The sequence below is a fragment of the Rhamphochromis longiceps genome, linkage group LG3 (assembly GCF_057381845.1).
Source record: "Rhamphochromis longiceps isolate RC_006_pf linkage group LG3, R_longiceps_female_GT1.1, whole genome shotgun sequence".
Taxonomy (NCBI): Eukaryota; Metazoa; Chordata; class Actinopteri; order Cichliformes; family Cichlidae; genus Rhamphochromis; species Rhamphochromis longiceps.
The window spans coordinates 72,017,344-72,152,890 of NC_140559.1; the positions used below are offsets into that span (position 1 = coordinate 72,017,344).

Below are 135,547 nucleotides of genomic sequence, written 5' to 3' on the forward strand. Positions count from 1 at the left end.
GCATTTCAAGTTATGAAGATGATTCGTTAAACATGTGTGTGGTTTTTACAGTCAAAATATCACTTTCTACTTGTATTTTAAATTTTGTCTGAATTTAGATAAATTGTGCTGATACAGTTGGTCAAAATGAGAAAATAACAGATTGGCAAGATAAACTGTTTTTAAAGGTAAAATATAGAGGCCACATCAAAAGTAGTCAAGAAGGGTTAAAGGCTAAAAGCAAAGTTGTCACCAAGTACTGTTTATATTTGTGTGTATTGCTGCAGCTTTTTTGAGTATTAATTTGGTGCCTTTGTGTGAAATAATGGTATTGTGAGTGATCCATATAGTCACAAAGAATAGCCACTTGTTTCTGTGCTACCAAAGTTCCCCGGCTTTCATTCAAAATGTGTTTATCGTCAGCACCTGCACATTAAACTACTTAAACATTATAAATGTCTTCAAGCTCACACTGAGGCCTGTGGGGTACTATCAGCCACTGAGACAGTACACACATTTATATGTGTTTGTATATGAATATTTCGTACTTTAAGACTGCCTGTTTATTTAAGGGAGATGAACAAAATACATTGGAATTGTACAAAATAATATCATGGATGATAAATTAAATAGATTTTAAGTAGATGCTTGTGCATTCTTAAAGTCTTACATGTTGAACTGAACTATGTGATCTGTTCAAAGCCTTAATCTTAATTTGAAGTGAAATGTGCATTTTGAGTTTATACACTATGTATATAAGGCGACCGTTTCCTTTTGCAGTATTTTTGTGTGGTGTACTTTTCTATGTCTTAACAAAAGGGGAACAAAGGTGTTTAAGTTCACCTAGGATGATGTGTTTTAATTTTCACATGGTCTTGCTTGAATTTGACCCTGACAAAGGCGTATGAACTCTGTCAGCTGTTTGGAGTTTCCATTTTCTAAACTTCTACATTCTGAACCTTCTTCAGCTCTGAACAGATGATGAAACACTGAATGATTTCAAGCTCACACTTTGTCTAATAAACTTACATCTTTCATTCTTTATACAGATTGAGGGGCTGTGGTTTGTCAGAGATCAGCTGTGATTATCTGGCAGCAGCACTGAAGTCCAACCCCTCCCATCTGAGAGAGCTGGACCTGAGCTCCAACAACAAGCTGCAGGATTCAGGAGTGAAGCATCTGTGTGGTTTCCTGGAGAGTCCAGGATGTGGACTTGAAACTCTGAGGTCAGTCAGCATGTTTTAGTTGTGCTGAGATGAATATGATGTGAAAGTTGTGCTGACACTAAACTGCAGACATCAGGCTGATATTATACTGATCCACACTGAGGATCTTCATGGTAAAGTCTGTTTTCTTCTTCTCTGGTTTAGTCCATTGACTGCAGCAGAACAATGTTCACATTTCAAACAGTGAGACTCAACGTATGGCCCGCGGCCCACACGCGGCCTGCCCACCTTCCCTGATTCAGAGAGAGGGGACCCTGATTAACTGTGTAGTGTTCTTCCTCACAGTTCTAAGTATCAGACACAACAATGAATAATCCACAGCTGACTGTCTTTAGCAGGTCAAAGGTCACGGCACACAGCAGACAGTGGGAAATATTATAATTCTGATCATTTATCAGCACATATCCATATGTATAAAAACAAAGCTGACACTGTGAGACTTGATCAGAGGTGTGATCATCACAGCAGAGGCCTTTGTGTCAAAGTCACTGAGGATCAAACAGAAACACATGAAGCAGATTTTCCTGTTCTGGCTTTTTATAGCAGATAACCTTCAAAATATTCTGCAGTCCATCAAAAACTGAAGCAAACCATGAATCAACATGTGAACATGACCTGATGCTGCTGAAGTGAAGCAAAGTTACAGAGGTTTGATTACAGACACAGCTGAGAGTTTGTAATCTGTCATCATTTTAAAAGGTTTACATTTCTTCAGTATATCCACATTTGCAGCTGGTACCTCAACCTCCACTTGTCCAACACAACTGCTGTCCACTGCCTCCATGACATTGTGATTTTGCTGTTGGTCTTCTGTCAGATCTTCATCAATCACTTCTGCACGGGGCACACCTTCAGACTCTGCAGCTGCATAACGAAAGCCTGTAAGATAAAATTAGACATAAGGTAAATGTACACCAATATTCCAATGACAGGTGTGTGATTCATCTGGAAGTTATGTGCGGATTAGTGTACAGTGATAGCAATTTAGTATGTTTTTAGAGGGGGGGGGGGGGGGTGGTTTACCTCCGATGGGTGCTCTTTTTCGCTTCCGTTGCGTACGCCTTGAGTGCCGGTCCGAGTCTGATACAGGTATGTCGTCATGCCCCATGTGCAGTGTTGGTTCCCAGTCTGGATTTGTTACATCCATTTCATATGCTGGTTTGCCTGCAATAATGCCAAATCATAAGCTACTCAGTCGACATGATGTGGTTCTGCAGCATCACACATTAGCATGTTTTATCTCATTATCTATGACCGCAGCACGTTGAAAATAACACTAAAAGCCTTTCAAGAGTGATATGAATTAATTTAGAACTCACCGGAAAGAAAATGCCGTGAGCAAACCAACAAAAAGCTGGGGATTGCAGAGAACTCGATATCCGCTCGTCTCACCGCTGCAATCCAAGCCTGACGTCTTTGTTTAGTAATATCGGATACATGGGATCCCTCACGTTGCCTCCAGGATGGAAAACGATGAAAAGAGAGCCCGTTATCCAGCTTCTTGCCTTCACGATCGTGTGATCTAACGTTGCAACCGACAACACAACACGTACGATCCATAGCTGAAATGGTATCCTTTGGCTGGCCTACTGTCATGGCGGAAGGGGGCATGGCCCATCTCCCGTGACATCACGCTCCAAAGCCCTATAGGTGGGAAAATGTACCATGTCGACCAATCAAAAATGATATGGAAACATGACATTTGGTTGTTTAGCAAAAGGGGGAAGTTTTAGGAGTGACCGGCAAGAGAGAGCGAGTGAGCGAAAGAGAGAGAGAGTTTTGATACGTGAGAGATTTGTGACGTTTACCGTGTTTGGTCTCAAGTTAGTTTGTTGTCTTGTGTATTTAGTGTGTAGCTGTTGTTTTGTTTTGTGTGTCAGTTCTACTAGTGATCGTCACAGTTGCTGCCTTAAAGCCAACAAAGGCAGATTGCAGTGTAAACGCTGAGTGACACACCTGCTGTCAGACCTGCAGGTTTATCCCTGTGCTGTTCTCATATGTGTTAGAGTGACACAAACTATTGTTTGACACCTGATTGTTCTGTAAATAGTTTGAAATGATTATATGAAAAACGTCTGAGCCTTGGCTGCATTTTTTGGTAAATAGTACCATATAACTTTGTTGTTTGCAAAACGTGTGCGTATTTTTAAAAATGTACAATCTCTATTTGCATTTCAAGTTATGAAGATGATTCGTTAAACATGTGTGTGGTTTTTACAGTCAAAATATCACTTTCTACGTGTATTTTAAATTTTGTCTGAATTTAGATAAATTGTGCTGATACAGTTGGTCAAAATGAGAAAATAACAGATTGGCAAGATAAACTGTTTTTAAAGGTAAAATATAGAGGCCACATCAAAAGTAGTCAAGAAGGGTTAAAGGCTAAAAGCAAAGTTGTCACCAAGTACTGTTTATATTTGTGTGTATTGCTGCAGCTTTTTTGAGTATTAATTTGGTGCCTTTGTGTGAAATAATGGTATTGTGAGTGATCCATATAGTCACAAAGAATAGCCACTTGTTTCTGTGCTACCAAAGTTCCCCGGCTTTCATTCAAAATGTGTTTATCGTCAGCACCTGCACATTAAACTACTTAAACATTATAAATGTCTTCAAGCTCACACTGAGGCCTGTGGGGTACTATCAGCCACTGAGACAGTACACACATTTATATGTGTTTGTATATGAATATTTCATACTTTAAGACTGCCTGTTTATTTAAGGGAGATGAACAAAATACATTGGAATTGTACAAAATAATATCATGGATGATAAATTAAATAGATTTTAAGTAGATGCTTGTGCATTCTTAAAGTCTTATATGTTGAACTGGACTATGTGATCTGTTCAAAGCCTTAATCTTAATTTGAAGTGAAATGTGCATTTTGAGTTTATACACTATGTATATAAGGCGACCGTTTCCTTTTGCAGTATTTTTGTGTGGTGTACTTTTCTATGTCTTAACAAAAGGGGAACAAAGGTGTTTAAGTTCACCTAGGATGATGTGTTTTAATTTTCACATGGTCTTGCTTGAATTTGACCCTGACAAAGGCGTATGAACTCTGTCAGCTGTTTGGAGTTTCCATTTTCTAAACTTCTACATTCTGAACCTTCTTCAGCTCTGAACAGATGATGAAACACTGAATGATTTCAAGCTCACACTTTGTCTAATAAACTTACATCTTTCATTCTTTATACAGATTGAGGGACTGTGGTTTGTCAGAGATCAGCTGTGATTATCTGGCAGCAGCACTGAAGTCCAACCCCTCCCACCTGAGAGAGCTGGACCTGAGCTGCAACAACAAGCTGCAGGATTCAGGAGTGAAGCATCTGTGTGGTTTCCTGGAGAGTCCAGGATGTGGACTTGAAACTCTGAGGTCAGTCAGCATGTTTTAGTTGTGCTGAGATGAATATGATGTGAAAGTTGTGCTGACACTAAACTGCAGACATCAGGCTGATATTATACTGATCCACACTGAGGATCTTCATGGTAAAGTCTGTTTTCTTCTTCTCTGGTTTAGTCCATTGACTGCAGCAGAACAATGTTCACATTTCAAACCTTCAAAGAAGAAGAAAAATCCTCCACTGGATAATTCACTGTGAAACTCTCCAACTCTTCATTCCACCTTAAAGTCTGTCTGACACTGAAATTCAAAGCAAAATGTGCGTTTGCTTTACAGACAGCAGTCCAACACAAACATACACACATCATCCAAAACACAGTCCAACATCCAAATCTCCTCCACTGCCAGCATGAATGATGGGAAAGAGAAGGAGGAACACTCTGACATTCAGGGTTAGAATGAGTTTCATGAAGCAGACTGTGAAGATCAAAGCTGCATTAGAAAGCTTACATGAATGAATGAGTGGACAGAAGTGGACAGAGATCATCTGAAGCACTTCAAAGGCTTTAAATCAGCACATTTCTCTTTATTCTTTATCAACTCTGTTAGTTTCTCTCAGTTTTCTGTGGAATGAAGCTAACAGCAGGCTAATAAGATGCTGACCAATAGGTTTCTATTAAAGGTTGTAATTTGTATATGAAAAAGTGCTTTGGCTCAGCAGGGATCAGCTTACAGGTAGAATACAGCTGCTGGATGGGATTAGCATGTCATAGCTATCTACCAAACTGCTAACTGGGGGATTTCAGGCCAACTATGGATCATTTTTGCTAACTGTTTATTCAGCTTAGGCTCACAGGGCTGCAGCCTGTGCCCTAGCTGTCATAGGGCAAGAGGCGTGGTCCACCTGCACAGGTGAGCAGTCCATCACAGGGCCAACAGAGAGACACAGAGAAGCACTCTCTCACATCCACACCTACAGCCAATTTAGAAGCACCAATGAACCTAAGCAGCATTTCATTGGACTGTGGGAGAACATCCAACCTCCACAGAAAGGCCAACAAGCTTCAACCTACAACCTTCTTGCTTTAAGGCACTAGTGCGAACCACTTTTCCCCATTTCAGCCCAAATCCTGCATCTTCCTGTTTCTGACTCCAGGCCAGCTCCACTAACACTTTCTCATCAGACACTGCCACCTAGTGGAGGAAGTCTTAGTTCCATTTGAAGCTTCAGATTACAGTTAGTTCCTTTACAAAGAGGTGGAGGTGGTGGGGCCACAGCACCATCATCACTGAGTGCCATAGGACACTTAACCTTTGTTTCCATATGCTGGGAACTTCCTGTTGTTCCAAGGAGGACTGGAAAATGTGTGAAAATCTCCCAGTCAGTTCCTCACAGCACACTTCAATCATTTCCCTCCCACAGCATCAGGACCAGGGCTTTTTCTCTCTTTGGTCCCACTAAGAGATTTCCACACAAACACCTCATCAGTGGGACTCTCAGAGCTACCAGCCCTTTGCTACAATCACAAAGCTCTTCATTGAAATCAATGATATCAAAGCTGGAATCAAATGAGTCCAAGTCTTCTGCTGATTCAGCATCACATTCATCTTTGCTCCTTGTTCTGCATCCCCACCATGGACTTCATTCCTTTCCAAGCCAGCCTTGAGTGTCCTTTATTCAGCTCATCCTCTGCTTTACTTTTACACCTGATTTTAGCTGCTTTATCTCTCTTTCAACAAGTTTCTGTGCCTCAATCTTTTTCTTCTCTCCCTCATAACAAGACAGCTTCTTCTGCCTGAGAACATGTTGGAGTGATTTACTAATCCAGGGCTGCTTATTGGGGAAAATACTTCCTGTTTTCAAAGTAATCCCCATTTTTCCCAGAAAGAAATGTAAGTAGAAATCGATGATCTAAGTGAGAACATGAGCCGTTAAAACGTCCCAGTGGGTGCAGTCAAAGCAGTCCCTCAGTCCCAGTATAGAGTCTTTGGTCCAAACTGGAACAACTGTGTGCCCAGTTTGAGCTCTCTCCAGTGCTGTGACCTGACAGACCCAGAGGGGCCATCACATCACATTTAGAAGCTCCCCTAATGGAGCCACAACACATGTCCAACACTTAGTCTGTCTTGTTGGACCAACTGGAAGAAATGATTCAAGGACTTAGTCACAGAACAGAGATTCAAATCTCCAAAATCCAACTGGCTGCATCAGGACATATAGTCTGAAACTCTGCACAGTTTCCTGTTTGAAGCTGCTTCCTGTTGGCTTCAGCTGTTTGGAGTTTCCATTTTCTAAACTTCTACATTCTGAACCTTCTTCAGCTCTGAACAGATGATGAAACACTGAATGATTTCAAGCTCACACTTTGTCTAATAAACTTACATCTTTCATTCTTTATACAGATTGGTCGACTGTGGTTTGTCAAAGATCAGCTGTGATTATCTGGCAGCAGCACTGAAGTCCAACCCCTCCCATCTGAGAGAGCTGGACCTGAGAGGAAACAAGCTGAAGGATCCAGATGTGAAGCAGCTGTCTGATCTTCAGCAGAGTCCAGACTACAGACTGGAGACTCTGGGGTCAGTAGAGTGATGGAGTGAGTGGGTGGTGCTGTCAGCAGTATTGTACTAAACACAGTCAGTATGAAACAAAGATCCAGTGTTTCCTGTAAAGCTGCAGCTTCTCAGTGAAGCTGTGAGAGGAGAATGGTGACAGGCTTCAGGATTGGACACAAACACTTCCTGTTTCTGACCTTTATGGTCACCATAGTAACAACTGACACGCTCTGATCAAACAGTGTCAACAGCCAATCAGCTCTCTGAACAAAGCAGCACGCAGACCAATGACTGCATTCATTTCCAAGTTTAAAGCAGTGAAGAACACAGTCTGTAGGTGAGGAAGAATTTAGTGAGAGCAGATGTTTGGATGGAATTCCTCCAGTTAACAGCTGGAACCGTCCATCTGGATTGTTGGGCTTGTTGTTGGGGTTCCTACAGAGCTCAGAGTGGACACACCAAGGTTCTTCTAATGAATGAAAGTCCAAACTCAAACTAGGAGGGAAAAACATTTTCATCAACTTCAATAAAAATCCAAAGATTAGAAAAAGTGAAGCAACAATGAGTCCTAGTACAGTCCCAGCACTGAAGTCCCTGCTGCTCTTTATACTGGATGTGCTGCATCACTGACTGACAGCTGATGAAGAGTCTCTGGAAACACTCGTTTATCTCCTCTGCTCTTCCTTCTTCTCTCTGCAGGTGGAGCTGGTGATGGTAAACAGGACGGTGTGTGTGCTGAGAGAGGAGGAGCTGTGTCCTGATGATCCAGAGAGGTTGAAGCAGCAGCAGCTTGTGTGTAGAGATGCTCTGACTGGGCCATGTTACTGGGAGGTGGAGAGGAGAGCTTCATCCAGCACTGACTGACAGAGGAATGAGAAGAAGTGCAGATGACTGTCAGTGCTGCAGAGTGAACTGCTCTGAGAACAGCTCCACTGTCAGACACAATGTAGAGTCCAGCATCATCCCTGTGTGTCCCTCTGGATCTGACAGAGGATCATCAGTGTATCTGGACTGCTCTGCTGCTGCTCTGTCCTTCTACAGTCTCTGCACAGTCTCTGTCTGACTCTGGCTTCAGACCCTCCTGGATCAAACTCACCTGGAAAGACTTTCAAACATCACTCAATAGATTTGAATACAGAATATATTTGATATATACTGTAGATGTACTGTAGAGTTGCAGTTTGTCACTTGTAAATACAGTCTGTGAGCAGCTGTGAGCTGAAAGATCTTTCTAGAAACAGGAAATGTTTTCACTCTTCTGTTGCTTTTTCATATATTTCCACAACATTAATATTGATCCCACCTGTCTCACCTGTTTCATGCTTTTATACATAATAACAGGACACGTGTGATCTGAGCGCTGCTGTGGTTGCTGTGCTGCACGTCTTCATTTAGATAACAGAGACATCTAGTGGTTCAGAGGGAGAACTGCAGGAGGTGGAGCTGTGTTTTAGCATGGAAAACTTTTTATCTTTTAGGCGCAGATACAAATATGACAAGTATCAGTGTGAGATACAAAAGGTCACATCAGTCAGCAGAGGGAACAGTGATCACACAGCAATGTAAGAATAGAAACATAACAGTGACAGGGTTTATCCCGAACCGCTACATTTATTTTAATTTGCGTAGATTATTTAATCTTATATATAGTCCTGCTAGGTGTTCAGATGATTCTGTGGTAATAGCTTTGGATGCTGAAAAAGCTTTTGATCAGGTCAGGTGGCCGTATAAGTTTACTGTATTATGCAAATTTGGATTTGGTGATTCTTTTATCAATTGGATTAGAATTTTGTACAAAGGACCTATGGCCTCGGTAAGGACTAATAATGATGTATCAAACCCTTTTCGATTGCACAGGGGCACGCGAAAAGGGAGATCCCATTTCTCCTTTTATTTTTGCCCTGGCCCTAGAACCTTTAGCAGCTCGTATACGGCTAAGTTCTGATATACTACCGATTATACATCAGGGTATTCCTCATAAGTTCTCCACTTATGCTGATGACGTAGTCTTATTCATATCAAAACCTAAGACCTCGATCAGTCCACTATTGCAGCTTATTAACGAATTTGGCTCTCTCTCAGGGTATAAGATAAATTGGACGAAAAGTGAACTTATGCCTCTGTCGGATGGGGTGGACATGGCTTATCTGCATAATACTCCATTTAGAATAGCGCTAGATAAGTTTGAATGTCTCGGTATCACAGTCACATGTAACGTGTCACAACTTTTAAAGCAAAATTGGGATAGAAAAGTTAATCAATTGGAGAAGAATATTGAGTTTTGGATCACATTGCCAATTTCCATGGTAGGGCGGATTAATGCCATCAAAATGGTAGTTTTGCCCAGATTTTTGTACATCTTTCAGTCAATCCCAGTGTGCATTCCCCAGTCATATTTTAAAAAGCTGGAATCTATTGTATCCTCCTTTGTTTGGTCGGGTAAGGTTCCTAGAATTTCCAAAAAGCATCTTGTTAAACATAAGACTTGTGGTGGCCTTGGACTCCCAAATTTTAGATTATATTATATGGCTGCACACTTAAATATTTTTTCATTTTGGCGAAGGTGTACTCCAGGTGCTGATTTGGAAGGACAACCTTCATGGTTGATGATGGAACACCTGTCTTGTAGACCAACTTGTCTTCCAGCCCTGCTTAATAGCCCGATAAAAGTGAAGAATACACTATATGGCAGAAATCCTGTGATTCAAAATTCAATTAAGGTCTGGAACCAACTATTGGGCACAGTAAAGGCTCCTAAAATGTATTTGGATGCTCCAATATGTAACAATCATGCCTTCAGGCCTGGGCTGGAGGACATCACGTTTGTGACATGGCAGGGAAGAGGGATTTGTTCTCTCAAAGATATTCACATTGATGGACATTTTCCATCTTTTCAGCAATTGAGGGTGAAATTTAATCTTCCAAATTCACATTTTTTCAGATTTTTACAATTAAGACATTTCATCAAAGCATCTATTCCACAATACAATTTGATTCCTCGAAACTCAGTGCTTGACAGCTTCATATCAGTTGAGCCCTATACTAGAGGTGCTGTGTCTCGCTTTTACAGGGCCTTACTAGATATACAGTCCTTCATCTAATACTTTTAGGGAGCAGTGGCAGGAAGAACTGGGGGTGGATGTTACTGATGATCTCTGGCAAGAGTGCATTAAGAATATATATTGTAGTTCTATAAATGCTAGACATTGTCTGATCTAATTTAAGGTTGTGTATAGGTTGCATTTTTCTCCCACTAAAGTGGAAAAAATATATAAGAACGTTTCAGCCCTCTGTGTTAAGTGTTCAAGTGGTCGAGGAACTTTATCTCACCTTTTCTTTCAATGCCAAAAACTACAGCTTTTTTGGAATCATTTGTTTGATTTTCTGACCAAGGCCATTGGCAGGGAGGTCCCATGTACCCCCTTTGCAGCATTGTTTGGGGTGTCTGAACCGGGATGGGCAAGAGACAAGACAGAGACGCAGGTTGTGTCAATGACCACACTTGTGGCTAGAAAGCTGATACTTCTCTGCTGGAAGTCTGATAAACCTCCTACCTTTGAAATGTGGTTGAGAGAATTTGGAAATGTACTCCATCTGGAGAAAATCAGGTTTACCTTGTCTAACCGAGAGAGTGTGTTTTATAAGATTTGGCAACCAGTCATTAGCCTGATAAACTTAAGTGAAATATACTCTGTCTTAACATTTATGTATGCTGTATTACCACCTTGTTGACTTGCCGTCCACCTTCTATTGTGTTCTTTTGAAGGTGATAGTTGTATACTGCTCAATTATAAAATCAATAAAAATATATTGAAAAAAAAAAAAGAAACATAACAGTGAATCTGGATATGTATACAGATGGAAGCAAACAAACAGGATGTAACACTACATTAAAGCCACAAATGTGAAGAAAACAAAGCCAAAGGAAAATATATTTGATCTCAGGAATCCAAATCAGATGCTTTAGAGCAGGGGTCGGCAACCCTGGGCACGCGTGTCACAGCTGCCACTTGAAGGGTTAACTGATGGCACGACCATAGCTGGACTGGCCATCGGGCATACTGATGGTGATTTTTCGTTTTTATGAACCGATGATGTTTTTTTATGTTTTTTTTTATTTTTTGTAACGGTATAAACAATGAGAGGTGGTGGATTGGCTGGATGCTGGTTGATTTCTAAAAATAAGTCAGTTGTTTGGTGGTGGCTGTGGCGGAGCTTCCACAGAGGCAGCAGGTGGATGAGGGAAGATGAGGGAGGAGGAGGAGAGACCCGAGGCGGCCGCCGGTCCGAGTGTCAGGTGAACTGAACTTCAGGTAAGAAGTTATGACCTGCAGTCTGTCTGGGTCAGATATAAACCAAGTTTAGGTGGAGTTTATTTTCCTTGTGCTGACTTTTTACAGTCAGTTACAATAACTCGTACTGCTACTAGCTAGCATGACGGAGTTTCTATACAGCTGGGTGGTGCTATGATGTTACTGACAGTGAACTTTACAGTGGCTGCAAAAGTATTCGGCCCCCCTGAACTTTCCCACATTTTGTCACATTACAGCCACAAACATGAATCAGTTTTATTGGAATTCCACGTGAAAGACCAACACAAAGTGGAACGAAAATCATAAGTGATTCCAAACATTTTTTACAAATAAATAACTGCAAAGTGGGGTGTGCGTAATTATTCTGTCATGGAAAAACACACTGCCATCAACTTCTGTTTTGTTTTTGTCAAAATCACTGTAATATAATCACTGTACCTTTATATACATGTGACTTATATTAATGCTGCTGCCCTCTTGTGGCTAAAGTGTAATTATGTTCTTGTTATTAGGGAAAACATTTGAGAGTAACATGACAAGTGAGTCAGCACTTGGCATGTTAAAAAATCCTAATTTTTATGTCATCAGTTATAGTTGCATGTATTCATTATCATAATTTAACCTTTAATATTAATGTCTTAAATTGATTTTACTTAAACTAGCAATAATTTTATGGTTGTATTAAATACATACATAACTAATGAATTAATTATTTCAGTAATTAATTAAAAAATGTACATAATTAATTTATGAATATCCATAGACCTTCTATGGGAAAGAACAGATGCAATATTAGAAAAGGTCCACTCAGTATTTGCATCAGTCCACTCAATTCATACAACATTTTGTGAACAGCTTCATAGGTCTAATTTCCGAATCTAAAATCTTCTTCGAATGAAACATCAAGCATCAATAGCAAGAGTGAAAGAGTGAAAGATGGCGGATGTAGCAGGTGGTGGTGCAGACCTAGCTCTGACTTTCAAACGGTCACGATTAAAACCATCCATCCATCCATCCATTCGCTTCCGCTTATCCTTTTCGGGGTCGCGGGGGGCGCTGGAGCCTATCCCAGCTGTCATAGGGTGAGAGGCATAATTATCACGTTCGTACAATATAGGATCACGTTCGTACAATATAAATATTATATTGTACGAAGGTGATAATTATGTATATTGTAATAACGTGATATTATGTTGTTCAAACGTGAAAAGTATATTGTACAAACATGATAGTATATTGTACAAACAGGAAAAGTATCTTGTTAGAACAATAAACCTTTCACGTTATAACGTGATACACTTGTATTTTTCTTTTGCCTGGGTGGCAGCTCTACGCTTCCGTATCATGCACTCTGACAGGCTGACTAATGCACTGTCACAGCTTCAATACCAACAGATAGCTGTTGAGAACAATGAGAACATGTGACTTGTTTTTGTTACGTAAATAAACTGCCCACAAAACACATAGTGCCTTAGAAATTCTCCTGAAGAAATTTTAACACAATTTTAGATGTGTTTAGTCCGTTGATAACAAACTAAATTTTTCCCCCCTTTGAAGCAGTTAACTTGTGTAAGTGTGAACGCCGTAATCACACAAAAACAACTGCACCAAGACCCTTTGGAGAAGGTGATGTTTGTCCGGTTCAAAACAAACTCCAGCGTTTATAGTGGGAATGTGATGCAATCCAATTGCAACTTTGAGAACAAAGAACCTTCTTCCTGTATTTAATATGTCGCTGCTGCCACAGACACATCTGATCAATAAGCACATTAAATGTTCTAATGCGGTTTGTAGTCATGCATTTTTAGTTCACTTGGAGTTTTTTCTATGTCAAATGAAACCATAGAAAAACACTACAAGCTTACAAACCCATGAGCTGAGTAAACAAATGACAGGTGCGAAAACACCCTTAAGGTTTAGCTGAGCACTAAGTATGAAAGCCAGAGTACCAGCTAACTGTGAGATAAGTTAGTGCCAGATTTGTGCAACTTTTTGCATTCACTTTATTTATGTATTTGAACATTTTTAAAACTGTATGGTCAAAGTTCAAGAGAGATTAGCCAGTGCCACTCATGAAGTAAAATTTAAAAAAAAAAATCATGTACACCCCTCCAACATTAAATTTATTGGTATTATATGGCGTTGGGTTGGAGTATACAGGATTGTCTAGTTAGTATCTGTTGGTGTGCTCCAGACATTTTCATTCCCGTAAGTTATAGATATGTTCATATCACTCTTTATCCGGTCTTTAAGTCTGATGTCACTAGTTGTGTCTGGGCTCAAACTCCGCTGCACGTCCATAAATCACAGGATCACTGTGGCATCACTGAGAGTTGAAAAACTGTCTAAAGTCTTTCATCTGTAATAAAATGATCAGCGTTCTGCTCTACCATGTGTAACAATTGAGTTTATCATCCAGGCATCCATGAAAATGAAACGGAATATATGACATTTAACAGAGTTAGAAATTAGCAGGAAGTTAGCTCGCTAGCTTCCATCTAAATGAGGGATTTCTGAAACAAATTCAAACGTACAGCTCTGCTATCACTTCCAACATAAATGAAGACAGAAAACTAAACAGCAGTGACGTTTGTAGGGTACTGTGAGTAAAATGCGTTTGATTTTCTCCCGAACATTCAAATTAGTGCAATCATAAATTCCTTCATGAGGTGCAAATTAGAGTGAGAACATGTGGAGGCTCTGGCTACGTTCACACTGCACGCGAAAACGCATCAAATCCGACTTTTTTGACCGTATGCGACCCATATCCAATCATGGTATGACGGTGTAAAAACAGCCAAAATCTGATATTTTCAAATCCGATCTGGGTCACTTTCGTATGTGGTACTTAATCCGATACATATCTGATGTTTTAGAAAGCAACTGCTGTTTGAATGGTCATGTCACCTTAAATCCGTCTTTTATTTCACTGACACAAAACATATGCCAATTATCAGAGCTGGAGAAGACATTGAGAACACACGAGCGCTTCGTGTGCATCCCGTGCAGATATTAGTGAAACTGTTGGGAAGACAACGTGAACATTTTATTTGTACTGTATAATCTGCAGATTCTGACAGAAATCTGCAACTATCCTTTGAAGCACCGCTCCTCTCTAAAACAACAATAAGGATCATTATTAGGCCATATATAAATAACAAAATAACTTAAAGCAAAATTGGACAACGTAAAGTCTGAAACAAGTCTTTATATTAAGGCCATCAGTCAAACAATGCTGTTTGGTCTGGATCTAAACAGAGCGCGTTGTGTGTGACGTCTGCTTTTGCGTATGCGGGCCACTTTGAGGGTCCATAAAGGAGCGCGTTTGCTCTGTCTCTCTTTATTCTGACATTTAACTAATTCAAAAGATATTTCAATATTTATCTAAAACAAAAGTTTACTCTAAATTGATGTTGTACAGTAAAAATGTTTTATGTTTTCTCCCTAAAGTGTATGTAAATATCTGGTTACAAATGTGAATATCCTGCTGTGTATTGAAATCCCTCTTGTTTTGCATAGAAATATACTGAACAACATACAAAGCATAATATATAAAATAACATTTACAAGTTTTTTCTTTGAAAGAAGCCTCTAATGTCCATTCTTATATTTCAGTACATAACTGAAACCGATTTAGTCGGGGAGGGTAAGAACTGAAAATATGAAATAAACACACATAAGCTAAGACTCTCTAAAAAAATAGCACTTGTTCAGCTTTTCATTTCGCCATTTGTTGATTTACTTGAAGAGCAATTAACGTAATATTGGTCAAGTGATCAGTTTGATATCAATCTTTCGTGATGCACCGTCATATTTACATTATTTGTACGGTGCGAATGATTTGCTTTGGTACCTGGTCAAACTTCAGCTCTCCTTAGTATGGCTGGCTCCGTCTCTCCAACAGCGCACTCACTGCTGGCAGCAGCTGCCCCCTCGCTCAGTCGCTTAGTGCCTGAGCTCGGATCATACTTGAAACTTGTGCGTTACCACATCACAGCAGCCCTACCCAGCAGCCTTGACCCACACCAGTTTGCCTACAGAGCAAACCGATCGACAGAGGACGCCATAGCAACAGCACTCAATGTAGCATTAACACATCTGGGGAGGCAAGGAAGCTATGTGCGTATGCTCTTTGTGGATTATAGCTCGGCATTTAATACCATTCTTCCATACAAACTGGACGCCAAGCTAAAAGACCTAGGGCTTCCTCACAGCACCTGTAAGTGGATCAATAGCTTCCTCACCGACCGCAGACAGAGAGTGAGAGTGGGACGTTACACATCTCCAGCCCTAAATCTAAGCACTGGGTCGCCACAGGGCTGCGTGCTTAGTCCACTGCTCTACTCGCTTTACACACACGACTGCACCCCCGCCCACCAGAGCAACGCCATTGTAAAGTTCGCAGATGACACTACTGTGGTGGGGCTCATATCTGGGGGAGATGAGTCTGCCTACAGAGATGAGGTGGAGCGGCTGTCTTCATGGTGCAAGGATAACAACCTTCTCCTAAACACGAAAAAGACCAAAGAACTCATAATTGACTACAGAAGACACAAGACAGAAATCCAACCACTAATCATCAGCGACGACTATGTGGAGAGGGTGGCAGACTTCCGCTTCTTGGGAGTCAGCATAGAGGGAAACCTATCCTGGAGTGTGAATACCTCTGAGCTACTGAAAAAGACACAACAGAGACTGTACTTTCTGAGAGTGCTTAGGAAGAACAACATCACACAGAGACTGCTGGTGTCTTTCTACAGAGCCTCCATCGAAAGCATACTAACGTACTGCATAGGCATATGGTACGCTAGCTGCACAGTGGCTCAGAGGAAAGCACTCCAGGGAGTAATCAACGCTGCCCAAAGGACAATCGGCTGCCCTCTCCTCAAACTGAAAGACCTACACAGTTCCCGCTGCCTCAAAAGAGCCCATAACATCATAAAGGACACCTCACACCCTGGACACTCCATGTTCGAACTGCTGCCTTCAGGTAAACGGTATAGAACAACATACACAAGGACTAACAGACTCAAACACAATTTCTACCCAATTGCAATATCATGTCTCAATGCTACTAAAAGTAGATGACTTTCATTGCCCCTGTTGTCATTTGTGCCCTTGATGTTGGAATGCTTTCAGACATGTTTTGTTGGATGCGCTAACAAATTGACTGAGTGATTGATTGTTTGAGTGATATATCAACTAGGTCGTATGTTGAGTGTCTGTATGGGGCCTTAGGCCTGGATTGCTTGGGTGTATTTACTGTATGAGAACACTGTATTTTATATGTATTTCTATCTTTTATATCATATCTATTATAGTTTTTAAGTATTTATCTTTCGTGATGTTGCACTGACCGGAGACATCTTTCAATTTCATTGTACTTGTGACAATGACAATAAAGAATATTCTATACCAATATCAGGGGGGATTCACGCACAGTCCTAAATTCCCACAGTGTGCACTATGTGCTTCGAATATTGTGTGTACTTTTTGTTTTATACACTTGTCAGCCAGGCATCTAACTATGAAAAAATTACACTCCAAAAGACCCCGGGCTTCTGACAAAACAACCCGGGCTTAAGCCCAGTAAGCCACCCCCACGCTCCGCCCCTGCTGAACACAATAAATTATATAATGTAAACAACTACCTGAAAAACAGGTAGAACGATGCTTTTGTATCGTTTATTGCATTTATGGAGGGAGTGATGTATGCTGGGTAATGGCACAGCTAGCGACTGGGTGACTTTATTCACCCGCTCGGCTGTTATCAGTCCATACAATGGGCGTTATTAGCACAAATCAGTCCCATAGATATGGGCCATCTCCTGCTAGATTGTTCAGAAGGTTGTTATCATCCATCCAGATGGAGGATCACTAACAGGAGCGTGGAAGACTCCAGAATCCACTCTGGCTGGAATCCGGTGGATATGCAGTGTGTACAGGTAAGACCATTTAAACCACAGGTGTCGAACTCCAAGCCTCGAGGGCCGGTGTCCTGCAGGTTTTAGATGTGTCCTTGATCCAACACAGCTGATTTAAATCACTAAATTACCTCCTCAACATGTTTTGAAGTTCTGCAGAGGCCTGGTAATGAACTAATCATTTGAGTCAGGTGTGTTGACCCAGGGTGAGATCTAAAACCTGCAGGACACCGGCCCTCGAGGCTTGGAGTTCGACACCACTGATTTAAACGGACAGCATTTATAGAATGACTATTAAAAGTCTGCGAGTGTCAGTAATGTTAATGTGGTTATGTTAGTAATACACCGAGTGCTAATATAACAGCTTTAAGATGCATTTGTAGATATTATTACGCGTTTTACCGTCTTTATGGTGCTAGCTTAAAGTTACGGTGTAAACGTTAGCTTATATTGGAGTAAAGCTGTTACTGTTTAAACGATGTTAGCACAGAAATATTAGCTTCTGTTGTTAGATTTGTATTGTTGATTGTTATTTATGCTTAGAAATATTTACTTATATATGCTTAGAGTTTTGTAATTAGTTGTAGATTGGTAGAGGGTTTGATCCTTGATAGTCTGCAAACTTTGTGTGTATTAGACAGCACTCTGGGAGCATGAGAGGTCGTACCGTGTCTTATTGTTTTATGGTAAGATTAACGTAGTTGCGTCTGTTCTAGTCTAAGTGCTCTTTGTTTAGATGAACTGCAGGACTTCCTCACCGTGTTATCTAGGGTGAACCATCTAGGGTGAGGGGGAGGCTACCCTCTTCCTGACCAAGGATGTTTGACCCTTTGATCAGCAGTACACACACACACACACAGGCAAGGTACTCTTTGTGTGTATGTAGACGTCATATGTTAATGAACCTATGCATATTCATGTAACCACAATAAAAGGAGTGCTATGGGGAGCCTGGCTGAGAGTCTGATGGAGGTCAAGTGGTGGGACGACACTTGGCTCTAGGCAGGTCTCCCTCATGCATGAGTAAACCAGAGAACTTTGGTGCCTTGTGTCTTGCTTTGCTGTGTAATTATATTGTCTTCAACGTTCCAGCGAATAGGTTCAAGCTACAAACCTATCATCTGTCATGACTGATGAAGTTACTAGTTAATAAAGTTTCCAGTAAAGTGTTTAATCGCAGCCACAGACTGACAGCAAATATCTCGATTAGCTTCAGTGCATCTGTAATAAATATGTGCAAGTTTCAGTGCTTCGTTTAAACTGTATGATACTTATACTGACCCAGGGTCAGTGTAAAATACAATCCTAGCTGTGTGAACAAAGCCTGGCTGCTTTAATCCTGCATGACAAACCTCAGGATGCAGGTTATTATTACTCTTTCCTGCTGGCACACCTGTCACACCTGAGAGTCAGCTAGAAACTCACAGTGACGTGGACATCATGCAAAGACTGCCAGACTCTGTAATACTGCAAATGATCAGTGACTCAGGTTATCACTAAACTTTAAACGGCACCTCTGTGTCTCTGTGTGCTGAACATCTAGGATTGAGTCAGGCTGCATTGACTGTGGGACTTTAATGTGTTAAAAGCAGGTTGAAGACGGCTCAGAAACATTTGAAGATTAAAATTTAGCATTATGGCTGCTGGTGGTTTGTAAAGCCTCTACTCAGCTGTATTTTTGTTACTAATTTATGTTTGTTGTTGTTTAACACAGATTTCAGAAGAGCAAATATGCTTAATAGTTTAACTAGATTTCATTTGTCAGTGTGGGACTGCTGAGTCACCTGAAGAACTCATTTCATTCATTCTCCACATGATGTTCATTTACAGAAATGTTTCACAGGAACTGATTTCTCCCAAAGGGTGAACTAGTGTGTTTCCATAGATTACCTCTGTATGAATGTACTTCTTAAATGAAGGCAAGTGTTTGTCCTTTTTTGTTCCTCAGGTACAGTACGTGATATCAAGGGCAGGCGGTCATCACTGGGGGTAGACAAGAAGCAGACGTACTTCCAAGAGGGAGCTGCAGTGAGGTCAGAGGTCAGAATCTGAAACAGCTCAGGTTTATATTTTAGAGGTTATAAAAAATCAAAATGTACATATAAAGAAACCTTTAAATAATGGTCATAATTATGATTATTATAAGAAATATCAAACATTTAAGTGGATTTTCTGTTACACATGTTGTATTAGCCCTGCAATAAACTGGCAGCCTGTCTCTGTCCTGTATCAGCTGGGATAGGCTTCATCCTCCTGCAACCCTGAATTGGATACATTGTATTCCAATTATGTAATCTGATCATTTACAAACTCGAGGTATCTAATCAAAATGTAAGTAATAATTATAAAATGGGAAAGCAGAAATAAGTGTGACATAAATGTAAATGTGTGAGCTGACATAGAGGACAGCTACATGCAGTCTGAAAAACCTTTGTTGTCAAGTTTGCAGGTCTATCAGCACGAGACATTCTTACATAGAAGAGACGTTAAAGTCTCTGACTCAGTGAAGCATTATTGGTCCCGTCTGTTTGGATAAATATAGTAAGTTGATGTATGTGCATTTATTGACACATTTTCTTAAGTGCTTATCCAGTTCAGGATCACAGTGGAGCTGCAGCTGGATATGTTCACTAAATAAACCTTACAAAAGTTCACAATAAACCTGCATCCATGTTCGTTGTTGTCCACAGAATGAGAAAATCAAGCTGGAAGACTGTGGAACATGTTAATAAATGTTTGTGTGTTTATGCCTGTGTCTTTCACAGGAGGCGCTGGAAGGTTTCCCTAATAGTTCCTGGTGAATCAAAGCAGAACCATAAAGGTTGCTGGACTACATGATGGCCTTACCCCTGAGCAGCCATCCTGTTAAAGGAGGAACCAGTTAGAAGCTGTTTTCAAAGTAGCTGAGCAGATTTCATCTCAAGTAAGCGATTAACTGTTTGTTCGTTTGTTCTGCCACTTAAAGAGCATTTAAGGACGTCTTTCGAGTGTCCAGTTGAATTAATTCTACTGGCTCTCATGGTCATTTGTTATTATAGACATATTTTTCATGTTCATCCAGCTATTTAGTAAATTCTATCTATTTAGTAACATCCGTCAGCTATAAAATGTAATATAAATATAAAAATATCTAAATATCTCCTGCCCTTTATGTTTTAATGATGTAAGTCTGTTATCGTGTTACATTAGCATTCCTCACATATCAATGAGATGCTGTACAGTACAATCCTACTGACACAGCAGAGGGATAACGACGGCTATTCAACATCGTTACACGACACATTCGAGCTGCATGACGCAGACAAAGTGACTAAATCATCTTTTTGTGGTTTATTGTCTTCAAACCAGCAGACAAAGCCGGTGGCAGAAGATGTCAGAGAAGAACTTCAGGCCGTGGACTGAAAAGGTCTTTTTTTCTTGTTATCAAAGACATTTGGAGTGACGGCTTCTACAAGTGGTTGTGCTGAAGTAAAGCTTACAGTCTAAGAAATCACAGTGTTGATATTCAGCACAAAGAGAAAAGCTCACTTGTTTGAATTTATTTACAATCATAGTTTTATAAATTCTGACTGTAAACAGCTTTTACAGCTTTGATATTGTTTGACACTCGATATCAGGTGATGGGGTTTAATTTAAAGGTTTCTGTGTCCCAATGAGCCATTTACACTGACCAGTGTCAGTCTAACTGTAACACATTCATTATTTAGATTCAACAAAGAAATAACTGAATGTAAAAAATGGCAGCCCTCAGGCAGGTTTATAGAGATATATGCATGCATTATGAAATTTATGTATCCCAGATAATTGTTATTCATCTAGTCATGGCAGACCTACCTCTTCCTCCCAAGTTAACTGCAACCCAAAAGAACTAGTGGGGCTATTTACACACTCACAACCAGTGTGGGGTAAAAAGAGCCACAAAAAGCTGTCAGCCACAGATGTGCTAGAAGAGTTAGAAACTCTACTTATGGAGAAACTTTCTAAGTCTAACAGAGGACAGGAACTCCTGCCCAAATAACATGATATAACCCCACATACAGCCCAGCCATAAAGTGAACCAAGTCATTTAGTTAAAGACAGCATGGGACCAAATGCATGTAACCAGCCTGCACCAACCAGGCATTTCTTCCTCCTGAATTAAATGAATGAATGGATGAAAGTTAAATGACTACAAACCTAAAGCCACTAGTTCCCACACTGGAGCTCCCTGACACTGTGTGTTAACTGTATTTAGCTTGTATCAACAGTTGTAACAGGCTAAGCCACCTGAGACACTGCATTGAATTTGTTCCTGTCTTAATGGTTTCAGCTCAGATGTTCTGCTTTTTCCTTTCAGTAGATCAGAGCAGCTCGTGCTCCTTCTGCTTCCAATTTAGAAGAAGAAGAAGAAGAAGAAGAAGGCGAAGGCTTCAGCGAAGTGGCGTTCATGGTCTCAGTGAACAGTCATGGTCACACACTGCATGTGGTTTTAAAAGCAACATGTCTGTTCACCACAACAATGGAGATGTGTAATATTAGTGCAGCTACGGTTTGTTCTTGAACATCAGTTCTGTTTTCTACTTTGATCACTTAGACCAAAAAAGTGTTGTTTTCAGATTCTTTCTTTTACATCTATAAAGCACCTGCTCATTTTTTATTACAATTAGTTTCACATGAATGTTAGTGTTTCCTTTATGATCTTTTAATGCTTCCACTACACTGTACATGTCTACATTAGAGACATTTCTGTTACCTGTTTCTGTTGACTCAGAGTTGTGAAATGTTCTTTTATTTAATGCACAATATGAAGTTCATAATTTTCTTACAAATAAAACTCTAATGACAAACATGAACAGCTGTGCTTATTTCTGAGACGAGTTTTTGAATGTGTTGATATTTAGACAGTGTGCATCTGTCTGCTGAAACTGTAATGGTGAACCTGAGGTGATGGTCAACAGAAGGCAAATATATATCAATATAAAACAATATTAAAGTAATGTCTTTACCCTCTGCAGCGTGTGGACGCTGTGCACACAATCACCTTATTCACTGTAGTAAACGTGCACCGCTAGCTCACGTGACTGACTGTCTCCATGGTTACATCGTATATTATTAGCTGTGTAAACAGCTTCCAAAGATACCGCCATAGCTCTCTGCAGCTGTAACACTTAAACACTTTGCAAATCATTTCACGTGTTTGATAGTTATGAAGACAGAATATGTTTTTAAGTTCATGCTAGGCGGTTGCTATGGTGGTTGCTGTGGACTTGGGTGGACCGCGTCCGATTCCTGTTATTAGCTGTCCGCCGTAGGAAGACTGCGTTCCATTTACAAGTAGTGACAGTCTGCCGCAACTCGAACTCAAACCCCGCTTTGTTCTTTAATTATAGGCCTTTTATAGCCGTTCATGACACGCACACACACACATAAAGCACTTTGCCTCACCATGAGAATGCAAGTTTACCTAACCTAACCTTAAAGTATCTGATATAGGATAGAAAAATGAAGCAACCAGAGATTTAATGATGAAGACTCTGGGTTCTGTAGTTCACGTTTTACAGACCTGAATGACTCTTTGCATATGATTTATTGAAGAGGACTTTAGAATGCACTTTACATTTAGACTGTTGCTGTTTCATTTTTTACATTGTTGCCGTGTTATGTCATGAATAAGGTTCACCTGCTGGGGGTTTGATGGATCAGCTGGAGAATACAGTCAAAGACAGACTTCATTCATCATATGCAAGAATCCTAGTTGGATTTTTGTTGTCACTCATGTTTTTGAACCAAATATTGAAAACAATTCTGACAGACTGGATACCTGGTCAGGTGTACATTACCTTGTACTCAAGCATCCCAGGACAGAGCCCTGCCCCACCATGAGCCTGGGTGGATACGTGGTTATAATATAAAAGGACCAATACTGAATATTTCATGAAAATTGAATTATAATACAAATTAGTAATAAGGGTTTCTCTGCGCCCTTATCTACCCCATACTCAAAGAGCTGCGGGCAGAGAGGGTAACAGGAGAGGATGGCACTGAAGAGAAGATGCTCGGTTTCTGGAGTCTCCTGGTCCTGTCAGTAGGATGCATCTGCTGTCTTCTCGTGGATGCTCACCTACCTTGACTCGTTCCAGCCTGGTATGGATTTCCCAACACTGCGGACAGTGGCCCACGTCAGAGACGTTTAATATTGATTACATATGTCTGAATTGCTAACCCTAACCCTAGCTCAACAGACCACAATGCCCTGGACTGTCAGTATTATTACATGCTGTGAACATAAGTAGCTTTGATCACAGTTTATGTTGTAAAAGAGAAGGAATATTGGAAAGAAAGATCAACATGGTGATCTTATTTCTTCCAAACTGACCAGAAACATGCTTGCCAGACTCTCACAGCAAAGGATCAGACTCACTGTGCATGACGGCTCAGGCCAATGATGTCTGTTAGATTGTCAGCTGTTTAGTGCTTCTGTACAGTGAGGGTCACCGTCTCTATTTCAGAATAATTAATATGCGGAAAACACTAAAAGTTGATTGTCTTCCAATATTCTAGCATAATTAAAAAACGTTGACTTTGTAAGTACATATTATTAGTCCTAATGCCAGTATGAGTCTTCATAACTCCTGCTTTGAAATACTGAACTTTAAAATTTACCTGATGAAAGATCATTTACAGTGGCACTCTGTCAGGATCATTCTGACTGTAAGATCACTGTATTAATCTGAATCCTTCTGAAATGTGCTGTGAATGAATGCTGATGCAACTCACTGTGGGAAAGCTGTTAATAAAAGGAATCTGTGACACATGCAACACATTCACAGAGGAAGACGACACAAAGGGAGGACACGCAGAGGCTGTGTTGAAGTCAGAAATCCAAATCTTTATTAAAAAACAGGCGGCGGTAACAAACAGGAAGACAAGCAGTCCATCAAACAGTCTACAGGGTCAAACATACAGAGAATTCAAACAGCAGTAAAAAATAACTGGAACTGAAAAACTTAAAGCAATGTGTGACGCAATAAAAGGAAGCAGCGCAGTATATTCACTGAATTATCATCAATTACAAAAGAGAAAAACGACGATTTCTAAGGATTATTTTCTTAAATGCAGTTAGAGTGTGGCTGGTAAAGATGGAAACATACAGAATGTAAACTGTGTGAGTTTGTGAACTTTGTTAGTAACAAATGAGGTAAAAACCCAAAACAGACAAAACACAGAAAGAGGCTCTCAGTATTCATTAATAATTAGAAAGAAACATTCTGGTCGTGGATTTTTACAGTCTTAGTTCCGCTCGCTGTCATCATTATAATCATCATGATCAATGGCGAGGTCCTGAGGTGGGCGGGGCTGTCTCTGGTGATGTCACCATGAAGGAACAGCATCTGGCACATGTTGCTGAAACATCTCAGTACACTGGTGTAGTTTCCTCTCCAGCTGTTGGACATTTGACACTTCAACATTAAGGGGAAAAAGAAGAAACAGTGTTAGGTCAGGTGACCACATGGTTTCTAAAGTAACTGACAGGAAGTAACCAGGCCGTTAGAAATGGATGGCATGTGTTTAGCGTTACTGGAGTTGGGTAACTGTACTTACCAAAAGCAGAAGCACACAGATGAAGGATCAGATGCTGAATGTTGCAGGAACATGCTCATGTGTGGTGGTCATTCAGTGCTGCAGGTTAGACAGTCCAAGACTGATATGCTGCCCATCTGAGAGTTTGAAAACACACATGCAAAGATTTATTTTGTGTTACAGTCAAAGTTGGATGTTCATTTCTGTCCTTTAAAAATGTTTGTGTATTTGAAAGCGCTAACATTTAAGGATGACTCTGATCGTCTCCTTTAAAGGGGAGACAAGTGTATCCACTGATCCACGTCACTTTACCTGGATGATGACTCCTCTCTCCCTCACTCAGAAACACTCCTAATATAACCAAGCAAATAAATAATATTGAAGATTTACTTACATCATTAGAAAAACAGCAAAAACATCTCCCTTTGATTCTATTTCTCCATTCCTGCTGAACATCAGGCAACAAATATCTCAATAAATCACAGTAAAATGTAAAGCACATGTTTTCTCTGCTTTGTCTAACCTCTGCAGAGCCTCTGTCAAGAAAAACATAACTGTAAGCATAAAACAAATATACATTCATAACACGTCACTGGACAAACCTCGGTCAGCTGATTTCCTCTGTGCAGTGCAGACGAGCATCAGTCAGCGAGTCACGGTGGTGAGATGGACTGGTGTCCTTTGTGACTCTGCTGGTTCTTCTGAGGAAACACCACCGACTCTCCACACCGTCACCATCTGTGAGCACAAACTGCTGCTCTGCTCTGCCAGCATGTAGGAATCACATATCACACACACAGGGGTGAAGAAACATCAGAGCTCAACTTTGGATACTTTAGATCTAAACAGATCAAAGCAGCTCTTAGCTTCAACAATCAGTGAACAGACAAACAATGATACCAAACTGATTCTGTATGAATACAATATGGTATTTTCAATACAGGTGTCAAATTAATTTATTAAAACTAATGCAGATATATGTATATATTTTTTGATAAATTAGTTTGCTAAATTATAAGAATATATATATTTTTTTTTTTCATTTAACCATTTCAACTGAAAGAAATTAAATATTGAACAAAAATATATTGTCACATTCTGAGCATGCTCAGCACGCTGACAGACTTGAAGTTGCTACAGATTTTAAGAAGTGATAATTATAGGGAAGAAACTTCTCTTTTTCATCCGTTTAATCAAACATTTGATGCCTCAGCTGTCTCAGTCTATAGCGATCTGCAACTACAACTAACCTGAGGCTTGCATTTGGCTGCAGGTGCCCCTGTACATCCTTCTCAGCATGTGGGTACCATTTAATCCCACTTCTTCCTGAGCTTTGCTTCATCACAAGACCAAAGGTGGCATCCCGTGTCACAGTCTTATCATCATCCAGAAGAAACATTTGAAGAAACATCATGGAGAAGAAACATTTACGCGCCTCCTGGTTTTGTTTTCTGATCCTGCAAAAAGACTGAGGACAACAAAGCCCAGAGAACACGAGATACACAACATCCAACATTCAGACTCAACAGCCTCCATAAATGAAGAGCACCAGGTTGGTTCAGTTATAGCAGATATGAGCATACTTCACATTACTGGGTATGAATAATAATGAGGAGGCAAACTTTGAAGATGCAGAGCATGATGTCCCATCATCAGACTGTAAACAAACATCCACCAGGCTTCTTTGTTGCCAAAATTGATGATTCTCCCATCAGGGATCAGTAGCGTGTATTAACCTGTGGTATAAGCAGCAGTCACTGAAATATTACTGTTTCAGATAAGAAATCTAGCACATAAAAGCCAGGGTGGGAGGGATCTCTGCAAACTGACTTAGCTCTGCAAGTGTGAAGCTCAACAAAAATCTGACTCTCCAGTCACTGACAAACAAAAACTGCAGCTGGGAGATAGAAAACGCTGTCTGGGTCCTGCTGGATGTTGCTGGTCAGAGTCCCACATTAGCAGAGTGCTTCTTGGTCCCACTGACCCATGTGGACAGCGACTGTGGAGAACTGTTCTGGAAAACAGAGAAGAGAATTAAAATAACAAAAAGCCAAACAGGATTTCCACAAAGACTCTCTTGGAATCAGCAATCAAAAAATCACTGGTTCATATTTCAATTAAATATGAACAGGTTCCTCAAATGTACGCAGTTCAGATCTGATTTAATTTAATTTCCTTCACACAGCACATTCGTCCAGGCTGACAGGTAAACATAGAATTAATCTCAGGTAACATGACTCATAGTAGAGATTCAGTAAGAAAGATTGCAGGCTCTAATATTATTACCACACAATCCAAGGACACACCCACAGCTCAGATTTGTAGAACTATTTAAACAAATGTCTTCTGAATATTCAATTCAGGTTCACAGTGGGAGGGGGGGGGGGGGGGGGGGGTGTCGTGGAATTTTTTTAATAAAGTCTGCAACACAGAAAGAGCTGTGATCAAGCTTTTTATTACTGCACCAACACACATCAAACATCACAGTTCAGTCATGTCAGCGCTGCCACAGAAGTGGTGCTCCTCCTCCTTTATGCATTCCAAGGAAGAGGGAGGAAGTTACAAACTGATCCTACCACACTTCACGTGTCTCGCTATGAAACCTAACGCATCAATGGTTATGCTGTTTTGTGCCCTTGGCCTTATCAGCACCTGTAAAGGGAGTTGTTTTCTCAAACTGCTGACGCTGAAGTAAGTTCATCTAGTTTTAGAAACTTTCACTGAACAGTAACAGTGTCACAACTAAGCATGTGCATAAGCACTTAAATACTTTAAATGAGAATAACAGAAAATTTCTATTACAGAGGCTAGAGCCTGTCCCAGTAGTCATAGGTAGAGCACACCTGGACAGGTCACCAGTCTGTCAGAGGACTAACACAGAGACAGACATCAGAGTAACAAATCTATTTAAAATTAATGTAAGTTTGCTGCAGCTGTATGTATGAATCATGTGTTTCTGTGCTCACAGTCCACCTCTCAGGAACCTGCAGTTCATTTTTAGTCAACTTTAAACAGACCTCACAAAAGGATGATGTGGCTGGATCAGTAGTCTGATTTAAGTACGATACCTTTGGCCAGGGATTAATCTGGTGCATCGCTTCACTGCAGTCTTACGTATTTTCCCCACACCTGAATAAAAAATACTGATATATACAAATAACAGCTTCAGCTGATGCAGCCTGACTCAATCCTAGATGTTCAGCACACAGAGACACAGAGGTGCCGTTTAAAGTTTAGTGATAACCTGAGTCACTGATCATTTGCAGTATTACAGAGTCTGGCAGTCTTTGCATGATGTCCACGTCACTGTGAGTTTCTAGCTGACTCTCAGGTGTGACAGGTGTGCCAGCAGGAAAGAGTAACAATAACCTGCATCCTGAGGTTTGTCATGCAGGATTAAAGCAGCCAGGCTTTGTTCACACAGCTAGGATTGTATTTTACACTGACCCTGGGTCAGTATAAGTATCATACAGTTTAAACGAAGCACTGAAACTTGCACATATTTATTACAGATGCACTGAAGCTAATCGAGATATTTGCTGTCAGTCTGTGGCTGCGATTAAACACTTTACTGGAAACTTTATTAACTAGTAACTTCATCAGTCATGACAGAAGCTAATATTTCTGTGCTAACATCGTTTAAACAGTAACAGCTTTCCTCCAATATAAGCTAACGTTTACACCGTAACTTTAAGCTAGCACCATAAAGACGGTAAAACACGTAATAACATCTACAAATGCATCTTAAAGCTGTTATATTAGCACTCGGTGTATTACTAACATAACCACATTAACATTACTGACACTCGCTGACTTTTAATAGTCATTCTATAAATGCTGTCCGTTTAAATGGTCTTACCTGGTGGTCCATATGGTCCATAAGTGAAGCAGAGGGAGCCTGACCATGCGTCACACGTTTGACGAGTTGGGAGTGAGAACGTGTTGGGCTATAAGGAACACACTCACTTCCTGAGCCCTGGGCAATAAGAGACGTTTTGTGTTTTATGATTTATTGATATGTTTGATCCTTTCTGACCTGCGTTAATGAAGCAGTCATTAGAGCACCATGTCCGCTAGAATAGTTCTGTAGTTTGATGCTTGAGTCGTTGCAGACTTGTTGAAACTCCCTCACCCGTCAAAGCAGCGTCTTTGTTATTCGCGTCCAGCAGATGGCAGTGTTTCACTGTCTGACGGCTGTCTGAAGCTTCAGCTGGATTATCCGTTTGCTATGTTTGCCATGTTACAGTGGGGAGGAAAAACTCCTTTTTAACAGGAATATCTAGACATGAGTGATTACTGCAGTGGGGCACTATCTGTGCTATCTATAAGAAATGTTAGCAACAATAAAACTCTGAGGATCAGGGCTCCATTTCACTCCAGTGTTCAGTGGCATTTTAAAAGAGTGAATACCGACGCTGAATGTCTTTGTAAAGCAAAAGCACTTTGTTAGCCTTTACAGAGCAAAGCTATGGATCAATGTGCAGTGAAGAAAAATCGAGGTGGCCAGTCTGTCCTTTCCTAACCAATCACAGAGCTCCTTACATTGCACCATGTGGCTAATTTGCGTTTTACTGATATTGCTGGGCTGCTGTCAATCATTTTGTCTTTATATTACAACAGAGCATTGACCTTTAACCTGTTTAATTCATACTGAGTATTTAAAAAAATGTATTGTCATAATAAATTGTGCCTCACTGAAACACCATTTTGCATTAGCCTCTATCACCTGACTTGTCACTGATGATATCACTGCATGAGCAGGCGAGCGGTAGCGGCGGGGGGGTGTAGGTGAAGCTCGTGAAGAACAAAATTCTGTACGAGCGGACGCAGTGAGTCCAATAACCAGGGGTAACTGGAAATAAGGTGTTGTAGGTTGGCTTCCACAGTGTAAAGAGACACTTCTCCCTCATGCTCTAACAGCTGGTAAATCAATTTAGAAGCAGAGTCGATAACGGCCTCCTGAAGCTCCCTAGGTGGGGTGACTGCCGCTGGATCCATATCTGGCTGGTCCGTACTGTCACGGCGGGTGAGGAGAGCCGTGTGAAAATAATAAATGAGGATCCAATCGCAGGCAGTAGTGGAGAAGTGAAGGTGGTTTATTGAACACAAAAATAAATATGGACAAACAGCAAATGGAGCACGAAGTAAACTAGACTGGAAACAACTAAACTACAGAGCACAAACACATGGGTGAGACATGGTGGATACACAGACGGACCAGCAACTACAATGACAGAGGACACGACTTAAATACACAGAGAAACACAGGGGAATTACACACAGGTGGTGGACACAGCTGGGAATAATCACCAAGACGAGACAGAGGTCAAACTGAACACACTCACATGAGACGCAGACCTTCACAATAAAACAGGAACAAGAAACCATCACACTAAGACGCAGACTCGACATAGAGAGAGACAGAAAATGACACATGGAACTAAACTAAACCTGCAAAAACATGACAACTCAAAATACTGGGTCAAACTGACCCAGAACCGTGACAGACTTTCTATAATGTTTTGCTTGAGCATGTCCTGCTTTTCTGTAATGTTATTTCTACAGCCTCTTATTTCTAACCTCTTGTGTACCTCTTTTCAACCACTGGGAGGCGCTACAGCTTCATTCCTTTCACACTAAGGCAGCGGTAGGGAACTCCAGGCCTCGAGGGCCGGTGTCCCTGCAGGTTTTAGACGTTCCCTACCCCTGCACTAAGGCCTTTGAAATCTTCATTAACACTGAGCTTGAAATTTCTATCAGTCGAATGCAAAGGAGTCCTGTGGTTGTAGGACAGAGGTAGGGAACGTTAATCTGCCATCATTTAGATTATATGACAACAACCTTCAAATCTGAAGTCTCAGAAATCTGCTTCATGTACAAGTTCCTCCAATAATCAGGGCTAATATCACCAAATTGTACATAAACAGACTTTTACATGTTAAATATTTCTCAAATATGGGGGAAAAAACAATATAAAATACTATATTATTAACAAAATATCTTAAGATACAGCTACAAATTGCTTGAAACATTTGCAATGAAATATATAAAACAGCTTTATTGTCAGTGAGGACAAAGTTATAGTGATGCTGTGCTGGAGTGTTCAAAAGAAGACAGAGACATGAAGTATAAATATTGTATAATATTAAATATAAGAAAGAACAAAGTTATAAAAACATTAATAATTGAAATCTGCAACAATATTCACATAAAGTGTAAAATACAGAGTTAACTGTTTAATAGGTAAAGTTTAGGTCTTGCAGTCGAACAATGATCCCAAACACAGCAGCAAATCTACAGCAGAATAGCTGAAAAGCAAAGTCCAGACCTCAACCTGGGACATTCAGAGAGCTGTGCTTAAATAAATGCCCACAAAGCTCAAAGAACTGAAGCAACGTTGTAATGAAGAGTGGGCCAACATTCCTCCACAACAATATGAGAGACTGATAAAGTCAAGCAGAAAACAATTAGCTCACATTTGTGCTGCTAGAAGTGTTTCTAGTTATTCACAGGACTGTAGTTTGAATTTAAAGAAATGTGAAAGTGCACTGAAATTAACATAAAGTTATTGCAATTTTTAAAAAAAATCAAGAAATCTAAGAGGAAGAAACAATGTAAACCACACAATTGTTTTCCTTATATTCTCCACACGGCAATGCACATAACAGACATAAAATATTTGCATTTATCAATAGAAAATATACAATTTTTCCATAGTCATAGCCAGGCCCGATTACTGCCAAACCTGTGCTGAATCAATCACTTAAACAGGACCTGTCTGACAAAGTAGAGTAGACCAAAAGATCCTCAAAAACTACACATCATGGCGCAATCCAAGGAAATTCAGAAGCAAATAAGAAACAAAGTAATTGAGATCTCTCAGTCTGGAGATGCAACGTCAAGATGAACAGAATCCAGTTTCTGGGATCCTGAAGGAGAATGTCTGGCCATCTGTTCACGACCACAAGCTGAAGTGCACTTGATCCAAAGCACACCAACAAGTCCACCTCTAAGCAGCTTAAGTAAAACAAAATAAAGACTTTGGAATGGCTTAGCCAAAGTTCATACGTGAATCTGATTGAGGTGCTGTGACCTTGGAAAGGTGGTTCATACTCAAAAACCCTCCAGTGTGGCTGAATTACAACAATTTTGCAAAGATGAGTGGGCAGAAATTCTTCCAGCACCTCGTAAAGGACTCATTGCCAGTTATCCCAAACGCTTTATTGCAGATGTTTCTACTCAGGGTGGCCCAACCAGTTATTAGGTTTAGGGGGCAATCACTTTTTCCACACAGGGCCATAATAATGGCCGCCTTAATAATAAATGCCTTGATTTAGGAACTACTTTTAATGTTTACTTGTGCTATTTTGCAAAAAATAAAATCTCTGCAAAAACATCAAAACTGCTGACCGTCTGACCTCAATATGAAATTATTAATCTTTTGACCAAAAACATTTAGATTTGTAAAAATAAAGAAACCATAGAGGAACAAACAATGTTGTTTGCTACGTTCTAACATGGCAATCTAAATAACAGTAATGCAAACATATATATTTATCAATAAAAACAGATCGCCTTTTCACTGTTACAAAAGTCAAGTACATCAGTGTTTGTTCAGCTTTCATAAATGTAAGTTTATAAGTACATAGTACATTTTTTGGTCCAACTTCTTTTAATACATGCAACACATTTCAGAACATTTGGGACAGAGACAACAAAAGACTGGAAATACTTCGTAAAAATCTGGTGAAACACTTTAAAGCCAGTGGGATTAAATGGGAAACATAAAATTTAATACTAGACAAAGACCGATTGAATCATGAAGCAAAGAATTAATAACTAAATCACAAGTAGAAAATGTTATGCAGATATTATTGGATAGATTTTGGTGTAGAAAAAAATGACAAGAAATGAAAAATGAAAGTTATCTGGTCTTTTTCTTTAAAGAGTAGCCTACTGCAGAGCAGCAACACTGACAAACACCATCATCACCAATACTGCAGCTAATACAATGATCCAGGAGGAAACTTGAAAAAGCAGGAAAAATGTGACACTGATCAAAATGAATACATCAATTATTGATCAAAGAGAAAATGCATACTAGCACAATGCATTGTTATTGCATCTCAGTTTCTCACCATCACTGATAATCTGACGTCTGCTGGACCTCAGGAATCGTCTCCATCACCTCTCTGTGAGGAGCAGAGAGCACTCGTGCTGCACATCCCACCTGTGTGCTGTGTTTACGTGAACCTGAGAGCACAGCTGTAGTGGTGACAGTGAATGTAGCGTTGGTGTTGGACACACTGACAGTGTTGTACTGTGAGAAGCTGAGGTCTTGTTGTGAGAGTGTTACAGTGGGAGCAGGTCGACCAGTGGCTGAACAGGAAACAACCCACTCTTCAGCAGAGTTTGACTCTCTGACATCAACAGCAGGTTCATGCAGCTCTGTGAAGGATCAGGAGATATTGCAAGGAATATGTTGTTGAAAGGAAATCAGTTTCTAGCACATTTAAACACATTAATGCAAAAGTTCTTACCATAGACTTGGAAGCAGGTTCTACCAGTGAAGGAGCCTTCAGGATAAGTGTTAAACAGACAGTGATAGCAGCCTTCATCCTGCTCCGTCACATTCCTGATGACTATGGAGCAGTTCTGTAGTCCAGTGTATTTAAACTTGACTTTATCGTTAAAGCCATCATTCACTCTCTGACCATAGTACTTGCTGTAGGTGGCAACATTTGTCTCCACATCACGTGAGATTTTCTGCCATGTGACCTGAAGGACGTCTTTAGTGTCCAAGAGCTGACAGCTGAATTCAGCATCTTCTCCCACTGCTGCCAGCACAGTCTGCTGTGTTTGGACCACTGCTGTTAGAGCTGCATGGAGAATAACATGAGTTAGAGATGTGGAACTGAGAGGTATTGATGGGAAGGATTAAACAATCATTCGGGTCATGGAGTAGTCTGTGTTTTAGGCTCAAACAAATTGACATATGGGTACCACTTAAATGTGATGTAGACTATAAATATAAACCTGACACTCATTGTTTCATACTGTATGTTTCAGGGACATTTTCTTTCATCTATAAAAAAAAAGTAAGACAATTCAGTTAGCTACCAACTAAACAAAGAAAGTCAGATAGATGTACAGATCGTGTCTATATTGGTTCTGTTGGTCCATGACCAATTCTGGAGGTCTGTACTGCATTTGAACTTTTCCAACAATTTGGAGGTCCAACCATGATTTAAGCTGGACATCAATATGGCGTTCAACATTAGAACCTTGGACTTGATGTATATTTGTTGGACATCATGTAGATATCTATGACAAGTGCAGGGAATTTAAAGGTTTAATTGAGGTCATATTTTTTATTTACAAAATATCAATATTGGGGCTACAAAACAATCCCTTCAGTGGACCAAAAATGAATTATAAAACCCATCACTTCAACATAACCAATACCAGGACTGGTATTGACTGGTAACTCGTGCTACTGTAGAAATTCCCATTGATTTTCTACATTTTCCCAGAGGCCTCCCCTTCTGTGGATTACTAGTATGTTATTTATTAATTTGTGCCTCAATTATTTCAGATCAGTTATTTCACTGGGGAAGCCCTATATTGCCCACTTCCTAATTTCAGCACAGTTTGATCTTTCTCTTTAGCATGTATGTAACTTTGGCTTGTTGAGATTTTGGCATTACTTCTGTCATAAACATTCTCTCTCAGACATAACTGACTAAGATTTCTGTGGTTACCCAGAACATTTTAATAGACTTTTTGTAATCAATCAGGTCTTCAACCCCTTCTTTTTAAAATAGTGTATAAACCGTATGTATGTGTGAAAGACTGTTAATGTTTTGATAAATTGTTTATTTTAGAACAATTGGTGAGTGTGTTTAGCCACTTCACACTACTACACTTTGCTCTAAACTACATTCCTTCTCTGAACAGTATATATGTGAATGGACTGACGGATCTTTTCATTTCAAATGTTAAATAATTGTCAGTAAACTACTTATGACCTGAACTCCGTCTCTGTCTAATGGAAATGAGTGCCTTCTTGTTTTTAACTACATTGGGGTTGTGAAACGTCTTTTACATTGTAGGCCACATACAACCCAATTTTTGTTAATTTACCAACCATACATACATAACACACAAACATGTGGTTTATCTATTGCTTTCATCGTAATATGAATAGGCATGGGGCAACCTTTAACAAAACAGTCTAAAGCTGTTTTCACACAGCTCTCAAAACAGTCTCATTAATCTGAATGATGAACAACTCATGACACAGAAAGTTGATTTTGTTCTTTTTTATTAGGCTGAGTGTTCAGTGGGAGAAACGTTTTGTCACTCATTCAAACAAAATCTAAACTCTTCAGTAATTGTATCTCCCTCTAATTCTGTCTAAAGACAATCTCTTTGTCACTTCAGAGAAAAGTTCTCACATTTTAGGATCAATTTTTAATTATTACGAGTGGAGGTTCTTGTTTTCTTTTTTTTTTCTCTTGTCACAATAAATAACTTTAAAAAACAAAAACAACAATACGGAATAAAACTTACCTTTTGAAAAGGCCATAAAAAGAAAAAACAAACACAGAATCCCACAGTCTGACATGGTGCACGTCTCTGTGTCCCCACTGGCTATTGTACCACATATTGAAACAACGTCGTACAATAGCCAAATTATTGAAAACTCAAATGTCCCCGAAGGAAGGAAGAATCTCCCTTCCTTGTGGGACATTCCAAGGCATGTTAGAATGATCAACTGTACCAAGTAAAGTACAAAAACTTCCCAGTGCAGAGTTTCATCAGTGTTTTAATCAGCAAACTCAATCATTTTTTTCTGCATTTTGAAAATTCAGTAAAGCTGTAGGTGTCAACATTTGTCTCCACATCTTGTAAGATTTTCTGTCATGTGACCTGAAGGATGTATTTAGTCTCCGAGAGCTGACAGCTGAATTCAGCATCTTCTCCCACTGCAGCCAGCACAGTCTGCTGTGCTTGTATCACTGTTGTTAGAGCTGCACAAACAAAATAAGAGGCTTTCATAGTCCGTGTTTTATGTTTCATTTAAAAAAAAAAACAACAACTACATAACAGAATTCACTGAGGTACATACTGAACTTACAGGACAGAAACAAAGTACCAATCCTATTGCAGTAGTATATCTCCAGTAACAATACCAGCATTGGTATCAATACTATTGATAACTGCATCAATCTGCCCACATCTAACTCGTGCTATTGTAGAAATTCCCTGTGAACTTATACATTTTCTCAGAAGCCTTCCCTCCGCGCATTACTGGTATGTTATTTATTATTTTGTGCTCCAAGTTCAGTTATTTCACTGGGGAAGCCCCGTAATGCCCACTTCTTCATTTCAGTACTGTTTGATCTTTCTCTTTAGCATGTATGTAACTTTGGCTTGTTGAGATTTTAGCATTACTTCTGTCACCAACATTTTAATGCTATCTTTACTCTGTTATAATTATCTCTCTATCTCAGGCATAACTGACTGAGATTTCTTTGGAAAAGTTCTCACATTTATGACCTTTTTAGGAGCTTCTTGTTTTGTTTTGTTTTCCTGTCACAATAAATAACTTAAAAAACCAAAAATGACAATATGGAATAAAACTTACCTTTTGAAGAGGCCATTAGAAAAACTAACAAATGTATAATCCCACAGTCTGACATGTTGCACCATTTGCCATGTCTGTCCCCTCACTGGCTATTATACAATGCATAGTGTTAGATTATAATATTATTTTATGCCATGTTATACCCCTAAGTAAAGATTGTGACTTATTAGGTAGTTTTAGTTGGCATTATTTTCCTGAATTAGAAGAAGCTGACAACTATTGCATTAGTTAAACTGATTTGCATTACATTAGACTGCTGATTTATTGTGGATGAATGATATTGTTTTATGATGTTATAAGAAATACTGTTCGCAGAAAGTCATCGCCTTATTTGTCTGATTAGAAGAGAGCATGCTGGAGTTTTCTGCCCCATCTCAGCAGGAGCAGATAAACGGGGAGCCAAGGTCGTAGCTTAGGCGCTGTGTGAGAGAAAGCATGTGAATGTTTAGGCTTTTATGATAAGGTGGGGGCACCAGAGGCTATAAGAGTTTGATCAATGCTCCACCAGTTTGAGATCTGAGGCTGTCTGCATACAGTGTCCATCTCCCACGCGTGTGATCATTAAAATCATCGTTTGACTCAACCCGGCCGGACCAGTGTTGTTATTGTGGTTTTTTCTCTTGTCTCCATCCCCAATTTTGAACTCGTAACACTCTGTAACTGTTAGCTAGGCAATTTCACATTTTTGTCTTTTTGTGGAATCAGTGTGTTTGAACAGCACAAATTCTGCCTTTTCTAATTTTGAAAGACTGAACATGATATAAACAAAATAAATCTGATCTGTTCCTCTATAAATCTGGACAAATCTCAGATTCTGAAGTTCTCAGCGCTTACATTTTGTCCTCTCCTACACTTCTGCTGAAAACTGACATGTGATGTGTTTGTACAGCTTCCTCTGTCGGTTTTTAACAAACCAACAAATTATCCAACAGAAGAGTATACCTTTGAGACAATGGTGTAGGTCTACTTTCCAAACTGAGAGGATGGATGAGATGATGGTGCAGGTTTCCAGTCTTAATTCAGTCTTGTTGCCACATTGTGGTCACCTGTCACCTTACTTTTGCTGTGGGAATTATGAAATGATAGCTAGACTTTAGCTTGCCTGTAGTGGCATTAAATGATCCTTTAGAAAATAGTTATAAATGTATTAGTTCCCAACATTGTACATTGCTGAATCATTATTTTTACTGAAAGTCTGTTCAGTTTCCAAACTAAAAGTAAAATTGAGTGTGACTCGCCGGCACATTACAGTGAGACTCTCCAGTTTGATCAGCAGAGAAAAAAGATATCTCAAACAAAATATGACGGAATTTCAAAAACCTTAGTGGATCCCAAAGAGCTTACTAAAATTTAATGTTTGCTTTGATTCCTGCTTTGCTCACTCTTGGCGTTCTCTCCATGAGCTTCATGAGGTCATCACCTGAAATGGTTTCCAACAGTCTTGAAGGAGTTCCCAGAGATGCTGAGCACTTGTTGGTCCTTTGCCTTCACTCTGAGCTCCATCTCATCCCAAACCATCTCCACTGGGTTTAGGTCAGGTGACTGTGGAGGCCAGACCATCTGGTCAGCACTCCATCACGCTCCTTCTTGGTCAAACAGCCCTCACACAGCCTGGAGGTGTGTTTGGTGTCATTGTCTTGCAGCAGGAGGAGCAACCACTGCACCAGCGTAGAGTTTGGTAATCAGTCCAGAGGTCCAGAAACTTCATCCTGATGCCTAATTGCAGTCAGGGTGATGCTGCCAGCCCATAGATGTCTGTGCCTCCCTCCACTGATATGCCTCTTGGGTCATTACTGGCCCACTATCAAACTGGCCACGCAGAACGATGTTACAACTTCTCTGGACCCTTTCATATCTGTCATATGTGTTCAGGGTGAAAAACACAGTCTGCCAGTGGTGGCCTGATAATTCTGGTATTCTATGGCAAATGTCAATCATGCATGGTTCCAGTCAGTGAGTACAGGGCCTGCTAGAGGACATCAGGCCCTCAGGCCACCCTTATAAAATCTGTTTCTGATTGTTTTGTCAGATACAAGTACAGGTTACTGGTCTCTTCTCATACCAGTAGTGACACTGGTATGAGGAGGAAAAATATCAGTGTCCCCCACCTGTAAAACCATCCCATAATGACTGTAAAGAGTCTGTAGGATCTGGTCATGAAACAATCACAAATTAATATTTTTTAGAATAATTTCCAGAGTCATAACACACAGCCAGCAAAACATGGGAAGTAAATTCCAGGAAAATAATGAAACCTTGCATAAAATGCCAGTTAAAGTCCAAAACTCTGTGACCTGACCCCAACCACAGTGTGGGCTGTGGACTATGTGGAGGTTGAAGTGTGGACCCAGAAGCAGACGCGTGGAAACAAAAGTTTAACCAAAAGCGAACCGTTTATTCAAGGCTGGTGAGCAAAACAAAACAAAAGGCAGGAGCAAACTAAAGGAAAACTAACCAAGACTAAAGTGGGGAAACTAAACACTGGGAACATGGAAAACTTGGACATAACTGTCATGGTGGGGTACACCAGTGTTATGATGAAGTGGACCCAAGTGCAGACAGGGAAGGAGGCAGAGCTTGCCTTTTGAAAAAAAGGCAAGCTGTTTATTTAGGCTATAAACGTGAATACAAAATGAAAGCATCATGAGCAGTGGCAAAAACTAAACTGAAACCAAACTAGGAAAACTAACTGACTGTGACAAAACTGTGATAACTTTGAATCAACTGTGATAAGACCTGAAGGGAGGCAACGCAGACGACCTGACACTGAATAAAGAAAGACAGAGGACTTAAATACAGACAGGAGGTGATCAGGGGAAGTGGAAACACACGGGGGAACAGCTGACTGAAATGAACATAATGATGCCATGGCTAAAGTGAAACTAAACAATGTAGGGACAATGAACAAAAGGAAAGTCACACAATATATACACAGAGGGATGATAAGGGAAGTGGAAACACATGAGGACACAGCAGGGACAAATTAGATGTGATGAGACAGGAGAAAGCAAAACTGAACACACTGAACAGGACACGAGACTTTCCAAATAAAACAGGATACAAACTAAGAGACACGGCTCGACACACAGGGACCGGGGGCGAAACAGACATGAATGAATCACAAGGAGGGGAAACATCAACAAAACACAATGATGTGACTATGGCGACTATGGAGGAAGACCAAATACAGACGGGAAATTATTTTTGATAAAAGTAATATTAATTTGACTAATGGACAGGCAGTGATAAACAGCAAACAAGCTGCTTAGCTTTACAGTCTTTGTTTTATCATCTGCAACTCCTGCAGTGTGGAACAGTCTTGGTATGTCAAACATAAAAACATTTTAGATACCGCTTCATCAGGTTACATATATATACCGTATTTCTTCATCAGAGAATCTATAATGTATTAAACTAAAAGTGTACACCTGGTTTAAAGAGTATTAACTAAATAAGAACGTGACAACTTTCAGTCATTAATGTAGCAGAGACAGAGTCTGACTAAAGGGACATCACAGTGAGACCTGTTTGATCTGCAGACACAGTCTCTCTCTACTAAGAGTGTGTTTGACTTTAATTTTCACACAAATGATTCAGCTCCTCTAAACCCTCCAACAAACATTTACAAATGCTTAGAAACATTTTGTGTTTCTAATTACTAATGTTCCCCAGCCCCAGCATTCCCACAAATCTGTCTGTTTCCTTTTTTAAGTTTCACTGTCTGTTCTCTAAACTTCGCTGATGCAGCTGGTCGTCTTTGTGTGAATCTGCGTGTGAAGGTAATCGAATCAGTATGTATTTTTTTCTGATAATATCAGCTGTGTGCAGCTTCGCTCCAGCACAAACCATAGCATTGTTCATGATGACAGATATGAACGAGGTTGACTTGTAACACCGCAGTTATGTGAGCCGTCATTTGTAAGCCTCTTAAACTTTCTTGCACTTTTACACAAAGTTTTATGGTAGTGCTTCTTCTTCTCTGGGGATTTTTGTTCAACAGACTGAAAAAAGCTGTAATATATTTTTGAAATATATTTAAATTGGTATTTAAAGGACTATAGCATATTCTAATTAGATTTATGATACTGTGTTAAGACAGTAAAATTGTGCATGTGTGTGTTTGTGTGTCTGTCTGAATTTTGCTGGTACTGCACTGATTGATGATTGTTGATGATCCACCTGACTAGTATAAATTAGAGTTTTATATAACAGAACAAATTTGATATTATAAAAATATTTTTTAAATTCTTGCTTACTAGCTGACACTAAATTTCTAACTGATTTCTCTTCTGGGACACCCACACTGTGTGCAGTTTCATCTCAGCCCACTGTGTGATTGCACATTAAAGGACATTTCTCCCCAAATTCAATAAGCTCAGTGGATTATCATAACAGCGTATCAACAATTCATTTAAGAAATCCTTCTTAGTTATTGTCATGAAAATCTCAGTGGATTCTTGATTTTGCTCGTCTACTCTACAGCCTGGATAGTTTCATTTCAAACTGCTGCTGTGTTTCTGCCAAATTAAAAAAACAGCTCTACTCAAATTCAACAAGGTTCAGTTAATAAGCAATGATTAACAAAAGATTTTGTTCATATTTCATTATATAATTCTGATCCATCAAAAATATTCCTTCTTAGAATAATCCTTTCTCTTATTGAAGATCGATTTATTTTTCTCATTTTGGTCATTCCTATTAACTCAGCCATTTCCTTAATCAATCCCACACCACCGCCCCCAAAACCATGGGAACACAGAGCAAGGAAAGCACAAAGTACACAAGAAGACGGGGACAATAAATACACACTGGATAATGAGACGAGAGGCAACGGGTGAGAGACATGATGCAGGAGAAAACTACAATAGTCACAGGAAGCAACAGTTAAAACAATAAAACAGGAAAACATGGAGAACAAGGCTTAAATTACATAGAGGAGAACAGACTGGACAGGGGAACATGAGATAGATAAATGCAGACGAGACTGAGACACTGATGGGAACAAATCATTAACCAAATGGGGGAAGTAAAACTCAAAGCTAAGTTCACAAGACACGAGACGATAAAAAAGAGGAAATGATACACAGAGACATACGCAGACATGTAGAAAACAGAAAGGAAAATATAAGTGAATGGGAAACATGACAGATGGGGAAATCAGACAATGACAGACAAACAGAGAGACAAGACAGACAAAGGGACATAACTGAAGTACAGAAAGGGATCACAAAAGCAGATATTTAGTGTTACAAAACCAAGAAGACAAACTACAATATGAAAACAGGGTACATGGGATATAGTAAATCCTAAAGCAAACTATTAACCATCCTTATATACAAAGAGCCAAACTAAAACACAAAAGACTCTCAAAAACAAAAAGGCATCGCAAAACCCTGAGGAAAAAAACAGCGATCCTCCATCAGCTTCCGCTTCTCCTTTTCAGGGTCGCGGGGGCGCTGGAGCCTATCCCAGCTGTCATAGGGCGAGAGGCGGGGTACACCCTGGACAGGTCGCCAGTCTGTCGCAGGGCCAACACACAGGGATAGACAACGATTCACACTCACATTCACTCGCACATTCACACCTAGTGGCAATTTGGATTATCCAACTAAATATCCCCACAAGCTGCATGTCTTTGGACGGTGGGAGGAAGCCGGAGTACCCGGAGAGAACAGCGATCCTAACAAATAATATTGCAGTGGTTGGAGATGAAACTTTGCGGACATGTAGTAAATGGACTGATTCTTATATAGTGCTTTTCTACTCTCCTGGAGTTTTCAAAGTGCTCTATACAACAGGCCTCATTCACACAAGCACTTCTAAACACAAGTGCAAACTAATCATCAGAGGGCAACTTGGGGTTAGTATCTTGCCCAAGGATATTTGGCATGCAGGCTGGGGAAGCCAAGGTTCGAGCCACCAACCTTCCAATCAGCAGCTGATCTGCTCTACCACCTGAGCCACAGCCACCCACCCATCACAAGTGGGTGAGGCTGGTTCTGATATGGTGCTTTTCTACTCTGAGCATTCAAAGTGCTTCATACAAATGACTCATTCAAGGACTTTTCCTGTGCAGAAGAGTTTTCTATCTTGGGGTTAGTATCTCGTATCAAACAACCAACCTTCCAGTTACTTCGTGACCAGGGGCCTGTTCTTCGTACCTCGCTAAGTAAGTTAGCTGGATTTGATTGTTGACGATTTCGCGTGATCTTGGATCGTTCGGTTCCCCGAAGCTCATCCGGGACTTGCTGTCGTAGCAACAGAGCCGTAAGCGTAAACCTGCTCGGGAGCAGGTTTACTTTATGTAAACAGGATTAGATCACGGCCACGCAGGTATGTCCGCTTCATTCATACGAAAGCAACAGCGATATTTTACCACTGTTTCACCATAAATAAATAACATCAATGTAACTAAAGATAATGCAGCACTTGATCCTTTTATTGATGTCACACAGATACATACAGGTCATTTCCTAAAAAAGGGAAATGTACTATTAACATTCTATTACATGTATGTGATTATTACAGATGTAATTCATATTTCAGAGTAGTAATTGTAAATTACTTCGTGTAATCAAGATGGGAGACCACGGCTATAAAAGCGAAGGTGGATTTGGGAAGTCTGTCGCAGCCATGTCCTGTCCGTATACGCGAGCCACCCATTGCGGAAGGTGCAAGATTGATAAGGAGAGTCCTCAGAATTCAGCGTATATTGCGGGATAGACAGGATCCTTTAGCTCAGCGCGACAGTGTGCTCATAGAGAGATATCGATATTCCCGTGAGGATATTATTCACTTAACCAACTTGTTGACGAGGGGGTGCAGGACCACCACCTGTCTTTTTTTGCTCTGCCCTTTTCTTGGTTGCTGTTATAAACAAACAAACAGATTATTTCAGGGTCTCTTTCCAAGAGACGAAAAGCAATATAAGTGATAAATATTACCATTCTGTGGAATATTCTTATATTTCACTTTTACTTGTTCCCATGTTCTAGTGGGTCCTGTCGTGGCTCTAATGTGTAAGGGGATATAATATAACATATTATAATATAATATAATATAATATTGGATAATATGGTGTGATATGAAATTACTTACGAGTTTAATTTGTCAGCAACTTTCTGCCAGCCCTCTCTCCTTGCTTTTGCAGCCTTTGTAGTGTTCCCTTGCGTTCTGATTAAACTCTGAAACTCCTGAAATCCCTCACTCAAGAGTTCTTGCTCTGCTGCCGAAAAATACCGAGCGCGCTCCTTCGACATTTTCGCCGACCAATCAAAAGGTTGCCGATCAATGTTTCTACTATCGATGCGTAGCCCCTGTTAAGCCACCCAGTGATCTCACATTACTTCATCCAGCTGTACTAATCGTCAACAGCAGGTGTGTTCGGAGAACCGGATTAGCGAGCTCACGGTTAGCGCGATGATTTGGTCTTGGATGTAGTAAGTGACGTACGAAGAACGGGCCCCTGCTCTAACTCCTGAGCTACAGACAGAAGAGGAGTTTGTTAAGAATTTTATGACAACTGTCAAAGTTTTTTTTCTATTGTTTATTAAATGAATCTTATTAAATTTGAGTAGAACGCTCCTTTTATTTATCTGAAACCTTGCAGCTTTTGGTGGTTAAACTGCAAATATATAGAGAAGGTAACCCAGAGGAAGAATGCACAGAGACTTTAAGGTCAGCTATCAAGAATCATTTTTACGCATTTTGATGCAATGTTATGATATTTGATGTTGAAATTGATTAGAAATGACTAATTTCATTTCTACAGAATTATGCAGTGTGGGTGTCCAAGAAGATGAATTCAGAATTTCATGTCAACTATCATATATGATTGAATACAGAACCTTCATACACCTACCTGAAACCATTTAAATGACATTATTGAGTTCCTTCAAAGTTTCTCCGTTTGAACAGAGTTGTTCTTTAATTTCTCGTGTCTCAAGCAGTTTGAGGTGAAACTATGGATGCATGAAAGAGCAGCTGAGCCAAATGACAACTGAATTTCAACTATAAAAGAGGATTTTCAGAAATATTTTACATTTTTTGAAGTTATTTTAGATTTGAATGAATCATGAATGAAGAAGCATTACCAGAAAAATTAAGAAGAAAAGACAACTTGAGTGAAAAACAAATGACACTGTGGCTTTATTTCTGTTAACTTCCTGAAGATCATGTGTGTTGTTATGTGTGTGATCAGCAAAAAGGGATAAGAAGCAGCACTACCGTAAAACTTAGCGTTGAAGCTCAAGTTTGGCAGATAACGGGTGGCAGGCGTGGCTCACACTTGACCACGGTGTTGGAGAAACTCTGAGCTCCGGGTCTTTATAATCACTCTGCGGAGCTCACAGAGACTGCAGGGAGGACAGGAGGACAGAGCAGACTTTGTGAATTATTTTTTATCTTAGATGTAATATAAATTCAACACAGGCCTCTGAGGAAAAGGATCGTGCTACAAACTTTTGTCTCTTCCAACAGAAAGCAGAGGAGTGGAGTTACTCAGAGACTGACTGGATTAAACACACCAAAGGTTTATATTCCAGTTGGACCGTATCTCTTACCAAGGTCTGCACTACGTATCAGGATGTGATCTTATTCAGGTAATATCAGGGTTCTTATAGGGGTTTGTTCACAATAGTAACTCATGCAGCCATTTTTCAGTCTCACTGACCAAACTTTTTACAACATGCTGCATTTTTAATAGTAAACTTCTGTTCAGTGCTTTTCCTGTCACACACTCATACATGTGTTTTGTCTGCAGCAGCAGCTGTGTTGTTGTTAGCTTGTATTATCTGTTTAATCTCTTCAACATGGTTTTAGTTTTCTTTGTAAAGTCAGCAGCTCTGTCACTTTTCTCTGATTCCTCTTCTGCTCGACACTCAGCTGACACTCAGTTTCATTTCCACATTCATGAAGTTGTTGTCCAAGCGAATCACAGGCTCCATGATCGGTCAGCAAACTGTGTCCAGGCAGACAGGTTGGATAAGAACAGGGGTGTCAAACTCAAATACACAGTGGGCCAAAATTCAAAACTGGAACAAGGTCGCGGGCTAACGTTAATATTTACTGAAAAAAAAAATCTTCCTCCAGATTTAAGAATGAATCTTTTCTTATGGACTCAAACAAGTTTTGCTGAAAAACTGAATATGGAACAAGCAAAGCTTAATACTAAACAATATATATATTAGCTGTATAATACCAGTAGGCCAGCTCTAATAATAATTTAGTATTGGCTTCGCGGGCCAAATGTAATTAGGCTGCGGGCCAAATTTGGCCCGCGGGCCAGAGTTTAACACCTATGGATAAGAATAACAGATTTATGTTTGATTACGCCCGTTTCCAATTCAGTTCCAGTCATTCCTGGCCCCAGGAGGTTGATGGGGGTGGGAGATGGGGGGCAGTGCGTTGTAAGCACAATGTAGATGAGTGGAGGCTTAATGTACTTAAACTTCCAGTCACAGTGAATCAGTGTGTGTCAGTGAATGCATCATGTGTGCTTCATGGCTCCATCTAGTGGACTGATAGTAGAAGTAGAGCAGCTGATGGCAGCTTCCTGTGCCTCACACTGCTGTCTGACTGCATTCAGCTGATATTTGGACAGCACACATGATGGAAAGGAGGATTTTGGTTTATGTGCACATGAATGATTTGTGTTTCCTCTGCAGGTGAAGGTAGAAAGTGTGTGTGAGCTGATGTGAATTGAGCAGCATGGATCAGTGTGAGGACAGAGAGGAGGGAGTCCCTCCCTCTAAAAGCACTCTGTGTGGGGAACATGAGAGCCAGACCAAAGCTCAGAGGTGAGATGACCATCTCTAACTGTCCATGACTCTTCTCCATGTCACAGCTCAGCACTCACATCACTGCTCCATCATTATTCACACTCATACCTCTGTGTGTGTTGTTTTAAAGCCCAGAGCTGTGGGGCGTACCAGGCTCAGCTGGACATAACCCTGAAACTAATCCAGAGCCTGGACCTGAACCCAGCTGTGTTTCCTTAAAGAGCAACAGGTCGAAGGGTGTTGGTGCAAACTTTAACAAAAGACTGTTATGTGACAAAGAGTAAGTACATTATTTTTATGAGTTTCACATTGTTCATCATGTCTTTAATTTAATATTTCCAGTTTTCCTTCCTATCTCATGAAGCTGTGACATTTATTCTTTTTCTTTTAGGATCAATAAGAGGCCAGAATCTCCTGGACCTGAACCCAGCTGTGTTTCCTTAAAGAGCAACGTGTCGAAGGATGCTGTTATAAACTTTAAAGGCTGTTCTTCTGCTGCTGAGAGGTAATGTGTGTCTAGATGTTGTTCCTGACTCTGTATTTCTGAATAAATCCTCATGTTTAATATCAGCTCAGCTCTTTTTCACACACATTTCTATGTTGGTATGTGAAGCGGTGTGTGTTGGAGTGTTTCCACAAACACAGCAGTCAGAGTGGAAAGAGTGGATGTTGTAGGAGGTGTTTGTGTAGTGAAGAGGCTGAGTGTCTGTAGGACTCCAGCTGCTCCAGCAGGTGTCTCCTTTGTGCTTTGCTTCAAACACAGTGTAGGGAGGAGCTTCCACTCAGGTGTTTCAGGTGTTGCTGGATGGAGGAGGACAAATAGTTTTTCCCTTCAGTGACACTTCAGCAGCTCAATGTTCTGGGAGATGTTTGTCTTTATGAAGGTTTATGGATTATTGTTCTTACTTTGGTTAAACTGAGCAATACATTTTCCATCTAACATTTAAAGTAAATTTCCAGGTGAATAAAAGATCTGCAGCTGCAGCCTCTGTGATGTTTCACAGTCTGAAAGTAACAAATTCAACCAGAGTTCAAACAAAGGCTTAATATACGTGTGTGTTTGATATAATGCCAACAAGTACAAATAGGTGTTCTTACAGGTCTTAATCACAGAGGTCTGATAAGTCTGGTGACTTTCACACTCAGCAGTTTTGCTGCCTTTTATTTTATATTGGCCTTTTTAAAGCCCTTCAAAGTCTCCCACATTCATACAGAGCTTTTAACACCAAACTCCTTTACAGTCCTTCTCCTCTCACACACGATCACACGACTGATTTGTCTGCAGCAGCTGTGTTACTGCTAGTATTTTATTATGTGTGTAATCTCCTCATATTGTTCCTGTGGTTTAGTTTGACGTCCTTCTGCAAACTCAGCTGCTCTGTTGCTGATACACGTCTCCATGAATATGATTGATCAGATGCTGCCAACACCATGTGTTTCATGTGAGCGCTCAGCTGAAACCCTGGGTTGACTTATCGAGTTAATAACAAGCTTCACGTGACTGTGAATGCTAAAGTGAATCCAGATAAAGGAAAGAGACCCTGCTAATGTTGGACTCACTTCTTAGTGTAGATCCCAGGAGGAAGTTCAACATAGCCATTCTTTGTGCTAGCTCGACCAAACCTGAGACCACAGTGCAGGATAATGATCATCATCTGTCTCTGTCAAGGACATTTAAAATCCACAAATAACAAACATAATTATATTTGATCTTTAAAAATCTCTTTTCACTTAAAAAAGCATGAGCACACTGGTGGATTACAGAAACATGAAAACTCGTTAACAGTAAAGTTAATTTAGGCGTAAACAAAGTGTCAAACATACTTAAGTAGAAGGACTGATGTTTGTGTTAACCCTCACATGGGCTGTACAACATTATATAGGGAGACAAAAACAGAGATTATCGTAGCCATCGCTCTCTCGCATGGACGTGGCAGTCTTGCTGTCTGCTGCGAATCCTCCCCGTACCTCCGTGACCTCGTCTGGTATCTGCTCCCTCCTCTGTAAGAGACAGTAAAGGAAAACACGTCTCTGCCTAGTCTTGAAAATCTAATCTTATCATCCATTGTTCTTCTAGGGCCTCTTCTTCTTGTGGCCTCAGCTAACTGCTAATATTTAAATGGCTAATATTAACATGTGTGCCAGCCAGGTTAACATTTATGATGAACTATGATTAATTAACTGATGTTGAAACTGGAGCTTTACTGACCTCTGAAATTCCTCCTAAAGTGTTATTCAGTGTTGTGACAGTCAGCTGCTTCAGCTGCTGCTGGGATGGGCTGTGGCAAAGAGAACAGAGAAAATCTAAATCAGAGTTTTTCTCTGAATTAAAAGCAAGGAAACAACAATATATTCTACATGGTGAAACTGATGGTTTATGGTGTTTGGGTCTGTTTTTCTGTATTTATGCAGATAAAGTGTAAACTCAGATGAATTATACCATCAAATGTTAAAGGAAAATATCAGGATGAGTGTCTGTGAGCTGAGAAGGACGTGAAGCGAGCAGTTTATCCCAGAGCTGAAGCTGCTCTGTGTGCAGAGATGAGCTCAGATTCCTGCTGTGATTGATCAACAGTCACAGAAATGTAGACTTGTAGTTATTACTGCAGTATGGTCACAGCAGATACTGATAAACATGTATTATGAGGATGGATGATCAAGTTTCTCACTCTCTCCTTTAAATCTCAGTTTTTTCTTCTTCACAGTTTATCTGTTAATTTATTAATGAATAACACTGAAAGAGTTTCTGTTATATTTCCCCTTGAACATCAGCTTATTAGGGCGGCATTAGGTAATAGCCCCCCTCCAAAGAATGAATAAATGAATGATGATAATAATAAAATGATTCAAAAGCAGAGCTCAGAGTGGTAGAATGGTCAAACATGGATCCACGGGTGGTTCAACTGCATTTGGTGACGTGACCAAAGTAAATCTTTCAAATAATCCCACCATCAACGGGATGTTGTCTCCTATACTACGGTTACTTTACTTGGTCACCGTGTGAATTTCTTTGAAATGAACCAAATTCTTTTATTTGTTGGTTGTTGCATATTTAACCTCTACAGTCAGGAAAGGAGGAGATGAGGCCTCAACAATGTTGGGTTGTAGCTGTGCTTCAGGTTAGAGTGAGTGTCCATGGAATAAATGTAAGTCAGTGAACTGGAAACATGACTGTGTTCAAACTTTTTCTTCCTTTTTATAATGAGTCTAATCAAAGGTGGACAGAAGTATCTCCACTTTGACTTTTCTGTGTCACCATCAGAGCTTCTGCACAGTGTTGTCAAATCTGGATGTTTGTCACTAACAGTCACTGATTGTAGTGATAAAGAAATGTGTTCACAGAGGGAGGAAGAGGAAGAGGAGTGGTGTTTGTGAGGAGGAGCAGCTGTCCTGCTGTGCTTTGTGTCAGGACGTCCTGAAGGATCCAGTCTCTACCAGCTGTGGACACTGGTTCTGCAAACAGTGCATTTCCTCATACTGGGACCAGTCTGCTTCATCAGGAGACTCCTCCTGTCCCCAGTGTGGAGAAAGATCCAGAAGCAGAGCTGGACTGCAGACAGCCAGTCAGAGCAGCTGTGTACAAAGTAAGACTGAACATCTGTCTGCTGATGGACTCATTTCTGAAAACTGGACTTCTTGTGTTGTTCAGACATTGAAGAGTTTTCTTTCTCTTTAGTCTCATTGTTTTTCTTTCTTTCAGCAGATGTTGGTCTGCAGGAGGTTTTAGATGAACATAAGATCAGTCTGAGAAGGAGATGTGAACGTGTGACTGAAGGAAGTGATGAAACAGGAAGTAGAACCCTCCTCAACACCATCTACACTGAGCTCTACATCACAGAGGGACAGAGTGAAGAGGTTCATACCCAACATGAGGTGAGGCAGCTGGAGACAGCTTTCAAGATGGACGCCCTCCATGACGCTCCAATCAGGTGCCAGGACATCTTTAAAGCCTTACCTGACCAACAGAGACCTATCAGAGTGGTTCTGACCAACGGCGTGGCTGGTGTTGGAAAAACCTTCTCAGTGCAGAAGTTCACTCTGGACTGGGCAGAGGGCTTGGAGAACCAACATGTCAGTGTGGTGGTTCTGCTTTCATTCAGGGAGCTGAACCTGATCAGAGATGAGCAGTACAGTCTTCTGGAGCTGCTCCATGTTTTCCATCCAACATTACAGAAGGTCACAGCAGAGAAGCTGGCTGTCTCTCAGCTTTTGTTCATCTTTGACGGCCTGGATGAAAGCAGACTTTCATTGGATTTCACCAACAGGAAGCTGCTGTCTGATGTCACACAGAAGTCATCAGTCAGCCAGCTGCTGACAAACCTCATCCAGGGGAATCTGCTTCCCTCGGCTCTCGTCTGGATAACTTCCCGACCCGCAGCAGCCAATCAGATCCCTCCTACATGTGTTGACAGGCTAACAGAAGTACGAGGCTTCACTGACGCCCAGAAGGAGGAGTACTTCAGGAGGAGATTCAGTGATGAAGAGCTGTCCAGCAGAATCATCTCCCACATGAAGACATCCAGGAGCCTCCACATCATGTGTAGTATCCCAGTCTTCTGCTGGATCACTGCTACAGTTCTGGAGCACATGTTGACTACAGAGCAGAGAGGAGAACTGCCCAAGACCCTGACTGACATGTACTCACACTTCCTGCTGGTTCAGACAAAGAAGAAGAAGAACAAGTACCATGAAGGACGTGAGACGAGTCCACAGGAGCTGACGAAGGCTGACAGGGAAGTTCTTCTGAAGCTGGGGAGGCTGGCGTTTGAACATCTGGAGAAAGGAAACATCATGTTCTACCAAGAAGACCTGGAGCAGTGTGGTCTGGATGTGACAGAGGCCTCGGTGTACTCAGGAGTTTGTACAGAGATCTTCAAAAGAGAGTGTGTGATCTTCCAGAAACCAGTCTACTGCTTTGTTCATCTGAGCATTCAGGAGTTTCTGGCTGCAGTCTACATGTTCCACTGTCACACCAACAGGAAGACAAAGGTGCTGAAGAACTTTTTGGGAGATTTTTGTTATGATTCTGACTTTGATTTTGACTATCATGATTATACTAATTTGCTTCGGTTTCCCCACATTAAACCATCTCTGGATGATTTCCTGAGCAGAGCCATTAAGAAATCCCTCCAGAGTAAAAATGGCCACCTGGACCTGTTTGTTCGCTTCCTTCATGGCCTCTGTCTGGAGTCCAACCAGAGACTCTTAGTAGGTCTGCTGGGTCAGACAGAGATCAGTCCAGGAACCATCCAGAGAGTCATCAACAACCTGAAGTGGATGAACAGTGATGAAATCTCTCCTGACAGAAGCATCAACATCTTCCACTGTCTGATGGAGATGAACGACCTCTCATTATTTCAGGAGATCCAAGAGTTCCTGAAGTCAGAGAACAGATCAGAGAAGAAACTCTCTGAGATCCAGTGCTCAGCTCTGGCCTTCATGCTGCAGATGTCAGAGGAGGTTCTGGATGAGTTGGACCTGCAGAAGTACAACACATCAGAGTGGGGACGACAGAGACTGATTCCAGCTGTGAGGAGCTGCAGAAAGGCTGGGTGAGTCCAGATGTGATCATTAACATCATTGATCAGTGTAGCTTAGTAGTTTAATGTCGAAAATAAAATCAGATTGTAACCACAAAGTGTTTGTGTCCGTACGCTGCAACCTTCCACACCATTCCTTTATTGTACAGACTCAGCAGCAGCTCCATGGATCCCAAATCCAAGAGTGGAGAACAGATTTGAAGTGTGTCACATCCATGCAGTCACAGCTGTTTCCACCATGTTTCCACTGATATTAATCCTGTTCAATGACACGTTTCATATCAGTGAATATGTTCTTTAGGACGTCCACTGACATTTAGTATTTAGTATTTATTTATTTATTGTCATTGTCAAGAACAATGAAATTGCGTTTGGGGCTTCCATACAACCCCCAAAAAAAGAAGAAAATAATAAATACCCCTTAAAACCCAAGTGTACATATTTAACCCAGTGTGACTCCAATGCAATAAGACAATCCTTAGCAATAATGTTCGTAGAAATTCAGACAAAGACCTGAGAAACATGACAAAATACAACAATGCAACCCATTCAATATTATTGTACTGTGAGATATGATATCAGATATGATAGTTATCTATTTAAGAAAGAGGGGGGGGGGGGGCAGGAGGGGGAAGAGAATAAAGATATGATGCACCAATGCAGACCAGTTCATTGCTATTAAGAAGTTGGATATGGTTATTGTCCGTGAGAGGGGGGCAGAGAGTTCAGGAGCCTCACAGCCTGTGGATACAGGCTGTTGGCCAGTCTGGATGTTCTGGCCTGTATAGACCTGTACCTTCTCCCTGAGGGCAGCAGATGGAAAAGGTGGCGCGCAGGGTGATGTTGGTCCCGCAGGATACTGTGCACCCTCCTCAGACAGCGAGTGGGGAAGATATTACTGATCTCTGGCAGACTTGTTCCAATAATTCTGCCAGCTTCTTTCACCACCCGCTGGAGTGCTTGCTGATCGGCCTTGGTGCAGCTGGGGAACCACACTAGAAATCCATACGTCAGAACGCTGCTGATGGCACAGTTGTAGAAGTTCAACATCAGAGATCTGGGAATGTGTGCGCTCCGCAGTCTCCTCAGGTAGTAGAGGCGCTGTTGGGCCTTCCGTACAACTGAGGTGATATGGTTGCCCCAGGACAGGTCCTCGGTCACAGTTACCCCCAAGAATTTAAAACTGCTCACCCTCTCCACCGCCTCACTGCCAATGAAGAGAGGCAGATGGTTGTTATGACCCCTCTTCCGGAAATCTACAATGATCTCCTTGGTCTTTTTGGTGTTTAAGACCAAGTTATTGTCGTGGCACCATGACTCTAGTTGTTGCACCTCTGTCCTATAGTTTGTCTCATCATTGTTGGATATAAGTCCGAGCACTGTAGTGTCATCTGAGCATGTTTAAGTGTCCTGCTGGAAATCACTCAAATCATCCATGAAATCCATGAAAAATCCTTTTAGTGTTTCTAACTTCACCCTCTGTCCTCTCTCTCTCTCTCCATCCTCCTCACTGCTTCTTTCACTGATAATCACACAAACATCGTATTCAGCTACAAAATAACACAATAACATCATCTGATGATCATTATTATAAGAGCAGGATCCATATTTGATATCAGAGTAACACACTGCTTGGTTATGTGCAGTCATCATCAGTGACTGTGGGTCAAACAGAAGCTCTCTGATTGGTTGCTGACCTTGGTCACCTGTCCACTCTCACCTGTTTGTGTTTGCTCTCTCTTTGCTGTCTCCATCCTCTCTCTCCTTTCTCTCCCTCTCTGTCTTTGTACGTCACTCAGGTCCAATGGAAACAGTGACATTTACAAACCAATCAAAGACAAACTGATCCATGTCAGGTTATAACAATATTCAAAGTGAATACAGGCTGCTGCTGGACACAGACAGGTAACATCATTTTGACTTGCTGTCACCTGGATCTGGACTCATAAACACTGAAGCCCTGAACAGGAATACAAATCATTTTCTGCCAACTAGCGACACACCAGCAGATAATGGCTCAGAAAGCTCAAATGAGCCAATCATTTCTGTGTTTAGTTCCCCTGAAATCAGATCTGATATCAGCAGCTCTGAGTTCATTCATCATTATTGTCCAGTGATGAGATTTCTGCTCCGTTTGGTAACAGTCAGCAGGTTTTTCCTGCGTGTGGACGTGAACAGTCGTACCTGACAGCAGGTAGCAAACAGAGATCATCTTTCCAGCTGGAACTCTTCACTGAGCTGAACTCATTCAAAATGTTCTGGAGTCAAAACAGGAAGCAGTCCAAATGTGTGTCTTCACTCTGACTCTGGATCAGATCTTAGTGACAGACTGTGGACATTGGGGCGATCGTGGCTCAAGAGTTGGGAGCTCGCCTTGTAATCGGAAGGTTGCCGGTTCGAGCCCTGGCTTGGATAGTCTCGGTCTTTGTGTCCTTGGGCAAGACACTTCACCAATTGCCTACTGGTGGTGGTCAGAGGGCCCGGTGGCGCCAGTGTCCGGCAGCCTCGCCTCTGTCAGTGCGCCCCAGGGTGGCTGTGGCTACAATGTAGCTTGCCATCACCAGTGTGTGAATGTGTGTGTGAATTCACTGGATGACTGGATATGTAAAGCGCTTTGGGGTCCTTAGGGACTAGTAAAGCGCTATATAAATACAGTTAATAAAAAAATTATGGAAGCCTAAATGTGACACCATCTTCCTCCTTCATCTGCAGATTAAAGCCAAACAAAGATTCTCATTAAAAGTCTTCAGGTCTGAGAGAGACTCAATCGTTGTGTCATGTCAAACACAGTAAGAGGAGCTGAAGCACAGATGTGAAGAGCAGATTCATCAGATTATGACCTCACTCTGTTTTGTCTTCATATACATTCAGTCTGTGTTTATAATGCAGATTTTCTGCTTTTATAATAACACATTTTATATTTTCTATCATCACAGACTGACTCAGTGTCGACTCTCAGAGTCTCACTGTGAAGTTGTGGCCTCAGCTCTGAAGTCCAACCCCTCCCATCTGACAGAGCTGGACATGAGTAACAACAACAACCTGCAGGATTCAGCAGTGAAGCTTCTGTGTGCTGGACTGGAGAGTCCAAACTGTCGACTGGAGACTCTGAGGTGAGTTCACTGACTGCAGCTGTTGTAGATTTTCTATATTTCAGGTCTTTGATGTTTGAAACTTTCTTTAGTTCCGAAATGTTCAGGATGTGTCTGAAGACAAATGTGAAGAAGTTTGAGTGCTTTCAGAAATGTTGTCTTTCCAAACGACTGAACAACAGTTTTTCCTTTTGGCTCCAAACAGAAGTGACAGACTTGAGCAGGGTTCATTTAAAGGCTGACAGAAGTGGAGTGGTGATGGGGAGATGTTTGACAGGACAGTGTTTCAGCCTCCACAGGTTCATGTTGTGCTCCATCAGTCAGTGAAGATGAAGTCAGTGCTGATGAGGCTGTAGAGTGTGTGAGGGATGTGAATGAGGATGATGAAGATCTGATGATAGCAGATAAAAACAGGCTGCAGAGACTTTGAGCCATACAGGGCACACAGTGTGTGTACAGAACAGCTGAAATCATTATGGAGGCCTCACTGGGATATGGAAGCATCACAGTACAGCTTCAGTGAAGCATTAAAGTCTCTGATATGAGATGAGAAATGAAGCAGCCAGAGCTTTTTCATGAGTGGAAATCCACTGTGACTGTGAGCTGCTGCTACAGCCTCCAGATTAGCCAGCAGCTCATCCTGCTCAACATTTCCTCACCAACTTTAATGGAAGTGTGATGTTTTCAGCTGGAGTGATGGTCAGGGTGGCCTCCCTCTCCTCTTCTTCTCCTCTTCCTCTTTCATTTGTAAAGCCACTTCTGCTGCTTTCATTCATTTGGAAGTCCTGTAGCTGAGTTTGGGAGAGACTAACAGCCTCGGCAGCAGAGGGGAGAAAGGCTGTAACACCACCACTTTACTCTGTTCTACCTGTCACATCATTTTATCAGGAAACAAATATGCTCATGTTTTTCCTATGTTTGTCTTGAAGATGTAAGAAGATCACATGGTGCTTTTTATTATTGTGTTGGTTTGTTTCCTGTCTCTTGGATGGAGCCCAGCTGTGCGTGGCCCCTGGGCCTGTGGTCAGAGTGTGTGCTGGATAATCCGGCCCAGGATGAGGCCAAACTGACATGGGATGAAATGTCTGTCACATAATTGAGCTTAGTGTAGTTTCATTTCTGCACAATTTAAAAACAACCAAAACTTTGTTCTGTCTTTTCTATGATATACTGTAGACTTTCTTTGATACTGTGTCCAAAAGGAGCAGCTTTTACTTTGAAGGGGAGGCGTCCCTGTTTCCTCTTCAGGTTGGATGATGGAAGCAAATGAGTGTGTGATGTTCTTTCAGTGTTGCACTTTGTAGACGCTCCCTGAGCACTGGTCTCACAGCCAGCTGCACATAGAGACCAGTGTTGTTAGTCCAGGTCAGAAGATGACTTGTTGGAATGAAAATGAGCTTGTAGTTTGTCTGCTTTAATAATGTGACTGGAAAAAGGTGTTGGACTTCAAATATGTCCATTTCTTTCACACTTCACCTTTAAAAGTGAAGCCTTGTGGTTCCTGGAAGGAAAAACACGACTTTTTCAAGTCTTTGTCCTGTTTTTATGAGAAATGTACGACTTTACTGTGAAACATTCAGAGTTTTTTTCTCTTGTTGTGTTTGTTTGAAGCTGCTTCCTGTTGGCTTCAGCTGTTTGGAGTTTCCATTTTCTAAACTTCTACATTCTGAACCTTCTTCAGCTCTGAACAGATGATGAAACACTGAATGATTTCAAGCTCACACTTTGTCTAATAAACTTACATCTTTCATTCTTTATACAGATTGATGGACTGTTGTTTGTCAGAGATCAGCTGTGATTATCTGGCAGCAGCACTGAAGTCCAACCCCTCCCATCTGAGAGAGCTGGACCTGAGCTCCAACAACAAGCTGCAGGATTCAGGAGTGAAGCATCTGTGTGGTTTCCTGGAGAGTCCAGGATGTGGACTTGAAACTCTGAGGTCAGTCAGCATGTTTTAGTTGTGCTGAGATGAATATGATGTGAAAGTTGTGCTGACACTAAACTGCAGACATCAGGCTGATATTATACTGATCCACACTGAGGATCTTCATGGTAAAGTCTGTTTTCTTCTTCTCTGGTTTAGTCCATTGACTGCAGCAGAACAATGTTCACATTTCAAACAGTGAGACTCAACGTATGGCCCGCGCCCCACACGCGGCCTGCCCACCTTTCCTGATTCAGAGAGAGGGGACCCTGATTAACTGTGTAGTGTTCTTCCTCACAGTTCTAAGTATCAGACACAACAATGAATAATCCACAGCTGACTGTCTTTAGCAGGTCAAAGGTCACGGCACACAGCAGACAGTGGGAAATATTATAATTCTGATCATTTATCAGCACATATCCATATGTATAAAAACAAAGCTGACACTGTGAGACTTGATCAGAGGTGTGATCATCACAGCAGAGGCCTTTGTGTCAAAGTCACTGAGGATCAAACAGAAACACATGAAGCAGATTTTCCTGTTCTGGCTTTTTATAGCAGATAACCTTCAAAATATTCTGCAGTCCATCAAAAACTGAAGCAAACCATGAATCAACATGTGAACATGAGCTGATGCTGCTGAAGTGAAGCAAAGTTACAGAGGTTTGATTACAGACACAGCTGAGAGTTTGTAATCTGTCATCATTTTAAAAGGTTTACATTTCTTCAGTATTGAACAGCAGAAATGAGGCTTTGTTTTGGGAGGCCGACAGCAGTGAACACAACAGCAGACTGGTGCGTAATAAGCAATGAATAATGCAGGAAACAGATTTTTGAAGGTAAACTGTTCTTGAAGTACACTGAGAGAGAGAGAGCTGTGCAGGAAGTAAACGTCAAAGTCAGAGAGAATTCATGACGATGTTCATCAAACGTAAAGCGTAGTTTGGATCTTCTTCTGCTGCTGGTTCAGTCAGTTTTGGTTGGAGACAGATGAAACCTGCAGCTTCAGGATCTGTGAGCTGTCCACTTTCAGCCCCGACGGCGTGTCCGTGTACGTGCCGTCGAGTGAACGATCCACGCTCTGTGTTTCCATCTTTGTGTGTTTAGCTGCTCTCATTTACTGTTTTATCTGTTTGCTTGTTGTTGAAATACTTTTGGGAGCTTTAACCTGAGATTCTGGCAAAATACATTTATATTAAAAATCAATTCAGGATTGAATGAATCAACATCGCTTTATTCCAATTAAAACCATTTAAATAGGAAAATCCATTTTTTACACCCGCCTCTAATGCTGGGTAATGTCAGCTGGTCCATGTGCAGCTGGCTGTGAGGCTCAGGGAGCGTCTACAAAGTGCAACACTGAAAGAACATCATCCATAAATATTGAGTAATAACTCAAGGTTCAAGGTTCTTTATTTGTCACATGCATAGTTATTGTAGAATATATATATACTGGAAGTGCTGGGTATACAAGTCTGGCCTAAGTCTTCGGTCAGAAAGACTGCAGCAGTCCAGGAGTTTAGTTCACCGTCTTTAATGGAGCTTCACAGAAGATATGCACTGATAATTGTGGCAGGTGCAGTATCGGTGACTATAAGCATGGTTGTCTGGAAACAGAAACAGGTAACACTATAATTATCAGGCTCAAAGACAACCAAGCAACAATCAGAACACATCATCTACTCAGACACAGCAATATTTTACAATGTCCACAAGGGGTCGCCGTAAGACCAGAAGTTGGCTAAATAGCACATATCTTCCCAGTTGCTAGTACTAAGGCAAGCATGTGGCAAGCTAACAACAGTTAAACTAAACAATAAACAACAGAAAAATCCTTTAACCGCGGGATATAATCATTGGGGGAGATTCTGGCCACTGGTATTAACTTAGTGCTAGTTAATTAAATAATTAAATAAACCTACTAATGTGGTAGCAGTGTACTGAAGCATAACTTTAGCTTAAACATACACAAAAAACTATAACTATTATCATACCAGTTAACCTGTCAAAGGCAATAACACTTACAGTCTCATTAACGCACACGGAATCACACAAACTGCGATACAACTGCCATGCTCTGCTGTTGCTTTTCGTCCCTCACTCTCCCTCTGCGTGATGCGCACATGATCACTGGTGCGCTCATTTGGGTGCGCTTGGTTCTTGCCTCTAGACATCCTGAGGCCGAGTCAGCAGGGAATTTGCACAGTTATACAAGTATAACACACAGTGAAATGTAGCCTGACACGCTCCTCGACATGTGCAAAAATTGGGGGGGGGGGGGGGGGGGGGTGTAGAGGAAGAACATTATATACATATATATATATAAAAACACCCAGCACGCCCCTGCGGGCGGTTTATCCTTCAAGCTCGGGTCCTCTACCAGAGGCCTGGGAGCTTGAGGGTCCTGCGCAGTATCTTAGCTGTTCCCAGGACTGCGCTCTTCTGGACAGAGATCTCCGATGTTATTCCCGGGATCTGCTGGAGCCACTCGCCTAGCTTGGGAGTCACCGCACCTAGTGCTCCGATTACCACGGGGACCACCATTACCTTCACCCTCCACATCCTCTCGAGCTCTTCTCTGAGCCCTTGGTATTTCTCCAGCTTCTCGTGTTCCTTCTTCCTGATATTGCTGTCATTCGGAACCGCTACATCGATCACTACGGCCGTCTTCTTCTGTTTGTCTACCACCACTATGTCCGGTTGGTTAGCCACCACCATTTTGTCCGTCTGTATCTGGAAGTCCCACAGGATCTTAGCTCGGTCATTCTCCACCACCCTTGGGGGCATCTCCCATTTTGACCTCGGGACTTCCAGGTTATACTTGGCACAGATGTTCCTGTACACTATGCCGGCCACTTGGTTATGGCGTTCCATGTATGCCTTGCCTGCTAGCATCTTGCACCCTGCTGTTATGTGCTGGATTGTCTCTGGGGCATCTTTACACAGCCTGCACCTGGGGTCTTGCCTGGTGTGATAGACCCCAGCCTCTATGGATCTTGTGCTCAGAGCTTGTTCTTGTGCTGCCATGATTAGTGCCTCTGTGCTGTCTTTCAGTCCAGCTTTGTCCAGCCACTGGTAGGATTTCTGGATATCAGCCACCTCCTCTATCTACCGGTGGTACATACCGTGCAGGGGCCTGTCCTTCCATGATGGTTCCACGTCTCCCTCCTCTTTCTTGGGTTTCTGCTGCCTGAGGTATTCACTGAGCACTCGGTCAGTTGGGGCCATCTTCCCAATGTATTCTTGGATGTTCGTTGTCTCATCCTGGACTGTGGTGCTGACACTCACCAGTCCCCGGCCCCCTTCCTTCCGCTTAGCGTACAGCCTCAGGGTGCTGGACTTGGGGTGAAACCCTCCATGCATGGTAAGGAGCTTTCTTGTCTTTATGTCAGTGGCTTCTATCTCCTCCTTTGGCCAGCCTATTACCCCAGCAGGGTACCTGATCACGGGCAGGGCGTACGTGTTGATGGCCCGGATCTTGTTCTTACCATTTAGCTGACTCCTCAGGACTTGCCTGACCCTCTGCAGGTACTTGGTGGTTGCAGCCTTTCTAGCGGCCTCTTCATGGTTCCCATTTGCCTGCGGGATCCCCAGGTACTTGTAACTGTCCTCTATGTCTGCAATGTTGCCTTCTGGTAGTTCAATCCCCTCAGTTCTGACTACCTTCCCTCTCTTTGATACCATCCGACTACACTTCTCCAGTCCGAACGACATTCCAATGTCATTGCTGTATAGCCTGGTAGTGTGGATCAGTGAATCGATGTCTCGTTCACCCTTGGCATACAGCTTGATGTCATCCATGTACAGGAGGTGGCTGACAACTGCTCCGTTCCGTAGTCGGTATCCGTAGCCAGTCTTGTTAATGATCTCACTGAGGGGGTTCAGGCCTATGCAGAACAGCAGTGGGGACAGAGCATCTCCTTGGTAGATCCCGCACTTGATGGTGACTTGTGCTATGGGCTTGGAGTTGGCCTCTAGTGTTGTACGCCACATCCCCATTGAGTTCCTGATGAAGGCTCTTAGGGTCCCATTGATCTTGTACAATTCTAGGCATTCCAGTATCCAGCTGTGGGGCATTGAGTCATAGGCCTTCTTGTAATCAATCCAGGCAGTGCACAGGTTGGTCAGTCTGGTCTTGCAGTCTTGGCTGATTGTTCTGTCTACCAGTAGCTGGTGTTTTGCGCCTCTGGTATTCTGGCCAATTCCTTTCTGTGTCCCGCTCATGTATTGACCCATGTGCCTGTTCATCTTAGCCGATATGATGCCTGACAGGAGCTTCCATGTAGTACTGAGGCAGGTTATTGGTCGGTAGTTGGAGGGGACCCGTCCCTTCTTGGGGTCCTTGGGGATCAGGACCGTCCGGCCTTCAGTTAGCCATTCCGGGTGTCTCTCGCTAACTAGCAGCTGGTTCATTTGTGCTGCCAGACGCTCGTGGAGTGCAGTCAGCTTCTTCAGCCAGTAGGCGTGAACCATGTCGGGCCCTGGTGCTGTCCAACTCTTCGTACTGGAGACCCTTTCTTGGATATCTGCCACTGTGATGGTTACTGGACCCTGTTCAGGGAGGTCGCTGTGGTCTGCCCTCAGATCCTCTAGCCACTGAGCATTGCCGTTATGGGTTGCATCCTTCTCCCATATGCTCTTCCAGTATTGCTCCGTCTCCAGCCTTGGTGGTGCTGTTCTCTTATTGTTCCCTTGCCACTGAGAGTACACCTTTGCTGGTTCTGTGGAGAACAGCTGGTTCATTCTCCTGCCTTCTATCTCTCTGGTGTACCTCCTCAAGCGGCTGGCCAAGGCTGTGAGTCTTTGCTTGGCAGTTTCCAAGGCCTCAGGTATGGACAGCTTGCTGTATTTCTTAGGCACCTTATTTGTCGCACCTTGCTGCAACTCCGTTAGTTGGCTAACCTCCCTCCGTGCTACTTTGATCTTGCCCTCTAGCCTCCTTCTCCATGGAGGGTACTGCCCCTTGTCGCTTTTCAACTTGTAGCCAAGCATCTCACTGATCACTGCTGCCGTATTGTAGATCAGCTTGTTAGTGTCGGTAATCGTGGTTGTAGGTATTGCCCGTAGTGCTGCATTAACATCATCTAGCAGACCTTCTGAGGGTACTTCACGTAATCTTGGTAACCGGCTACGGGGGATCCAGGTTTCAAGCTTGGCCATGATCCTATTTTTCAGGTCAGTTCCTCTCGCACTCAACGATCCTTCTCCTATCGCACTTGGGGCTATGTACCCAATCTCGGGTGGGGGTGATGATATCGCCCCCCTGACCTGGCGTCCTGACTCCTCCTTGCCGTAGCATTTGTGTTGTACCTCGTCAATCTCTAGCTGTGAGAGCAGTCCCTTCTTTCGAATGTTGGAACACTGAGCTACTAGTTGTTTCGCCGTCATTGTGGATGTTGGGTATCGAAGAATCCATAGGTCCCTCATCCTATTCATGTAGCCCCTTCCGCCGGGGTTACTTGCGTAGTAGCATTCCAACAACGCCCTGTTTTCGTCTCTTGCCCACCGATGCCTTCTTGTTCCAGTAGCCCACTTTTCATCAGGGTGCCCTGGTTCCTCAACACCTGACGTGGACCTTGTTGATCCGGGCGACGTCGGATCAATGGCACCCAACACCACTGTGTCGTCAGCAAACTTCACTATGGTGTTGGAGCCATGGGTGGCCACACAGTCTGAAGTGTAGAGGGAGTAGAGCAGTGGCGAGAGGACACATCCCTGAGGTGCTCCTGTGTTGATGGTGATGCTGTTGGAGAAGCACCTGCCCACCCTCACCACCTGAGTTCTGCCAGTGAGGAAGTCCAACACCCATGCACACAGACGGCTGTTAAGTCCCAGATCCCTCAGCTTTGTGAACAGTCTGCAGGGCACTATTGTGTTAAATGCTGAACTGTAATTAACAAACAGCATTCGCACATAGTTACCCTGTTTCTTGTCCACATGGCTGAGAGTGGTGTGTAGGACGTGGGCGATGGCATCCTCTGTGGATCTGTTGGATCTGTAGGCGAACTGCAGCGGATCTGTGGTGTCTGGGATGGAGGAGGAGATGATGTTCTTCAGCAGTCTCTCAAACACCTTCATTACTACCGAGGTCAGTGCAACTGGCCAGTAATCGTTCAGGGATGAGGGTTTGCTGTTCTTGGGCACAGGGATGATGGTGGATCTTTTGAAGCATGTGGGGACCACAGACTTCGCCAGGGACTCGTTGAAGATGTAAGTGAACACACCTGCTAGCTGGTCAGCACAGCAGCGCAGTAGACGGCCGGTGATGCCGTCTGGCCCCGCCGCTTTCCTTGTGTTCACTCTCCTCAGTGCCGCTCTGACGTCATGCTCCGCGATGCTGGTCACCGGTCTCTCGCTGATGACGTCACTGTCCTCGGTAGTCATGCGGTAGATAGCATTAGCCGCCTGGCTAACCTCGAAACGGGCGTAGAACCGATTCAGCTCGTTGGTGAATGCAGAGTCGGCGTTGATCGGCGCAGTGTCCCTGGCTTTGTAGTCCGTAATGGTGCGTAGTCCGTGCCACATACTCCGTGTGTCGCCCTGGTGGAAGCGGGACTCCACACGTTCCCGGTACCGGCGTTTGGCATCTCTCACCGCGCGCCGCACGCCGTATGAGGCCGCTTTGTAGGCGCTCATATCGCCAGTGGCGAGACCCGCGTTGTAGGAGGCGGTCCTGGCGTTTACTGCAGTGCGGATCGATCTGTCCATCCACGGTTTCTGGTTTGGGAATGTGGTGACTCTCGCAGTAGGGATAATCTCCTCCGCTAGCATATTGACGAAGCATACTGCTACTTCCGTAAACTCGTCGATGTCGACTGCGCATGCTCTGAACATGTCCCAGTCTACGTCGTTGAGTGCGTCCTGTAGCGTAGCTTCTGATTGGGCAGTCCACCGTTTTACTTCCCTCGTGGTCACGTCTTCCCTCCGTATGCTTTGTTTATACTGGGGAATGAGGAAGATGGCGTTGTGGTCAGACTTCCCAAAAGCCGGGTGTGAGACAGCTTTGTAGCCCTGCTTGTATGGCGTGTAGCAGTGATCCAAAATCCGATCCCCTCTCGTTGGACACGAGACATGCTGGTAAAAGTTTGGCATGACTTGTCTGAGGTTCGCTTTGTTAAAGTCTCCTGCTACAATGAGGGCTGCGCCCGGGTCCTTGTTTTGAAGCGAGCTCAGCACATCATGTAATTCGGACAAAGCCATACCTATGTCCGCTTGGGGTGGGATGTAGACCACCGTGGCGATGACTGAGTTGAACTCACGGGGCAGATAGAAAGGGCGGCACTTAATGCTCAGGAACTCCAGATGTGGCGAGCAGCCGCTGGAGAGAGTAGAAATGCTCCTGGCATCACACCACTTTCTGTTTACCATGAAACACACTCCTCCACCTTTGGTTTTGTTCGACTCTGCCGTTCTGTCCACGCGGAGCACAAAGAATGAATCCGACGGAGTTACGGCCTGGTCCGGCACGGTGGGGGTCAGCCATGTCTCCGTGAAGCACAGAATGTTGCAGTCCCTCATGTCACGTTGGAAGGTGACCCTTGCTCTTAGGTCATCGAGCTTGTTCTCCATGGATTGTACATTGGCCAGTAGGATACTGGGCAGTGGTGCGCGATGCGCCTGCTGTCTCAGTCTGTTCTTAATACCAGCGCGTTTTTGCCGGCGCTTCTTTGTTCTGCGCCTCGGATGAGCGGCCCGTCCTTTGTTGTTCTCTGCGCCGCGTAGAATCTCTGGCGGCCAGGAAGGGTCAGGTTTAAAAGTGTCCAAGATTAGATGTGCAACCTTGGCACCGATGTTTACAAGTGATCCGCTGTCGTATACTATAAGACTAGAGGATTTTGGGATGTAAACCAGAGCAAAAAAAAAAAAAAACTGGACTCTCATACAGCGAGACTCAAATGCCTTTAAACATCAGCTTATCCTTCTGATCCAAATCCAACACTGAGTTTGTAAAAACATGTTTGTCAATCATTTTGTTTGGTTTCTGAGGAAAATGATTCAATAACTTGCTGCTAATACACAACATTTCATCATATTTCCTCATAAGCCTCTCTCGTCTGACCATTTGATCCCATTTGAATTTGCAATAAAGGATCCACAGAGTTTGGTGACAATAATGACAGTAGATGTTTGTGTGAAAGTGCTGGAAGCAAATGAGTGTGTGATGTTCTTTCAGTGTTGCACTTTGTAGACGCTCCCTGAGCACTGGTCTCACAGCCAGCTGCACATAGAGACCAGTGTTGTTAGTCCAGGTCAAAAGATGACTTGTTGGAATGAAAATGAGCTTGTAGTTTGTCTGCTTTAATAATGTGGCTGGAAAAAGGTGTTGGACTTCAAATATGTCCATTTCTTTCACACTTCACCTTTAAAAGTGAAGCCTTGTGGTTCCTGGAAGGAAAAACACGACTTTTTTAAGTCTGTGTCCTGTTTTTATGATAAATGTACGACTTTAATGTGAAACATTCAGAGTTTTTTCTCTTGTTGTGTTTGTTTGAAGCTGCTTCCTGTTGGCTTCAGCTGTTTGGAGTTTCCATTTTCTAAACTTCTACATTCTGAACCTTCTTCAGCTCTGAACAGATGATGAAACACTGAATGATTTCAAGCTCACACTTTGTCTAATAAACTTACATCTTTCATTCTTTATACAGATTGTGGGGCTGTGGTTTGTCAGAGATCAGCTGTGATTATCTGGCAGCAGCACTGAAGTCCAACCCCTCCCATCTGAGACAGCTGGATCTGAGCAGGAACTACAACCTGCAGGATTCAGGAGTGAAGCATCTGTGTGGTTTCCTGGAGAGTCCAGGATGTGGACTTGAAACTCTGGGGTCAGTCAGCATGTTTTAGTTGTGCTGAGATGAATATGATGTGAAAGTTGTGCTGACACTAAACTGCAGACATCAGGCTGATATTATACTGATCCACACTGAGGATCTTCATGGTAAAGTCTGTTTTCTTCTTCTCTGGTTTAGTCCATTGACTGCAGCAGAACAATGTTCACATTTCAAACAGTGAGACTCAACGTATGGCCCGCGGCCTACACGCGGCCTGCCCACCTTCCCTGATTCAGAGAGAGGGGACCCTGATGAACTGTGTAGTGTTCTTCCTCACAGTTCTAAGTATCAGACACAACAATGAATAATCCACAGCTGACTGTCTTTAGCAGGTCAAAGGTCACGGCACACAGCAGACAGTGGGAAATATTATAACTCTGATCATTTATCAGCACATATCCATATGTATAAAAACAAAGCTGACACTGTGAGACTTGATCAGAGGTGTGATCATCACAGCAGAGGCCTTTGTGTCAAAGTCACTGAGGATCAAACAGAAACACATGAAGCAGATTTTCCTGTTCTGGCTTTTTATAGCAGATAACCTTCAAAATATTCTGCAGTCCATCAAAAACTGAAGCAAACCATGAATCAACATGTGAACATGAGCTGATGCTGCTGAAGGGAAGCAAAGTTACAGAGGTTTGATTACAGACACAGCTGAGAGTTTGTAATCTGTCATCATTTTAAAAGGTTTACATTTCTTCAGTATTGAACAGCAGAAATGAGGCTTTGTTTTGGGAGGCCGACAGCAGTGAACACAACAGCAGACTGGTGCGTAATAAGCAGTGAATAATGCAGGAAACAGATTTTTGAAGGTAAACTGTTCTTGAAGTACACTGAGAGAGAGAGAGAGCTGTGCAGGAAGTAAACGTCAAAGTCAGAGAGAATTCATGACGATGTTCATCAAACGTAAAGCGTAGTTTGGATCTTCTTCTGCTGCTGGTTCACTCAGTTTTGGTTGGAGACAGATGAAACCTGCAGCTTCAGGATCTGTGAGCTGTCCACTTTCAGCCCCGACGGCGTGTCCGTGTACGTGCCGTCGAGTGAACGATCCACGCTCTGTGTTTCCATCTTTGTGTGTTTAGCTGCTCTCATTTACTGTTTTGTCTGTTTGCTTGTTGTTGAAATACTTTTGGGAGCTTTAACCTGAGATTCTGGCAAAATACATTTATATTAAAAATCGATTCAGGATTGAATGAATCAACATCGCTTTATTCAAATTAAAACCATTTAAATAGGAAAATCCATTTTTTTACAGCCGCCTCTAATGCTGGGTAATGTCAGCTGGTCCATGTGCAGCTGGCTGTGAGGCTCAGGGAGTGTCTACAAAGTGCAACACTGAAAGAACATCATCCATAAATATTGAGTAATAACCGGACTCTCATACAGCGAGACTCAAATGCCTTTAAACATCAGCTTATCCTGCTGATCCAAGTCCAACACTGAGTTTGTAAAAACGTGTTTGTCAATCATTTTGTTTGGTTTCTGAGGAAAATGATTCAATAACTTGCTGCTAATACACAACATTTCATCATATTTCCTCATAACCCTCTTTTGTCTGACCATTTGATCCCATTTGAATTTGCAATAAAGGATCCACAGAGTTTGGTGACAATAATGACAGTAGATGTTTGTGTGAAAGTGCTGGAAGCAAATGAGTGTGTGATGTTCTTTCAGTGTTGCACTTTGTAGACGCTCCCTGAGCACTGGTCTCACAGCCAGCTGCACATAGAGACCAGTGTTGTTAGTCCAGGTCAGAAGATGACTTGTTGGAATGAAAATGAGCTTGTAGTTTGTCTGCTTTAATAATGTGACTGGAAAAAGGTGTTGGACTTCAAATATGTCCATTTCTTTCACACTTCACCTTTAAAAGTGAAGCCTTGTGGTTCCTGGAAGGAAAAACACGACTTTTTCAAGTCTTTGTCCTGTTTTTATGAGAAATGTACGACTTTAATGTGAAACATTCAGAGTTTTTTCTCTTGTTGTGTTTGTTTGAAGCTGCTTCCTGTTGGCTTCAGCTGTTTGGAGTTTCCATTTTCTAAACTTCTACATTCTGAACCTTCTTCAGCTCTGAACAGATGATGAAACACTGAATGATTTCAAGCTCACACTTTGTCTAATAAACTGACGTCTTTCATTCTTTATGCAGATTGAGTGACTGTGGTTTGTCAGAGATCAGCTGTGATTATCTGGCAGCAGCACTGAAGTCCAACCCCTCCCATCTGAGACAGCTGGAGCTGAGCCTGAACAACAAGCTGCAGGATTCAGGAGTGAAGCATCTGTGTGGTTTCCTGGAGAGTCCAGGATGTGGACTTGAAACTCTGAGGTCAGTCAGCATGTTTTAGTTGTGCTGAGATGAATATGATGTGAAAGTTGTGCTGACACTAAACTGCAGACATCAGGCTGATATTATACTGATCCACACTGAGGATCTTCATGGTAAAGTCTGTTTTCTTCTTCTCTGGTTTAGTCCATTGACTGCAGCAGAACAATGTTCACATTTCAAACAGTGAGACTCAACGTATGGCCCGCGGCCCACACGCGGCCTGCCCACCTTTCCTGATTCAGAGAGAGGGGACCCTGATTAACTGTGTAGTGTTCTTCCTCACAGTTCTAAGTATCAGACACAACAATGAATAATCCACAGCTGACTGTCTTTAGCAGGTCAAAGGTCACGGCACACAGCAGACAGTGGGAAATATTATAATTCTGATCATTTATCAGCACATATCCATATGTATAAAAACAAAGCTGACACTGTGAGACTTGATCAGAGGTGTGATCATCACAGCAGAGGCCTTTGTGTCAAAGTCACTGAGGATCAAACAGAAACACATGAAGCAGATTTTCCTGTTCTGGCTTTTTATAGCAGATAACCTTCAAAATATTCTGCAGTCCATCAAAAACTGAAGCAAACCATGAATCAACATGTGAACATGAGCTGATGCTGCTGAAGGGAAGCAAAGTTACAGAGGTTTGATTACAGACACAGCTGAGAGTTTGTAATCTGTCATCATTTTAAAAGGTTTACATTTCTTCAGTATTGAACAGCAGAAATGAGGCTTTGTTTTGGGAGGCCGACAGCAGTGAACACAACAGCAGACTGGTGCGTAATAAGCAGTGAATAATGCAGGAAACAGATTTTTGAAGGTAAACTGTTCTTGAAGTACACTGAGAGAGAGAGAGCTGTGCAGGAAGTAAACGTCAAAGTCAGAGAGAATTCATGACGATGTTCATCAAACGTAAAGCGTAGTTTGGATCTTCTTTTGCTGCTGGTTCAGTCAGTTTTGGTTGGAGACAGATTGTTATGGCCCGTCTAGGCGCGGCCAGACCACAACATAAAGGGTGATCCATCCCCGTCCAACCCCAAGCAGCACGTCACACACTTAATACTTTGTAACTGTGATTTATTTACAATGAGTGCAGTTAAACAAAGGAAGGGAGCATATCATAACTTCAGGGTGAACCTAAGGCCAAAACAAGAGACATAAGGTAGCCTATCTCAGGAATAAATACAACTTACCTACGCAAAAGAACTAACTCAAACGACAATCACTTTCCTCCCTGCCTAAAAAAAAACAGGAGAAAACTGATCAAACAAAAAGGCGGTCCACCCCTACATGCTCTTACATTAACCAACATAGTGACACAGTTAACGGTCTGCCGGTTGGGTTGGGCCATAGATGAATGACATGGCAGTCCCTGGCGGTATCTTCTTATCTGCTGCCAGCCATCCACCCTGGATGCACCAATCATGGAGGCGCACCTGCACACTCAAATTTACATATAATTACGACAACAGTCGTAACACTGATGAAACCTGAAGCTTCAGGATTTGTGAGCTGTCCACTTTCAGCCCCGACGGCGTGTCCGTGTACGTGCCGTCGAGTGAACGATCCACGCTCTGTGTTTCCATCTTTGTGTGTTTAGCTGCTCTCATTTACTGTTTTATCCTCTAATGCTGGGTAATGTCAGCTGGTCCATGTGCAGCTGGCTGTGAGGCTCAGGGAGCGTCTACAAAGTGCAACACTGAAGGAACATCATCCATAAATATTGAGTAATAACTGGACTCTCATACAGAGAGACTCAAATGCCTTTAAGCATCAGCTTATCCTGCTGATCCAAGTCCAACACTGAGTTTGTAAAAACGTGTTTGTCAATCATTTTGTTTGGTTTCTGAGGAAAATGATTCAATAACTTGCTGCTAATACACAACATTTCATCATATTTCCTCATAACCCTCTTTTGTCTGACCATTTGATCCCATTTGAATTTGCAATAAAGGATCCACAGAGTTTGGTGACAATAATGACAGTAGATGTTTGTGTGAAAGTGCTGGAAGCAAATGAGTGTGTGATGTTCTTTCAGTGTTGCACTTTGTAGACGCTCCCTGAGCACTGGTCTCACAGCCAGCTGCACATAGAGACCAGTGTTGTTAGTCCAGGTCAGAAGATGACTTGTTGGAATGAAAATGAGCTTGTAGTTTGTCTGCTTTAATAATGTGACTGGAAAAAGGTGTTGGACTTCAAATATGTCCGTTTCTTTCACACTTCACCTTTAAAAGTGAAGCCTTGTGGTTCCTGGAAGGAAAAACACGACTTTTTTAAGTCTTTGTCCTGTTTTTATGAGAAATGTACGACTTTAATGTGAAACATTCAGAGTTTTTTCTCTTGTTGTGTTTGTTTGAAGCTGCTTCCTGTTGGCTTCAGCTGTTTGGAGTTTCCATTTTCTAAACTTCTACATTCTGAACCTTCTTCAGCTCTGAACAGATGATGAAACACTGAATGATTTCAAGCTCACACTTTGTCTAATAAACTTACATCTTTCATTCTTTATACAGATTGTGGGGCTGTGGTTTGTCAGAGATCAGCTGTCATTATCTGGCAGCAGCACTGAAGTCCAACCCCTCCCATCTGAGAGAGCTGGACCTGAGCTGGAACAACAAGCTGCAGGATTCAGGAGTGAAGCATCTGTGTGGTTTCCTGGAGAGTCCAGGATGTGGACTTGAAACTCTGGGGTCAGTCAGCATGTTTTAGTTGTGCTGAGATGAATATGATGTGAAAGTTGTGCTGACACTAAACTGCAGACATCAGGCTGATATTATACTGATCCACACTGAGGATCTTCATGGTAAAGTCTGTTTTCTTCTTCTCTGGTTTAGTCCATTGACTGCAGCAGAACAATGTTCACATTTCAAACAGTGAGACTCAACGTATGGCCCGCGGCCCACACGCGGCCTGCCCACCTTTCCTGATTCAGAGAGAGGGGACCCTGATGAACTGTGTAGTGTTCTTCCTCACAGTTTTAAGTATCAGACACAACAATGAATAATCCACAGCTGACTGTCTTTAGCAGGTCAAAGGTCACGGCACACAGCAGACAGTGGGAAATATTATAATTCTGATCATTTATCAGCACATATCCATATGTATAAAAACAAAGCTGACACTGTGAGACTTGATCAGAGGTGTGATCATCACAGCAGAGGCCTTTGTGTCAAAGTCACTGAGGATCAAACAGAAACACATGAAGCAGATTTTCCTGTTCTGGCTTTTTATAGCAGATAACCTTCAAAATATTCTGCAGTCCATCAAAAACTGAAGCAAACCATGAATCAACATGTGAACATGAGCTGATGCTGCTGAAGTGAAGCAAAGTTACAGAGGTTTGATTACAGACACAGCTGAGAGTTTGTAATCTGTCATCATTTTAAAAGGTTTACATTTCTTCAGTATTGAACAGCAGAAATGAGGCTTTGTTTTGGGAGGCCGACAGCAGTGAACACAACAGCAGACTGGTGCGTAATAAGCAGTGAATAATGCAGGAAACAGATTTTTGAAGGTAAACTGTTCTTGAAGTACACTGAGAGAGAGAGAGCTGTGCAGGAAGTAAACGTCAAAGTCAGAGAGAATTCATGACGATGTTCATCAAACGTAAAGCGTAGTTTGGATCTTCTTCTGCTGCTGGTTCAGTCAGTTTTGGTTGGAGACAGATGAAACCTGCAGCTTCAGGATCTGTGAGCTGTCCACTTTCAGCCCCGACGGCGTGTCCGTGTACGTGCCGTCGAGTGAACGATCCACGCTCTGTGTTTCCATCTTTGTGTGTTTAGCTGCTCTCATTTACTGTTTTATCTGTTTGCTTGTTGTTGAAATACTTTTGGGAGCTTTAACCTGAGATTCTGGCAAAATACATTTATATTAAAAATCGATTCAGGATTGAATGAATCAACATCGCTTTATTCCAATTAAAACCATTTAAATAGGAAAATCCATTTTTTTACACCCGCCTCTAATGCTGGGTAATGTCAGCTGGTCCATGTGCAGCTGGCTGTGAGGCTCAGGGAGCGTCTACAAAGTGCAACACTGAAAGAACATCATCCATAAATATTGAGTAATAACTGGACTCTCATACAGCGAGACTCAAATGCCTTTAAACATCAACTTATCCTGCTGATCCAAGTCCAACACTGAGTTTGTAAAAACATGTTTGTCAATCATTTTGTTTGGTTTCTGAGGAAAATGATTCAATAACTTGCTGCTAATACACAACATTTCATCATATTTCCTCATAACCCTCTTTTGTCTGACCATTTGATCCCATTTGAATTTGCAATAAAGGATCCACAGAGTTTGGTGACAATAATGACAGTAGATGTTTGTGTGAAAGTGCTGGAAGCAAATGAGTGTGTGATGTGCTTTCAGTGTTGCACTTTGTAGACGCTCCCTGAGCACTGGTCTCACAGCCAGCTGCACATAGAGACCAGTGTTGTTAGTCCAGGTCAGAAGATGACTTGTTGGAATGAAAATGAGCTTGTAGTTTGTCTGCTTTAATAATGTGACTGGAAAAAGGTGTTGGACTTCAAATATGTCCATTTCTTTCACACTTCACCTTTAAAAGTGAAGCCTTGTGGTTCCTGGAAGGAAAAACACGACTTTTTCAAGTCTTTGTCCTGTTTTTATGATAAATGTACGACTTTAATGTGAAACATTCAGAGTTTTTTCTCTTGTTGTGTTTGTTTGAAGCTGCTTCCTGTTGGCTTCAGCTGTTTGGAGTTTCCATTTTCTAAACTTCTACATTCTGAACCTTCTTCAGCTCTGAACAGATGATGAAACACTGAATGATTTCAAGCTCACACTTTGTCTAATAAACTTACATCTTTCATTCTTTATACAGATTGTGGGGCTGTGGTTTGTCAGAGATCAGCTGTGATTATCTGGCAGCAGCACTGAAGTCCAACCCCTCCCATCTGAGACAGCTGGAGCTGTACGGAAACAAGCTGAAGGATCCAGATGTGAAGCAGCTGTCTGATCTTCAGCAGAGTCCAGACTACAGACTGGAGACTCTGGTGTAAGTAGAGTGATGGAGTGAGTGGGTGGTGCTGTCAGCAATATTGTACTAAACACAGTCAGTATGAAACAAAGATCCAGTGTTTCCTGTAAAGCTGCAGCTTCTCAGTGAAGCTGTGAGAGGAGAATGGTGACAGGCTTCAGGATTGGACACAAACACTTCCTGTTTCTGACCTTCACCATAGTAACAGCTGACACGCTCTGATCAAACACTGTCAACAGCCAATCAGCTCTCTGAACAAAGCTGCACGCAGACCAATGACTGCATTCATTTCCAAGTTTAAAGCAGTGAAGAACACAGTCTGTAGGTGAGGAAGAATTTAGTGAGAGCAGATGTTTGGATGGAATTCCTCCAGTTAACAGCTGGAACCGTCCATCTGGATTGTTGGGCTTGTTGTTGGGGTTCCTACAGAGCTCAGAGTGGACACACCAAGGTTCTTCTAATGAATGAAAGTCCAAACTCAAACTAGGAGGGAAAAACATTTTCATCAACTTCAATAAAAATCCAAAGATTAGAAAAAGTGAAGCAACAATGAGTCCTAGTACAGTCCCAGCACTGAAGTCCCTGCTGCTCTTTATACTGGATGTGCTGCATCACTGACTGACAGCTGATGAAGAGTCTCTGGAAACACTCGTTTATCTCCTCTGCTCTTCCTTCTTCTCTCTGCAGGTGGAGGCGATGGTAAACAGGACGGTGTGTGTGCTGAGAGAGGAGGAGCTGTGTCCTGATGATCCAGAGAGGTTGAAGCAGCAGCAGCTTGTGTGTAGAGACGCTCTGACTGGGCCATGTTACTGGGAGGTGGAGAGGAGAGCTTCATCCAGCAGTGACTGACAGAGGAATGAGAAGAAGTGCAGATGACTGTCAGTGCTGCAGAGTGAACTGCTCTGAGAACAGCTCCACTGTCAGACACAATGTAGAGTCCAGCATCATCCCTGTGTGTCCCTCTGGATCTGACAGAGGATCATCAGTGTATCTGGACTGCTCTGCTGCTGCTCTGTCCTTCTACAGTCTCTGCACAGTCTCTGTCTGACTCTGGCTTCAGACCCTCCTGGATCAAACTCACCTGGAAAGACTTTCAAACATCACTCAATAGATTTGAATACAGAATATATTTGATATATACTGTAGATGTACTGTAGAGTTGCAGTTTGTCACTTGTAAATACAGTCTGTGAGCAGCTGTGAGCTGAAAGATCTTTCTAGAAACAGGAAATGTTTTCACTCTTCTGTTGCTTTTTCATATATTTCCACAACATTAATATTGATCCCACCTGTCTCACCTGTTTCATGCTTTTATACATAATAACAGGACACGTGTGATCTGAACGCTGCTGTGGTTGCTGTGCTGCACGTCTTCATTTAGATAACAGAGACATCTAGTGGTTCAGAGGGAGAACTGCAGGAGGTGGAGCTGTGTTTTAGCATGGAAAACTTTTTATCTTTTAGGCGCAGATACAAATATGACAAGTATCAGTGTGAGATACAAAAGGTCACATCAGTCAGCAGAGGGAACAGTGATCACACAGCAATGTAAGAATAGAAACATAACAGTGAATCTGGACATGTATACAGATGGAAGCAAACAAACAGGATGTAACACTACATTAAAGCCACAAATGTGAAGAAAACAAACACAAAGGAAAATATATTTGATCTCAGGAATCCAAATCAGATGCTTTAGAGCAGGGGTCGGCAACCCTGGGCACGCGTGTCACAGCTGCCACGTGAAGGGTTAACTGATGGCACGACCATAGCTGGACTGGCCATCGGGCATACTGATGGTGATTATTCGTTTTTATGGACCGATGATGTTTTTTTTATTTTTTTGTAACGGTATAAACGATGGAAGGTGGTGGATTGGCTGGATGCTGGTCGATGTGTAAAAATAACTCAGTTGTTTGGTGGTGGCTATGGTGGAGCTTCCACAGAGGCAGCAGGTGGATGAGGGAAAGGGGAGGCAGGAGGAGCAGAGACCCGAGGCGGCCGCCGGTGTTCCAGATCAACTGGCGTTTAGATCAACTGGCGTTGGTCGAACAGATGTGTGGCAGTCTTGCGTTTCAGGAGCTGCTACCGACAAACCAGCAAAAAAACGCCAAATGTGTCACCTGTGACACTTGTGAGGTTATCTCAAACACACTCCGTCAGTCTTGATGCTGTTGAACAACAAAATGTTTAAAAATGTGGCGAGTTTACCTGGTGATATCCTCATGCGCGACGCGATCGCGAAAACAGCAAACAATTAACACCACGCCGATGTTGTTCACAGGACAGCAAGAGTAAACGATCGGGAGACCCTTGTCGTCGTTATCGTTCCACTCGCACGGTTTATTTCACCGAATTCAGCGTTTTTGCTCCACAACTAAAGCGAGCAGTTTGCTCTGTGCACTAACATGGAGTCGAGTCAACCAGCGCCACCTCTGGCCAAGTGCCACAGCCTACAGCCAGATCAACCTGTGACACACATCTGCACCACGTTTGAATTCGTTTCATGCACAACACATTTGTACCTTTCAATTGTGTCTGTCTGTGAATCATGCAAATAAACCTTTGAAATGAATGAAATGATATCATATATTCCTTATTGGCCTACATTTGTACAAAATTCCAAATTATATACACAAAGTCATAGAAATCACCACTCCAATTGGTCATCATGATTTTGATATTCTCTTTTCCCATAACAATGAAATATACCTTGGACAAATATGACACATCGATATTTCATTAGTGTCGTCACATCACATCCTGTAAGCATCATCTGCCTGTGTCCTTTCCCTGGAAATTAATATTTCCAGCCAATATAGGCAATCCATCAACATGGCTGGAGAGTTGGTAGTTATATATAAAGTCAGTGACTCAGGTGTGTCGCTTGGTTTGTCATCTGTTTGTGAGACTGGAGGAGACGCAATCTTTTGTTTTAAATCTTAGTTAGGAAGATTCCTGTTTTAAAACAAGCACGTATTGTGAGAAATGCAAGAAGTACATCTGCAGAAAGTACACAGTTACATTCTGTCCATCATGTGGACAAAATTGAAAATGTTGAGCATTGAAAAACTGAGAACGTTGGGCAAGTTCAAAAGAAATGTGTTTGTAAGAACGAAAAACCAAATTGTTCCTAAAATAGTTATGGAAAGTCTAACTGTTGTATGTCTGTGTTCTACATGTTTATCTGATGGGAAATAAAGTTGCTATTGTTTCATTGCAGTTTTTGAACAATTCTGAGTGGATTTACACAGTACGGATCTAAATGACCCGCAACAAAATCAATGTCATTTTTTTGTTCTTCAACATAATACAAGGGTTCATTTCCAAAACTTGCCTATGATCTTCAATTTGTAGCAGATCCACTATCACACAGCAGCTAGAGCAGTTTCAAATGGAGGTCAGTCCACTGCTGCCATCTGTGGCCAAATACCATAGCCCACTACTAGATTAACTTGTGACACATCTGCACCTGCTGCTATGATGACATTGAGTAGAGGCTGAGTGGCTGCACTTACCCCTGGTACATTCAAATCTACCCACAAACATGTTGAAAGATGCAATGGCAGCAATGTGGATTGTCAACACTAAAAACAATCAGTAAGCAAAGACAACAGGGATCACTTTTTACTGTTTATTTAGCACCCACAACATTTGTAGTCGCCTTCTGCACAGGGAAAGTCCACACACACTGTGTGGTACCACTTTCCACAGAAGGTGCATTCAGTCTGCAAGATTGAATGAGATTGTCAGAGTCATTGTCTGGCTGTTTATTACTATTCACCTGCGGTACATTCACAGTAACTGCCATCTCCTTACAAATGTTTATTAGATTAACCACACTTATACAGACTGTATATAACAACCAACTCTAAAATGTTTTTTCTCAGAGAAAAGACACAGACAGACTACGCTAACGACATGTGATGTTACAACACTAGTGAAATATTGGTGTCATTTCATTCTTTTCAAAGGTTCATTTGCATGACGCACAAACAGACACAACTGAAAGGTACAAATGTGTTGTGCAAGAAACGAAATCAAACGTGGTGCAGATGTGTGTCACAGGTTGATCTGATGTTTCGGCGCCTCCGCGCTTTGTGTTTACGCCCTTTTTGCGCTGATTCTGATGTTGCGGCGGCTCCACGCTTTGTGTTTACGCCCTTTTTGCGCTGATTCTGAAGCTGCAGGTTTGATGTCTCTCCAAACAATATTGAGTAAACCAGCAGCAAAAGAAGCTCCAAACTACGCTTCACATAAACATCGTCATGAATTCCCTCTGATTGTTTTGCTGCCACCAGGATAAAATCACACTTCATGCACAGCTCTCTCTCTCTCTCTCTCTCTCTCTCTCTCTGTACTTCTAGAACAGTTTCCCGTCTAAAAATCTGTTTTCTGCATTATTCGCTTGCTTGTTATGCACAAGTCTACCGTTCTTACAGCCTGTCGGCCGCTGTTTTTTTTTCTTTTACTTACTTCTGAAAACAAAGCCTCGTTTCTGCCGTTCAATACTGAACAAATTTAAACTTTTTAAAATGATGCAAAATTGCAAAATGCTCAGCTGTGTCTGTAATCAAACCTCTGTAACTTTGCTCTGCTTCACGTCAGCAGCATCAGGTCATGTTCATATGTTCATTAATGGTTTTCTTTTGTTTTTGATGTACTGCAGAATATTTGTATAAAATCCCAGGCCAGGAAAACCTTCATGTTTTTCTGTTTGATCCTCAGCTACTTTGACACAAAGGCATCTGCTGTGACGCTCACACCTTTGATAAAGTCTGGCAAGTGTCAGATTTCTTTTTATAGATATAAAAATATAGAAATGTACTGATGCATGTAGTAACTGTTAGCTTTAACTGTACAAGGCTTGTTAGACATAATGAAACACACCGTACAGATTTCTGGATGTTAGACTATAATTTTTATAATGATTATTAATCTTGAGTCTAAAAAGTCAGTCGAGTATATCCAGGATATCTTTCTGTTAACTGGATTCACTGACCCTAACACTGGGACCAGGATAAGCGGTCGCATGAAGCTGGTTATCAGCTGACAATCTTATTATTTAATTAATTTAATTAAGTTATTTAATTTTTCTAATTTTTCCTCTACATTTCCCCTGAAATGAAGGGATTGTGTTAAACATGCTTTAGTTCCTCACATTTTTCTGCATCTCTTTGTTCAACCCCCTGAATTAAAGCTGAAAGTCTGCACTTCAAACACATCTGAGTTGTTGCATTTAAAATTGATTTTAGTGTATGTACAGAACCAAAATCAGAAACTAAGTTCTCTCTGTCCAGATATTTATGGACCTAACTGTATAATCTATACAGCACGTAAAAAATGCTGTAAATAAAGAAGTCTGTGAAAATGTGGCGCTTAAGGTCAATTTAAACTGAAGTGATATAATCTTCTCCCCACAGTTTGAGTTTGTATTGTCTCAGCTGCAGACAGACTATGATATTAATATTATTAGTTATTAATATTATTAGTTATAAAGGACACCTTCCTGCCTTTAGTCTTATTCATGATGATTATTAGTCGTCTTCTAATGTCCACAAGTCTGTATGATGTGTTTCATAGTTTCTAACAAGCCTTTTAAACTTAAGTTACTGCATTGCTGAAACACCAACATCTGCTTATTGAACAAAAAAACAACCAAAAGACCACACATCTGATTTCATTTTTATTTTAATAGACTTCCAAAGATTATACCAGATAACTGGCCTCAGAATATAATTGAATAAACATGTTTAAAAACAATAACCTAATCCTGTCTTGACAGGCTGAGCTCTTCAGTATCCACCAACAGCATCGTCATGCTGAGTCAGACGTTTCTGCTCCTGGTGGAAATACTCTTCCTCTTTCCACATTGTACCAAATGTTTTTAAATGTTAGTTTCAATTTAAAATTAAAGATTAAAAAAGTGTAACACATATAAACATCAGATAATTAAGACAAGCGAATGGTTCAGTTCCACATGTGCTCCGCTGACACATTAAACTTCAGTAAAATGATGCAGTTATGAAACAACTTTAATCTAAAACAAACTGATTTGCTCAGGAGCAAAAACAGTGAAGTCAGTGACTGTAAGTGAGTGAGCTGTGCTGGTGACTGGATATCAGATTTCCAGTCATTAGAGCAGATAAGTGGCAGAACTATATTACTGATTTAATTTAAATGCAAATAGCCCAAATCCTGATTAAAGCATCAGGTTCACTTATAAAGTATTCTGTAGTTATCTTAGTGTCCATCGCCCTTCCCAACATGGGAATAAAGCAGCTGTGAGAGAATTAAACATGAATGAATCAATGGTACGGAAGTGGAGGAAGCAAGAAGAATGAGCTGAGTAAAGTTTGACTCATGCGACATTTTTGTTTCGCTTAATGCGCCTTATAATCCAGTGAGCCTCATGGTCTGTAAAATATGGTGCATTTGCAAATTATGTGCACAATATTGGAACTAAACTATTTTATATTGACAAACAGCGGCCCGCATTAAACTGTGACTGTCACCAGGTAATGTGGACGTGTTTGCTGAATAAGCAGCAGGTGTTAAACAGCTGACAGGTGAACAGGATGCATGCAGGTAAACTCGAGGGCCCTTCGAGCTGATCGGTGGTGTCGTGAGGAGAATTTCAGCTCATTATTCATGTTACAGAAACACAGAGGTACGAGACCAGGCAGAAGACTTTCTGATTATTTGTTTTTAGTTAAAATAATTCCATTGTTGTCTAGTGATGGTGTGGTAAAGCTCTGTGAATGTGTCCAATTTTTCCGGCTTTGTTGCTTCACCCAAAGGCAGATCACACAAAGTTTAACTGCTTATTATGAAGAACTGACATCTGCTGGTCATTTAATGTTCAGCAGCACTGCTGTGAGAATACCTGTAGGACACATACCAGTGGATATGTGAGCACATGCACAGCTGCAGGGCTAGAAGGGCCCAAATGAATTAAATAAATAGATTCTTAAATAATTAATTAAATGTGTTATTAATTGATTAATTACATTTATTTAAAAATCATTAAATTTTTAATTAATTTATTGTAAATGTTGGAAATGAAATTATTTGGCATTAAATCAATGATGTATGTATTTAATAAGTATTTTGAACTTAGATTCCTGTCAACTCACAATCGACACAAACACAGTGAACACAAAGCTCCAACTGTCTGACAACAACAGGAAGGTGACACATGTGGAGGAGCTTCAGTCACATCCTGATCATCCAGACAGATTTGATGTTTGTGAACAGCTGCTGTGTAGAGATGGTCTGACTGGTCGCTGTTACTGGGAGGTCGAGTGGACGAGGAGGGCTCGGATATCAGTGAGTTACAGAGGAATCAAAAGGAAAGGAAGGAGTGATGAGTGTGTGTTTGGTGGAAATGATCAGTCCTGGAGTCTTTGCTGCTCTAATCATTATTCCTCTGTGTGGCACAATAACAGAGAAACACCCATCTCCTCCTCCTCCTCCTCCTCCTCCCCCTCTGTCTCTAACAGAGTAGCAGTGTGTGTGGACTGTCCTGCTGGCACTCTGTCCTTCTACAGAGTCTCCTCTGACTCTCTGATCCACCTCCACACCTTCCACACCACATTCACTGAACCTCTTTATCCTGGATTTGGGTTCTGGGATCCATCGACTGGTTTCATGAAGGGTATTTCAGACTTTTTTGGCACACTTAGGTATGAATTGACTCTTTGTAGTTAGTCTTACCTGTTAGAGAAACAGTTCAGTCTGTTCATGTCTGTGTCTTTCACTCAGAAACACATGATGAGATTCATGGATTCAGTCAGTTGATGTTTTAAACTAAATGATTCACAAATTATTATTCAACACAAGTTTGGTGAGCAGCAGGGCTCATCCTGCTTTTTGTTTTTGTGCATTATAATGATGAAATAACTTTGTCATGTCTGTGGTGGCCTTTGGAGAATTAAACCATCCTGTAGAAACTAGATATAAATGTCATATTTTCCAACATTGATATTTTTCTGTGTTTCAGACGACAATGAAAAGATAAAGAACAGTCTGTAAATCACAAGTTATCAATTCAAATGATTATTAAAGCCACAAGAGAAGCTTCCTGTTATTTGTACCACTCACCTGGTCATGTGATCCAGCTGTGCAGCCAATCATAACTGCCATCACTTTCTACTTTGATATTTCCATGGTGAATGGACTGATTCTTGTTTAACACGTTCATACTCTGATGGATGCATCGGAGAGGGTTAGTGTCTTGCTCAAGGATACTTTGTGTGCCAGCTGGAGCAGTCAGGGATTGAACCACCAACCTTCTGATCATTAGATGCCTTGCTCTGTCTCCTGAGCTACAGCCATCATCAAAGCTCTTTCTTAAATCCTCTCTGAGAGGAGCTCAAACACGAGGAAGAGACGAAAGTGAGGGAAGAGAGTGGACTCATTAGTAAAATGAAAAACAGCCAGCGTTGATGTTTAAGACAAGTGAGGTAACAGAAACACTATATATAGCAGCGGTCACCATGGCAACATCAATGTCGGTTGCTACGTATTGTACTGATCCTGATCTGTGAGCCTCATATCAGGATATGCTGTTGTTTGTATTTGTTTGCATTGTTACCATTTTTGTGTCTTTTTTAACAAACTACTTTTATCTTGCCATCGTTTGTCAGAGAGTCAAACTACATTTGGTTCATCTTTCTACAATAAAAACATTTCTTCATCTTAATTATTGTATGTGCAGAGTTGTAGTTACTCACAGTGACCACTGGAGGCGTGTGATCCTGATAGTTTCCCTGGAACCGTCCAGTTCATCCACATGAATGAAGCTGTTGGTGATTAACGCTCATCTGTACAACTTTAACAACAATATCAAACATTTAATCGCTCTGCAAACAGCTTGTCTGATGTATAAACTGTGTCTTAAAGGATCAAAGTAAATGTCACATTGAAAGCAGATTTCACTGTAATGTCCTCTGTTTGAAATATTCCAAATATAATCTGGCTTGGTAATGATTTACTCATATATTGTCCACGCAGACTAAAGCAGTAGGAGATGAGATGAAAACAATTAGAAGAATCTTTACTCTTTAATGTCACAAATTCCTCTTTGTATGTAACATAACAACATACATGATACAGCTGCAGCAACTGAGGCGAGGAGAGAGGCAGCAACAAGAAAACTGGAAGAAGGAGACCAACAACACCACCTGTGGAAATCTTTCCCCAATCAAGCGTCATCATATCAGCATTTCATCAAAAGCACACATGCTCCGACCTGACAATGCAGAGCTGTGGCAAAATCATTGAAATCATTTATGAAACAAATGAGTGCATCAAAAATAAGAGTGGAGCTGCAATGAAAGAGAAGTGAACTTTCCTCAGTCAACACAAAGTTTTCCCTGACAGGTGACATTTAATTAAAGTGACTTTATCACCACACACACATTCAGAGGCAGTCTACAGGAGCAGAGCTGCAGCTATTCAGCAAATGTCTCCCTGCAATCCTCACTGCAACACCTACATGTGAAAATGAAACCACCTCTACTGTTCACACATGAAACGTCGTGTGAAGAACCAGTTTTCCTCAGATCTCTGTTTTAGTAACTCTGAAGTCTGAACTTTGGATTTTTGCATCCTGTTTGTACTGATAACTGTCAGTGGATGATTTTGATCCCAAAGAAATCTTTAACACACATGTAGTGATGGGACGTGTTACTGAAACAATGGTTAGGAAACAGAAATCGCCTGAGAATCTGCTCATGTTTAAGATTTCTTCTTTGCAAACATTTTCTATGGCTGTTCCCAGTATGACCAGTGATACAAAGCATGGGAAATGGGGATTAGTTCATTCAGACAAATACACTTTTTAAAATGTAAAAATAAAGAAATGAATCAATAAAATAAAAAGTCAAAGAAATAAAAAATAAGGGTCTGAGGCGTCTGTCTCACTGTATCCATGGCAACAATTTACTTCCTGTTCCTTCATATCAGAACCACATCTTTGAAATCAAAACATTTAAGATTCAAATTCAATCACAGATGTGTTCAATTAGATATTAAATGAAGCAGTGCAATGTTTTTATCACTATCCAAGTTTGAACTCTAAGTAGAAGATTTAAAAAAGCAACACACACACACTCACACACACACACACACACACACACACACACACACACACACACACACACACACAGTATGCAGACATGATTTAGGTGATGATAATATAACGACTGCACAGACCCGTGGGATGATTCATGTCCTTTTTCTTACTCTATGCAATGATGAACTTCTTGCTTCAGGACCTTCTTGATCAATTTGTTTTCTAATCCACAGTTTTCTACCTGATCTGTGTGTTTGAAGTAAAATGTGTTGCTTCAAATGTAAAAGTTAAACAGACAGAAAGCATCAACGTGGACTTCAATCAGTGTTTTGTGTTCATACAGGTCAGCTGTTGCACACAGAGCTCCTGGATTTACACTGTGCCCTGGTTCCTGTGTTTCTGTATGTAGTTTAGTCTAAAGTGGATCCTCCTCATGTACAGACTGAATTATCTGTTCAACAATCAGCATTTCTGATTCATGGATTTCATTTGTTTTTGCTAGTTTTGACTGAGATTTCAACATATCTGTGGTGGCATCTGTTCAGTGTTATGGAAGTTTTACAACACTAATCTCACTTCACTCTGTAACATAACAGTGAACAATATTACTATTAGAAAGATTATTAGAGAAGCCACAATCAGATGATCCCCTATGAGGTGTCCTTGGTTATAGTGTGAAGTCATCTGAGGGGAGAGAGAAAAAAGAAACACTTCAGTGTTAATGAAAAAGTCATCAGTCTTCTTATGGGAAGAGACCTCCACCAGACCAAGACAGATAACCATCCAACACGTTCTCATCCCAAAACCTAACAGACCGATGCCATGTGACAAACCGATGCCATGTGACAAACCGATGCCATGTGACAAACCGATGCCATGTGACAAACCGATGCCATGTGACAAATCGATACCTTTCGGTCTCCCTCTCTCTCTTGTGCTCCTGCCAAAAGCAAAGCAAAGCATCCACCCTTTTCTTACCGGCGTCGTGAATTGTTTGTCAACATCTACTCATCCTAACGCTGGTCCAGTCTTTGTCTCAGTGTCAAGTCAGTCAACACTTTAGTCCACATGGTCAGTCCAGTCACAGTCCAGTCACACACATCATGCACACACATTCACACTAGATCTTGCTGATAGTGGAGCCTCACGCGCAAAGCATCAGAGTCTCCACCCTCATCAATATGAGCTCATTTATTTGTTCTTTCTTTTGTTTTTAGAAAAAGAGTTCTTTATGATCTTGGACTGGATTGACTCGCTGCAATCCTTTTAGACAGGAACTCGCAGGTTCCCACAGGTGACCTTTCCCTCAGCCCATTGTAATCTGGAAGAGCTCACCTTATATTTGCTCTCACAACAATGTTTTACAGCGCTGTTAATTCAATCTTGCAGGCCTGCTTAGAACAAAGAAGGAGGAAAAGAGAGCTGATTATTAGCTCATCAGAGCACAAAACATCATCACCAAAGGGGGCGACACCTGACAGTTTTCTCTAAGTGCACTGTTACAGAAATAATGAGCCGCTCCTCGACATGTCCATGTTTAGTAAAACTCCCTCTATTGAAATAAGAAAACAAGCCAAAGCTAACTGACAGAATGAACCCATCACTAAAACAACAACCCCAAAAATCTTCATCACAGAAAAGTTTTGCTTACTAATCCAACAATATGTTGTGGGAATTAGAACTTTCCGGGCCATAAAGCTTTTGCCCGACTCTTGGCTTAACTAATACTGACATAGTCTGAAATCAGACTTAAAGTCACTCCCTCTGTTCATTTAGGATAAATGTATCTATATCTGATTTAGGCTAAGTGCCTTTTGTTTAGATGAACTGCTGGACTTCCAGACCAGCAGGTTTAGGGAAGTCTTTATGGGGTCACACTCTGACCCCCCCCACCACACACAGACACACACACACACACACACACGCACACACAGGCAACGTACTCTTTGTTTGTATGTAGACGTCATATGTTAATGAACGTCATATGTATATTCATGTAACCTCAATAAAAGAGCAGTGTTACGGGGGAGCGGACGAGAGCAACTGGGGTCAAGCGAAGGAACGGCGTTTGTCCGGTTCTCTCCCGTGCACGGGAAACATAAAGAACTTTGCCTACTCGTGTCTTGCTTTGCTATGTAATTAAATTGTCCTTAACGTTCCAACGAATAGGTTTATGCTACAAACCTATCACTGAGGTTAACTACACAACCCCTCGCCACCTCCTTATACACAGGAGTGAGTACAAAAGGGTTCGTACGGACGCATCAGCCGGCCGTCCTTCTGCTCGACACTGTTAGCTGAAAGATGATCGGATCATCCTCTGTCCTGTATTTAAGGCTGAGAGTCTTTGTCCAGTCTCTTTTCCACAGCTACTGTCCACAGCACTGATCCACCTGCAGCACAGCCCCACTCAGTTGTTTTATGATTTACATTGTGCACGTTTCCCTTCCACTGAGCTTACAAAACCTCTGACAGGAGAAGTCAGGCATGTGTTTCCCCCACCTCCCCTTTTAGGCAGTAATAAAATAGAAAACAAACAATCAAACAGGCTAAAGCTAGAGCACAAGCAAAGACAGCACCGGTGACTAAGTTCTCCCATACTGGACGTACGCTACCACGTGGGCTCAAACAGCAGCACGTCAGCTCAGTTTACATACTGTTGACATCTTCATCAGAGGATCAGCAGGGAGCGCTGCTGAGCTGCAGTGGTCTCCACCAGAGTGACGGAGCAGGAATCACAAACAGCACAAACCCACCGTGTTGTTTCCACCCTGTTCAGGAGATCTGAGCCCCCATCCCTTTTTTTCATGTTGCAGCTCTGCACTGCAGGCCCTGAACGCCTCCCGGTTACCCTCAGTGTGCTTAGAGTTTAATTTACAACCGACGAGCTCACAGATCATCTGCAGGCAGGTGAACAAACCCTTAATGTGAGGATAATAGCAGAGCTGAGCTGAGGTCAGAAATAGTCAGGAACGGTGTCGACACAGTGAAGTCAGCTGTTTGGGAATTTGTCTGATTATCAGTTTGGGGGGGGTCGGTGTTAAATAACAAAGGCGGTGTAGGATGGAGAGAGGAGGAGGGAGGGAGCAGTGATGATATGGAGGAAGGTGATTGGTTAAGCAGCAGGAAGGAGCTCATGCTGGAGTCTGAGTTTTTACTGTTGGCCTTTTTCTGCTTTTTGTTTATTGTTGTCTGACACGGGGCCGCCTACCCTTGAGTGATGCAGATGTGATATCACACACAGCGACAGCAGCTCCTACACACACACACACACACACACGCACACACACACACACGCACGCACACGCACGCACGCACACACACACACACACACACACACACGCACACGCACACGCACGCACACAAGACATAAGGGGGTCAGACAGGAGCAGCATCAGTCTCTGCTCTGTTTTGTTAATAACGTAGAAAAATAATTTTGTACAATCAAGCTACATCGACGGACGCTTTACCTCACGTACCCTAAAATTAAAAATCAGTGACAGTAAGATGGACGCTGCACATGACACCATGACTGAGTTCACAGCTGTTGCTTTGATTCTAACGTTTAAGACTTTTGGCATCGACTCCGTTTTAATAAATGAGTGCTGGGAGGCGTCGTTTGACTTCAGGAGCTCCTGCGATGCTCCTGCGATGCTCCTGCGATGCTCCTGCGATGCTCCTGCGATGCTCTTACTCTGCGGGAGAAAACCAAAAACCAAAAGTAGCAAACATGGAGCGATATGACTCGTTTAGATTTTGGGAAACGTGCATCGACAGGTACAGTGTCCTTTTCCCCGCGTCTTTAAAAATAATTCATGCATCCCCCACTGAGAAAACCCTTTTATATACTTTCTCCTTTGTACACATTTTATATAGAACTATATATAATATCATTTCTCTATATCTATATTTTCAGAAAAATTCTTTCCACACAATAAAAAACAACAATTTAACAAATGCTTCAAACAAAACAACAAAAAGAGAGAAGATGGAAGAAAGAAAATCACGACTGAGGCCAGTTTGGCACTTTGTCATGAGAACATGACAGAACTCTGTTAGTTGACGGTAAATAGCGAAACTCTATTTTTCTTTCGTTTTTCTTCTCCCTCGATGAGAAATGAAACACAGCAGTACTTACTTGGCACCTAAAAATGCTGGTCGAATGAAAGATATCAGTGTTTTCATGGTTATATGTTTAGTGTACGCCTCCCCCCTCCAGACTGCTCAGCAGATCGGGAATTTTTAGAGAAGAGCAGGAGGGAGGCGTGTCAAATGAGAGGAAGAGAGCAGTAATAAAACACGGATGTAGAAAAGAGAAGCATAATGTGCACATAACACACAGGAGATGGAAAAAGAGATGACGCCAACGTAAAAAAGAGAAAACAGCGAGGAGCGAGAGAGCATTCGTCCCTTTGACAAATGTTGGAGGTCTTGAGCCTGGAAACAGCAGACCGTCTTTGAAAACAGTATCTTTGAAAGATCTGAGTCACCCACCCCAAACTGCTCATCTGCTGCTGGACACTTCAGTTGCACCTCCACATGCCACCAGTGGAGGGAGCTGCCAAGTTTCACAGCACATGACGCAGCAGGTGTAGTTGCTTTTGGAGAAAGAAGAGAATAAGAGGACAGAACGAAGGCCCAGCGCATCATCTGGTGCCGGGGTCACGGCCTGCGGGGGAGCGCGTAGTGGTGGGAAAGAGCACGTCGTGCAGGCTGTGAAGATGAGGGACTAATTCCAGCCAAAAGGCCACTTTGTTAGCTCTGTAGTTGTCTCTGACACGAGGTTTCAAACCGATGTGAAGGTACTGCTTGTCCTTCCAGTTGAACTTGGTCCAGATGACCTCCTCGAAGCGGTTGGGCTTGTATGAATGAACTTGGTGTCCTGAGGGACGGGCAGGTTGGGGTCCCTGGTGGAGCATAAAGGTTAAACGTTTCAGTTCAAAGTTATATTCAGTCTCCATTATAAGTAACATGTGGAATCAATACACTGAATACAGACAGGAGGCCCATTCTCTGTGCAACCTTTAAACTATCTAAGACCAACCGGCTGCTCTGGGATCTGGATGCTTTTGGTGAACCAGTATGTTCAATTCTTCAAAGCCACACGGGAATTAAACTAGCAACCCAGATTCAAGTATTCAAGATGACTAGAAGGCTGTCAGAGAACATACAGTAACGTGTACAGTTTACACTACTGTGACATGAGGCCTACCCAGTCTTTGCGAAGTTAGTCCAGTAAGTCATGACCACAGCGCTCAGCATCACATCGTTCTTGGAGAAGTTGCACGGGAGCAGGTCCGTGGCACCGATCATCGGTACGCCGAACACGTAAGGTATCTCGTCTCCGTGCGCGGCGTCGGCACTCGGGCCGCGTCTCGGTGTGGCAGTGGTGGTAGAACGTGTAAAAGTAAACTGGGGACTGAAACTCAGCATGGAGTTTGGCAGTGGCCACAGCTGGTGCCACCCACTGGTGGTCCGTAAACAGGAAGTGAGTGAGAAATCTAGAGAGGAAAAAAAAGTCTTTCTGATAACAGAAGGAGTGACAGGCAGCAGAGAGGAAGCATGACTGCATTATCCAAACATGTCTGTACTGTGACTGTGGTCCGGCTGTGAGGGGTTCGCAGGCCGATCTGTCAGAAACACCGACACTGAGATTGGGAGCCCACTACCTGGGGGATGATAGCATTACTGCCCACAGAGCCTCAAAGGTTAAGGCGCAGACACGCCGTGATGTGGATGAGTGGCTCTCTTTAGCACGCTTGTCTTGTTTGATGCACTTCACTGGGCTCACATGTTACTGATTCCATTCTTTACTCGCATGTTTTAAACGCTTAAAGCACTTTCACAGCTTTTTATATTCTTTTGAAAATTCATGTGAACTCAAGCTGTCAGAATTGTAATGTAAGCTTTGATAATTGTCCACATTTGTCATTTTGACGATTATCCGTTTATTTTAATGAATACAGCAAACAGAAAAAAACGAACAAATCAACAAACGCGGCTCCTAATGAGACAAAACCTGATGATGCTGCAAAATGCAGTTAAGTGAGAGGAGGCTGTAAAATGGAATAACTGAAAAAGTGGCAGTGTACAGAGGTGGCGTCCTCACCCTCTGGGTAGCCGTAGAGGTTGTCAACAAAGCTGGAGATGGTGTAGTCGAACGCCGCAGCTGAGATGCCGTCGTTGTCCTCACTGTCGTCCACAAACTTCAGCCCCTCTCCCTGGTTCACTCCTATCAGGATGTCATAGTTTAGGAGCTCCCCCTGGTGGAGCAAATAAGGAAGAACATGCTGAGTGCTGGAACAGAGCCTGTGTGCATCACAAGTCTACAACAGGAAGTGCAGCTGAAGCACAGCTTTGTGAATTGGCAGCATTTCATTTCCCAGTAAACAAAATAAAGATTAGCTGTTGCCATGAAATTCCTACTATAAACTGTAAATACTGCAATATATGCAGGGTTCATACACATTTTTAGGGTCAAATTCAAGCACTTTTTAAGCACATTCAAGGTCAATTTTCAAGCTTTTCCAGCACATTACCAAAAAAGAAGCATGTTTCACTTTGCATCACCTCAGTAAGACCTTGTAAAAATTTAAACAAATCATCTGAGGTCGATTTAAATGTCTTTTGTTCCCCTTTTGTTAAAAGAGCAGCACACAAAAATACAGAAAAAGGAAACGGTTGCCTTACATGCATATAGTGTAAAAACTCAAAAAACACATTCCTCTTAAAAATGCGCAAATGTGAACAAATCAACTTGTTAGAGATCTTCATCTCCACTGTAAATAAACAACAAGCCAGAGAACAAGAAAACTGCACCAAACACCACAAACACCAACAAATTAATGTCTTCTCATCAGACATTGAAGCTTCTTTCCTGTGTGACATAAAAAATAAGAGACAGATGTTTGTTTGTTTCTTTTAACTAGTTAAGCACCCACGTTCAGTCATCCACCCATTCACGCACACATTCACACACTGGTGATGTAGCTACAGCCACCCTGGGGCGCCACCAGGCCCTCTGACCACCACCAGTAGGCAACGGGTGAAGTGTCTTGCCGGGTGAAGTGTCTTGCCCAAGGACACAACGACCGAGACTGTCCAAGCCGGGGCTCGATTACAAGGCGAACTCCTAACTCTTGAGCCACGATCGCCCAGTGGGGACATGGGGACATTTCAATTTCCAGCAGGAAGCTCCCCCTTTTTGTTAAACCCTTTAGATCAGGGGTCGGCAACCTGCGGCTCTTTAGTCCTTATAGTGCGGCTCCGCGTGGTTTGTGGAAATAAATTAGCTGAAGTGTATTTTATTTATGTTAGTTCTTTTTTTAACTTGTAGTTCTAAATTGGAAGATTATTGTGATTTTGCAATATACAAATAAAATTATATTTTCTTATTTTTTCATCGCTCAAAATAAGCGTCACACTCGCGGAAGCCGGTGTACCCGGCGAAACGCCGTGCATTTATCGAGCCTTTCAACCCCAGATAGGCCAATTATGGCTCTTTGGCTCTTTGGGTCTTAAAGGTTGCTGACCCCTGCTTTAGATGAACAGAGTTTTTTAATTAAATACATAATCTTTAATAAATGTTCTCTTTTATAAAAAGTAGGATAATTAAAAAAACTTTTATTATACCTCTATTGAGTAGAAAAAAAACTCGTGTTTTCTGTCGTCTGTTATATAATATTAGGGATGTTTGTGACAATTAATTTCTTAATCGGCTGGACTAACCAATAGTCCACAACCAGGAAACACGGAAATTTAAAGTTAAGTTTGAAAACAGTTTAAAAAAAAATACCCCATTCCAAAATGTCTTGTGACAATCTCATTGGCTTAGGGAGTGATGATGTCATAGATCTTAAGAATCTTAAGTCCTTTGATGTTTTTCCTTAAGTAGGGGTGAGAAACAGCAAGTTTTAGTTCGTTTCAGCAGCATCTGTGTTTGCAGCCTACAAAACGTTCACCACAAGCTCTTCAAAGTCATCGTATAGAAACTCCAACATGTTTCCAAGAAAAAAACAACCAATTCAAAAAGATTACGCCGCCTCTCCTTCCTGGCGTGGCCGGCCAATTTCCCCAAATGGCTCCTCATCCTTCCAAAGGGCGTTAGAGGAGAGTAGGAAGGAAAACTACCTTCTCCAGAAAAAAATGCAACAAATTGAAGAAGACAAACTTCAACTGGAGGACAAATGTAGACGAATGGAAGCCCAAAATAAAGAGCTGGAAGAAAGACAACAGCGCCAGCCGGACATAAAAATTATTAATGAGGGCTGGGGAATCAAGTTTGCTCAGAGCCGAGAGCAGATTGTGCACCTCATTAAAGAAAACAGGCAAAAGAGTGCAGAACTAAAAGAAATGACCAACCAGCTCCAAGACAAGAAAACGATGACTGATAAGATACAACGGGATCTCCAATACATGGACCGAAAAAATCGGCTCCTCCAAAGACAGCTCCATGAAGCTGTGGAAGAAAAGAAAGAATTCCTCCAACAGAAGGAAGAGCAGGACAAAAAGCAACGAGACATGCAGCACGAACTGAAGAGCATGCAGGAAAAATACCGCATGCTGAAAGAAAGCCTGGATGAAACACTGCGCCAAAATAAAGACCTTCTTCAACAGAAAGAGCAACAGCAAGAAAGACTGAAAGAAGGAAAACGTATCGTCCAGGACTTTGAGTCTAAAAATCTAAAACTGCAAGAGTTTTGTAATCAGCTGGAGGACAAAGCAACTAAAGTGGAAGAAGAAAAGGACAAACTGGAGAAACGCTGCTCACAGATGCATAGAAGGATCGATCAGATAGCGAGAAACAACTCCGAGCTCGTTAAGGGGATTTTGGTGGAATTCAATAACTTGAAGCGTGAAAACACTCAAATGCAGGCGCAAAAACAACAAGAAGACAAAATACATGAAGACCTGCAGCTCACGCTCCAAGAAATCCAGAAAAGAAACGAGCAGTTAGAAGACAAGCACAAAGAGGTCCAACAGAGAAATGCAGACATGCACAAGGACAAGCTGATACAGGAGGCAACATCCAAACAACTCAAAGACAAGCTTGAAGAACAACAAGCAACATTGGAAGAGGTGGAACAAAGATGTGAGAAACTTGAAGAACAAAACGCAGAAACCATCGATGAGCTGAGAAATCTCATCCTGGAGAAAAAAGCGCTCGTGGAAAAGTGCATGAAAAAAAAGAAAAAATGGTTCCACTTGTTCCGGAGGAGAGACGCTACTGCTTCCTCACCTGATGTAGCCTCGTCTTGCTCCACCTCTGTTAACCCCCCCAACCAGTCCCGGCCGTTGACTGTCCCCTCCTGAGCCTGGTTCTGCCGGAGGTTCCTGCCCGTTTAAAGGCAGTTTTTCCTCCCCACTGTCGCCAACTGCTTGCTCAGAGGGGATTGTTGGGCTTTTCTCTCCTCTGCCTTGTTTCTTCATTTACTTGTTTAACTTTTTTCAACTTATCTAAATAATAAACCAATTAAATTTATCCTTTGAGTATTTTTCATCTCATCTTTACAGAATCTTTCCAAAACATTTTCAAACATTCAGATCTGTCTTTTATTTTCTTCTTGAAGCCTCATAAATGGTGAACTAAAAACCCGGAACATGGTTTGAAACATAGTTTCAGCTGAAACTGGCATAACATGCTGTGTGTGTGTGTGTGTGTGTGTGTGTGTGTGTGTGTGTGTGTGTGTGTGTGTGTGTGTGTGTGTGTGTGTGTGTGTGTGTGTGTGTGTGTGTGTGTGTGTGTGACAGGGTATCACTAGTTAGGTCATCATGTTTAGACTCATTCACTCCAAAATTATTTAGGCCAAATCTTTAAAACAGTGTCATTTCATACACATTTTCAATTCACTTCAATCGCACAAATGCAGAAATAATTATTTGCAGTATCTTATTTATTATGAGAATGTCATGCCTGATCATTTGTACCTACACCACCAAAAATGGGGGCAAAAGGGAGGAGATCATGTTTAATCGGTTATAAGAAAAGGTCAGAAATATAAGTGCCGACATGAGCAGTGTCCACAGAAACCTCTGACTCTCAGCTCAAAGCTCATATAAACCATTTCTACAACCAGCAAACAAACAAAGACACCGAACAGTTAAAAGAGCAGTGACGTCACCACGAATCTGTGGTCAGGTAATATCCATGTTTTGATTGATGATTTTCTGGAGTTAAATGTGAACCGAAGCATATTTTGGGTGTTATATGCTATTAAATACTTTTTAATTTATTTAAAAGTATTTAATAGCATATAACACCCAAAACATGCTGGGTGTGGAAATAAGAAAATCAAAATTTCCTCTGTTTGAGTCACAGTAACTTTGACATAGTAACATTTGCAGTAAGTCCTAAATGTTCACCTTTAAAATCCCTCCCTCTGTTCATTTTGCCCACATCATGTTTCAGTGGTTGGCCTCAGGTTCTTCAGCTTCCTGACAGTCTGAAGTCAGCTGACAGAGTTTCACCTGCTAAATACACAGAAAATCTTGTTAAAGCCGCACAGTTTGCCCAACAGTAATATTCCCATTAAGCCCTTTCTAAACACTTTATAACAATGTGTCATCACTAAATTATAAACTTCTTCTCCAAATCTGCATGACTGCACTTAGTCACAGACTTTATTTAATTGTCCTGCGGCTGCTATCATATATTTTACCAAACAGTTCTTCTCACACAGTCACAGATATATTTCTCTCAATGCAAACTTCACTCATGTCTCAGACAGGAAACTTGAGTTTTTCTTTTTTTTCTGTCCCCACTCATTCAACTAATTTGCATATTGAGTCACATCTCGAGAAGTTGCCCTGACAACAGAAATGCATATTCAAAAGATTGCTGCATAATTCAATTATTATTATTTTATTTTTATTTCTACAGTCGTCACTTCTTTTGCTCAATCAGCTGGAAACCACTTCTAATTCACTATTTTAAACCTGCTTTAAGCTTCTAATCACTGGTTGGTCCTCCCAGTCACTTTTTCCTTGTCACAACAGTCGCTCTATTGTCCTGCAACTTCCTGAGTTATTCCTCAGCTTCAGCCTTTAAGTGTGTTAAATCTACACCATTCAGCATTTATGTCATGTATTCACATTCATGAGTGTAAGCATGTCTTCATTGCGTGTATGTTGTGTGTTCATATTAATATTGAGTGTAAGCTGGTCTTTGTTGCCTCGATGTGTTTTTATAATCAGATTTAATTCCTGCATCTTTGCGCTGAACTGTGGATTCAAACTGTCTCACTTCTGATTCTCTCCAAAAACAATTTCACATGTGACAATTTCTACATGTGTGTTTTCTATTTTTCTATTCATTTATGTATTATTAGTTTATTTATTTCTTTATCTCTCTTACTTTTTTTATTTACCTTTCTGTTGTGATGCTCTGGATGTTTCTAAACCCACAAATTCAGCCTCAACGTTCAACCCAACTTTCCTATGCTGTCACTTTAACACGTCCAGCCTTCACCTCTCACCGGTCCTCGTCCCCTCTTCTCTCAACTTCCTGTGTGGCCTCCCAAATCAAACACAGGCCCAAATCAGCTGTTTCTTCTTCTCTCTTCATTCTCTCTTCCTCTTTTCAGTCTTTTCTTGGCGCTTAACTCCCAGCATGGCAAATATGAACTCAGACAGTCCCATCCAGTGGTTTCACACAGTCATGTCACTGGTACACTTTCCAGCTTGTAATTCAGAGCGCATGTTTCCATCAACATACATGCTGCTGGACCCTTCAGTGTTGTAGGTCAGGTGCACTGTCTTTTTGCCTGCTGTTAATTCTTCAAGTCCACGGTGTTGTTCTGTCTGTCTTCTGTCTTCATCAGGAGATTAACTGTCCTTTAAGCTTCTTCTCAGGATAAGGACAGGATGAGAGGTGAAGCTGTGACATTTTAAACCAAAGCCTGTTTTCCTCCCAATTCTGTTAATCTATCATTTTTCTGCTGTATTCTTCCAGGAGGTTGAGCAAGTCCATGGGCACCTGTATTAACACACTAAGACATTTATTTAATATCATTTTCATTACTATTACTTTGCACTTTCATTCTCTAATTCCTCTGTTTTCATTTTGAAACGTCTCTCACAAGCTCACAAGCTATATTCAGACTTCCTGCTTCACTTCCTGCCAGACACACACTGCGATTGGTTTATAAAGGCCTCTCTTATTAAAATACATAAAACAATCTAATCAGAAAATAAGCACTAAGAATATATATTTATCTTGTAACATTGTTTAAGTTAATGAACAATTGTGTTGAAAACTGAGATTACAATATCAATCAAGATAATTATAATGATGGTTTTTGCTGTAATTAATTGTTGTAATTAATGTTGATGTTTACATGATCGAAATAACTTGAACACAAACACAAACAAACAAAGAGGAAGACCGCACCGGAAGGAAAAAACTACAAGTCCCAGCATCCTCTGTGTTTAGGGAGCAGCAGTGAAAGTGAAAGCAGCAGGAGGAAGGTGGAGCTGAGGCAGGTGAGTGTTAACATGAATATGTTTCTTCTTATGACATAAAATAATTCCACGCTGTTCGTGTCTGTGGGTGAAATGTGAGGCCGGTCGGCTCCTCTGAGCGCTGGTTTCCTGTAAGTAGAGAGGAAGTGAGTTTAGCTGAGCCTCCGTTTAGTGTGAGAGAGCAGGAGGAGAGTGAGAGCTGTGCTGAGGCAGGGTGAGTGTTAACGCCGCTCTGACATTACTGTGTCTCTGTGGCGGGAACAACAGGCTCCGTCAGTGGAGGCAAAAATAATCAGACTTTGGTTTTTCAAAGGAAACAACTTTATGTCGGAAGTTCCCGCACGCTCATTGGATAACGAGGTGTCAATCTCGAGCTATTAGCCAATGAGCGTGCGGATTCACAGAAAGACCCGCCTTTATCACGGGACTTTAAAAACTACAATGGCGACAGAAACTCCGTGAGTGGAGTTCAGGGTGACGTTATGAAACTGTGACGTTTGAGCCACTTCCTGTTCTCAGTCCCAGCGTCCTGATCACCGAGGTTTCTGTTGCTCTGATATCTGATATTGATTATATTGGTAAACAGGCTGTAGCATAAACATCAAACACAGCTGAAGCAGTTTTTGGATGGTTGGCTTCAAATGATCCGTCGGTTTGAAAAGTAAAAACAATTAAAAAAAGGTGAAGCTGATGCAGGGTGAGTGTTAACACCAGGACTTTAGAGGGAAGAAGAGTCACAGCTCAGCATGTTGTTGACGGGTTGTTGTTCAGTCGGGGGAAGACATCTGAATCATTGCAGGGGGAATGGCTTTCACAACTTTAATGAATTTACTCTGAGTACATGATATGCCATAATTATCTATGAGTTTGTTATATGTTAACACATTTCCGTCATTGTCTAAAAGGTGTAAAACCGTCCAAATGCCATGATCCATCCAATCCTTATAAAAGATGGATTTTCTTTTATCGTATACATCTGTTGTTCCAAATCGAATTTGTATGTGGAGAAAAAATATGCTTGTGTATCATTTTCCAGTACTGGAGAACCTGTTTGTGAAAATTGGATAATTTAATTTGGAAATTTCAAAGTCGCACTTTATAAGAAATTCAATGCCACCCAGCTTCTCCAAAATTACTTTGGGAAAATAAAACCAAATACTGTTTGAATTATTTATGAAAGATTGCAACCATTTGAGTTTGATGGAACCATCATTGCTTCAAAATCAATCGCATTCAAACCTCCTTCTTCAAATGACTTCACTATATCATTCTTCCTAACATAATGTTGCTTGTTTCTCCAAATGTAATTGAAATTAATTTGATTTATATTATTGATTAGACTATTGGAAACATATAAACATTGTGATGGATAAATCAATCCAGAGATACCTTCTGTTTTAGTAAGCAAGACACGTCCAAAGATGGAGAGGTGTCTTTGTAGCCTGTAATCTTTTTGATTTCTGGGTAATTTGCTCAAAATGTAGATTTTCTCTATTATTTGTGTTCTTTGACATTATAATACCCAAATATTTAATGTCAGTTTTAACAGCTATGTTAAGAGAGCTACTAGGTCACAATCACGAATAGTTAATAATTCGCATTTTCTAATATTCAGGTACAAACCAGAAGCCTTTGAGAAAAGTGAAATTTCATTCATGTTCTATAAAAACTGACGATTCCTCGTCTAACATTAAAGCGTTTAGATGTTCCAAAAGGTAAAGAAACAGAACTATTGAGTCAGAGTATAATAAAGAAATGAAATCTATGAAGTTTTGTTTACCAAAACCAAAATAGGGTAGAGCTTTTAAAATAAAAGGATGTTCGACCGTATCAAATGCCTTATAAAAGTCTAAAAAAAGAATCACACCATCATCTTCAATTAAGTGATTAGAATCCAGTAGATCTACAACCAATCTAATATTATTGGTCGTAGATTATCGATTAGTCTTTTATCTTTACCAGGTTTGGGAATAAGGGAGATAAGACCCTGTTTCATTGTCGTTGCTAACATTTCATTACTAATGATTTCAGTAATAGTTTTGAAGAAAAATTCTTTTATTTCTTTCCAGAAGAATTTATAAAAGATTGCAGTCAAGCCATCCTGACCAGGAGCTTTGTCATTTTCAGTTTGTTTAAGGCTTGATCTCAGTCATCCAGTGATATATCAGAATCACAAATTTCTCTGAATACAGAATCGATTTTTGGAGTATAAGGTTCAATCTGATCACAAAAAGTTAATGAATCAGCAATTAAATATTTTGAGGAGAATAAATTTGAGTAAAATTTATGTTTTTCTTCCGCTATAGTCTTATGATTTGTGCATTCCTCCCCATTTATGATTAATGTATTAATAGATTTCTTTTCTTGCCTCCGTTTCTCCAAATTGTAGAAATATGAAGCACTTTTTCAGCTTCTTCTATCCATTTTGCACGAGCTCTAATGTAAGCTCCATGAGCCTTTTTCTTGTATAGATCATCTAATTGAGTAAAGACAACAGGGATTTCTTATCAGCCTCTGACATAAAATGTCTATTACAATAGTTATTTATATCGTAAAGTAATTTACTTTCAAATTCCTTCTGTTGTCTACTTTTCATTTTACTAAACGTAATTGAAAATTCTCTAACTTTAAATGAAAGAATTCCCATCTATGTATGTAATTGCCAATTGTTACGTTGTTGTAAATGTTATGGAGGAGCTCTTTAACTATCTTAACATACCCGTCATCAATTAATAGATCTGCATTTAATTTCCAGTAATCTTTTTTAAACTGCGTTTTATTTTCAGGGTTAAGTTTAAAAGTAATAATACTGTGATCTGTCAACGGGGCTGCTGAGATGGAAACATGTGAAACATCTATATAGTAAAGTCGACCCAACCACAGTATGGAACGCCAGGAGTGCCATAATGAATTAATTAAATGCACCATTGAATAATAAATTAAATGTGACAATAATTAATTAAAATTTGAAATAATTAATTAAAATGGGAAATAAATAATTAAATAAACATTTTTTGACACATTTAATTAATTAATTAATTATTTCACGTTTTAATTAATTATTGCCACATTTAAATAATTATTTAATGGTGTATTTAATTAATTCATTTTGGCACAGTTGACTCCTTCAGGTCTCACCATAAATTTATTTTATGTGTCAACCTCACCCATCAAACCCAGGGGGCGGGGTTAATGCTGATCGAGTCAGAACCATTGCTTTGGCCTGGTGGCCATTGTTTTTAGAAGGCGTTACTGCACACCAACAACTGCCATGTGGAAACTAACAGAACTGAACTTTGAAAAACCCTGTTTGTGTTTGTGTGTGGGATGGACTCAAGCGCAGACAAGGCAGCTAGAATACAGTTCCGTTTTTTACTATACAACACCAGGTGCAAATATATACAAGTGAGATGGCAGGGGGAATCCAGGGCACAGGGAAATCCGGGAAAGGAGCTCTTCACACACGAGGGACTTCATAAAAAACACAGCACACCAAGGGTTCCAGGGAAACGGAATTCCTGTTTACAGACAACAAGTGATTAATCCAAAGGGTCAGCGATACGAAAAGGCAACAAGAGACTAGTACTCCGGAGCTTACTACCGAGGTTACTCAATAGTCCAGCGACGAGATGTTTCCAGCCTCTGCCTTAAGTAGTGGATGAGTTTAGGCGATGAGCCACAGATGTGTGATTAACTTCAGGTGCAAGGGCCAGGGGCGGGAGCCCGCAATGAGCTCCGCCCTGGCGAGACACAGCTAGCGTGAGAGAGGTAGATGTAAACAAGAAACATATGTAGCCAACCTGAGTCAGCCGGGCAGACACGGGGACCATGACAGTTTGTGTCTCACCAAATACCGTTTTAATATTTTTTAGCCGAGAATGTAGCGGTTTAATCTTCAGATGTCTGGTCGGTTTGTCAAGATACAGCTTTTTTGCAAAAGTGCTTCGATGATTTCGGAGATGTCTGCCCAGCCCAGTCTCACGGCAAAGCGTGGGACAGACCCGCTCGCCTCGCAAGCAATCGAGCTGCTATTACCACCGACAAAGCGCAGGCCGGTACACAGCTGTAATAACCCCCGCTGCACACTGACTTCATTTACAGAGGTTATATTTATCGTGTTTTTATTTCCTGATGTTCGTATGTGTCATACGTGTTCCAGTCGCCAATTCTGAATTATAACTAACATTAAAAACATGTTTAAGGAGGAGAGAGAGCAAAAAGATTCGATTAACATCTGATGTTTGGGTTTTTGTTCAATAATCAGCGTGACCTGATAAACACATAAAAGAAATAACGTTGGTGTTTCCGTCATGTAGTAACTGTTAGGTTTAACTGTACAAAGGTGGTTCGACACTATGAAACACACACAGACTTCATGATGTTCGCCTCATTTTTTTATTGTGAATATTAATCATGAGGGTAAACGGCCCTGTACACCACGGAGCGAGGTCAGCATGTCCACCATATCTTCAGCTCTCTGAGTTAACCCATCAAACTAATCTAACGCTCATCTACGAATAATTCACGGCTCATATCAATATGATTTTACAGAAAATCATCCTTATTACTGCCAACTATTCCAGATACCATCAAATGTTAAAGGAAAATATCAGGATGAGTGTCTGTGAGCTGAGAAGGACGTGAAGCGAGCAGTTTATCCCAGAGCTGAAGCTGCTCTGTGTGCAGAGATGAGCTCAGATTCCTGCTGTGATTGATCAACAGTCACAGAAATGTAGACTTGTAGTTATTACTGCAGTATGGTCACAGCAGATACTGATAAACATGTATTATGAGGATGGATGATCAAGTTTCTCACTCTCTCCTTTAAATCTCAGTTTTTTCTTCTTCACAGTTTATCTGTTAATTTATTAATGAATAACACTGAAAGAGTTTCTGTTATATTTCCCCTTGAACATCAGCTTATTAGGGCGGCATTAGGAAATAGCCCCCCTCCAAAGAATGAATAAATGAATGATGATAATAATAAAATGATTCAAAAGCAGAGCTCAGAGTGGTAGAATGGTCAAACATGGATCCACGGGTGGTTCAACTGCATTTGGTGACGTGACCAAAGCAAATCTTTCAAATAATCCCACCATCAACGGGATGTTGTCTCCTTTACTACGGTTACTTTACTTGGTCGCCGTGTGAATTTCTTTGAAATGAACCAAATTCTTTTATTTGTCGGTTGTTGCATATTTAACCTCTACAGTCAGGAAAGGAGGAGATGAGGCCTCAACAATGTTGGGTTGTAGCTGTGGTTCAGGTTAGAGTGAGTGTCCATGGAATAAATGTAAGTCAGTGAACTGGAAACATGACTGTGTTCAAACTTTGTTTCCTTTTTATAATGAGTCTAATCAAAGGTGGACAGAAGTATCTCCACTGTGACTTTTCTGTGTCACCATCAGAGCTTCTGCACAGTGTTTCTGGGGCAGATAACATTGCAGCATTATGGAGACATTATGGAGACAAAAAGAAAAGCGTCTGGACTTCTTTAAGTTAAACTTAAAGAAATCCAGACGCTTTTCTTGGACTGTTCAGTGTTGAGTCTCATTCACACACTCCCTCAGACTCTTCACACACACTGATTTGCTGACATAAACACACTCCTGTGTGCTTCACACACACACTGAGGACCATCTACAGACTGTGAGCTCCGTCTTCTTTGTCTTTGGAGCCGAACTCTGACAAAGTTAGGAACAAAACTTTCTCCAGCGTGTGAACTTTCCTCCTAGACTCAGTCTGAGCAGTCAGACCACATATTTCTAAAGCAGCACATGAAGGTGTGGCTCACACACACACAGGTGAAGGAAACAGCTGCAGTATTAAAAACTGCTTCACTGTCTACAAATATATGAACTGAATGTTTCTTTCAGGCTGTAAAAACCTTATTTATCCTCCATTACAGTCCTGCATTCAGAGCATTACTTCTGTTATATTAGTACATGTATTTTATTCTGATGAACACATGAAACTCTGAGCTGGATTGAATCCATTGAATCAGAGTCCAGGACTCAGACTAAACACACTGAATGTGTCCTGAGCTCGGCCGCTGTTCCACAGTAACTGCTGTCAGAGTCACTGTTACTGAGTTAGCTTAGCTAGCAGAGCAGCTAGCAGTTAGAGTATGAACTCTGTAAGCAGTCAGCTCGGTCCTGGACATGGTTACTGACATAAAGCTGCTCTCTGCAGCCATGTTTGACCTGCTGCTTTGTAGGACTACAGTAATGGAGGATTTGGAGGCTGAACTGGGCTCTGTGACACTTTTTGTAGTGAACTGATGAAAGCTGTGTCTCAGATGGATGTTAGTCCAACACATCAGACACGACCTCTGCAGCTCTCAGTTGATGTGCACATGAATGATTTGTGTTTCCTCTGCAGGTGAAGGTAGAAAGTGTGTGTGAGCTGATGTGAACTGAGCAGCATGGATCAGTGTGAGGACAGAGAGGAGGGAGTCCCTCCCTCTAAAAGCACTCTGTGTGGGGAACATGAGAGCCAGACCAAAGCTCAGAGGTGAGATGACCATCTCTAACTGTCCATGACTCTTCTCCATGTCACAGCTCAGCACTCACATCACTGCTCCATCATTATTCACACTCATACCTCTGTGTGTGTTGTTTTAAAGCCCAGAGCTGTGGGGCGTACCAGGCTCAGCTGGACATAACCCTGAAACTAATCCAGAGCCTGGACCTGAACCCAGCTGTGTTTCCTTAAAGAGCAACAGGTCGAAGGATGCTGGTGTAAACTTTAACAAAAGACTGTTATGTGACAAAGAGTAAGTACATTATTTTTATGAGATTGTTCATCATGTCTTTAATTTAATATTTCCAGTTTTTCCTTCCTGTCTCATGAAGCTGTGACATTTATTGTTTTTCTTTTAGGATCAATAAGAGGCCAGAATCTCCTGGACCTGAACCCAGCTGTGTTTCCTTAAAGAGCAACGAGTCGAAGGATTTTGGTGTTTACTTTAAAGGCTGTTCTTCTGCTGCTGAGAGGTAATGTGTGTCTAGATGTTGTTCCTGACTCTGTATTTCTGAATAAATCGTCATGTTTAATATCAGCTCAGCTCTTTTTCACACATTTCTATGTTGGTATGTGAAGCGGTGTGTGTTGGAGTGTTTCCACAAACACAGCAGTCAGAGTGGAAAGAGTGGATGTTGTAGGAGGTGTTTGTGTAGTGAAGAGGCTGAGTGTCTGTAGGACTCCAGCTGCTCCAGCAGGTGTCTCCTTTGTGCTTTGCTTCAAACACAGTGTAGGGAGGAGCTTCCACTCAGGTGTTTCAGGTGTTGCTGGATGGAGGAGGACAAATAGTTTTTCCCTTCAGTGACACTTCAGCAGCTCAATGTTCTGGGAGATGTTTGTCTTTATGAAGGTTTATGGATTCTTGTTCTTACTTTGGTGAAACTGAGCAACACATTTTCCATCTAACATTTAAAGTAAATTTCCAGGTGAATAAAAGATCTGCAGCTGCAGCCTCTGTGATGTTTCACAGTCTGAAAGTAACAAATTCAACCAGAGTTCAAACAAAGGCTTAATATACGTGTGTGTTTGATATAATGCCAACAAGTACAAATAGGTGTTCTTACAGGTCTTAATCACAGAGGTCTGATAAGTCTGGTGACTTTCACACTCAGCAATTTTGCTGCCTTTTATTTTATATTGGCCTTTTTAAAGCCCTTCAAAGTCTCCCACATTCATACAGAGCTTTTAACACCAAACTCCTTTACAGTCCTTCTCCTCTCACACACGATCACACGACTGATTTGTCTGCAGCAGCTGTGTTACTGCTAGTATTTTATTATGTGTGTAATCTCCTCATATTGTTCCTGTGGTTTAGTTTGACTTCCTTCTGCAAACTCAGCTGCTCTGTTGCTGATACACGTCTCCATGAATATGATTGATCAGATGCTGTCAACACCATGTGTTTCATGTGAGCGCTCAGCTGAAACCCTGGGTTGACTTATCGAGTTAATAACAAGCTTCACGTGACTGTGAATGCTAAAGTGAATCAGATAAAGGAAAGAGACCCTGCTAATGTTGGACTCACTTCTTAGTGTAGATCCCAGGAGGAAGTTCAACATAGCCATTCTTTGTGCTAGCTCGACCAAACCTGAGACCACAGTGCAGGATAATGATCATCATCTGTCTCTGTCAAGGACATTTAAAATCCACAAATAACAAACATAATTATATTTGATCATTAAAAATGATGATTAAACAAAGTGTCAAACATACTTAAGTAGAAGGACTGATGTTTGTGTTAAAATACCCTCTTAAAGCTGAAATACTGATTCAACTTTCTCCAAAAGTTGATTCTGTTCATCTGGACATAGCATTTTGTGGGAGAAACGTTTCGTCATCATCCAGGTGACTCCTTCAGTCTCAGCTGACTGCAGGTTTCCAATCTTATAAACAGGACATTTGAATAATAACTGAAACCAGCCCACTGAAGGAACAATGGGCTGGGAGGTCAGTTCCTTAATCTTAATTATGCAAATTTGTGTGTGAATCTGTGAATGGGACTCATGACCATTGATCAACAACCATTGATCAATGGTCATGAGTACCATTCACAGAGAGTTGGGGAATGGCTGCAATCACAGCATGTAAGATGGTGACAGATGTACCCTTAGGCCCCCTCCTCCATTCAGAGATGGTCTTTCCCTTTTCACGTAAATGGCCTCCTTGACTCCGCCCTCAAACCAGCGTTCCTCCCTGTCCAGGATTTTACATCCTCATCATTGAAAGAGTGTCCACTGGCCTGCAGGTGTAAATAGACTGCAGAGTCCTGGCCTGACGAGGTGGCTCTGCTGTGTTGTAGCCAAAGGTTGTTTGGTTTCCCCGATATATAAATCCTGGCAATCCTCCTGCACTTAGCAGCGTACACTATGTTACTCTGTTACTCTGATCCTTGGGGTGGACCAGTTTTTGGCGCAGCGTGTTTTGGGGTTTAAAAGCCACAGAGACCCGGTGTTTAGAAAAAATCTGTCTCAACTGCTCCGATACTCCTGACACGTACGGGATCACTACAGGTTTTTGCTTAAGCAGCGGCTGGTAAATGTGGTTATCCCAGCTTTGACAAAAGTCCAGCTGGAATAACCACATTTACTCTACGTCCAGATGAACAGAATCAACTTTTGGAGATTTACTTTCCTGGATGATTAAGAATGCATCAAGACGTTCCTCCTAAAGTGTTATTCAGTGTTGTGACAGTCAGCTGTTTCAGCTGCTGCTGGGATGGGCTGTGGCAAAGAGAACAGAGAAAATCAAAATCAGAGTTTTTCTCTGAATTAAAAGCAAGGAAACAACAATATATTCTACATGGTGAAACTGATGGTTTCTGGTGTTTGGGTCTGTTTTTCTGTATTTATGCAGATAAAGTGTAAACTCAGATGAATTATACCATCAAATGTTAAAGGAAAATATCAGGATGAGTGTCTGTGAGCTGAGAAGGACGTGAAGCGAGCAGTTTATCCCAGAGCTGAAGCTGCTCTGTGTGCAGAGATGAGCTCAGATTCGTGCTGTGATTGATCAACAGTCACAGAAATGTAGACTTGTAGTTATTACTGCAGTATGGTCACAGCAGATACTGATAAACATGTATTATGAGGATGGATGATCAAGTTTCTCACTCTCTCCTTTAAATCTCAGTTTTTTCTTCTTCACAGTTTATCTGTTAATTTATTAATGAATAACACTGAAAGAGTTTCTGTTATATTTCCCCTTGAACATCAGCTTATTAGGGCGGCATTAGGAAATAGCCCCCCTCCAAAGAATGAATAAATGAATGATGATAATAATAAAATGATTCAAAAGCAGAGCTCAGAGTGGTAGAATGGTCAAACATGGATCCACTGGTGGTTCAACTGCATTTGGTGACGTGACTAAAGCAAATCTTTCAAATAATCCCACCATCAACGGGATGTTGTCTCCTTTACTACGGTTACTTTACTTGGTCACCGTGTGAATTTCTTTGAAATGAACCAAATTCTTTTATTTGTTGGTTGTTGCATATTTAACCTCTACAGTCAGGAAAGGAGGAGATGAGGCCTCAACAATGTTGGGTTGTAGCTGTGGTTCAGGTTACAGTGAGTGTCCATGGAATAAATGTAAGTCAGTGAACTGGAAACATGACTGTGTTCAAACTTTGTTTTCCTTTTTATAATGAGTCTAATCAAAGGTGGACAGAAGTATCTCCACTGTGACTTTTCTGTGTCACCATCAGAGCTTCTGCACAGTGTGGAGAAAGATCCAGAAGCAGAGCTGGACTGCAGACAGCCAGTCAGAGCAGCTGTGTACAAAGTAAGACTGAACATCTGTCTGCTGATGGACTCATTTCTGAAAACTGGACTTCTTGTGTTGTTCAGACATTGAAGAGTTTTCTTTCTCTTTAGTCTCATTGTTTTTCTTTCTTTCAGCAGATGTTGGTCTGCAGGAGGTTTTAGATGAACATAAGATCAGTCTGAGGAGGAGATGTGAACGTGTGACTGAAGGAAGTGATGAAACAGGAAGTAGAACCCTCCTCAACAGGATCTACACTGAGCTCTACATCACAGAGGGACAGAGTGAAGAGGTTCATACCCAACATGAGGTGAGGCAGCTGGAGACAGCTTCCAAGATGGACGCCCTCCATGACGCTCCAATCAGGTGCCAGGACATCTTTAAAGCCTTACCTGACCAACAGAGACCCATCAGAGTGGTTCTGACCAACGGCGTGGCTGGTGTTGGAAAAACCTTCTCAGTGCAGAAGTTCACTCTGGACTGGGCAGAGGGCTTGGAGAACCAACATGTCAGTGTGGTGGTTCTGCTTTCATTCAGGGAGCTGAACCTGATCAGAGATGAGCAGTACAGTCTTCTGGAGCTGCTCCATGTTTTCCATCCAACATTACAGAAGGTCACAGCAGAGAAGCTGGCTGTCTCTCAGCTTTTGTTCATCTTTGACGGCCTGGATGAAAGCAGACTTTCATTGGATTTCACCAACAGGAAGCTGCTGTCTGATGTCACACAGAAGTCATCAGTCAGCCAGCTGCTGACAAACCTCATCCAGGGGAATCTGCTTCCCTCGGCTCTCGTCTGGATAACTTCCCGACCCGCAGCAGCCAATCAGATCCCTCCTACATGTGTTGACAGGCTAACAGAAGTACGAGGCTTCACTGACGCCCAGAAGGAGGAGTACTTCAGGAGGAGATTCAGTGATGAAGAGCTGTCCAGCAGAATCATCTCCCACATGAAGACATCCAGGAGCCTCCACATCATGTGTAGTATCCCAGTCTTCTGCTGGATCACTGCTACAGTTCTGGAGCACATGTTGACTACAGAGCAGAGAGGAGAGCTGCCCAAGACCCTGACTGACATGTACTCACACTTCCTGCTGGTTCAGACAAAGAGGAAGAAGAACAAGTACCACGAGGGACGTGAGACGAGTCCACAGGAGCTGACGGAGGCTGATAGGAAAGTTCTTCTGAAGCTGGGGAGGCTGGCGTTTGAACATCTGGAGAAAGGAAACATCATGTTCTACCAAGAAGACCTGGAGCAGTGTGGTCTGGATGTGACAGAGGCCTCGGTGTACTCAGGAGTTTGTACAGAGATCTTCAAAAGAGAGTGTGTGATCTTCCAGAAACCAGTCTACTGCTTTGTTCATCTGAGCATTCAGGAGTTTCTGGCTGCTGTCTACATGTTCCACTGTCACACCAACAGGAAGACAGAGGTGCTGAAGATGTTTCTAAAATCAGAATCTTTCACCAAGATGATTTTCAGTCTTTTTGATAACAAAGATCTCCAATCACTTGATGTATTTCTGAGCAGAGCCATGTATAAATCCCTCCAGAGTAAAAATGGCCACCTGGACCTTTTTGTTCGCTTCCTTCATGGCCTCTGTCTGGAGTCCAACCAGAGACTCTTAGTAGGTCTGCTGGGTCAGACAGAGATCAGTCCAGGAACCATCCAGAGAGTCATCAACAACCTGAAGAAGATGAACAGTGATAAAATCTCTCCTGACAGAAGCATCAACATCTTCCACTGTCTGATGGAGATGAACGACCTCTCATTATTTCAGGAGATCCAAGAGTTCCTGAAGTCAGAGAACAGATCAGAGAAGAAACTCTCTGACATCCAGTGCTCAGCTCTGGCCTTCATGCTGCAGATGTCAGAGGAGGTTCTGGATGAGTTGGACCTGCAGAAGTACAACACATGAGTGTGGGGACGACAGAGACTGATTCCAGCTGTGAGGAACTGCAGAAAGGCTAGGTGAGTCCAGATGTGATCATTAACATCATTGATCAGTGTAGGTTGGTAGTTTAATGTTGAAAATAAAATCAGATTGTAAGCAGAAAGTGTTTGTGTCCGTACGCTGCAACCTTCCACACCATTCCTTTATTGTACAGACTCAGCAGCAGCTCCATGGATCCCAAATCCAAGAGTGGAGAACAGATTTGAAGTGTGTCACATCCATGCAGTCACAGCTGTTTCCACCATGTTTCCACTGATATTAATCCTGTTCAATGACACGTTTCATATCAGTGAATATGTTCTTTAGGACGTCCACTGACATGTTTAAGTGTCCTGCTGGAAATCACTCAAATCATCCATGAAATCCATGAAAAATCCTTTTAGTGTTTCTAACTTCACCCTCTGTCCTCTCTCTCTCTCCATCCTCCTCACTGCTTCTTTCACTGATAATCACACAAACATTGTATTCAGCTACAAAATAACACAATAATATCATCTGATGATCATTATTATAAGAGCAGGATCCATATTTGATATCAGAGTAACACACTGCTTGGTTATGTGCAGTCATCATCAGTGACTGTGGGTCAAACAGAAGCTCTCTGATTGGTTGCTGACCTTGGTCACCTGTCCACTCTCACCTGTTTGTGTTTGCTCTCTCTTTGCTGTCTCCATCCTCTCTCTCCTTTCTCTCCCTCTCTGTCTTTGTACGTCACTCAGGTCCAATGGAAACAGTGACATTTACAAACCAATCAAAGGCAAACTGATCCATGTCAGGTTATAACAATATTCAAAGTGAATACAGGCTGCTGCTGGACACAGACAGGTAACATCATTTTGACTTGCTGTCACCTGGATCTGGACTCATAAACACTGAAGCCCTGAACAGGAATACAAATCATTTTCTGCCAACTAGCGACACACCAGCAGATAATGGCTCAGAAAGCTCAAATGAGCCAATCATTTCTGTGTTTAGTTCCCCTGAAATCAGATCTGATATCAGCAGCTCTGAGTTCATTCATCATTATTGTCCAGTGATGAGATTTCTGCTCCGTTTGGTAACAGTCAGCAGGTTTTTCCTGCGTGTGGACGTGAACAGTCGTACCTGACAGCAGGTAGCAAACAGAGATCATCTTTCCAGCTGGAACTCTTCACTGAGCTGAACTCATTCAAAATGTTCTGGAGTCAAAACAGGAAACAGTCCAAATGTGTGTCTTCACTCTGACTCTGGATCAGATCTCAGTGACAGACTGTGGACATTATGGAAGCCTAAATGTGACACCATCTTCCTCCTTCATCTGCAGATTAAAGCCAAACAAAGATTCTCATTAAAAGTCTGCAGGTCTGAGAGAGACTCAATCGTTGTGTCATGTCAAACACAGTAAGAGGAGCTGAAGCACAGATGTGAAGAGCAGATTCATCAGATTATGACCTCACTCTGTTTTGTCTTCATATACATTCAGTCTGTGTTTATAATGCAGATTTTCTGCTTTTATAATAACACATTTTATATTTTCTATCATCACAGACTGACTCAGTGTCGACTCTCAGAGTCTCACTGTGAAGTTGTGGCCTCAGCTCTGAAGTCCAACCCCTCCCATCTGACAGAGCTGGACATGAGTGGAAATGATGGCCTCCAGGATTCAGCAGTGAAGCTTCTGTGTGCTGGACTGGAGAGTCCAAACTGTCGACTGGAGACTCTGAGGTGAGTTCACTGACTGCGGCTGTTGTTGTTTTTCTATATTTCAGGTCTTTGGTGTTTGAAACGTTCTTTAGTTCCTAAATGTTCAGGATGTGTCTGAAGACAAATGTGAAGAAGTTTGAGTGCTTTCAGAAATGTTGTCTTTCCAAACGACTGAACAACAGTTTTTCCTTTTGGCTCCAAACAGAAGTGACAGACTTGAGCAGGGTTCATTTAAAGGCTGACAGAAGTGGAGTGGTGACGGGGAGATGTTTGACAGGACAGTGTTTCAGCCTCCACAGGTTCATGTTGTGCTCCATCAGTCAGTGAAGATGAAGTCAGTGCTGATGAGGCTGTAGAGTGTGTGAGGGATGTGAATGAGGATGATGAAGATCTGATGATAGCAGATAAAAACAGGCTGCAGAGACTTTGAGCCATACAGGGCACACAGTGTGTGTACAGAACAGCTGAAATCATTATGGAGGCCTCACTGGGATATGGAAGCATCACAGTACAGCTTCAGTGAAGCATTAAAGTCTCTGATATGAGATGAGAAATGAAGCAGCCAGAGCTTTTTCATGAGTGGAAATCCACTGTGACTGTGAGCTGCTGCTACAGCCTCCAGATTAGCCAGCAGCTCATCCTGCTCAACATTTCCTCACCAACTTTAATGGAAGTGTGATGTTTTCAGCTGGAGTGATGGTCAGGGTGGCCTCCCTCTCCTCTTCTTCTCCTCTTCCTCTTTCATTTGTAAAGCCACTTCTGCTGCTTTCATTCATTTGGAAGTCCTGTAGCTGAGTTTGGGAGAGACTAACGGCCTCGGCAGCAGAGGGGAGAAAGGCTGTAACACCACCACTTTACTCTGTTCTACCTGTCACATCATTTTATCAGGAAACAAATGTGCTCATGTTTTTACTATGTTTGTCTTGAAGATGTAAGAAGATCACATGGTGCTTTTTATTATTGTGTTGGTTTGTTTGCTGTCTCTTGGATGGAGCCCAGCTGTGCGTGGCCCCTGGGCCTGTGGTCAGAGTGTGTGCTGGATAATCCGGCCCAGGATGAGGCCAAACTGACATGGGATGAAATGTCTGTCACATAATTGAGCTTAGTGTAGTTTCATTTCTGCACAATTTAAAAACAACCAAAACTTTGTTCTGTCTTTTCTATGTTATACTGTAGACTTTCTTTGATACTGTGTCCAAAAGGAGCAGCTTTTACTTTGAAGGGGAGGCGTCTCTGTTTCCTCTTCAGGTTGGATGATGGAAGCAAATTAGTAGCTGTGTCCCAAAACGTCGGCTGCATCCTCCAGAGGCTGCATTTGAAGGCCGATTACGTCACAGCCAGGCGATGAAGGCTGTCCGTATTTGTCGACTCCTTCAAATGTGCCCGACAAATGCGTCCTTCATTTCCCCGAATTTGAAGGATTCGTCGGGTGTGTCCTTCGTGGCCCACCATATCCCAGAATTCATAGCGCGGCCCAGCCAAATTTCAGCTGCCAACAATGGCGGCAGCTACTAAGTTTTCAAATTACTCTTATTAATCTTTCTGGGTCACAAAATAAACTTTTAACATATTTTCAGGCGAGAAAGTAGCTGTGTAAACTTCAAATATCTGCTTGGTTTATCAAGACATCGCATATTTGCAAAAGTGTGCCGACGTTTTCGGAGACGTCTGTTACCCACCCGCTCGCTAGCAAGCCGGGGGGTTCAATGGTCACTCCAGCCGGCGAGAGCAGCGGACGCCCGGCTTCATCGTTTTCAGACCCCGCTCTTTCGCTACTGTCATGGTCCGGATTTTGAGGAAGAGACTACGACTGGGATATAGTTTGGGTCAGCACAGATCATTTATTAAAACACACATTACAGTGTGGGAAGAGCCGGACTTCTTCTTCGTTTGCACAAAGACAGAAAGCTTTATAGTCATTATGACGTCACACAGTTAGACCTTACTGGCAATGATAACAGTTCCTCGCACTCAAAAAGTTCTCCTTATATGGACATCATATGCTACTTTAGAGAAAAACAAGTGTGTAATACATTGTGCATTTTGTGATAGTGTAGCTTTCAGAGAGACTATCCTCAGACGACCCTCCTATTATTACTAAGTGTGAGTGTAAACGTGCATGTGTTATATAAGTGCGTGCATGTGGTTACAGGCCGGCGTACGTGCAGAACTGAACGCAGACGGGCCTGGGTCCAACAGGACTGGTGGGTCTGAGCGGTGTGACTGCACTAAAGTGCAACAACTTAAGCAGATAACAAGAATGATACAGGACCTCAATAGACAGTCAGTGTGCATTAATATTTGCTCAGAGTAACACAGATGTAATTAAAAGATTATTCTGTCCACTGATTCAACAATGGTAAATGATTAACCAATGATAACTGATTATAAGAATACAAAATAAAATATCTCCTGATCACACTACTCAGGTGAAACACGATATATAAGTCACTCGGATAACTTAAAAATGTAATTGTTTGCCTTTTTTCTGTGTTTTATTTGTTCCGGAGTAAATCGGTTTGGCTGAGATCAAAGTTCCTCCGGGATTTTCACACAGCTGAATAAACGTTAAACAGGAAACTGATTAAACAGAAGTGTGAGACGGTCGAGAGTTTACGCCAGTGTCCTGTTATATTTTAGATAGCAAGGAGCAGACGGCCGAGTTTATTAAACTCCACCGACACAGCGGTGACGCAAATCTGAAGGCTAGACCGTCCCATTTCACAGCCTTGCACTTCCAGCCTTTTCGGTCTTTGAAGGACCCGGCCCACGTAGGCCGCGAATACCGGGTCCTCCGAAGGATGCAGCCGACGTTTTGGGACACAGCTAGTGTGCGATGTTCTTTCAGTGTTGCACTTTGTAGACGCTCCCTGAGCACTGGTCTCACAGCCAGCTGCACATAGAGACCAGTGTTGTTAGTCCAGGTCAGAAGATGACTTGTTGGAATGAAAATGAGCTTGTAGTTTGTCTGCTTTAATAATGTGACTGGAAAAAGGTGTTGGACTTCAAATATGTCCATTTCTTTCACACTTCACCTTTAAAAGTGAAGCCTTGTGGTTCCTGGAAGGAAAAACACGACTTTTTCAAGTCTTTGTCCTGTTTTTATGATAAATGTACGACTTTAATGTGAAACATTCAGAGTTTTTTCTCTTGTTGTGTTTGTTTGAAGCTGCTTCCTGTTGGCTTCAGCTGTTTGGAGTTTCCATTTTCTAAACTTCTACATTCTGAACCTTCTTCAGCTCTGAACAGATGATGAAACACTGAATGATTTCAAGCTCACACTTTGTCTAATAAACTTACATCTTTCATTCTTTATACAGATTGGTGAGCTGTGGTTTGTCAGAGATCAGCTGTGATTATCTGGCAGCAGCACTGAAGTCCAACCCCTCCCATCTGAGAGAGCTGGACCTGAGCTGCAACTACAAGCTGCAGGATTCAGGAGTGAAGCATCTGTGTGGTTTCCTGGAGAGTCCAGGATGTGGACTTGAAACTCTGAGGTCAGTCAGCATGTTTTAGTTGTGCTGAGATGAATATGATGTGAAAGTTGTGCTGACACTAAACTGCAGACATCAGGCTGATATTATACTGATCCACACTGAGGATCTTCATGGTAAAGTCTGTTTTCTTCTTCTCTGGTTTAGTCCATTGACTGCAGCAGAACAATGTTCACATTTCAAACAGTGAGACTCAACGTATGGCCCGCGGCCCACACGCGGCCTGCCCACCTTTCCTGATTCAGAGAGAGGGGACCCTGATTAACTGTGTAGTGTTCTTCCTCACAGTTCTAAGTATCAGACACAACAATGAATAATCCACAGCTGACTGTCTTTAGCAGGTCAAAGGTCACGGCACACAGCAGACAGTGGGAAATATTATAACTCTGATCATTTATCAGCACATATCCATATGTATAAAAACAAAGCTGACACTGTGAGACTTGATCAGAGGTGTGATCATCACAGCAGAGGCCTTTGTGTCAAAGTCACTGAGGATCAAACAGAAACACATGAAGCAGATTTTCCTGTTCTGGCTTTTTATAGCAGATAACCTTCAAAATATTCTGCAGTCCATCAAAAACTGAAGCAAACCATGAATCAACATGTGAACATGAGCTGATGCTGCTGAAGTGAAGCAAAGTTACAGAGGTTTGATTACAGACACAGCTGAGAGTTTGTAATCTGTCATCATTTTAAAAGGTTTACATTTCTTCAGTATATCCACATTTGCAGCTGGTACCTCAACCTCCACTTGTCCAACACAACTGCTGTCCACTGCCTCCATGACATTGTGATTTTGCTGTTGGTCTTCTGTCAGATCTTCATCAATCACTTCTGCACGGGGCACACCTTCAGACTCTGCAGCTGCATAACGAAAGCCTGTAAGATAAAATTAGACATAAGGTAAATGTACACCAATATTCCAATGACAGGTGTGTGATTCATCTGGAAGTTATGTGCGGATTAGTGTACAGTGATAGCAATTTAGTATGTTTTTAGAGGGGGGGGGGTTGTTTACCTCCGATGGGTGCTCTTTTTCGCTTCCGTTGCGTACGCCTTGAGTGCCGGTCCGAGTCTGATACAGGTATGTCGTCATGCCCCATGTGCAGTGTTGGTGCCCAGTCTGGATTTGTTACATCCATTTCATATGCTGGTTTGCCTGCAATAATGCCAAATCATAAGCTACTCAGTCGACATGATGTGGTTCTGCAGCATCACACATTAGCATGTTTTATCTCATTATCTATGACCTCAGCACATTGAAAATCACACTAAAAGCCTTTCAAGAGTGATATGAATTAATTTAGAACTCACCGGAAAGAAAATGCCGTGAGCAAACCAACAAAAAGCTGGGGATTGCAGAGAACTCGATATCCGCTCGTCTCACCGCTGCAATCCAAGCCTGACGTCTTTGTTTAGTAATATCGGATACATGGGATCCCTCACGTTGCCTCCAGGATGGAAAACGATGAAAAGAGAGCCCGTTATCCAGCTTCTTGCCTTCACGATCGTGTGATCTAACGTTGCAACCGACAACACAACACGTACGATCCATAGCTGAAATGGTATCCTTTGGCTGGCCTACTGTCATGGCGGAAGGGGGCATGGCCCATCTCCCGTGACATCACGCTCCAAAGCCCTATAGGTGGGAAAATGTACCATGTCGACCAATCAAAAATGATATGGAAACATGACATTTGGTTGTTTAGCAAAAGGGGGAAGTTTTAGGAGTGACCGGCAAGAGAGAGCGAGTGAGCGAAAGAGAGAGAGAGTTTTGATACGTGAGAGATTTGTGACGTTTACCGTGTTTGGTCTCAAGTTAGTTTGTTGTCTTGTGTATTTAGTGTGTAGCTGTTGTTTTGTTTTGTGTGTCAGTTCTACTAGTGATCGTCACAGTTGCTGCCTTAAAGCCAACAAAGGCAGATTGCAGTGTAAACGCTGAGTGACACACCTGCTGTCAGACCTGCAGGTTTATCCCTGTGCTGTTCTCATATGTGTTAGAGTGACACAAACTATTGTTTGACACCTGATTGTTCTGTAAATAGTTTGAAATGATTATATGAAAAACGTCTGAGCCTTGGCTGCATTTTTTGGTAAATAGTACCATATAACTTTGTTGTTTGCAAAACGTGTGCGTATTTTTAAAAGTGTACAATCTCTATTTGCATTTCAAGTTATGAAGATGATTCGTTAAACATGTGTGTGGTTTTTACAGTCAAAATATCACTTTCTACTTGTATTTTAAATTTTGTCTGAATTTAGATAAATTGTGCTGATACAGTTGGTCAAAATGAGAAAATAACAGATTGGCAAGATAAACTGTTTTTAAAGGTAAAATATAGAGGCCACATCAAAAGTAGTCAAGAAGGGTTAAAGGCTAAAAGCAAAGTTGTCACCAAGTACTGTTTATATTTGTGTGTATTGCTGCAGCTTTTTTGAGTATTAATTTGGTGCCTTTGTGTGAAATAATGGTATTGTGAGTGATCCATATAGTCACAAAGAATAGCCACTTGTTTCTGTGCTACCAAAGTTCCCCGGCTTTCATTCAAAATGTGTTTATCGTCAGCACCTGCACATTAAACTACTTAAACATTATAAATGTCTTCAAGCTCACACTGAGGCCTGTGGGGTACTATCAGCCACTGAGACAGTACACACATTTATATGTGTTTGTATATGAATATTTCATACTTTAAGACTGCCTGTTTATTTAAGGGAGATGAACAAAATACATTGGAATTGTACAAAATAATATCATGGATGATAAATTAAATAGATTTTAAGTAGATGCTTGTGCATTCTTAAAGTCTTATATGTTGAACTGAACTATGTGATCTGTTCAAAGCCTTAATCTTAATTTGAAGTGAAATGTGCATTTTGAGTTTATACACTATGTATATAAGGCGACCGTTTCCTTTTGCAGTATTTTTGTGTGGTGTACTTTTCTATGTCTTAACAAAAGGGGAACAAAGGTGTTTAAGTTCACCTAGGATGATGTGTTTTAATTTTCACATGGTCTTGCTTGAATTTGACCCTGACAAAGGCGTATGAACTCTGTCAGCTGTTTGGAGTTTCCATTTTCTAAACTTCTACATTCTGAACCTTCTTCAGCTCTGAACAGATGATGAAACACTGAATGATTTCAAGCTCACACTTTGTCTAATAAACTTACATCTTTCATTCTTTATACAGATTGATCGACTGTGGTTTGTCAGAGATCAGCTGTGATTATCTGGCAGCAGCACTGAAGTCCAACCCCTCCCATCTGAGAGAGCTGGAGCTGAGCTCCAACAACAACCTGCAGGATTCAGGAGTGAAGCATCTGTGTGGTTTCCTGGAGAGTCCAGGATGTGGACTTGAAACTCTGAGGTCAGTCAGCATGTTTTAGTTGTGCTGAGATGAATATGATGTGAAAGTTGTGCTGACACTAAACTGCAGACATCAGGCTGATATTATACTGATCCACACTGAGGATCTTCATGGTAAAGTCTGTTTTCTTCTTCTCTGGTTTAGTCCATTGACTGCAGCAGAACAATGTTCACATTTCAAACCTTCAAAGAAGAAGAAAAATCCTCCACTGGATAATTCACTGTGAAACTCTCCAACTTTTCATTCCACCTTAAAGTCTGTCTGACACTGAAATCCAAAGCAAAATGTGCGTTTGCTTTACAGACAGCAGTCCAACACAAACATACACACATCATCCAAAACACAGTCCAACATCCAAATCTCCTCCACTGCCAGCATGAATGATGGGAAAGAGAAGCAGGAACACTCTGACATTCAGGGTTAGAATGAGTTTCATGAAGCAGACTGTGAAGATCAAAGCTGCATTAGAAAGCTTACATGAATGAATGAGTGGACAGAAGTGGACAGAGATCATCTGAAGCACTTCAAAGGCTTTAAATCAGCACATTTCTCTTTATTCTTTATCAACTCTGTTAGTTTCTCTCAGTTTTCTGTGGAATGAAGCTAACAGCAGGCTAATAAGATGCTGACCAATAGGTTTCTATTAAAGGTTGTAATTTGTATATGAAAAAGTGCTTTGGCTCAGCAGGGATCAGCTTACAGGTAGAATACAGCTGCTGGATGGGATTAGCATGTCATAGCTATCTACCAAACTGCTAACTGGGGGATTTCAGGCCATCTATGGATCATTTTTGCTAACTGTTTATTCAGCTTAGGCTCACAGGGCTGCAGCCTGTGCCCTAGCTGTCATAGGGCAAGAGGCGTGGTCCACCTGCACAGGTGAGCAGTCCATCACAGGGCCAACAGAGAGAGACAGAGAAGCACTCTCTCACATCCACACCTACAGCCAATTTAGAAGCACCAATGAACCTAAGCAGCATTTCATTGGACTGTGGGAGAACATCCAACCTCCACAGAAAGGCCAACAAGCTTCAACCTACAACCTTCTTGCTTTAAGGCACTAGTGCGAACCACTTTTCCCCATTTCAGTCCAAATCCTGCATCTTCCTGTTTCTGACTCCAGGCCAGCTCCACTAACACTTTCTCATCAGACACTGCCACCTAGTGGAGGAAGTCTTAGTCCCATTTGAAGCTTCAGATTACAGTTAGTTCCTTTACAAAGAGGTGGAGGTGGTGGGGCCACAGCACCATCATCACTGAGTGCCATAGGACACTTAACCTTTGTTTCCATATGCTGGGAACTTCCTGTTGTTCCAAGGAGGACTGGAAAATGTGTGAAAATCTCCCAGTCAGTTCCTCACAGCACACTTCAATCATTTCCCTCCCACAGCATCAGGACCAGGGCTTTTTCTCTCTTTGCTCCCACTAAGAGATTTCCACACAAACACCTCATCAGTGGGACTCTCAGAGCTACCAGCCCTTTGCTACAATCACAAAGCTCTTCATTGAAATCAATGATATCAAAGCTGGAATCAAATGAGTCCAAGTCTTCTGCTGATTCAGCATCACATTCATCTTTGCTCCTTGTTCTGCATCCCCACCATGGACTTCATTCCTTTCCAAGCCAGCCTTGAGTGTCCTTTATTCAGCTCATCCTCTGCTTTACTTTTACACCTGATTTTAGCTGCTTTATCTCTCTTTCAACAAGTTTCTGTGCCTCAATCTTTTTCTTCTGTCCCTCATAACAAGACAGCTTCTTCTGCCTGAGAACATGTTGGAGTGATTTACTAATCCAGGGCTGCTTATTGGGGAAAATACTTCCTGTTTCCAAAGTAATCCCCATTTTTCCCAGAAAGAAATGTAAGTAGAAATCGATGATCTAAGTGAGAACATGAGCCTTTAAAAAGTCCCAGTGGGTGCAGTCAAAGCAGTCCCTCAGTCCCAGTATAGAGTCTTTGGTCCAGACTGGAACAACTGTGTGCCCAGTTTGAGCTCTCTTCAGTGCTGTGACCTGACAGACCCAGAGGGGCCATCACATCACATTTAGAAGCTCCCCTAATGGAGCCACAACACATGTCCAACACTTAGTCTGTCTTGTTGGACCAACTGGAAGAAATGATTCAAGGACTTAGTCACAGAACAGAGATTCAAATCTCCAAAATCCAACTGGCTGCATCAGGACATATAGTCTGAAACTCTGCACAGTTTCCTGTTTGAAGCTGCTTCCTGTTGGCTTCAGCTGTTTGGAGTTTCCATTTTCTAAACTTCTACATTCTGAACCTTCTTCAGCTCTGAACAGATGATGAAACACTGAATGATTTCAAGCTCACACTTTGTCTAATAAACTTACATCTTTCATTCTTTATACAGATTGGAGAGCTGTGGTTTGTCAGAGATCAGCTGTGATTATCTGGCAGCAGCACTGAAGTCCAACCCCTCCCATCTGAGAGAGCTGAACCTGTGGAGAAACAACCTGAAGCATCCAGATGTGAAGCAGCTGTCTGATCTTCAGCAGAGTCCAGACTACAGACTGAAGACTCTGCTGTAAGTAGAGTGATGGAGTGAGTGGGTGGTGCTGTCAGCAGTATTGTACTAAACACAGTCAGTATGAAACAAAGATCCAGTGTTTCCTGTAAAGCTGCAGCTTCTCAGTGAAGCTGTGAGAGGAGAATGGTGACAGGCTTCAGGATTGGACACAAACACTTCCTGTTTCTGACCTTTATGGTCACCATGGTAACGGCTGACACGCTCTGACCAAACGCTGTCAACAGCCAATCAGCTCTCTGAACAAAGCAGCACGCAGACCAATGACTGCATTCATTTCCAAGTTTAAAGCAGTGAAGAACACAGTCTGTAGGTGAGGAAGAATTTAGTGAGAGCAGATGTTTGGATGGAATTCCTCCAGTTAACAGCTGGAACCGTCCATCTGGATTGTTGGGCTTGTTGTTGGGGTTCCTACAGAGCTCAGAGTGGACACACCAAGGTTCTTCTAATGAATGAAAGTCCAAACTCAAACTAGGAGGGAAAAACATTTTCATCAACTTCAATAAAAATCCAAAGATTAGAAAAAGTGAAGGAACAATGAGTCCTAGTACAGTCCCAGCACTGAAGTCCCTGCTGCTCTTTATACTGGATGTGCTGCATCACTGACTGACAGCTGATGAAGAGCCTCTGGAAACACTCGTTTATCTCCTCTGCTCTTCCTTCTTCTCTCTGCAGGTGGAGGATATGATGGTAAACAGGACGGTGTGTGTGCTGAGAGAGGAGGAGCTGTGTCCTGATGACCCAGAGAGGTTGAAGCAGCAGCAGCTTGTGTGTAGAGACGCTCTGACTGGGCCATGTTACTGGGAGGTGGAGAGGAGAGCTTCATCCAGCAGTGACTGACAGAGGAATGAGAAGAAGTGCAGATGACTGTCAGTGCTGCAGAGTGAACTGCTCTGAGAACAGCTCCACTGTCAGACACAATGTAGAGTCCAGCATCATCCCTGTGTGTCCCTCTGGATCTGACAGAGGATCATCAGTGTATCTGGACTGCTCTGCTGCTGCTCTGTCCTTCTACAGTCTCTGTACAGTCTCTGTCTGACTCTGGCTTCAGACCCTCCTGGATCAAACTCACCTGGAAAGACTTTCAAACATCACTCAATAGATTTGAATACAGAATATATTTGATATATACTGTAGATGTACTGTAGAGTTGCAGTTTGTCACTTGTAAATACAGTCTGTGAGCAGCTGTGAGCTGAAAGATCTTTCTAGAAACAGGAAATGTTTTCACTCTTCTGTTGCTTTTTCATATATTTCCACAACATTAATATTGATCCCACCTGTCTCACCTGTTTCATGCTTTTATACATAATAACAGGACACGTGTGATCTGAGCGCTGCTGTGGTTGCTGTGCTGCACGTCTTCATTTAGATAACAGAGACATCTAGTGGTTCAGAGGGAGAACTGCAGGAGGTGGAGCTGTGTTTTAGCATGGAAAACTTTTTATCTTTTAGGCGCAGATACAAATATGACAAGTATCAGTGTGAGATACAAAAGGTCACATCAGTCAGCAGAGGGAACAGTGATCACACAGCAATGTAAGAATAGAAACATAACAGTGAATCTGGACATGTATACAGAGGGAAGCAAACAAACAGGATGTAACACTACATTAAAGCCACAAATGGGAAGAAAACAAACACAAAGGAAAATATATTTGATCTCAGGAATCCAAATCAGATGCTTTAGAGCAGGGGTCGGCAACCCTGGGCACGCGTGTCACAGCTGCCACGTGAAGGGTTAACTGATGGCACGACCATAGCTGGACTGGCCATCGGGCATACCGATGATGATTTTTCGTTTTTATGGGCTGATGATGTTTTTATTTTTTTGTAACGGTATAAACAATGAAAGATGGCGGATTGGCTGGATGCTGGTCGATGTGTAAAAATAAGTCAGTTGTTTGGTGGTGGCTTTGGCGGAGCTTCCACAGAGGCAGCAGGTGGATGTGTGAAAGGGGAGGCAGGAGGAGCAGAGACCCGAGGCGGCCGCCGGTCCGAGTGTCAGGTGAACTGAACTTCAGGTAAGAAGTTATGACCTGCAGTCTGTCTGGGTCAGATATAAACCAAGTTTAGGTGGAGTTTATTTTCCTTGTGCTGACTTTTTACAGTCAGTTATAATAACTCCCACTCAGAGGAGACCAGAGATCACATTAACATGTGTGTCTCTGTATTAAGAAACATGACATATTGGCCCAGTTTATTTTTCTTATCATTGTTGTGAGGAGACCATAAATAGCATTTGTATTTTCTGTTGTACAGTTCATTTGCTGTTATGGATAAAAAGTCTTTCTTTGTTTCAAAGTAGCTGATAAATATTCGCTGATAGCTGCAAACATCTGCGCACAAATATAATCCTATGAAGTGGTTCTATATAGTGTGTAATTTATTGCTAATGCAATCATATGGCACATTGACTTCTGAGGAAATGTTAGATGCACTCATCATCAGAAAGGTTGCCGACCTAAACCAGGGGGTTTAGAGCATCATAGAGTTTTTGTGGTTTGTTTTCTTTAAGTCATTTCACAGATTTTCTCTATAATTTCAATTCCTTGAATAAAACAACAAACTTAGGGGATGATTTTGTAATCCAACTTTATGTATGAAAGATTTGACTAAACATAAAACAATCTTCCAACTCAGTCGTCATTCTTATCTTGTGAAATCAAACCAAATGTTCTGTTGTCTCTAAATCAGGGATTGATGAAATCTTTGGTTGCATCCATTTATGAACATGTTCTCATTCATATTAAATCGTAGTCTAAGTCCTTCTTTAGAGGGATAAATGTCATTCATTATCTTCAAATGTGTTTCTGTTGTTTTGGGGGGACGTTTGAAGTCCATTGTTCAAAGTCTGTTAATGAAACTTTATGAAGTTTATGTAGGATGTTTTTCCTATTTTGTATTTGTTTGAATTATGATGTATTTCTGACTCTTGCTGCCATGATGCCAGGTCTCTCTTGAAAACAACATTTTTAATCTCAATTAAATTTTCACCTGGAGAAATAAAGATGATAATAATAATTTTGTCTTCAGGGAATCATTTCTCTGTAAAACAGCTTCTTCTGAAACTCTTGTTACATTTCTTGTTTATTGTTTGCTGGTTTTAGAAAAATGTCATCGTCTCTGTGTGAACTTAAACTCTACATGTGGTGTCAGCTATAAACGAGCTCTAGAGTCTAATAACGATGCTTTTATTATTGTCTGGTATCCAACCTAACCCTGGGCCTCTGGCTGAATGTGAAACACCAGCAGATGTTAAAAACTGTCTGGGTTACACGTGCATCACGTCGTGTGCTTCCTAACATGGATATGATTGGAATCTGGGCCTGTTCAAGCGGTGCTGGTATCGTTGTTGTTTCTGAGACTTTCCAAATCTTTACTGGATAAAAACGTAGCAACTGATGGATTTAACATTTAGCACTCAGACTGTCCCAGAAAAGGCGGAGGTCTGGAAGTTTATGTGAAGCTCTGTCTTGCTGCTCAAGTCTTGTTCTCTCCATCTGCACCTCAGCCATTTGAAATCTTGGCCTTAACTATTGATCTGTTTGGAAATCAGACTGTTGTTGGCTGCTATCAGCCTCCACCTGCTTCCCCCAGCACATCACCGTCTCTGGTTCAACTTTTATCTGAGCTGCATTTTAATGACGTCTTTCAGATGGATGATTTTCATTGGGACTGGCTTTCTTCTGTGTCTGATGATGTTAAGGCACGCTGCTTGTTTTTAAAACTGACTCAAATTATTTAAAGCCTCACACGCCTTGATCCTAAACACCCAGATAAATCTGCTCTTATTGACCTTTTTTAACTAATATGCTGCGTAAGTTTTCCACATCTGCAGTTTTTGCCAACGACCTGAGTGATCACTGCATAGTTGGTGCTGTGAGAAACACTAAAATCTCACGCTCCGAGCCCGCATCAGTTTGAACTGGGGTCGTATTAAACAGGCTGACAATGTCAGTTTGGGAACATTTACAGGAGAGTTGTGTCTACTTTGTGGACAGACACGCCCCTTTTTGCCAGGTCAGGGTGAAAGGTCGGGACAGGCCTGGTTTGGTTCAGTACCGGCCGATCTCCTACATGAGAGAAACCAGGCCTGGGCAGGAAGTCTGGCTCTGATGCTGATTGGCTACGTTTTCATTAGCTGTGTAATCGGATTACTGCCTCCATCATCAAGATGTAACTATTTTTTACTTTAACGACTGACAGTCCAAACGACCGTAGGAGGTTTTGGCAAACTATAAAGTGTCTCTGCCAGCTGTGACTCCTCAGAGCTTCCTCCTCACTTAAATATCGACTCCACTCCTGTGTCACACAAAACTGAAATGTTGCTTTAACAAACACTTTGTTGCTTCTTGCTCTTTGTTCAGCACAGTATCTGATGGTAAACCTCTTGCACACAACTCTGCTCGTAGTTCCTGCTTACTGATACCTTTTCCTTCACACCTGTCACAGTAGAAGAGGTTTGTAAGGCTTTGAATAGCCCCAACACCAGAAACTCGTCCTCACAATCGTTCTCCTTCCTTCTTGCACTTGGCTGCAAATATCATAGCTGAGCCAGTGTCTTATATTTTTAATCTTTCTCTACAACAGAAGAACACCACTATACTCTGTGTTCTCTGGTTAACTGGTCCTCATTGGTCTTACACAGGATGGTCCATTAGTATCATTTTATCTATCAATCTGTTTCTGGGTTACTGCCTCCTATTTATCAGAGTACATGTTAGGCAAACAGTTTAGTCACAGCCTGCAGTCTCAGGACATCATTACATCCACTGTTCCATCAGTTCATGCAGAGCTTGGGAAGAAGGCGTTCTCCTTTTCTGCTCCGTCTTCATGGAAAACATAACCGAAGGATTTAAGGCTCTCCGTTGATTTCACTTGCAGACTTCAAAAGACGTACACATGTTTTTGTGAAACCATCTCTGGGAACTTGTTCTCGTTTTTAATGTGACTGAGTACATTACACAAACTTTTCTCTTATTGTTGTAATTTTAATATGTGTGTCTGGAACAGGTCTCTCTTGTAAATGAGACATTGAGTCTCAATGAGCCGACCTGTATAAATAAAGCTTCAATTACAAAGTCCTTTGTATAAAAGCTCCTTCAGCTGCCAGTGGGACGTGCTGTGGCACTATCAGTTGCAGAGCCTTTATATTGTTAGTTAGAAACTACAAATATAATGGCTCACTGTATTTCAGAATCAGAGAAACTTTATTAATCCAGGAGGGAAACTGAGTTGTCATAGCAGCAAATATACAAGAAACAACAAGCACTCATATAAAGTGAGTGTAGAAACAGAGTTATGATAAATAAATATTCAGATAAATAATATCAATATATAATATAAATAATCTATAATCCAGTTTTGAGTTCCCTCCCCAGACGCCTTAACGCCCACTCACATCCTGGGCCATCTGACCTCAGGAAATCACATGATAGGGTGGGGCCAGGTTTCACAATGAGCTCACCCGAAACCCTGGCTGATTAGGACCCCCACCCGCTTTCACACCTTGGCTCATGTGATTACGTAGAGGATCATCAGGGGGTCCTTTGTCCCTCTTTGGGGGGAAACTCCCACTGGGTTTAAATCTGGGACTCCCCACCAACTGACCCTTAGAACTGAAGAAGCTTCTCAGATGAGAGGTGAAACGTCTTCAAGCAACTCAAAGAAGTCCAGACGCTTTTCTTTGCAAGCTCCTTAGTCTACAATGACCTGGATGACTGAGAACCGTCACAGACAACTCAGTCCCATATTTTAGGTTATTCTGAATAAATCGTTCATGCCCTCTCTTTGGAAAGAAGCTGTTGTGGTTCCTGGTCCTAAATCTAGTCGTCCAAAAGTTCTAAACGACTTCAGGCCTGCTGCCCTCACCTCAGTCTTTGAAAAAATCATCAGAAATGTGATTATGGAAGACACTGAACTTCAGCTTGATTCAATGCAGATTGCACATAAGCCCAATAGAGGAGTGGAGGACGTGCTTTTGATTCTACTTCACCTGATTGTCAAACATGTAGAGAGTAAAGGACTTCAGTTCATCGATTTCTCTGCTTCTTTCAATAACACAGCCCCAGATTTGAATCAAAAGACTTTTAGAACAGTTTGAAATCCGGACAAACCTGATCAAGTGCAGTCATATAAATATCTTGATGACAAATGCTATTATTTTTCTGTAAAGCAAATTGACCTAAAAGTAAAGTAACCTTGATATGTCAGGATGTAGATGTCCCACCCAACAACGTCACCCAGCCCTGAAACATCGGTACTGTTCAAGGCAGCATTGCTGTCCACACGTCCATCAGAGTGTTTCTTTGGACTTCATGGTGTTGCTGCTCCCAGTATTCTCTGAGACAACCTCTGAGGCCGTCACAGAGCAGCTGTATTTGTACTGACATTACATTACACACAGGTGCACTCTATTTAGTCATTAGCACTCATCAGGCAATGTCTATGGGCAACTGACTGCACTCAGACCAAAGGGGGCTGAATAATAATGCACATAACAATTCTCTTCACTCTGCTGACAAGAGATTCAACCCCCACTATGAGCACCTTCTAAAGAGCACCATTGAGAGTATCCTCACCAACTGCATCACTGTGTGGTATGACTCCTGCACTGGGTCCTGCAGGAAAAATATGACAACGGGTAGTGAGAGCAGTGGAGAGGATTGCAGGGTCCTCTCTTGCCTCCCTCCCCAGGAGATCTACTGTGCCTGCCTCATTCGAAAGGTCCTCTTCATTACAGGTGACTCCACTCATCTCTTCAACAGCGTCTTCAGTTTGCTGCCATCAGGAAGGATACTGAAGAGACCTTTTGACCTTTACATTTTCGTTAATATCTTTAAAACAGAAGCAGCAGAAACGAGAATTTTAGCAGCACAAACCAGCACAAGCGTAGCACAGTTGATTGACACCAGTTTTGTTTGATTTAATTAATGTGGGGGGGCTGGTTGACCTCTGGGGACCTCTAGAAATTTTCTTGAACATCTTTAAAATGATAGCAGCACAAACAAAAATTTTTACAGCACAAACGTAGCATAAACGTTTGATACCACTTTTGTTGGATTTGAAGAAGGTGGGGGGTCGCGGGAAAAACCAGCAAAAGAACTCGAGCAGCCGGGCTATGTAAAAGGTGTAGGGGGGCATGTTTGCGGTCACGTCCAGCGGGTGTGTGGGCTGTTTGAGTCATCTGTTACCAGGCAAACTCCAATGCAGCAGGCTGCTGAACACACACAGGCCTCCTGCATCCTCCTCTTCAGCTCTGCTTGCCCGATATCGTGACCTAAGCAGGGTCGGGCCTGGTCAGTACTTGGATGGGAGACCGCCTGGGAATACCAGGTGCTGTAAGCTTTTGCACTTCCACACACAAACTGCAGAGGGCACTTCTGCTCCTGCTTGTGCTTAGAGGCATGAGAAGTTAACATTTATGGGTGATAAAATCCTTTTTCTATATTTTTAACATGAGAATATCAGTTTTCCATCTTGTGTTCCAGAGTAATCGGACAAAAGACAAACGTAGAACAAGGAAAAAAGAGGCCAAGTGTCTCACCTATAAAACAAAATGACTGTTTTCTGAATAGTGTCACACAGATAAACATTTGCAGGGAATACCTTTTCCTTCGAAACAAACGTCACAGACTGTGTTTTTCTTTACTGATTGTATTTGAGTAGAAACTCAGATTAAAATGGCATCAGTGCTCATAAAATGATTTAACTGTAAAAGTAGGTGTAGTGGATCACTTTGCATAGATCTAGATAAAAGTGCTGTAAGCAAAGACTACAGTGGTCATTGAGCAGCTGTTCCTATAATGTGAATCTGGGATAAAGGCACAGATTATTTGTTTGCCTTTGTTTCCTGGTTCTTTCTTTCTTATCCAAATGGAAAAAGAGAGCATAAAAGTACTGTTTACAAGCAGCTTATCTATCTCATTGTGCCCACTATCATAAAATCTTGGTTGACTGAGCACTGAGCCATCTACCACTCGAAATTGAACCTGTGTGGGACAACAACAAAGTCCAGTATACTAAGTTTCAGTAATGTGCAGTTTTTTCTGTGGAAGATGTAAATCTAAATAGATGTCCTATTGTATGCATAATATACCACTGAACTTTATAAAACAACTTCTAAAAGCAAATTTCGATTTATTTTAGATTTTCTCAAATCCAAACAGTGCTAAAAGCATGCACACAGTCAAATATTTTTCATACGAGGTGCTGAAGGTTCTGCAATGTTCTGTCAGTGCGCCCCAGGGCAGCTGTGGCTACAATGTAGCTGCCATCACCAGTGTGTGAATGTGTGAATGATGTATCTGTGGCTTTTTGTCACACTTGGAAACCACGGTGTTGTGCAGCTATTTGCCTTGTTGCAGGGTTTTTAAAAAAACTGCAGTTTTGATTTTAGTGAAAGACACCGTCTCATGACTCATTGAGTGCCGCGACTGACAAGCCAATCCGTGGCCTGCAGTCTGACGATGTCACATTTCCTGACTGCTTGGAACCCCGACTAAGTCGTCCTGTAGCCCACATCATAATGTTTCCATCTCTCTGCTTGACTGCGGGGATGCTACTTTTTGCATCACACTCCTATTTCAAAAGGTCAGTTAAAGCCACATAATTGGAATTTGGTTTCATCTCCCCACAGCACTTTCTCCAAAGTCTTCCCTGAATCATTTAGATGTTCACTGGCACTTGAGATGGGCCTATACATGTTTCTCCTTGAACAGGTAGCTACCCTATGTTAGCCTAGCTTTCTATCACTGATGCTCTGTGTGTATTGTTATGGTTCAAAATATGGGGATGGAGACAAGAGACAAGAGAAAAAAACCACAATAACAACACTGGTCCGGCCGGGTTAAGTCAAACGATGATTTTAATGATCACACGCGTGGGAGATGGACACTGATGCAGACAGCCTCAGATCTCAAAATGGTGGAGCATTGCTCAAACTCTTATAGCCTCTGGTGCCTCCACCTTATCATAAAAGCCTAAACATTCACATGCTTTTCTCTCACACGGCGCCTAAGCTACGACCTTGGCTCCCCGTTTATCTGCTCCTGCTGAGATGGGGCAGAAAACTCCAGCATGTTCTGTTCTCTTCTAATCAGACAAATAAGGCGATGGCTTTCTGCAGCAGTATTATGCATCATAAAACAATATCATTCATCCACAATAAATCAGCAGTCTAATGTAATGCAAATCAGTTTAACTAATGCAATAGTTATCAGCTTCTTCTAATTCAGGAGAATAATGCAAACTAAAACTACATAATAATTCACAATCTTTAGTTAGGGGTATAACATGGCATAAAATAATATTATAATCTAACAGTATGCTGCTGCCTCTCTCTCATGTTACTTAAAAAATTAACCCCACAGCTTCAATAACCGTATCTAAAAATCTCTCAGTGAAAGTTACGGTTGTAGGTTTGGAAACATTTTGGGGTAGCCAGTGTTAAATAGAGACAGGGCCACATTCTTTATCTAGTCATTGTAATGAAAGAAGCACATTAAAAACAATATGAGAGTTTGCTTTTAACAAGCATGTAATGACTCTACTTAGTTTAGGTAGTCTTAGGGAGTCAAACTGAAAGTAGCATTTTGTGGATGTTTTCCCTGCTGCCCGATCCCATCAGTGTCTTAAAGCATCATTTTTATGCGCCCTGGTGTGACAGTGGTTTCATGGCGCTACAGGTTACCTGAGCACATCAGGTATATTACGGTTGAAAACCAGTGCCCGGCCTTCCAGTGGGTGTTCGACCCCTCGTGCACAGCTCAGGAGTCTAAACGACCCAGCAGTTATGGACATGTGTGTTTTTGGTGTGCTGTCCCTCGTTCTCCCTGCTTGCAGGTATATCTGTGTGTGTGTGTGGATGCCGGAGTTTCTGAGAGCACCTGTTTACAGGCACCTTCAGGCCTGGTGGGTGTGGCCCTGCCAGGTGGTTGGCCACACTTGAAGACCATCACACAGCTGATCAAGCCTTGTCAGAGGAGCTACTTGAGAATGCGGTGGCGCTCTCTCTGACGCTGGATCATTGCGTGACTTCACGTTAGTCTCTCGGCCAGTCAGTACGGATAGTCTGCCGCATTGTATGTGTCTTACGGCTGCCTGTTTGTTATCTCCCCAGGAGAAGCGTGGAGATGAGAGGGCAGCGAGCACGGGGTGCTCAGACACTGAGGAGCGGAGACAAGGAACACTAGCACTGGGAAGAGGACATTTCACGGGAGTCGGGAACGCACTGCGGATTTATTGTTATTTTCCATTCACTGTAAATAAACGCACTGCTTGCATTCAGAGCTCCGTGCCTGGCTCCTCCTTCCTCACATCCCCACGGTTGACGCTGGCCAACCGTGACAAATAGCTTTTCTTAGATTCATTATTAGTTCAACATTGACAAATAGTAGTTGACTAATATCAGGAGCCAAAAAGAAAACAAAAAACAAACTAAATAAATATTTCAGACGCTGAAAATAAATTATTACGGTTGTTTAAATTTGCTGTCAGCAAGTTAGGTCTAATGCATGTAGTCAATCTAATGAATCAATATTACATGTAAAAAGTACAGAACTGAAAATGAAACTAAAATATAACGGTAAATGAACTGGTTCTTGTATAAAACCTTTCTACTCTCTACAACTTGCCTCATTCATGCACTCACTTTTTTCTATGCTTTTTCTCTGTAAGTGCTTTCTATCTAACATTAATACGCATTCATCCTCCCGATGGATGCATCGGAGAGCAACTTGGGGTTAGCGTCTTGCCCAAGGATATTTGGCATGCAGGCTGGAGCAGGCGGGGATTGAACCAGCAACTTTCTGATTAGTAGGTTTCCTGCTCTACCTGAGCTACAGACACCCCAATTTGTGGTGCTCTGGAAACAACACGTTCTCATCCCAACAGGTAACGATGCTATGTGACAAATCATCGGTATGTGTAAATGTGTTTTTTGTTCTAATCATGAATCGCTTTGTAAAACAAGACCTGATAGGGTTAAGGTTAAAGTTATGGTTAGAGTTAATGTTAGGGATAGGGCTGGAATGGACGGCTGGAGCCTCTCCTCCAAGTGTGTGTTACTGCCGCCATCAGCATTCTGTTGTATTCTGTTGTCTGCTTTTCTCTGTAAGCGCTTCGAGCCTGTACTTTTTTGCTTTAGCTGAGTAATGAAGTTGAATCAGTACTTTAACTTTCACTGGAACAATAGTATTTTTACTTCTACTTAAGTGGAGAATGTCTGATCTTTTGCCAACTCTGGCTGTCTCTCAGTCTTGGAATACCCACTTGTTGTCCAGCGGTGTCCTGGGAATATGGGAACTAGACAGACTGGGGAAACAATGGGAGGAGACACAAAGATGGAATCACTTTTACCATCTTTTATGTATTTGCTGGTCGTCTTATTTCTTCTATTTTGCAAGCACAGTGTTGCAATCATTGTCTTTGTGGTACAATGACACAGGTAGAATGCAGGTGTTTTCATGTAACACGATGCCAGAAAGATGAGTAATGTGTTTTGAAGAGAAGATAAAACATCATGTTTGAACAAAGATAAGCAGCAGACACGTCTGTGTGTGAGTTGTTCAGGTTCAGTAAGAAGGTAATATGTCTGCAGAATTTGTAATTCTTATGAAGATATTGCTTGTACAATAAATAAAATCCCTTTAACTTCTTCTGGAGAGTGTCTTTATATATTTAGTCATTTTGGGGCGATCCTTTATTTAGTAGTAACTCTAGTCGGGGATATATATCAGAGTTTACTTTCAGATATGAGCATTGTGTTTCCTGTGGATGAATGAATGAATTATTTATTTATGTAATTTTTGAAAGACTGGCTCATGTAAAATCTCTGAAAGTATGACAAAGCTCTCCTGTTACACTTTATGGACACCTGAGCGTCACCATGAGGGCCTGTCTTTATTCACTTTATTCACTGAAATCCACTTTTATAATGAATTCACAGTAATCACTGACACCTTCAGAGCATTACATTCATTAAAGACGTCTTCTACACCTACTCTTCCAGACGACCGACACATGCTTCAACCACTGCAGGTTAACCAGCCACTCATCAGTAAAGCAAAAACTAAATGTAAATGTCCTCATGTGGAAAAGACTGAAACACAACTCCCATATATCACTAATGTAACAGATCCATTTAGGGAGAGTGAGAACACTAGGCTGGATGTGTTTTAATGCAGGAACATTCATCATGTCTTCAGTTCAACAAATCATTTACATTGAATATGTGAGCTGGATGGTTACACGACACAATGTGATTGTCAACAATAACTGCAATGAACGCTGGTTTGAGGGCGGAGTCAAGGAGGCCATTTACGTGAAAAGGGAAAGACCCTCTCTGAATCAAGGAGGGGGCCTAAGGGTACATCTGTCACCATCTTACAATGCTGTGATTGCAGCCGTTCTCCAACTCTCTGTGAATGGTACTCAGGACCATTGATCAGTGGTTGTTGATCAATGGTCATGAGAATTTGCATAATCATGATTAAGGAACTGACCTCCCAGCCCATTGTTCCTTCAGTCGGCTGGTTTCTCTGACTGAAAACGCTACGTCCAGAAGAACAGAATCAACTTTTGGAGATTTACTTCCCTGATGATTGAGCACGCATCAAGACCTTTTAATCAGGCCAACAAATATCTTGTACTCAATTTTAGCAGCAGCCATTGTGACACTGATGATAAAACTTGTGTAAAAGTGCGAAGCTGTAAAAAAGTAATTATAAAAAAGCGTTTTTGTAGCTGAATGTTACTGGATAGCTGTTTCATCTGTAACACATCAAAATAACCTGCTAAGGTTTAATAGGCTATAAGGAACACACTCACTTCCTGAGCCCTGGGCAATAAGAGACGTTTTGTGTTTTATGATTTATTGATATGTTTGATCCTTTCTGACCTGCGTTAATGAAGCAGTCATTAGAGCACCATGTCCGCTAGAATAGTTCTGTAGTTTGATGCTTGAGTCGTTGCAGACTTGTTGAAACTCCCTCACCCGTCAAAGCAGCGTCTTTGTTATTCGAGTCCAGCAGATGGCAGTGTTTCACTGTCTGACGGCTGTCTGAAGCTTCAGCTGGATTATCCGTTTTCATGTTTGATTAGAGGTTTGTGTGTGTGTGTGTGTGGGTTTTTAGCCACGAGTTGTCCACGATAAAGCATATTGAATGGCCTGTCTAATATTGTTAGAATTCTCCTTTGGGTTAGTTTCATTACTCAATCGGGACATTTATTTGGAAAAAGAAAAAAAGAGGGAAAAAAAAGAAAAAAAAAGAAAAGAAATAAAAATAAATAAATCCTCATAGTTTACATTTACAAATATCAATACTGAATGTTACGTCCCTCTGCAGCTTCTAATCGTCTCAGTGTTTTCAGCTGGTGCTAATTGGCCACACCTAGTCAGGTGTGGATAAAAGCATACCTGAGGCAAGCTTCCCGGCAGTGCACTAGTCTTTGCCTTGGTGGCACCAGCCATTTTAGCCAACCTGGTTTTCCATTTTAGGATGAAACCTCTTCTCACCCACACTCTGCTATTCATCTCTGTTTTTATGTTGCGGCTTTTGAGCCGGGTCGTAACACTGAAGATTACAAAGATCAACATTAAGACCAGTCTGTGCATTCAAAGCAGTGACAGAAAAGAGTGTGGGGCATTAACCCCCACTCACTTCACAGTTCACGTTCACAGCGAGCTTCGTCGAAATTTACAATGAGACCCTGAGGGACCTTGTGTTCACCGGCAAGTCCAGCAAGAGACCTGAGCATGAGATCCGCAAGACAGCCAGCAACGAATTGACAATCACTAATCTCACCTATGAGCGGGTCTCCAATGAGGATCAGGTACAGCAGACAGACATCTGTAGCTCAGAACAAATTAATTTCAAATCTGCTGACAAATTGTTACCAAACTTTGAAAATACATCAAACTTTATCGATGCTCTATGTTTTAAAACGTTCCCTCGTCCTCTCAGGTTCTCCGTCTGATTGCTTTGGCCAATCAGAATCGCTCCACTGCCCAGACAGCCCAGAATGACCGCTCGTCTCGCTCCCACTCAGTCTTCCAGCTGGATATTGAGGGAGTTAATGCCGGCAGGGATGTCAAGTGCAAATGTATCACACTGGAAGTACCAGCATCAGGAATGTGGTTTCTTCTTTTTGGATCTATAATATTTAGTCTGGTTAGTTATTGTTACTGTAACCAGTGCAAAATCTGCTCTGATGACTCAACGTTAATGTTTGAGCCCCTGAGCGCTAAAAGAAGTGTTTTGTAAAGTATTAAAACTACCTTTAATGGAAGGAAAAACGGATCACTGCTTCCTATAAGAGTTGGTTTTCTCTGTGTGTGTGTAGCCACTCTGTGCCTGGTGGACTTGGCTGGCAGTGAGCGAATGGTGAAGAGCCAGTCTCAGGGTGACCGTTTCAAAGAGATGACCGCCATCAACAGCTCACTGTCCAACCTGGGCGTCGTTATCGCCGCTCTGGCCAAAAAGGTCTGCAGCTGACTGGTTTTTTAAGGAAGCAAAAGATGATCAGATCAGATGAGCATGATGTGTCTATTGGAAACAAGTTCAAAGAATTGTCTAATAATGAGTTGCTGTGCATCCACACTGCCTGACATATTTTACCTTTACAAATAAAGCAGGTACAACAGATTCATATACCAAAACAAATGTCAGGAACTTCACCAGATCACAGGGCATTGATCCTTTCTCTCTCTCGCTTTTTTTTTTTTTACTCATCTCTGGAATTTTTCTTTTGTGTTGATCTTTACTCATACCAAGGCTGCTGGCTTGGGGCTGGCTATGAGCTCTGGATAGCTTTAACTTTAACAACATCTTCTTCTTCCTTACCTTCTTTAAAATATTCAATGTTCAGCTGGGTGAGGGTGATTTAAGGGTCTGTGGAGTTTGATGTTGGAAACACAGTGAGGCGGTTTGCCTCTAACAACAGGTTAGTGTGTGTCTGTGAGTGTGTGTGCCTATATGTCTGTGGCACTGTGCACATATATGAAACTAGCTGGCTTGTAATCAGACATACTGGAAGCTGATCAGCCAGTCACTACTCCATGTCGAGAAGTTGAATATCGTCTGATTCCGATCCCTGGCCAGTTGATCGGTCCATTTGTACTTTGTACTAAGGATCTGACAGATTAAACAACATTTAATGTCGACTTTGAAGGATATTTGAATACTCTTTACGGGGTAATGTGTACAGAAGTTCAGGGTTGCGCTGTATGCATTTAAAAATGTCTTACTTTGTTCATAATCTAGCAGCTATACACAGGTCAGAGGTGGAAGTAGGTGGCACTTAAATTTCATTTAAATGAATGGTCTTTGATTAAACTGTTACTTTTCACATCATCTCTTTTAATCCAAATTACATAAATCTAAAAAAGAAATTTTCAGTGAAAATAATTTCTTTTGTGCATAGCTCAGAAATATGGCCTCACCATTGCCTCCTCATTTAGTTTGCATGGACCTGTGCAAATTAGTCCCCACCTCACCCTTTCAACCATGTGTCCTGCATGACTGAGCAGCTTGGTGCGAGATGCACTAGTAGCACAGCTCATAGCAATGACAAAAATGTAACACCAGCCTCCAATTTATCACTTGTAGCTTACCAGTGCCTGCACTGGTTTCTGGGTTTGATGAGAACATTAATAATACCAACAGCTCTGCTGATTCCTTAGTAGTCTATTAGTTTGCACTTTAGCATGGACACCCAGTCCCCTTTGCAGCATTGCTTATAATCACTAATCACTTCCTGTGAAGCTCTTCTAATTTTAATTTGCAATCTGACTTGCTTCATCTGCACTATGAGTTAGAACAAAGAAAACACACCTGTGCAGTGTCAGTCACTACTCGTTGTGTGAAACCTTTTGGGATCGAATACCATCTGTGTCACATTATATTCATCCTTCCCCATGTACGTCATTGGGTTTAGACAGAGCTGTATCGGCATGAGACGGCGTTAAGGTGACAGTTGCCACAGTGTGACGTTGTGCTGTATCTGTAGTAATAGCCCTAAAAGACGTCAGGGGATTTACTCAAGCTGACAGGAAGATGGCATAGTCTATTGATGCATTAATTCAACTGCCGTTTCTACTCACAAAGCCTCCAGTGCCTATAAAAATGCTGGGATTCCATTCTGAGTGAGGAATGAATAGCAAATTGTAACTCTATGATGCTGTATTTATCCACTGTTGAACCCCCCCCCCCCTTTTTTTTTTTTTCCCTGACTGCACTCCTAGACTAGAGGACAGGGTGCCAGATTTTAAACTTTTCCCTTGCCCTTATATTTGTCTGATATTCTTGAACTAATAAGAATATCGGACTTGCTGATGAAAATTATAGTTATGCAGGAGAAAGTAATGCATGCCAAAGCAAGATCCAACACAGCAATTTGGATTTCCAATACTCCAGAGTTGACATAAATGATTACCATGATTCAGTCATTCTGCCCCCCAAAGCAATATCATTGCTAACGTGCTGAATAATTTATGTAAGCTGCGATATAGTATCTTCCAGCTTGCAGCTTTGACACCACCCAGGATAAGATGTGCACTGGTGCCAAATGTGTTGCTGTCAGTTGCACGCAATTACGTTACTTTAGTTAACTCAAAATGAGTTTTGTGAGAGAATGCCATCTCTGCA

General features: G+C 41.8%; 2 protein-coding genes, 2 long non-coding RNA genes and 1 pseudogene across 4 annotated transcripts; 4 read left to right on the top strand and 1 right to left on the bottom strand.

Annotated features, from left to right (window-relative positions):
- Positions 1–24,363: 24,363 nt before the first annotated feature.
- On the bottom strand, positions 24,364–25,225 carry LOC146676686 (uncharacterized). The gene is made up of 3 exons (XR_014910686.1): positions 25,139–25,225; positions 24,918–25,033; positions 24,364–24,775 (listed from the first exon to the last, which is right to left on the bottom strand). It is a non-coding gene; the product is annotated as an uncharacterized LOC146676686 (long non-coding RNA).
- A 23,972-nt stretch (positions 25,226–49,197) lies between these two features.
- On the top strand, positions 49,198–107,827 carry LOC146676687 (NACHT, LRR and PYD domains-containing protein 3-like; annotated as a pseudogene).
- Positions 50,031–54,982, top strand: LOC146676688 (protein NLRC3-like; the record flags this gene model as incomplete). Its single annotated transcript, XM_085400859.1, has 2 exons — positions 50,031–51,877; positions 54,802–54,982. Coding segments are annotated over 2 exons (2,028 nt in total), but the record flags the coding sequence as incomplete, so codon positions are not given.
- Positions 80,106–81,824, top strand: LOC146676689 (neoverrucotoxin subunit beta-like). The gene has a single exon (XM_085402184.1). It carries the CDS (start codon positions 80,133–80,135, stop codon positions 80,748–80,750), a length of 618 nt encoding a protein of 205 aa, XP_085258310.1. The 5' UTR covers positions 80,106–80,132; the 3' UTR covers positions 80,751–81,824.
- Positions 107,828–132,277: 24,450 nt separating the features above from the next.
- On the top strand, positions 132,278–133,355 carry LOC146676690 (uncharacterized). The gene is made up of 3 exons (XR_014910687.1): positions 132,278–132,734; positions 132,866–133,004; positions 133,245–133,355. It is a non-coding gene; the product is annotated as an uncharacterized LOC146676690 (long non-coding RNA).
- Positions 133,356–135,547: the final 2,192 nt, after the last annotated feature.

Coding starts and splice junctions, on each gene's coding strand:
- LOC146676689 (XM_085402184.1), top strand. CDS start 80,133: ATGTATTTAATAAGTATTTTGAACTTAGATTCCTGTCAACTCACAATC.